Below are 143093 nucleotides of genomic sequence, written 5' to 3' on the forward strand. Positions count from 1 at the left end.
TTATCGGCTTCCTGTCCAAAATTTTAATTGCTTGATTGTATATATTATCATAAGAGGCTTTGTTATTGAAGGTGCTGCTTGTGACCAAGAGGTTACACAACTTAGAAGTGAAAAGATCATAGCCAGCATAAAACTATTTGCAGCATGAAATGGGAGGCAGTCTCAAAGTCTGAATGTGTGTTTTGTAAATTTTAAGTGGGAGTTTAATATTAGGCCAAGATATTTTACCGCCGAGACCTGTTTGATATGTTGCCCATTAATCTTTAAATTTAACTCAATAATTTCTATTGTGGACCAAGCCCTGGAAGATAAGCAAACCAACACAGTTTTCTTAACATTGACTAAAAGACTTATCAAACTATGCTGCTTTTGACTGTAAATGATCTGACAACTGGGTGGAAACAGACAGGGATGTTCTACCAGGTGCCTACTGTATATGACTGTCATCTGTGTACATCTGACAACCTGCTCCCTGACACAATTGTGGTAAGTCATTTATACAAATATATGAGCTAAAAAAAAGTGGACCAAGAACAGAACCCTATGGTACTCCTGTTTTAGTCTTAAAAAAAGAGTTCTCATTATTAATAACAACACATTGTTCACAGTTGGACAGATACGAATTGAACCACTGTAACGTTTAATCAGAAAAGTTAAGTTTAGGAAGTTTATGAATAAGAACATAATGATCTAATGTATCCAATGCCTTTTTAAGATCCAGAAAAACCCAACAACTTCACTCTTGTCAAATGATGATTTCAGCGATTTTAGCTGTTCTATAGGAAATCATTTAGCAGTCTTGCAAATAACGGTGTGGACAGTCAGGTCCTGGTGAATGGATTTGAAAAACAAATGGGGTTTGCATGCAGCCCAACAGATGTTAGAGAGGTAGCTGGTTGGTGTGAATTGCTGCTCAACATGGGCTGTTCACTTGTCAGTGTGAAAAATCCACTCAGACATGAATCATTAAATATAGAAAGCAACAGCTGATGGAATGAAACAAACAAACCTGTAGATGTGTTTCACATACAATAGGTTTTAAAAATAAATAAAATTACAGGATAAGAAGAAGATAACCCTCCTTTTACTACAGTATGAAACACAAAATAGTTTTTCAAAAATGACTAAGTCCACCTGTCCCCTGGTGCTTTCTGTGTAGTATCCAGGCAGAATAACACTGAGGCCTCTCAGAGTTTCTCCTGAAGACTGCAGGCAAAACAGCAAGTGCTCGAAAACTTTCTGCTATCAGCTGGTCAGAGGAGAATCATCGTCTTTAAATAGGCATGATGTTTACCTGTGCTCAACTGGGTTACCACACACACACACACACACACACACACACACACACACACACACACATCAGGCGCACACTGGAATGTTGTTCCCCAACAAAGCCCCCTCTCCATGGTTACCTACCCTGTCCCATCAGTGCAAACACAGTAACACACATACAACAAGTCATACAAATATTGCCTAAATAATTATTTTCAGGTGTTGGGGTTTTCAGAATTATTTTCCTTAGAGATACATTTTGGTCCATATTAGGCAGCGTGTTTTTGATTCCTTAATGTTAATTACAAAGAAGACTACATATTATCTCAAAGTACAGCAAGCAAACCTTATTTACATAGATCTTTTTTAGAAAGTACTTTAAAAAGAACAAGAGACATTCACTTCAGTACTTACTGCTATTTGCAGAATTCCAATATGAATTTCTTATGACCCCAGACATTCCTGAGTCCCACCGACTGCAGCCTAATATGGTAATCATGGATATCATGGATATCAGCAATTGCTAAGATGAACAACATTGTTGAGGTTTTATAATGAGCTTTTGCCTGAATCAAGTATTTTAGATATGTTGCTGTGAGCGAAGGGTACTTTTATCTCTTATCATGCAAATCAAATTCTTGAGACAACTAGGAATCTCACATGCACGAGATTGTCTTCAAAACACTTCTGTGTTGGTTTCGCCAATTGTGTTGAGGAAGGAAGCAAGTTTTGCACAGCTGTTTGCATGTTACCTGGACCAACCATGATTCCACCTTAACCAGCATGGTTCAGCTCATTTTCTCATTATCATTTAATAATCATAAATTAGTTAGCAACTAGCTTGGCCAGCTCATTCTAGAACAACCATTACCATACTAACCTGGGTTAGTATACCATAGCATACCTTCCCAGACACATTAATGCTTTTGCCAAACAAATGGAGCTCAGGGCAAATTCTTTCAGGAAGACTTCTAAATAACTTCAGTCACCACTATCTCTTTCTAAAACAATTCAGCTGTTAAGAGGCGTTCACTTTTCAGTAAACCAACCACAATTGGCCACGAAATTTATGATCCAATCACAGCATGACATCCTGCTTTAAATGTCTTCTCTCCTTGCTATCAGCTGTCTTTTCAGGCAAACGTGCAACCCTCCTCCTCCCCTTCCACCTCTGGTCATCGTCAACCACGGCAACCTGAGTTCCTTTCCGGCAGACAGCTCCTTCGTTCGGTCTTTCGTTCTCCACCATCACCAGTGTCTAGGCTCCATCGGGGGGGGGGGGGGGTTTTAAAATATTTTAAATGATGGAGTCTAATCCCCAAAGACTCAGTACATTTCATATTATGCTTATGTACAATAAATCTTTGCATATCGGCAGCGAAGTCTCTCCTGATTGAAATACAGACTGAAAGTCTACACAGTTAAGAATTTGTTAATAAAGACTCAAAGCCCCAGTGGTGATGAAAGCCAGACGAAAAGCAATGCAGGGAAAGACTCACTGAGAACGTCATCAGACAGCGTAATGCCCGAGGCTCTCTAGTGTGTATTCATATCACAGAGCCATGGGGGAGGGAGGATAAAGAGAATGGGAGGAAGGTAAGGAGAGAGATGGGTCATCTGGTAATAAAAGCAACTGTGCTCAGCTATCATTCAACAGAGAACAGACGTACATACACAAACACATACCTTTAGCAGCTTTCTGGTTCTGACACACTCTTTTCTTTGACCGACATGCTCACATGCACAGACACAAAAACATCCCATCCATTTCTTTTTATATTATCTGTGCTTCACTCCGCCTGTGCAGCCCTCAGGGGGTTTTCTTACTCTAAATCTATTCCAGGATCCCACTTGTCTCTTCCAGAGCAGCAGTATTCAAACGTACAGTACTAGAACTCACTCTGACAACGTGCTACCTTTTCTCAATAACGCCACATCCAAAATTAACTTTTAATCCTGCACTCAAATTTGAATGGTCTCTCTCTCTCTCTGTGTTTCCAGCCCCTGTCAGTTTGTTTGTTTGTCTGTCTGCAGCAGGATTTCAGATTTTTTTGTAGTTTAGTGGAAAGACTGACCTCTTAAACTGCCCACATGTGGGTCATTAATACACATGATTGAGGAGAGGTCATGTATTCCTAAAACCCACAAAACAAGGTTTTAAATTGTAGTCCATGATCACAAATACTTTAAACTAGGGCTGTCAAACGATTCAATTTTCTTAATCGCGATTAATCATTGAATTTCTATAGTTAATCGCAATTAATCGCATGTTTTATCACATGATTAAAATTCTATTATTTTGCATTTCAGAACAGTTTTTAAGTACATAATAACAATGGAAAGCAATTCTTACCAGTGTATCTTGATTGTGAATCCAATGAATGCAAAGAAAATGACTTTATGAACTTGATTTTAAGATTTGTATTTGTTTGTTATATATTTAATCTAGTCACACATTTGAATCTAGAGTCAATATTAGAGTTGGGTATTTTTTGGTTTGGATACCGGTGCTAAAGCGGTTCTTTTAAAACGGTACCGGTGCCTTAACGGTGCCTGAACCGATACTTTTTAAGAAAGTTAAAGAAGAAGGGTACTAAACAGTTGGCGACATTAAAGAATGGCTTGTTTATTGCTCAGGCCATATCGTCAAAATGAAATGTTTAATAATAATGTAATCACTATAACAATAACTTATTTCACTAGTAAATAGCTGTTGAATGACAAAAACAACCATCAGATGGGAAAAGGGCATTTAACAACAACTTTGAATGCACCACGAGGCTGTAAATTACCAGTTTCATTGAACGTACCGTCTGTGTTTTTCCGACAACACCATTTAGCGTTAGCTGTCAGCATTGTAACCGTGTTTAATCCAGCTACTAGCTAGCGGTAGGCTAACGTTAGCTGCTGTCGAGCATAGTGTTAACTAGCATCACGTGCAGTAATGTTTCTGTTGTCTGTAACGTCTGTTTCAGAGCATCAGAGAGAAGTGCAGGCATATCAGTGGCACCAGAATGAGGAACCGAAATCCGCGTTACTATTCCTGCAGCATCAGGATGTGTTACGAGGAAGTACGGCAAAATAGTAGCCTGTTAGGCACGACGCAAAGCAGAGTGAAGTGAAAATAAATCAATAAATGGCGGCATGTGATTAATATGATTAAAAAAAATTAACGCATTATGCTCGGCCCTTAATCGCATTGCGATTAACGCGTTAATGCTGACAGCACTACTTTAAACATAACAAATCCTGCTAAGTTACAGAGACAAGTAAACAAAAGAAAGAAATATGGATAGAACCTCATGCTCTGCAACTGACTAGCTAGCAGTACTTACTGCGCATGTGCGACTCCCAACAAAGATGGTACAGAAGTGAGATGTCTCACTCTGTAGCTAAAACAGAGAGCTCGACACACAGGGTGAAAAGAGGAGCTGCAGCAGTGTGCAGTACAACAAATAAATGGTGTTTTCTGAAAATTAAACCACATACATCTATTCTAGCACAACCTCTAAATACAATTATGAACCTGAAAATGAGCATAATATGAGCACTTTAATAAAAAAGAATGAAGTCTATGTGCAGCCCTTCTTCTTTGGTATGTTAAGCAGGGACCATAACATATCATGGTGAAGGAAGCTCTTAGGTTTGTTTTCTTTAACTTGCAGAGATCTAAAAAACAAAAAAAGTACAACTAACATACCACTTACTCAGGAAGATGGTAAAAAAGGTTTTCAAACAGCTGAATGATTAGCAGGTCTGCTGATTCACTTGAACCTTGAACCTCCTACACTCCATTAGGCTTATATTACTTACTTGCACCATCAACTTTCTAAATCATATTTTCCCACTGATAACCTCTTACATATTTCCAAAGCCAATACTTTTTTGGAGTCGAATGACTGCACGTGCCAAACTATTGAAATCACCAAGCTGTTACATAAATCATATGAGTAGTAAAATACAAATAATTGAAGAGTGGAAGCTATAATCATCTCTAAAGATGTATGCATTGTGGAATATTGTTTCTGTCAACACATTAGACCAAAGAACTATTGACAGACATTAATCCTACACTGAGTGTGGTGTGGGAAAATTTGTGTTTTCTTCTAAAAATCTACTATCAAGCTGCTCTGGGGCAAGACACTTACCTACCAGCTGCAGTGTGGTTGTGCTTAAGGTAAAAAAAAAGAAAAAGGAAAGCGCTTCCTAGACATAATATAAATGAAAATATACACTGACCATGAGTCTACACACATGCACTGCCCTCTAGTGTCTAATTTGCACTATACAATAATACCCTATACTTCTACAGTCCTGCTAGCAAACCAAAACTGTGTGTGCGTGCGTGCGTGCGTGCGTGCGTGCGTGCGTGCGTGTGCGTGTGTGTGTGTGTGTGTGCGGGGAAAAAAGTAAAAAAAAAAAACTGTGAGTTTTCAATATATGGGTAATTAGATTCTGCTGTGGACACTGCCAAGAACCTTGTTCTTTGTTGTTGCTTAAACTCTCATAGAATTAACATAAAATACACACATCACACACACACACACACACACACACACACACACACACACATACTTACTTACACACATACATAGCCTACATACATACCCCTGCACCGTGTAAGTGATAGCATAGCATAGCATAGTATATATACATATATATAACCATAACGTGAGATACAAGGTAATGGAGCCTTTTATACATTGTTGTGTTTCTTTAGAAATAAACAATGGACAAATAGAGTCTTTAAATGCTTCAGATGTAAAGTTATTCGCTGTCAAAGTGAAGCAGGTGATGGCTTGATAGCATCAAAATGGCTCCATAGGAGGTACGCTTCGTGGAGGCTGGCTTACCCCCTTGGCAAGATCACACCACATCCAGTTGCCATTAAACAGAGAGAAATTGACAAGGTCAAGCCCACTTGACATATATAGGATTACAGATCGTGTGTAAATGCCTGGGACAGACATTGGACCATGTGTGGCTGTATGTCAGCCTGTTCACACTAGTGTTATTTATTGTAGACACCTGCCTGTCATATGTACTCTGGCTTTTACTGAACCACTGCAGTATTTTGGCTCTGTTAGAGAAAAAGATATGAGTATATGAAAGGTGATGAATGTATTTCCAGAATTAGATACTAATCAATATTTAGCCATAACTTTAAAAACTAAATGAGATTAGAAGTTAAACCAATCCTGTATTAGCAAAAAAATAAAATATGCCTACCATTTTGGTTGCATTAAGGATGTCTTTGAATGCAACAGTAAGTTAAGTTAGAAAATTGTCTGTTGTAGTATGTCTCTGATTTATGAATCTCCACCAACTAGAAGGCCTCTCCTTGTTACGTTTAGCAGTTTTAAAAGTTAAAAAAAATTGTGATGCATAATGAAGACAAAAAATGCACATAGATGTTAGAATCTTGCGAATTCAGGGTTGACTAAACTTCACTGGATGGTTGAAGAAGTGCCTGGCTAACGTGTGTAGGTCGTACTTTTAGTGCAATAGTGAAATCTGCTGGACTGAAGATAAATGATAAAAATGTAAAAAGTCAGACAGGATCAGACTGTCTGTGCCTAAATGTTAATTTACAACATGTAGTTCAGTTACAGTGCAGTATTTATTGTTTGTTGAAAAACATAAACGCTATGCACATATGATAATATCATCACTATGAACTTGTATACATAGAAATATGGTACAAAATTAAATATATGACATAAAGGTAGATTTCTATATTCAGCCTCTAATTAAAAAAAAACAAAAAACTATACTACAGACATATATTTGGAGTGACACAAATGTGTTGTCATTCTATTCAGGGATCTGTTTGTAGACCAGCTACTATATACTGTTACTATAAATTGTCTACTATATAATTGTGTCTCTCTCTCTCTCTTCTAACTGTATATTATATTACATTATATTAAACACAATAGATAAACTGGTAAAAAGTGGTGAGAAAATTTTTAATGGAAATTCTGCACCCACTCATGATTCAGGAGGCATGAGCCATGACAAAGTGCTTTATAAATGGCCACATAGTGGCACCATTGGATTCACCTTCACATTTGAATTCACATTAATTTCATTAATATCTTTAACGTGATTTTACTAATGAGACATCAGACAGACATGCAAATAAACCAAAAGAAAAACCTCTTTGTTGGAGATAATATCAGGTAGGAAAATTATGTGCATATATCTCATTTTATCAATCATCATACAGAGTCAAATAAAATACAATTTTATTTCTAAGTGTTTTAGTGGCTCAGAGAATGTGCTGTATACTCACGGTGTTGTAGCTTTAAACCTGGTGCCATTTCTGCAACTTTTATCCCCTCTGTGCCATCATCAGCACAGTGTCGGGCGGTGATGGCGCAGTGGATGTGACACATGCCTTTGGTGTGGGGAATCTGGGTTCAATTCCCGCAATTCCCAACCAGTTGCTCCCTGAGCAAGACACTTAACCCCTAGTTGCTCCAGAGGTGTGCAACCTCTGACATATATAGCAACTGTAAGTCGCTTTGGATAAAAGCGTCAGCTAAATGACATGTAAGGTAAGATCATCACATTCATTACCACAATAAAATAAACAAGCTTGATAATAAAATAAAAATAATCTTTGAAACATTATAAACAACAGTGCCAGTTCACTCAAGCCCATGAGGCAGTTCAATAATCAAGTGTGTCCATAACTTCCACACAGGCAGTGTGATGGTCCTGGCTTATTGTTGTGACTGTGTGTGTGGATGAACCATGTCTGTGTGAGGTGGAGGATACACAGGAACATTATACTCTGTGTACGCAGGGGGAAGATCCTCAGGCTTCAATTCCAGCTGAAATACAAAGAAAGAAACGCAAGATTAAAATTCTAAATATCCAGAAATACACATTGAGGTTGACATTATGGTTTTAAAAATGGCGGGGAGCAGGGTGCAGCGGCTCGTAGGCCTACGGCTCCCAACACAGTGCTATGTTTTCCCTACATTTCGTTGCATATGTGCCTGCACATTGTGTCAATGACAATAAAGTTGAATTGAATTGTTATGCATTATTTTTGCATTATATTTGGGGTTTCTGACTAGTAAAGTTTTCAGTAAAGTTTTCAGTAAAGTTTTGTCTGTCATTGAGGGGTTTTGTTGTACTATCACCTCATTATAGGAAGGTGGTGGCCCACAGTAGACATCATTGCTATATTGTGGTGGTGTGGGGAGCTCCTGGCTGTATCGAGGCCTCCTGGGGTGGTCTTCGCTGTCCTGGCGTGACAAACTTCCTTGGAAGGGGATGAAAAATATGGGAGGAGGGCGCGCCTCCTGGTCAGTGCGTCGCCACACCTCCCTCTCTATCTGGTCCTCTCTAAAGCGAAAGCACGCCCTGCAGAAGGTCGTGCAGAACATGATGGAGAGGCCGAAGCCCATAATGCCCAGGAAGATCCTTAAAGAGGTTGAGATGGGTGAGAGGAGGATGAGAAAGATGGAGATGGGGGGGCAAAACAGGGGAAGATGGAGAGAGGCAAGAGAAGAGGCAACGAAAGAAGTATCAATGGGAATGTTTAGCTGTAAAATATGATGAAATATAAGATTTTTTTTAATTTTTTATATATTTGTAACACATTGCTCATGTAACATATAAAACATGACATATGTCCTTACTTGGTGTAAATAAAAGGCTTTATGGTCATTTCCATATTTTGCCACCTTTATCAATTGTGCAAGCTCAGTTTGTGGTAAAGAGAAGAGTAGCCTAAGGACTTTAAATACTTTTCTGTTTCAATGAGGTTAAACATTTTTTTTTGAAAAAATGTTTGATTTTTCAATTGTTGTCAATCTCTGGGTCTCTGGGACCACCCAATGAGGAAGTAAAGCCAATGTCAACAAAAACAGGTTGAATTAATCACCAAAGAAACTTACAGATGAAAAGAAATGTGCCTTACTCTAGAATGGGAATGTAGTCACTTGGCATCCTTAAAGCTCTGTGGATAAACTCCTGATGGACCAAAATGGAAGTGGAGTCAGAAAAACACAGTACAAACCTGAAGGGGAAACAGGCAAAACATTTTGATTTTTCCATCAATTACACATTTTCTTATCTAAAAAAACATGTTATCTCTTATAGCTGCTTAACTTTATAGACTTCATTAGTATTTATTATTTACTTTGCCTTGTAGGACTACTTTATGGTGGGTCATGCCCTGCAACATTTTCCATGTTTTTCTCTTCCTTGAACAACAGGAAAATATACTTTGAACTTAAGACCCATAAATGTAATTGTCCAAGAAACCATAGTCCAAGAATATTGTATTGCCTGTATCTACTTGTAGGCAGAGAGATAAGATAAGATAAGCCTTTATTGTCTCCTACAGGAGAAATTCGTCTTGAGCAGTCGAGAGAACAAAAGTGGCAACGCATGGCACATAAACACACAATAAACATACAGTGAACATGCATAAAACATAAGAATACATTATCTCATCCATCAATGTGTTCAATAAACATTGGATAAACCTCACACAAGGCCCCCCCTACCTTCCCCAACACTCACAGAAGAAAAAGAACCCACTGCACATCCCCCACCTCATATTGCACTTAATTCTACCCAAATTGCACATTTCCCAATGAATCATACTGTGATCAATAACTTATGTATTGCACAAAACCCAATGCACAATTGCACAATGCTGTATCAAATTAAAAAAGTTGCACCAGTGCACTTCCAGATATTGCACATCCTACAACCATAATGGTGAGTACCACAGATTATAGACGTATATAACTACATCTCTCACTGGAAGTTTGTCCTGCAGTAACCTCATAAGGTTTTCCGTCATTCAGCCTACTTACACTGGTTGGTGTTGCATATTATACAAAGATTTTATAATTACAATGTGCTTGGAAACCTGTCAGGTGATCAACAGGAATATTATAGTGTATAAGGAGATCAGAGTCATTGGTATCAAAGTATAAGATGTGGTCTAAATTTGATTTAGCATCAAACTTATTTCAAATTTTTGGGCACCTCAGTAGCTCACCTGGTAGAGCAGGTGCCCATATTTAGACGTTTACTCCTTAATCCAGCGGCCGTAGGTTTGACTCCACCCTGCAGCCCTTTGCTGCTTGTCATTCCCCCTCTCTCTCCCCTTTCATGTCTTCAGCTGTCCTATATAAATAGAGGCCTAAAATGCCCACAAAAAATGTATATATATATTTAAAAGTTTTAAACAGCAAGGCATTATCTCCACCTTGATTATTATGTTTTCAGATGAAGTGGTTAGAAAAATATTCTCCTGTCTCTACGTAAACCATTTAAAATGTATTGTCCCAAGCTGAAAAGAGGGCTGTTCTTAGTTCATGAAAAGTTGATGTCTTGGAGATCCATTGTTTTCAAAGGACAGCAACACAATTATACTGATCAGTTCGGCAATTAGTGGCATACAGTCCCCTCATGCTGTCACCAGTCAGCATGTAGCACACTGAATAACACCCCTGAAAGTATATCACTGCTCATGTCATTTATATCAAATAGAGGTTTGCAAAGCTTCAGATTAACACCCCAAAAAGTGTTCCAGAAACAGTTATTATGTGTCCCCTGCCTCAGGTACCACTAACCTACAGTGAAACCAAGTCACTGTTAACAAGTCGTAACTACATGGTTGCTTAATTTCCTGTCTTCCTGTCAGGGAAACTTTTGGCTCTGTTAACAAAGTTTATCACAGGTTTTGATCGAAGATATGTGGAAACATCAGCTAAACAAAGAAGAAGACAAATGTTGATCAAAATTGACTGAACTTTCTCCTTTTGCCACCTGAACGTTCATAGTGTGGAGCAAGTCCTCAACATGATATTGAATCTGTACTCACAGGGGAACAAACTCTACATATTTCGAGGTGGTCTAACATTGCCACGTTTTATATGCTGAACAGATTATTAAACCAAAGCAAGGTGAGGTCAAAATTCACAACACATGATCAGTGAGCACATTGGAACAGGGGCAAAGTCTGTAAATACTGACTAAACAAATAGACGACTCCTGATTCGTTTGAGATACTTCCTAATGAGGTTAAATTTGATCAGCTTTAGTAATCGAGCAGAAAAATGGAAGCAGAAACACAAAGTTCAGGCTCTTACCTTCAGTCCAGAGACGGCTCCCCTCAGGTGTACGACTGGGAGGGTAAACTCACTGGAGCAGAGTGCCGTTTCTATTGTGGGTGTGCTGATGAGGGGGCAGTGTGTGTGTGTGTGTGTGTGTGTGTGTGTGTGTGTGTGTGTGTGTGTGTGTGTGTGTGTGTGTGTGTGTGTGTGTGTGTGTGCGCGTGCGTGCGTGCGTGTGTGTGTGTGTGTGTGTGCGTATGTGTCTGTGTGTCTGTGTGTGTGGAGGGAAGGGCGAGAGTAGGGAATGGGAAAAGTACGGAAGAGGGAGAGAGACGTACGTGTGTGCATGTGTGGGTGTGGGTGTGTGAGCGTGCGTGTGTGTGGGCGACTATATTAGCCCCTGAAACACCCTCAGTAAATATCAAAAGAGTGTTTAAGCTTGTGCTTAGTATATACACAGGTGAATGAATATATGCTCACATACATAAATGTATGCATGTTTTATCAGTTGGACTGTGTGTTTTATTAGTTTGTGCTAAAAGTCCACCAGTAGAATTTATGGCAGCATTAGAAGATTTAAAGTAACAGCTACCTTTGTCCACAAGGCCTCAGCTGAGAGGTAAGTTATACCCCTTTGACACCTGGGGCTTAACCAGGATTGAACCAGGGTTGACTTTGTGTTTGAAAGGGTTAACCCGCGTTGATTGTCTAGATTAAAACTACTGAAGAGCAGAACACTTCTATAGAGATTAACCAGAAAGAATAAAACTCCTAAAAATACAATGACCTGCATGAGAGAGAAAAGAGACTTAACTTCTGTTTCCCGAAGAAAGCGCACCTATATCTTGAGGTTCCTTTGTGTTTACAAGAGCAAAGAGTCAATACTGGTCCCCTAGAGTCAAAGCAACAGGTGAACCCCTTTTCCATCTTTTATCTCAGACAGCTACCAAAGCACTTTGCCCTACTTTCTTTTTCATTTTTTTTCATTGGTATTTCATTTTTTTTGCTTGCTAATTCACTGTACTGTATTTTAACAAATGTTTGTCATGTGAAGCACTTTGCAACTTTGTCTGTAAAAGGTGTTATATCAAATAAACGTATTCCTCCTAAAATCACATGTGAAAGAATAGGAGGCAGAAGTGAAACGTGTACGTGTGAATCCACGTGATTTTCTTTGACTAAATTTGAGTGTTTTCTTTCATTCAACACAATGTTTTAGAGATCAGTTTTAAAGAGGTTCTCCAGACATTTAATATTGCACTTCCATAAAGTTGGGACACTTGAAAGACTGAGACGAAAAATTATTGTCAGAACTGACATATCCGGAGTTATTGACCCCAGTGTGCATCCTACATTTGCCATAATGCAACTCAACACCAATGTCTTACAAACTCCACCTGTTTGACATGCAGACTTTCTGTTATAAATGTGTAGTCTTTAATCCCAATGTGAGATGACCCCCCCTGATGACATCATCAGGGGTCATTTTCACAGACTCAAGCAAATGTTGTGACAGGTCGAATAGTAGCCTACTCCCCTTGACAAGTAAAGGAATGTAAAAGCATTAAAAATTGGTGGTTTCATTTTAAAGACAAAACTTATCAAGCGTGTGTTCGTGTGACTGAATAGAAACACAGGTAAACCAAATGATTGTAAAATGACCCAACAAACCTAGAAACCTAATCTTTACTGCTGGCAAAGTGTATGACATACTGATCAGAGGAGTGGAAAGGTACAAAGGTAACATCTGCATAACTCCCAACATGTAGGGATCACCAATATTACTAAGATAAAATAATAGAATGCAATACAATCATAGAAATACAAATTGAAATGAAGTCAAAGTACCTTTATTGGTCCAATATTTAATTCACCACATATTGTCCTTTCAAAATAACAGAATTGCTATGAATCCTGCCCTACAGAAGATTTTACAGTTGCATAAAAGTAAGAAGTTGTCTTGAATAAACCAAATACATTTAGCAACACATTACTAATCATAAACTTTATTTTGTCATCTGTATGAGAATTTTAATAATTCAAGTTAAAAATGCTACCAAGAAGGACCAGTGGTGTCAGAAATCATATTCATGTTCCCAGTACTGGAAACCCAAGCAAACTGTATCTGATCTGATCTTACAGCAGTGTGATCTGAAGTTAACTTAAGTCAATTAAGGTTCAACAAACCTTAAAATGGGCAAAAATATTCTAGCAAGTGCATTAGGGTAACTTGTGTTACAAACAATTGTTTCAGAATTCATTCAGGTGTAGGCGTTAAATATTCTTTAAATATCTAATGTGCAGTACATTTTTTTTGTTCAACATTTATTATTTGTACAACACTGTACAGTATGTTGTTGCCTTCTGCAGCGATAATGCAGCACGGATAAAAAAATGAACTTCACAAAAACAGAGACTTCACAAAGGACACACTGCATTCATCTTTAAACATCTTGAAAATTCTAGTAAAACCCCAAACAAACATACAAACACACACAGACAGCTTTGAGCACAAATGTTGTGTAAGTGTCATGACTCCTGCAGAGAGCTTTCATTGTGCTTCTTCCAGAGTTACCTCCTTAAATCTTACTTACTTAAATCTTAAAGACCATTTGAGGGTTCTTAAAGGAAATCTACAATTACTTCGATCTATTTGAACCTGAGGAACACCTCGATTGAACATAACTTAGTTTTTAGACTGTAGTTTACAGAGGTTGCAGAAAATTATTGTTTTGCAAGTCACAAGTAAATTCTAAGTGTTGACGCATAAGTGCCAAGTCATGTCAGTCAGGTTTGGGGTAATTAATAATATGCACTGAGATGACACAGCATCCAAAAGGTTTTTGTTTTTTTATCTTTACGTTTTGGGAGGGTAAGTTAGGACGCTGGTGTAAAAATCAAAGTTGAACTGCAAGGCTGTTTGAATTTTGTTTTTTTAAATATAAAGTCATCAAATTTGTAGTTCCCGTCTGACTCAAGGAGATGCTTCAAGCTTTTTGACTTGCATCCACACCTCTTGGGGTTTCTGCCTTTAGCAACATGATTGTCCAATCTAAACGTTTTTTTTTTGTTTCCTCTGGAGCTATAAATCTTCATGCATGGCTCTGTGGCTGCGTTTGTCCAGCCAGGCCTGCAGCAGAGGAAGGTTGGTGTCCATCCAGCGGATGTTATCCTCGATGGTCTCGTAGCTCTGCCGGATACATCTCATCTCCGAGCCCGATTCCTCAGTCAGAGAGCTGAAGAAGCCTCTCACCTAAGACAGAGTAGGAAGACTTAAAAACATATCCCACATTTTACATGACTTTGAATAATCTGCATTTATGTAATAAACAAGCCTAAAACCCAAAGCAGCCACGTTTGTGTAGTCAGACTGTAAGCAAAATTTAGTTTCTACAATTACTAAGTGACAAATCCAGATACACAAACTGTAATTATCTACGTATAATATCCCTTTGCTGTTGAAAGTAGTAAAAATGTCAAATACAAAACAGTTGTATTTTACAACCAGTGCCAACCAAGTATTTCATAAGAGTTTTTTTTTAATTTCTTCTTAAATTAGGAACAAATTGCAGCAAAAAAGAGGTTAGGTTAGGACACAAGGAAAACAAATGGGACAAAGGCCCAGGAGTGGATACATAAAAAATAAAAAGCCATGTTCTTGGGGCATCAGCACACACTTTCTATAGACAGACAGAAGTAACGGAAGCCCAAATGTCTTGACACAGCCTTCCTTACCTCATCTAACATCTCCCTGGTAGAATACTGGTTGGTCACCCCAGTCACCATGTATGATACGGTGCTAGAGCCCAAGTCAAATCTACAAAGAGAGACAAAGTTCACAATACACAATGTCACTGATTTTTTTTAAATCTTGAAGGTCTAGTAAAACGACAAACTCCCAAAACACCCAACTGTTGGTTTAAATACTGAAATTTAGATGTACTTTAAATATCTACAGGACTTGTCTGACACCAAGTTATTTTAAACTGCAGCTTTAAGTGGATCTTGATTTAAGAAGTATTTTGCTAACATGAAGCATTCTTGGATTAAACAAAATTGCAAAACTTTGGTAAAAATGAAAGAGAAATGCTTAGCATATGCATGATGGGCTGACTGACTTCTTAATCAGGGTGTGCCAGTTGGCTCGGAAGAAGTCCCAGGCCAGTTTGTAGCCACGGGGGTTCTTGCTGACAGAGACGATTACATCTGGGAGGTCCTGAGTCTTCATCACCTCACCGTGGAGGCTCTGCTCCATCATCCTGCAGACAGAAAGATAAAAAATAAGGGAAAGCAGAAAGGTATAGATGTTTTGGTAGTAGTTGGAGAGTATAAAAAGAAAGGGAAACTAAATGCTCGCACTGCTGTGCTATAATGTTCTAGACTTTATCCTTGCAATATTGGACTTATATGCACTACCACCATGACACACACTCTCATAGAGCACCTTACCATGCATACTGAATCACAGGGTCAGTCCCTGCCCTGTCACTGCAAGTGTCTCATGCTTATACATTTCTTAGTACATTCATGTGGATTTTTTATTTAGTATCTTTTCTTTTATTGTCCATATTATTCATGTGGATTTGTTATTTTATCATCCTGTTTGTGATGTATGTGTATGATGTCTTTACGTTACTAGGACCTTGAATTTCATCTCTCTCTCTCTCTCTCTCTCTCTCTCTCTCTCTATATATATATATATATATATATATATATATATATATATATATATATATATATATATATCTCTATCTATCTATCTATCTATCTACACACCACTGTAGCTTGTCCTGTAGTGGGCTGACGGCCATTGCAGTCTTCATGCGGCTCTTTACAGACATTTGCATCGAATGGCGGTACTTCTCAAACAGGAAGTCCCACCCCTCGGGTGTTCGAGCTCCAATCACAAACACAGCCATGGTGATGTCAACAGGGAGGCTAAAAACAGAGAAGGCTTTCAGTTCAGTATCAACTATCTGAAAACTTTGAATCTGATTTTAAACTTTTAAAGTGGTTATAAATACTGAAAACTCAGCTCTGAATACAGGCAGTATTTGTGAGAAAGAATCGCAAACAAATATGTAAAGGGAAATGTTGGTGTGCTATTTCATGACCACTGACCTCATAGTGCCGTCAGAGTCCCTCCAGCTGTTAAAGAGCTGGGTGGCTTTGGTCACACAGGGAGCATAGTTCCTGACACATCCAAAGAGCAGCAGGTAGCTCCTCAGCATTCGCTCAGACACTGATCCAGAGTCAGTCCACTCCTGCCGATCAATCAGCCCCCGGAACAGATCCACAATGTAGTCCTGAGAAACACATGCAGTCAGTATATAAAGCAGTTTTTACAACAAACAAATATGAAGACATGACTTTAGAATCTGTTAACTTGTGATTGGCATTTGTCATTTTTCTTTGGACATTTTACATACAAAACAATCAATGAGTTAATCAAAGAATGTTGAAATAATTGTCAGTTTCAGTCCTAAATCTATCCTTAAACATTATATTTTTAAATCTAAACTATTATCATTCACAAGAGAAAATAACTATGGTTTCAACTATATGCTTCCTGAATGTGTAGTATTCTGGTTCTATGCATGAGAGCAATGCTTTGTTTGAACAAGGAGCACTCTGCTTATACAACATGTGCACAGTCCATTGTTCTTCAGGTTTTTTTAGTACTTACTGTATGCAAGGAACTATGACTCAGTGTATATGTTTCTTGCTACACAGAAGTGTTCCTTGTGGAGTTTTTGACCTCGAATAGCACAATGTTTTGGGAGTCCCCTTTTTTTTTGGACACACATGCACATTCCTGCCAATGGTTTCACAATATTTCACTGGACCACATGTAGCGGTAATGAAAAAAAACACAGCAATGTGGTAGCAAAAGCTCTTACTACCTTGTACCAACTGGGGTGTTTAAATAGACATTTTGGAATTATCACATTCATAGACAAGTTTGAATGTCCCAAAAACCATTTGAAGCAGTTTGATGACACGTACCTGGTATTAAATTAAAGTATCAACTTTGAAGACGGACTGGTATGCAAGATTGTTTATGAATTTCCTGACATACATGGAATATGTTTTGTGACGTGCCATGAATGCTGCCTTCACTAACCTTCATCTGGTTCTCCAGAGCAGCCATGTCTCTCTTCTCCATCAGTTTGTAGAGAGGTACGAGTTCTCCAAAGCCCTGAGTCACAGCCATGATCTCAGTCTCTCTGGACAGGTACAGAGACAGCTCCAGAGCCGTGTCCAGCCTCACCTTCTCTGTACTGTAACACACATGAAAGGCTTCAAATCAACACCATGCTGCACTTTTGTCCATTTTGGCCAACATTTAATTGTAGGCTAGCCTGACGTCGTCACACTCAGATTCTAGTCAGAATATGAGTCTGATACTGCTCCATTGGGCTGTGATTATGGGGCGTGTTTCAACCGAACCAGGAAAGAAAATGCCTCTGCACTCAATTGGATAGACCTACAACCAATCAGAGCAACGGAGTATGTGACGTATGTTGAGCAACGCATAGTTGTCAACAGAACTCAATTGCACGCACGCTGGAAGAAGTAGAAGAAGAATGAGAGTAAACGATCTTTGCCGGTGTAAAAATAATTTAAGGATACACGGAGTACTTACCAACATGATCATCATTTTTGAGAGAAATAGTAAAGGTGAATGCATATACGAACAAGTTCTCCGTTTAGGATTATTATTATATTTTTTATTATTTTCCGATCTTTAAACAGACCTGACCAGCTGGAAGACGTTGTGGATGAGGCTGGCGCGGTCGTTGCTGCTCAGGGCTGTGTGATTGTGTTGCAGCAGTTTGATAATGGAGTTCCACCCGTCGCCTGCGTAGTGGACCATGTAGTAGCCGCTCATGTCCACATTGAACTTCACCCAGTCCACCTCCTCCGGCAGGTACAGGACATCTGCATGGAGGAGGAGTAAAGACAAGCTTTGCAGTGAAAAGGAATTGTAGAATTAAACTTTTATGAACAATATGTGGATAAATGATAATAAATATAGCAATATAAAAAACCACCTCATCACACTGAGCAACACACTCACCAGTCTTTGTCTTAAGCAGGAAGCGGTGGATGGTGTTGGAGGCGCTGGTCATGTAGGTCAGTGGGATCTGCCACAGGAACCTAACAACACACAACAATCATTTAAAAAATACAAATTATGGGGCGCCCAGAAAGCTCAGTTGGTAGAGCGGGCGCCCATATATAGAGGTTTTAATCCTCAATGCAGCGGGCCCGGGTTCGACTCCAACCTGTGGCCCTTTGCTGCATGTCATTCCCCCTTTCATTTCTTCAGCTGTCCTGTCAATAAAGGCCTAAAAATGCCCCAAAAATAATCTTAAAAATACAAATTATGAATACAATGTAACAATTACTGAAACTATAGCAAGTGAAGTTGAAACACTTTACTGCATGCTTTAAATGCAGCTACACTTTACATCCCAAAAAGGAACCGTTTAGAAAACTGCAGTTTTGCTTTTTTAGAAGTCAGAAGTTGCAACCAATAATGTAGCAATTTGGCAATAAATTGATATATTTTTGCACAGTGTGTGCAGTATTTAGAAATTCCTTCCTTTGTCACAATCTGGTGGTCGTATAGAGAATGACACCGTGGCTTTAAAGTATGACTGATGATGCACACTCGCGTTATCTGCCAATTAATCTCAAATAATCTGGCTTCATTTGACATGTTACCCTTCAGTGAGGGAGTAGTCGTCTGTCTTCAGGTAACGCTCCTGACTGAGCCGGACCTCCCGACCTCTGACCTCCACAGTGACCAGCGGGAAGCCCTCCTGCAGCGTCCAGGTGTCCATGATGGCCCTGACATCCAGCTCATCACCGGAGTACCATTTCTGCGTATGCACACACACACATCACACATTTAGATGCACAATAAATGATTTAAATTCATAAATAGTGACTGATTTGGGGCACAGCTACATGAGAGTACTATAGCAACATTTGAGAAATACAGAAATACTGAATTTGAGTTCTTAGCAGCAAAGTATCATGTATGTAAAATATTAAAAAGATTTCTGCTGGGAACCATAAAATTGGAATGCATGAAATTCCACTAATTTTCCACTAATTTCAAGGTCCAGTGTTAATGCGTTTAGTTGTTCATTATCAAAATCTGTGCTGCCCATTCACAAACTTGTCCTTTTTCATGAATATTTACCACCACCATCAATTCCAAGTATTCCTTTTGGCTTGAAATTTTACATTTGCATTTGCATGAACTGGGGTAGACGCTCCATATTCATGCGCCATCTTGAAATACGTTAGCCGGTAAGGGAAATACAGGACATACAGGACATACTGCTCCGCCTTTTGCGTTTTCGCTGTCACATGATAAACTCACAGGTGCTGCTAATGCTGCTAATGGGTATCGTAGCTTCCCGGCCCCGGCAAGTTTGAAGAAGGAAATGTGGAGGACCACACATATTCAAAATCCAAATTTCAGGAACAGGAGTCTTCTTCTTCGCCCAGAATAAGAAAAAGGATATTGAAAAGAGCAAGAGATCGGCTTTTTGAAGCGTGAAGGCTAGCGTAGCTGTAATACGTACTTTGAACTGCGTGGTGCGAGAGAGTTGATTGCGATATGTGATCTCAACGCTAGATGGGAGAAATTCCTACACATTGGACCTTTAATAAAAAAAAGAATATAAAACTGGCTGACCTTAATGTTATTATATTCACTTGAGTGTGTTTGCTCAGTCAAGTGCTTTGTTGAACCTGGTTGCTACAAAGCATGAACACTTACAGAGGCTCCAGACTGGAGGTCGCGCTTGGAGCAGAATTCTTTGTGTTTCATCCGGCCTTCGTCCAGATCATCTGAGTTGCAGATCTGGTGGGGTGACGCACAAAACTTTAGCAGAGAATCATAACCGTGCCAACATGGACACACTTAGCCTTAAATCCCAAACACACTTGGTCCCATATGATGCGTCATTCCCTCCACAAAAACTTGTATATGGCGAACAATAACAACACTTGTTTTAAGCTCTAATGTTAACGTTACATCAACCATTGTGATGTATCCCTCAACCACTTCACTCACATTAGTTAGGCTCTCCCACAGGTGGCTGTTGACAGTGTTTTGGTAGCTGTAGCGCTTGAGGTATCGGATGATGCCAATCTCAAAGGCTTCAGGAGTCAGGAAATCCCGCAGCATATTCAGAATACATGCTCCCTTTAAAAAAAGTAAAAAAAGGAAACAGGCATGCTGTAAATGAACAATCCAAATACTTTGTTGGGTGATTAATTGATTTTTTTTGTTTCGACTGCACAGTCTGGGTTCAGGAATAACTCATTTATGCAAATCATGATTTATGCTCAGATAATCGTTTGCACAGTTCCACTACACAGCACAAATGCATCAACACCACATGGTTGGTCCTCTGACAGAACGAGGCTGACCTTGTCATATGAAACGTCGTCGAACATCTCCTGGATCTGCGTGGGGTTTTCCACGGGTGTGGAGACGGGGTGAGAGGAGCTGAGGGAGTCTACCTCCATGGCCTCAAAACATTTCCCCAGGAAGACGTCGTCCTGGGAGAAAGAGAGAGGACGGAGAAAATGTGAGAGTGGAAGGAGGAGATAAGATGATGATCAGATGGATGTGTATGCTCTGACTGGCGACCGCTAATTCACATGTTCTCTAAAGGCCGTTTTATGGTTCTGCGGAGGCTCCACGCAGAGCTTTCGCCGTAGCCTACGTAAGTGGCCTGAAGTTTATACTTGTGCGCTGGTGTGCGCGTCGAGCCGGCATCTGTGTGTGGGGAGTGTGTTAGAGCGAGAGAGAAGTGAGAGAGTGACGGCGATTAGCTTTGGAGCGAGTACTGACTCTAGAGTCATAGTGAGAGAAACAAAGTGTCTCCCCTGTGTTTTCTGACCAAGGTGGGCAATCTTTAGCAGGAAAAGTTAACCCTCTTCTTGATTTCATGTTGTTTATGGAGAAGGAGAACCAGGAAATGAGTCAGGGGAAATGCAACGCTACCAAGCCACGGCCGAGAGACGTGCGTCGCTGCGACGTGTAGTTACATTTTTCGAGAGGTGCATGTCAGGCTACGGCGTAAGGTCCGGTATAGACGCAGAGGGGTCTGCGGGGGTACGCCGTCGATTCGATGCAGAAGCATATAACGGCCTTAAGTAAGATACAAGTCAGGCCGCTGGACTCAGCTCTCACCACTTGCAGCTCTGGGTAGGTGATGTCGAGAGAAATAAATTCCATGAACTTGGCGAAACCCTCATTGAGCCACAGGTCATTCCACCACTCCATCGTCACCAGGTTCCCAAACCACTGGACAGGAAGAAGTACAGATTTGTGTGCAAGAACAGTATTTAGCATACAAATGCATCTTCAGAAGTTCAGATCTGTAACTACTGCACATGCTGACACTTAGTCTCAGCTTGTAGCACGAGACAGTGGCTTCCAACTTCAACCCTCTCCTCATAAAAGCAATTTTTCACCAATTATTTCTATCTTTCAAAAAAAGTTGCAGGCCAGCTACCTGGTGGGCGAGCTCATGGGCGATGACTTTGGTGATACCCAGTTTGTCTGAAGCTGAGGACTTGTCAGGGTCGAAGAGGAGGCCCGTCTCTCTGTAGGTGGTCAGCCCCCAGTTCTCCATCGCCCCTGACTGGAAGTCAGGGATAGCAGCCAGGTCTGCAGGGAACAACAAGCACATAAATACAACTACATATGGTACATTCACGTCACCCGCAGTTCCAACTAGTTGTTTCTTCAATTGTGCTCTGAAACTACTACTATACACAAATACTTTTTTAGATGTTTTATACATATTGCTGTTTTAATGTCTTAAAAAACTTTTCCTACAACTTCTCTGTTCATTTAAGAGTGGACACATGTTTTATCTATTCAGGGCAAAGAGCACTTTTGCATTAACATAAATAAGCTGTTTGGTCAAAGTGACCTCACACCAAGCTGTAGGACATGAGATAAGATGGGATCCTGGATGTCTGCACAAAGGACAGACATTCGCCATGCAAACCACACAATTTCCATAGACAATTGAGAGATCCCAAACAGACACAGAATCGTGACTTTGACACACTTTTTTCAATGGTTTACAGAGGTAGACAGGTGGTTATTTATGCTGATTCTATGGCAAGTCCTTTCTTAAACTGAGTCCAGTAAAAATGTGTACATTATAACATAAAGCTCTGACTACCTCAGTCAGCTCTTTGAAAGTTTAAACAGCAAACTTAATTTTTACAAAATAAATACTGCATAACTGGAAATATTGCTACCCCAGTTGCTTAATAACATTGTAATAACAAGCACTGCCACTGACCCTGTTTGGGAAGCGGGTAAGGAATATCAAAATAGTCCTCGTAAAAGTCCAACAGCTCGACGGCAGCATCCAGCGCAAAAGCTGTCTGGTTGATCTTCTCAGCTACAGCGTAGACTGAAATCTGACGGTAATCACAGGAAAGAGCAAACTCCTCAGTATTAATGTTACAGCAATAATATGGTAAGTTTTATCAATGGATGCATGGTTGTTACATGACCATTCAAAATGTATACTGTATATACTGTTGAACATGTCTCTCTAAAATTCTGTAAATTAAAAAAGGTTACAAATATTTTTAAGTTTGCAATTTCTGAGTGAGAGAACTAAATGACTGCGTGGCCAGCGTCTGTTGTCCTCCTCACCTGGACACCATGCCGGGTGGTCTTGCTCACAGACAGGAAGTCAGACACAATGTAGGCCACCAGGTAAGTGCTCATTTTTACAGTGGTGTCAAAGTGATCCTCAAGCAAACCGCTTGGCAACTCCACTGTTTTTACCTGAGAAACAGAAGTGTGTAGGGATAAAAATGGAGAAAAGAAAGGAGAGGTCAACAGGTCAATAACAGACAGTGTACGGTGAATAAAATTAAGCTCAGCGTTAGTTCATGCAAGACACGGAAGTCATACGCCCGATAATTGAATTAACATTCCGACATTCAGACACACACCAATCACAGCCATTCTCACATCAAGGCGGTCATTTTAAATGTGTTAAACTGTATTTACATTTGTTGCAATAAATGGTTAAATCTAAACAGTGTTCCTGACTGAAGTACCTTTTTAAAAATTAGACTTGACTATCTAGTATCTAGTACTAGTACTGTCTAGTGCGTTTCATTATTGAAGGTTGAAGGCAAACTCGATTCTGTCTACCACTTCTTATAATTCCTCACTTGAACTTTACAAACTGATATTGCTATGTTCAAGTGTACCTTGGGCATATTGGATATGGTTATGTGGCGTGGCTCTCGTATAATCCGTATGGTGAACTTGGCTTTGAAGGCGGGCTCATCAAAACAGGGGAAGGCTCCACGAGCAAAGGTGGCTTCAAACTGCGTGGATGCCATAACCCTAATAATGTAAATAAATAAAAGTTAAATAAAAGTAAGATTATGTTTAACACAACATGCTGTAGCAAGATTAAAATGATGATTAAAGCTGCTATATGTAGCATTTTCAAAATCAATTCATCATTGGCAAATTTGTTGTAGCCTATAATCACCATAAACAAATGACATCTTCATTAACATTACTGATAGCATCTGTCTCTCTTACTTGTGATACTGCTGGTAGTGCTGGTTCTCAAAATCATCAAATCAGCAGTATCCCATGATATCCAATCAAAAGCAATTTGAAAACGCCGCCAATATTATGGTCTCATTTTAATGCTTGTACATATAAATCCCAAATTAAGTGCTACTAATTCAGTGGTGATACAATGCTACATACAACTCCCTTTAAAAGAAACAAATAAGTACTTGTGCTCTTACCGGACTTCCCCACTGCTGGTGCGGTAGCTGCTCTTGTAGAAACCGTGAAAGCTGTCAGATAAGTTGGCAGCGAACCTCAGCTGAACTTCATACCTCCTACCTTTGGTCAGCACCGAGTCCGAGAGCAGGGCGAGCTGATGGAAACGGGGATACTCCAACACCTGGAGAGGCCTCACACCCTCAGGAGCAAGGAGCAACACATTGGATATCTGCATCTGCTTGGCATGGAGAATAATGATGCTGGTGTCTTCATGCACGTCCAGCTGGATACGAACAACGCCAGTGAAGTGGAGGGTAGTCAGGTTGGGGTGGATGGTCAAATCATAGTGGAAGGGGGAGATGGTTTTAGGAAGTCTCATGCGGTCCCAGGGGAATGGCTGGCCGTTGGTGGCTATGGGGACATCCTTGGCCTGACCATGGCCTGGCAGCTGTGCTCCTGATGAGGGAGGAAAGGCAACCAACAGCAGCAGCAGCAGGACAGGTGCTGCTAACATGGTGACAATGAAAGCAGGAAATCCTCCCACCTGTAATCATACAAATGCATGATTATGTTCAGAAAAAAAGCTTTACTGTATATTTTTTTCAAATGTTATTTGAATAACAAAATGAACTGTTGATACAGATATCTTAACGAACAGCCTTCACTGACTTTATTGTCCATGAAAGATTTAGCATCACACTATTGGGTGTCACATTTTAATATGTATCTCACTTTTCTAAACACTCTGTGTTGCATAGTTTATCAACTATTAACTACTGCCACGCAAACGCACAGTGAATAAGATAACGACAACGGACACACGTGAGATGGAAGTGCAACACTTTCGATTTCACACAAATGTCCATTTGTATGGCCGCGATTCACATATCCCTATCGTAAAATAAAATGTAACCAAAAATGATGCGTTATATCGTCTATGAGCTTCCATTCTCAAGAGTAACCATTTGGATAATGTAGCTTGTAAAAAAAATGGTCAACTTACCGTGTCGTCGCGCACCGTATTACCACAAATAATTCAAGAGTGAAAGTGAAACAGATGAAGGAAGAGTTGCATGCTGGGAGAAACCACAGGAAATATCAGTTATGGTCATTTAGTGACCTGCAGGACTGTAGATTCGACGTAAAATGTTTTTGTTTTTGTTTTTCAGAACGTATTTTCATGTCTGCAGCTGACAGACAGTCCAGGAAGTGTTCTTGTTTATTATAAAGACATTCGGCCCGCATTAACATACGCCAACACATTTTCTAAACATTACTGTTAGCTATTAGTCCAGCATGGTTAAAAATGCGTGCCAAACAAGAGCAACAATATATTACAGTAGGAAATAGAAGGAAACTACCTTGAACAGGAAGTTCCGTGTTGTTGTGGTCTGTAATGATATATTTCACCACTAGAGTGTGCGTTGCTTTCATAAACGGTCATTTCTGTTTCTTTTTGCTTCCTGCAATTTTATATCTGATGAAGGTCGAATGTGGTATAAACACATTTTACGGTACTAGCTAAAATTATTTGAATTGAGGTGAATAAACTCAACTGCCAATTATTTGTTATTTTTCCAATAGCAGGATTTATTGCAAAATTAGTCAAAAGTTTTCTTCTAAACTCAACTGTCCCATAATCACACCTATGCACAGTGAGCATCAGCAAAACACACATACTGTCTGTGATTGATACTAAATACTCTGTATCCAAAGCATACTGACTGACTGATTAAAAAGTCTGTTGTAAAAATGTGTACAAAAGATTTCTACAAGATAAAAAAATAAATAAAACTCTTCATAAATTCCACGACTTTAAAAGGACCCTGAAGCCAAGTCATATGATGAGGAACTTAGGTAACGCGTTACTTGAAGGTTTCTACATAAGAGTGACATGACACTGTCATGAACACATGACACTGTCATGACACGACACATGAACCCTAACTATAACTTACTAAAAGAAGCGTTATGTCATAAACATTTATGACTTGTTTATAATGTTTATGACACAGTGTCATGTCACTCTTTTGGAGATACCTTCAAGTAAAGTGTAACTGGAACTTGTACTGAAGATAGAAATTTACAATAAAAAAGACACAGAGGAATGTGAGTTTAAAGGTTTACATGACAACATAGCAAACTATTAACACTGTCTTACACTTACTTACTTGACTATTTTAATTAATGCATATTACTCGAGTAAAAAACAACAACAACTGAATAACAAATGCAACTCTTGTCATGATGTTGTTCTCAAAATAAAACGGTTTAAAAAAGGTTTACAGTCCCAAAACATTTTCTAAATCAGTCCAAAACATCCTGGAATAACTACACTGAACTGATTTGATTCTTTCAAGATTATTTTTCAAAGCACCAAACTAGAAACTAGAAAGTCGGAGGCATACTGTATGCCGCCCTAACAAAGATTGTGTACATGTGGCATTGGTATACAGAATGAAAGATGTAATATGTTCTAAGATCCATGAATATTTCAGCAACTCAAATTATCTTAGTTCTTTATTTATTGGCACAGACAAGTCTTAGTTGGTTTGCATACATTGCCTGAAAGAGTACTTAAACTAAACTATGTTAGGTATTTGTACTTATGTGCTGACAAAATTGTAGTTAATGTACATACAATATTGTTGGAACATGATGTTTATATTTGATGGTATAAAGTTATTTTATATGTTTATTTTGTTATAATTAAGTCAATAAACTAACTGACTATTAATATGATGGGGAACAGTCTTCATCATGTCAAAACCCATTGCCCCATATTTAAGTGCTAAGACATGATCACGTTTTCTTCTGTTCAAAGTATTAGGAAGCCAATAAGAGGACTTCTTAATGTTGCTTTTCAGCAATTTATTCAGTTTAATCTAATCCATTTAGCTTTGTTAAAACATGTCAAGTCTTTCATCCTTAATCCTTTGTTGACTTTTGCATCCTGAAGAAGTCCAGAAATCACTTTTCAAATCATAATCTTCCTTTAGAAACTTGTGAGGATATAAGGTTGGAACAAAATGAATGAGGCATTGCTGAAAATTACCTCACATGAATTCATGAATTTCATATTATATTACACACACACACACACACACACACACACACACACACACACACACACACACACACACACACACATAGACAAAGGGATAAAGTCCATCCCATCTGCAAACATTGATAAGTAAACTTTACAATGAGCATGTATCTTTCTTATGGGAGATCACTTCAGCAGCTGCACTGGTGTTGCAGTGATCATTTGGGAGTCAGATGCGAGGATTTCCTCTTACACAAGCCTAGATTCATGAGCAATTAATACAAGTATTTTTTTAAAGACCTTATTCCAGGAAGGAGAATGATAAAGCAGGTGTTGATTGGCGTTCTGTGCGGTGCTGCCGTACTGACTGCAGGTATCCTAATCGGCCACTTTGGTATCACCATGAGCTCGGCACCGTCCTGGGTGAAGGATGTGGCAAAGGATGTGGACGAGAGTCTCATTGAGAAGTTCTTGTCTGAGGTGGACAACATCCAGATTCAGGAAAACCTCAGGTCAGTTGCTGAATGATAACATTTTGATTATGTTGGTTATAAAAAACAGAAGCAGCTAGTAACTAGGGGTGGGAATCACCAGAGGCCTCACGATACGATATCATCACGATACTTATGTCACAATACAATGTTATTGTGATTTTAAACATATTGTGATATTCTGTGAATTTATTACCTTTTGTCCAACTTCAAATATTTCCGAATTTTAAATGATGTCCCCAAAAGGAAACTTTGTCAACATCTGTTTTATATAAAAAGATACATTTCTCTGTTTGTTCATCTCATTTCAATTTTATTGCTGCAAAATGGGATTGTCAAGCAGACAAACTGACCAACACATATATAACAATAGATCCATGATTGGCGTCTGTGTATCGATACAGTATTGCCACGGAAATAATATGCTGTATCAATTTTTCTCCCACCCCTAGTAGTAACTTGTATTTGGTTTACACATCAAAATGTTCTAGTCCAAAAAAAAAACTGAAGGCTCATAGACGTTCTTATGAGATCATGGGATTTATTTAGCATCATTAAGTGTTTCCGTAGATACAGTAGTATTCCTGAAGGTTCCTTTTGGGGTTTCACTAAGAAACCATTTTAAATTCCTTATAGGCCTTTGAGGTTTTAGACAGTAAATTATCCAAAACATTACCGGATCAAACCTTTTTTTTTCCTGATCTTTCTCCACAGGGAGTTGACCAAAGTGCCCCATATGGCCACCACAGCGGGAGACGAGCAGACAGTGCAGTTAATGCTAAAGAGATGGCAGGACCCTGAAACCGGTCTGGACCAGGCTTGGAGAGAGGAGTTCATGGTCTACCTGTCCTTCCCTGACCCCAAGAAGCCCAACAAGGTCACTGTAGGTGAGTCAACAGGTTGTTAAATGTGTTGGAATGAAAGTGGGGGCAGTCACCCCATCCCTCTCCAGACAGCATGTTTTTTTAAATGTTGGAATTCACTGGTCTTCACAAATTATACTTTGACTACAGTTTAAGAAAGTTCAGGAATAAACTGTAATTAACAGGTCTAACACAGTGAATTCACAGAAACTCCAAATATCACATTACATTATAAGATGGAGTGAGTCAATAGGCTTCAGGCCTATTGGCTACTAAGTGTTGTGCTTTATGATTTACTGCAGTGAAAGCTGGCACTAGTCACCATGAGTTGTTAATTTCAGTGAGCCCGTCTGATGAGGTGCTGTACACTGCCAGAGAAAAAGAGAAGACTTATACTTCAGACCAAGATGATCCTGAGGTCGTTCAGCCATACGCAGCATACTCCCCTGCTGGACACCCGAAGGTAAAAAGCTGAAATTCTCTTTAAATATCCCTTAAAGATCCCTGATCCTTCAGAATGTCCAAGGTAGTTGCTTTATCACTATTACCTGCCCCTTGTTGGTAGCAAGCAGAGCTGCCAAGGCCTGTCATGTAGGCCTGTCATGTCAACACATTCTCACTCCCATCATGTAAAATACGGACGCTTGGTCAGGTGCCTTTGGCGTTGTTATTGACCAAAAAACTCTCCTTTAACGTCAGATCTAAAAGCGCTTTATCTAAACGCACTGGGTCAGGACTGTTGACGTCACTTTTGATGCAGTAAGGTTTAGGGAAAGATCGTGGGTGGGCTTATAAAAAGGTGCTTTTACGTGACATGAGGGACAAGAACGGGACAGTTTGGTTTGGGAAAAGAAGAACGTGACAGTTGGGTTCAGGAAAAGAAGAATGCAATAATTGGGTTTAGGAAAAGAATACCAGGACAGTTGGGTTTAGGAAAAGATTGCAGGTGGGGTTATAAAATGCACATTTCAGTGACACATAGGACACAAACTCTCGTCTCCGGGGTGAAAGTCCTGTGTTGTTTGACCTAACCACCCCAACCAGCCTCCCCATATGGAATTTTGGCCTTTAATACTACCAAGGGGGTAAGCCTCTCCTCGGACCGCGAACCTCCTATGGCGCCATTTTAATGCTATAAAGCGATCACCCCCCGTTAGCATTCCATTGACTGCCATTCATTTTGGCGCCACTTTGACAGCGAATAACTTTACATCTGAAGCGTTTAAAGACTTTATTTGTCCATTGTTTATTTCTAAAGAAACACAACAATGTATAAAAGACTCTATTACCTTGTACCTCACGTTATGGCTCCGTAGCAGACGTTTTTATAAAAATAGGCTAACGATTGTGTCATAACCACGCGACTTACTGTCGCATAGTAGAGACATTACCGTATAGTACAGGAGAAGCTCGCAGGCAGTTTCGTCTCACATTAGCTGTTTAAGTGTAATTACTAATGTTAACTAGCATTTTAGTTAGCAATAATTAGCCTGTGCCTATGTTATCTCCTTACATATACCTACTCTCTCCGTCTCTGTAAGATTGGGAATGATTGAGATTTCTTTTGGCACATACCAGAAGACTTACAACTTTCAGACAGGTTGCTCACGTCACATTTACGTCGTCTCTCTCAGTTGGAGGCTGCGCAGTAACGCTCAGCACTCACCGGAAAAGTGCTTCTAACGGCCTTCACTGGTCTCCGTCCAGAGTAGCGGGATCTGTTGGTCCATTCTTATATACAGTCTAAAGAATTTCTAATATGGGAAGAAGTTCCACTCTCTCGTTACTTCCGGCTTCTGAACTGGTTGCAGTTCCACCAGAGTTCCATATAGGGGGCGCTCACAGGCCAGTGCAGAATGAATGGGACTCTATGGAGCTATACCCCTCAAAATCCACTTTTCTCAGGATATAATTTTTTGTCTAGTAATTTGAATGTTGCATTTGAAAGGGGAGGCTAAGAAAATACACACTGCAGGGTGTTAGATTTTTTTAAAGTGGCTTTTTTGTTCTAAAAAGCCTTTTAAAATGTCAATGACGTCATACACATATACGGCCAGAGATTCTGCTTTACGGAAAGGTCTGAGTCGCTTCCTTTTTTCTCTCGAGGCATCGACAACACAGCTGATAGGTTAGGCTCTCCCTGTTAATACACATGCTAGAAAGAGGTTTGCTAATGTTTTAAAGACCACGCTGAAATATTCACTCTGACATTCTGGTTCTGCTTCGGATGCCGTCAAGCGGGATCTCCGATCGTAATCAGTCCTTCACTGACCAATCAGCATTCATTAGCAGAATGCTAGCGTGTTATGGGCAACAATGACTCAACCTGTAACAAATCGAAAGGGCATAAGTACTCATTCATTCAACTTTTGACCTATAATCCATGTTGAACTTGCAAAAACTACAATCAAATCTGAGATTTCTCAACGACAATCAGGCGAAAGAGACAAATTTAGCCGTCTAGCTCCATAGAGTCCCATTCATTTTGCACTGGACCGTGATCACCCCCAGTGGAACTCTGGTGGAACTGCAACCAAAGTAGGTACAATGGGGCTTAATCAAGCCCCCAGGAAGAGCGCCGAGTCTAAAAGCCACCATGGGCTTAGCGGATAACGGTGGTACTGCACCCCATGGCCCAGAAAGCCTTTTCACATAGACTTTGCATGGCGAAAGAAACGTCTATATTTCAGCGGATAATTTGTTTCTGAGTATATCAACTTACCAGCCCGAACACTGAAAGGGTCCTTGTTTAAACCGTTACGTTTTTAACATTTTTAACATTCACTAGAAGCGAATCCAGAATTATTAAATTTGACATGATGAACGCGCATAGTGGACGCGAGCAGAGCCGCGGGACTTCGCCCACCCACTCACATGACTGTTCTCCCGAGCTCATGTAGCTAGCTGTAATAATGGATATAGCTAATGGTTGTAATTCACCATGAGTTCTATTAATACGTCCATGGTATTATCTTATGAAGTCATGATACATTCCAGGGATGTATGTAGCTGCTGTAAAGCCTGTTAGCTACGTGGATGTAACGTCATTAGCGTTTCCCAAACTGGCGGGCTATCGGCTAGCTAGCTAGTTGCTAACATCAGGGGTAGCTAGCATTGCTGTATTAAGATACATAGCTAGCTATATGCCTACATAACGTTACTACAGACATAGTGATTACATCGCCTTGGTTCTCTTATAATACATCCGAGGGCTGTATGCTGTAAAGCTTGTAACATGGATGAGAGCTGAAGCCATGGATGAGCTCTGTTCACGAAACTGCAGGCTAACAGCTAGCTAGCACTAGTTAGTAGGTAGCTAGCTAGTAGCACAACATAATTATTAAATCTTCTTGGTTGTCTAGCTAAATACATCTATCGTTTATTTAGCTAAGCATGTAAACGATAGGGAACAACGAAAACAATGTTTAACGTTAGTGAATATTTTAGACAATGAAAACGGCGAGTTCATGAGTTCGCCAGTAAGAGACACGACAGAGAAGCTCATGAACACGCATGTTGCTACCGGTTGCTACGACAACGCAAACAAATTGTTGCTAGTGCGCATGCCCATCGTGAGCCAACCAGCGTTATGGGCCAACAATGCGGAAGAGCCAAGCTCCATGTTTGCTTTATGCGCTTTTTCATGTCGGTACACGATCCGTTCTGCCTGCACGATCCGTTCTGCACATGCGCAAGATAATACTGTTTTACCGAGGATACGACCTGCACGATCTGTTCCACGCTAGCCTATGGCTAGCCTCCACCGGGAAGCTAACGTTAGTTTAACTAACAGCTAATTCGGCTAACCGCTAGCTGACAGCTAGATTCAGTCTAATAAAATAACGTTAACTCAAACGTAATGGGAAAAGCAGGCTACAGCTAAATTAAGACTTCACAGTAATAACAATAAAGACAAGTATTGAGTGATTGTATTTTAAATGAGCACAAGTAAAGTAGAACTGACGTAACAGCTGTTATATATGTTAGGTGTTTGTTATATATGTCAACGTTTATTTTCAAGTTTTATTTTGAGGGTCTTTTAAAGTTATTACATGCTGTCTCAGCTAGCAGTTAGCCGAATTAGCTGTTAGCTAAACTAACGTTAGCTTGCCTGTGGAGGCTAACGGCAGACCGCTACAATCAGCCAGCGGTTAGCCGAATTAACTGTTAGCTAAACTAACGTTAGCTTGGCTGTCGACCGGAAGCGTGGAACAGATCGTGCAGTGTCGTAAATCCTCGTACAACCGCGCATGCGCGAACATTTTGCGCATGTGCAGAACGGATCGTGCAGGCAGAACGGATCGTGTACCGACAGAGCACTCTCATTGGAACGTACGGGGCTTCCCGCCGAACACTGTATCCAGTTCTCTTAATACATCCATGGGCTTAATAGGGAGTGGAACGGCTTTCCGTAGACGGGCTTTGATACTGTCGGTACACGATCCGTTCTGCCTGCACGATTCGTTCTGCACATGCGCAAAATGTCGCGCATGCGCGGTTGTACGAGGATTTACGACACTGCACGATCTGTTCCACGCTTCCGGTCGACAGCCAAGCTAACGTTAGTTTAGCTAACAGCTAATTCGGCTAACTGCTAGCTGAGACAGCATGTAATAACTTTAAAAGACCCTCAAAATAAAACTTACATTATAACAGCTGTTATGTCAGTTCTACTTTACTTGTGCTCATTTAAAATACAATCACTCAATACTTGTCTTTATTGTTATTACTGTGAAGTCTTAATTTAGCTGTAGCCTGCTTTTCCCATTACGTTTGAGTTAACGTTATTTTAGACTGAATCTAGCTGTCAGCTAGCGGTTAGCCAAATTAGCTGTTAGCTAAACTAACGTTAGCTTCCCGGTGGAGGCTAGCCATAGGCTAGCGTGGAACAGATCGTGCAGGTCGTATGGATACGTAAAACAGTATTATCTTGCGCATGTGCAGAACGGATCGTGCAGGCAGAACGGATCGTGTACCGACAGATACTACTCGCCACCATTGTCGCTCTTAATAGTATGTCATCCTCACGCGCCGCGGAGCTGCTGCTCTGCCCGGTGCTTTCCATACACAAGCTAAGGGTTACTTATTGCATTGTATCTGACGCTGACAGCCAATGACCAAGCGTCCGTAGTTTATGGGTTGGTAATGTGCAAATCATGAAAATACCTATGACCTATGACAGACAAGTTCTTAGGGACCGTTCGGTATTTATGGAATGGACCACCGGAGGAAAATAGGGGAGGGTCATGTCTTTTTATTTTATGCTGAGGGGAGGGTCATCCAACATTTTTTAGTCTGGGTGGGGGGGGTCACCCAACTTTTTCATTCATGAAAAGAGCAAAATTTCAAATTGGCTTGTTTGGTGCATATTTATCCATGTAGCTCTCAGTCTTGGCCCCCTAGCAGATGGGTCTGACCGCATACGTGGAGTTTGCTGGGGGGGGGGGGGGGCAGGAGGAGCACTGCCCCCCTGGTGGCTCAAACGGGTAATTGCATTGTTTAAAAAATGAGTGGAATAATTACATCTGGCATGACCAGATATTTTATAAATATCTTAAATAACACAAAACAACTAAATGGTGATAGGTAATACATCTGATTTCATATACTGCTTTAGTAAAAACAATATTACCTGGCTGACGATGGGAGCAGCAGGACACAAAAAATTAAAGTTACTGTTGCACTAGTCTGGACATCTTGCTGTGCCAACCTTGCAATAAAGGTTTCCTAAATGCCATGTATATAAATGTGATGTCAGCTTACTAATTGATTGCGGGTTTTGTGTAGATTTGGACTTTTATACGTTTATTCCACTTTGTTTAAACGGCGAAGTGGAGAGGCCTCGTTCACCTGTTTGGAGCTGGCTGGTCGTATCGGCCTTGCTGGATACACCGTGACTCTGTTTGTGGATCTACTGATCACTGTGGATTACTTTTTTTCGTGTCATTTATTACGGCAAAATACAGATCTTTTTTCTCACCGTGTCTTAACGTTTTATGGTGACTTTGGAGAGGCATCTCTACAGACTGTAGGTCGAACACTGATTGTTCACTGTTACATTTTAGTTGAATTTAAGCGTCTGTCTATTGCGTTCCAAAACAGCCGTGCCGCGATTGGATTTCATAAGGGCGAATTGTTAAATTGTTATAATGTAACTTAAAATCTGCTTTAAAAATAAACATATATGTTTTGGAATATAATGTTCAGCTTCGGCAGCTTTACCTATGTTCTAAAATATACAATGACGAAGCCTAGTGACAAGTCCATAGCAACCAGTTTTGAATTGGTTAGCTTATATCCCAGTGTCCTTTGCTGAATGGTCTCAATGTTTTATTGTTTTATTTCATATGAATACTGGTTTACTAGAGGAGTAACTTAGTATTTGAAGTAATGCAGTAATGCATGAAGTGTACATTTAGTTTCCATGCTTATTGTGTTTCCACAACAATGTTAGTGAGTAAATCTACTGAAATGGCCACCACACCATAACAGAGGAGTGGGATGTGTAAGATGAGAATGCAGAGGTTAACTCTTGTACGTCATGGTTGTAAAAATCAAATGGTATCTGTACTTCTTTGCTAAGTGCAAACTTGCACGCAAGGGGAGGGTTATTCCTCTTTTTCAAATCATTTTGGAAGGTCATAGGAAAATTATTACTCCTCACGGGGTGAGAGTCACGTCTTTTTAGGTTAGAGGCCACAAAACTCCTCCGGTTGCCCCTTAATTAAATAACGAACAGTCCCTTACATACAATGTTTTACATTTAAATACTCCAAAGGATTCCAAAGATTGTAGATTTTTTGTTTTTTTTACTTGGACACCTACCTCCTACAATGAATGCATTTAATGGGGATAATAATAGAACTGTCTTCAGTACTGTATGTTCCCAAAGCTTCCAAGTCATTTTAACCTCAAAATGCTGCATATAATTTTCAAGGTTCTTACTTGATGTTAGGAAAGTTAATATGATTTCCTCGGCATATTAACTTTAACACCAAATATTGATTTCCCCCCTTTTGGGTTATGTAATGTGTTTCCGAAAAAGAAGACTCCCTCTCAAAGAAGGCTAGTAGTCATAGTAACAGAAGAAGCATCCAGTATTTTATTGCACATCCAGTTCATGGATTAACAGATAAGTGGACAGATACAATTACAGATAGTCTGTGGGACATCCCATTTAAATGAAGCATGCATCATTTCAGGGAAATGACTCACTGACACTATACAAATCACATGTTGTCACATTCCTGTCTCAAACAACTTAACAAGCTGATAACCTTTTAGGCCCCTTTCTTAACTTCTTATGTATTCTGGGAGAGGATAGATACTGTAGGTGACATTTTACTGCTTTAAAGCTTTAGTGCGTAACTTTTTCATATTAATGAACGTCCGTTACATTCAAGCCATTGCCAAATGAGTTGCTACAAACCTAATTAAGATCCTAATTAATCAGCTCCACACAATTCTCTCTGTATTTCTCAATATGGCTACGTTCAGAAGATTGTGTCGTCCGGCGACTTTTGCACGCAGAAACTCGAGTGAAGACAATTACCTTTTCTGAAGAGTCCATGTTTTTTTAATCCTCCGTGTCCTCCTTAGCTACCAAGGCTGTGAAGGAGGGGTGGGGGCTGTGCGCAATCACGGAAGGCTTGTATCATGTGGACGCACCGACAGTTTTGTTGTCATTACTTAGAATTCATCATGGCGGGGTACAGAAACTATGCAATATAACTTGAAACAATGGTCAAGTGGAGTAGATCTGGAGCTTGGGGGAATGTTTATGTGAGAACTTAAAAAGTGAAAGATGAAGCATAAGAGAAAATTAAATTGGAATACTGTTTTTTTTTTAGCTGTTTCATTGTTTAGTCAAAGTCAGATGACCGGTGAATTACTGGTGCCACAAAACAAACGGCATATGGCATCCTCAAGGTTAAAACCATTTTGTCTTATCAGGTACTGATAACACTTTATAATGTAAACTGAGTTGAAAAAAGAGCCCATCTGTTGGACGTCAAAGACTGGTTGATCTGTAATGTTGCTATCTGTCACCATCTATATCAGAGGAGCCATAATATGGCTTGTAATGAAAGAGGAGGCAGTGATAAGGAACAAAGTAATTTGTTAGTCAGTATTATGTTTCAAATAACAGCACAAGAGTTTAGCGATATAAATCTCAGGGATATGTTTTAGATTGGATTTGTAAGAAGATTTAGAATAAATATGTATAGTATATATACAGTATTTCTTAGACAAATATTGTCCTTTCTATGTGTAGTTTAACTTCCCTTTGCCCAATCTGGGTTCAGCTGCGAGGATCTGAACTTGTGATCACGAATAGATCACCATAATCCTGGCATCACTTCATTATAACTTGTGTTGCTTCTATCGGCCAACTGTTCTGATGGTTTAGGGAAAACTGGTTTACGCCAACCAGGGAAAACCAAGTGACTACCAGCTATTGAACAACACAGTGGACCTTAGAGGAACTATCGCGATCACCAGATATGGCGGAGCAGGAAGAGGTGCTAAAGTAAGTGACTTATTATTCCTTTGTGTTTGGTTATGTTTAATACAGTTAAGCAGAGACAATCAGTCTAGGAGCGCCAAAATGCCTGTGCCAGAAGTAGCAGTTAGTGAGCTTTGAGTGTTTTGGCAAGTGCTATACAGTCAACACCTCTAATCTTTACAATTACACATTTTATTGAGATAGTAAAGGGAGATGGAGGACACAAGTTTACAGTCTAACCAATTTAAACAAAAGTAGCTTTGCTTGGCCAGATTTGTCTTTACAGCAATGAGAACTAATATCAACAAATGTAAAAACTTTGCAGTGCTGCACAATAGGCCTGGAAACCCCAGTCTTTAATCATTTCTTTATCATTTCTTTAATGCCATGTGTGTCTCATCCAGGCCATTAATGCAGCACCCTACGGAGTCATTGGTGTGCTTGTCTACACAGACCCTTTGGACATCAACGATGGTCTCATGTCAGACATCAATGAGACGTATCCTCACTCCTGGTATATGCCGCCCTCTGGTGTGGAGAGAGGTTCCTTTAACGGTCAATTTGGAGACATGCTCACACCATACCTGGCTGCCAAAGGTAATGAAATGGTACTCTAGTATTTTTCTGTTTTATTGTGTGTACTACTGCTGCACTTTGGCTCCAATACAATCTGAGGAGGGGCATTTACAACAGCTACATACAGCTTCAAACATACATAAAGATAATAAATCAGGTCAGTGTTACTTTAATGTTTAAGTTTTCTATACATTCTTCACAATTATACATTATTTTGCAGAGGAAACCTATAGAATACCAGCCGAGAACATCACAGGGATCCCTCCAATTCCAATTCAACCAATCGGATTTGAGGATGCCTACAGACTGATCTGGTATGTGATGAGACAAATCTGCTCGTGGGATTAAAACAGCCCAAAATGGTTGGATGTAAACTAATTCTAACTTGTTTTTCAATTGGTCATTTCAGTGAGCTAGGTGGAAAAGCAGCTCCAGCTCAATGGCAGGGAGCATTCAACTGTACCTACAACTTTGGCGGTCCGGGGTTCCAAAATCCATCTGCTTTCAACAACAGGTAGTCAAGTACCAGTCACATTCAGACATTATCTGCATTTAAAGCTAATCTAGTATGACTTTGTATTGAGCAATGCACCTGATTAAATTAATAAAAATAAACAGCATCAAACATCATCTTTTTTATTTTATATATTACATCTGTTAAGTCTTTTTCTCTTGTTTTCAAACCTTATTTCACCTCTGAATTGGCTGTTGGAGATGAAGTAGCAGTATCGCACTGGGAAATCTATTTGTCTCCATTCCTTGTTGCTTCATACTTCTGAATTTGAACCTCTTTTCCAGTGATGTGAAACTCGACATCTTCAACTATGAAGAGAAGAAGAACTCCTCCAATGTGATGGGAGTTATAAAAGGAAGTGTTGAGCCAGGTGAGACTAGAGACCAAGTCCTAATTAGACATTCTACATCATCTGTTTTCAGCTTTTAATTGCTCTGTGTTTGTACTCTGTGTGTGTTTATGTCCGCAGACAGGTATGTGATCTATGGGAACCACAGGGACAGTTGGGTTCATGGTGCCATCGACCCCAGCAGTGGGACGTCGGTCATGCTGGAATTGACTAGAGTGCTGGGCAAGATGGTCAAGCAGGGTGAGGACAGTTTGAGCTGAATGAGTGACTAATTGTTTTGATTTATATTGCTGGAGAAAAAGAGTTAATCTCTGTTCCTCTCTATGGCAGGCAAATGGAGGCCTCGCAGGTCCATTATCTTTGGAAGCTGGGGAGCGGAGGAGTTTGGCCTTATTGGGTCTGCAGAATACACAGAGGTGATTTGCAATTAATTCACAAGATTAGACATAACACAAAGCAATATGGTCATGCGTTCATAAGCAATAAAACACACACATCTTATGGTGGCTATTGTTAGCAAAGTTTAGATTGATATTCCTGTATATAAGTACTGCTTGTAAACTTACTTGACTTACAAATATGACGTTGATCTTGTCTTTTCTCCAGCAATACTTCACCAAGCTCAGTGAACGAACCGTCGCTTACATTAATGTGGATATAGCTGTATTTGGTAAGAAGCTCTTGCTGCACTACATGTCAGGACTCAGGAGTAAATAAAAATTGTTTTTTCAGCCTTCAAATGTCTGTAGGAATGTTCTTGAATAGTGTTACTAATCCAAAACACTCCTTCATCTTCCACTCCTCAGCCAACGCCACTCTCAGGGCTTCTGGGATGCCATCACTACAGAAAATCATCTTCAAAGCTGCAAAACAGGTGAGCTGTTGTGTCAGTTCAGGTGTTTCTCTCCAGCATTTGTTAACAAAACTATTGTCCACACACCACCAGGAACCTATCACATGATGTGTGTTTGTTCTCCAGGTCGATGCACCTGGACTGGACTCCACATCTGTGTACGACAACTGGATTCAATATTCCAACAGGACAAGCCAGGCCAATGGACTCATTCCCAAGTAAGAATTACAGTTAGACCTGACATTTTCCCACATCTTGCATTGCATCCTGGGAGAAGGATCAATGTTTTTAATGCCAAATCCCCCATCTCTATTTAAAAGTTTGCAAAACTATATATGAAAGGTATTTCAGGTATTTGTGATTGGACATTTGAAACAATAGGGTTAGCTGGTTGACTGGATCAGACGGATTGAGAAATGTAAACCCACCGCGATTGTTAAATTGCTCTTCAGCAGAGAGGTAGATGTTCATGCATATAAATGTGTGGATCTAACTGTTGCAGCTGAAAAAGAGCGTACATTTTTTCAGCCACAACAGAATGCATGGAATATAATATGAACATTTTTGTTGCGTTTCGTCTGTATTATGTGGTCATGACTCGTTGGATAACCCCATTGTTGTTTTTTTTTAATTTAAGATTCAACAAATCATGGCATTGAAACTGCAGAGTTGTACCTATACAGTATGTTGTTTATTATCTGTGCTGTAAAGGGATTAGCATTGTGAACATGTTTATATTTAAGTATACTATATGTGTCTCAATGGAAATTTCAGGTCTGTCCTACACTCAATAAAAGATGCTTCTTGTTTTCTTGTTGTCCTCTGACAGTGTGGGATACCTGTCAGGAGCAGGGAGTGATTACGCTGCCTTTGTCCATTACCTGGGAATCACGTCCATGGACATTTCATACACATACGACAGGGTATGAAAGACTTGCCTCCTTTGACTTACAGTAATAGATTTTTGTCTGATGACAATGTGGGTGCTGTATGCAGATTGTAGAAACCTTGTATGGTAACAAATGTAATTTCAAAAGTTCTTCAACTGTAATACAGTTTGATTTTTCCACATACATTTGCTGGCCAAGAAAGGCAGCAGCAACAAGCACAACAAATCTCTTCAATCTGTGGTGCAATGCTGTGGCCACAAATTAAAGCCTTGTTATTTTGTTGTCTGCTGTCATTTATTTAACTCTTTATTTGGGTCCAAGACACATTCCTTCTTCCTGCCAACTGGATCTGAATTTTCTGGCACTTTGCTATCTTGCTGCACTTTTTACTTTCAAGCTCTCTCATTTTGCTTCTTGTTTGAAACAGGCTGTCACCCAAGACAAAAAAAAAATATTTTGGTGCGGGTGTGTTTGAGGAGAAGTCAGAATTGGATTGAACTAATTTACTCAGTCATGTTATGTTACTCCTATCATATGGATATTTTTCTTCATACAGAGTAAAACAAATGCTCGGATTTACCCTGCGTACCACACAGCATACGACACCTTTGACTACGCTTCAAAGTTCATTGATCCTGGTGAGCAGTGATTTCTCTCATTATCACGTTGGATTTTCTTGTGTTGTACCTACCTCTTGTACAGCCAGTCAATACATTTATTTCTGTAATTGTACTGCGGATCATGCCTATTTTATGTTATATTGTTCAAAAATGTGGTATATTTTTAACAAAAAAAAATTGTATTTTTCAACCAAACAGTTTCTACTCAATTTGTCCATTTTCTGTTGTCAAATTTGACAAAAACAAACAGCAAAACATCACCCTACAATCCCTCTTGTGTATAACATCTCATTTTACCACTTCCTCCTCTTAGGGTTCGTCAGTCACCAGGCCATTGCCAGGACAGCAGGAAACGTCCTGATCCGATTGGCTGACAGCCTGCTAGTACCATTAAACTGCAGTGACTACGCTGAGACTCTGGAGGACTACCTCAACACAGCAGTGACTCTATATCAGCATCAACTGCAAGAAAGGAATATCTCCATGGGTAAACACAGGATTATTCAGTGATGGAGGGGAACATTGCAGTACATAACACACACTAATATAAATATTACGCAGGTAAATGAATTTCATATTTCAGGCTGCACTAAAGAACAGAACAAACAACAGAAGCTGCATCAGCAGTCACAGAGGATTAGAGAGGGTGAAATCTTTGCCGGAAGGCTGCACAGCTGATCTGTGTCTCGTTTCAGAACCACTAAAACGTGCAGTGGCCAGCTTCCGCAGTGCAGCTACTCATTTGGACCAGGTGATACGCAGTTCAGACCTGGCAAATGAAACGTAAGAGCACAAACATACAGACATATTATCTCCTTGGCCATCCACATAAAAATGAATGCCAGTTAACCCCCTCCTCTCTCTCCGTCTCTCTTCTCTGAAGGCCTCTGACAGTCAGAAGGATCAACGACCAGCTCATGCTGCTGGACCGAGCTTTCTTGGACCCTCTGGCCTTCCCAGATAAATATGCATACAGGTAAGATGAAGATGTAGTCATGGGGGGTGCATGTTGGTTTCAGAGGCGGTATGCAAAATCTAAAGAAGCTGACATTATTAGTTTGCTGTACTTGACGGCCACAAGATATACATACAAAGAATATAGGAGGAATGAGCGCCCAGTAAAGGCCAACAGTTTTTTTTTTGTATTACTTAAAACCTTCTGACTCTAAAAGGTTAATAGAAAATGCTCCTGCAGGACTGGAATTAATCAAAGTTAACTTTTTTACCACAAACAACAAATGCTCCTGACTTTTTCCTGGTGGCATTATGGTGCTGCAACATGCAGTTATTAAAACTCACATAGCGACAGACATGAATAGTGACACACAGTGATAGAAAGACAACAGGCCCTCTTGTTTGGCGCAAAGGGACATTGTAAGAAAATGCTGGGGGGCCACACTAGCAACATGGCTCACTATTGTTGAACTGATTGCCATGACATTCATGTTCCCCAAACAATGTAATCTATTGACTTTAGTGATCCTGTCTCTTTTCCTCTAGCACCACCATGAGGTTGAGATTTGAGGTTTTGAATTAAATGGATTGGATATATCTGCTAAACATTTGCATGTATATCATCATTGTCAGCATAGACAAGCCGCTGTACCTAAAGAAAGCCTGGCAGAGCTGCTAGCATAGCTGAGTCTAAGTCTTGTTACAAAGACACCTGTAAAGCATTCATTCTATACAATAAACTCCATTTTATTTATCGCGCATGCTGCATTATTGAGGGTCCCCAGAGCTCAGTTTCTTTTAAAAATCTTTTCTGTCCCTCCTCTTCTTTGTGACTCCCTCTTACACTCGTCTCTACATGCAATGTAAGGAATAATGTCAGTGATTGTTACTTAGCACATCTCTGTTAATTGTTCAGCTGCCTATCATTGTTACATCACTCTTTCTTAACCTCCCTGTATGCCACACAGGCATGTTATCTGGGCCTCAAGTAGTGCCGGCAAGCCAACCTTCCCAGGTCTGGCTGATGCCTTTGCCAATGCTGAGTCACAGTCCAGCGCCTGGGACAAAGTGCACTACCACCTGTCAGTGCTGAGCCAGGCCATCGAGGGCGCTGCCCACACACTGGGTGACGTCATATAGACGAAGAGGAAGGAGGGAAGTACTGCTCTCGCTCAGGGATTAAAAACTGCAGCCGACGAGCACTGATCAGCTCGGCCATGATGAGTTTATGGATGATATTAAGTGAGGGGATTTAGGAAGCATGGAACGAAGCTCATCACCAAACAACAACACGAATGATTTCTTTGTTGAAATGATTAAAATATTTAGGCTTTTTTTTTAATAAAGCAAATCATTAGATTTGAACTACTGTGAATAAAGTTGTAGTTTTTTAAGTGTACACCAACTGTTTGTTTTCACATTCATAGGTTAAAAGTACCTTTCTGCAGATCACTAATACCATTATTTTTCACATTGACTTTCGTCCTGACTTTTTTTTTTCTGTTCTCATAGCAAAGATCACATTTTTCCATAATTAACATTTTAGGGTCTTGACATATGATGGTATGTTTTAAGTTTCAAAGATCAAACACAGCACATTTCTGCTTGAGCAAGAATGAGTCACACACAATCAATGAGGGATGATGACGTGCTAATTATTCAGATTATGCATTATTCAGCATCTACTGTATGTGTGGCAAAACGATTCCATCTGACAGAAGCAGTAAACAGTCTTACCCCTGAGTCATCAGACTGTCTGGGCATGAGGGAAGCAAACAGATACTGCAGAGCATAGCAGAATGATGCAATATAAAATTAACTGGGTGTGTGATCCAGAAGTTAATGGATCAAGACCGTCCTCTGCATGTATTGGGTGGTGTAATGGCATACAGAAAGATAAAAGTTTTTAGTAAGAAAGATTGTCATATTGAGAGAAATGACTATTAGCAACATTTGTCAGCTGTCAATGATATGTGGAAATCAGCACTTTAATATGTAAGGGTTCACAGCAACACAGGATTACAATCAGAGCTCCAAGGAAGCTAAATCATCTATATGCAAACTGCAAAAAATGCTAATTTTGTACTGACAAACTGCACTTCATCAAAAATCTACATTTAGCCTGCTGCCCTATTGCAGGCCTGGATGTGGAGCCGCAATACTGGCTCATGCCACCAGGGGTCAGAAGTTCCTTTGAGACAATCCTATGGGCCAAATCCGCATTTGGTATTACAGGTGTTGCTGTTACAAAGTTGAGTGACTCTAGTGGGCAGCTACAAATCCAGTCAAATCAGCCGTCTGGAAAAGGTAATTCATTTTTACAAAAGCATCTCATGATAATGCTGCCAATAATGCTGTTAAGCCTAGATATTATTTATGTGTAATGAAGAAGGAAATGTAAAGAAAGGGAGAAAAAAGCTACGGAGAGAGATGGGGAAGTAAAAGAAGCATTAAAAGCTGTTCATCCATGAGCACATGGGTTCTTCTCCTTTACTTGCTTTCCGGTTCAGGCTCTTCTGTAAACACAGGTCTCTCAGGAACTGCTGGTTTTATCCAAGCGCCCTCCCTTCTGGTTAAAGTTTACAGTGTCAGTCACACCCATCTGAGCCCTTAGAGCCACTGCGGAAACACTACACTGGTGTGTAATAAATAATAATGTGCGTTTGTGTGGGTTGGTGGATGAGAGAGGTGGGTGGGTTCATTTATTTTGAATCTTTATTCTCCTAAAAAAAAAAAGAAAGAAAAAAAAGATGGGCCCCTTTGGTTTTTGGTTATTTTTAAATTATATAATACTTTACAAAGGTGGGCCAAATGAAGTTAAATGCTATTGAGCAGCATTGTAAGCTTTACAATATGTATTTAAAGCAACACAAGACACTTAACAAAGCTCTAGAAGCAAACTGCAGGTGGATCAGTCACAGAAACAGAAACATTTATTTTTACTATGTCAAACAAATTTAATCAGGACCAGGCTATAATCCCTTTTTTAAATCTTGATTTTAACAAATTTGTGAACAGTGATTGTCAGGAATTACAGGCTGTTTTGTTGGGAGGAGGATGAGGATGGATTCTATTTCCAGCAATGCTGTACTTGACATTCAGACAGTTGGACATTAATATTTTGCAGAACAACCCAGGTCTGTCTGTATAGCCACTGAGCAGTTTCAGTGGTGCAGTAGAAGCCGGGGGAGGAAGCACTTTATAGCTTAAAAGGTTCCTCTCATGCTGATTTGTAAACAATCTGCACATAATTCTGGTTTGTCTAAAGTCCGGGTGGAAATAGAATAGCCTGTTGACACAAGTATTTATTTGACTTGAATACTGTTTTAATGGTTCTTAAGAAACATCTGTTAGTTTCAAAGGGACACTTCAATTTTACATGTGAAGTTCAGTTTACTTAAAATGGTTAGTACCACAGCATGTGAAAACAGTTGTATAATGCTCCTGTGTCTCTGGACACTTTTTGGGGAATTTTAGCTTTTAATAGACAGGTCAGACTCGAACCCTGAGCTGCTGCGTTGAGGACTGAGCCTCTGCATATGGGCACCTGCTCTTCCAGGTGAGCTACCCAGGCACCCATTTATATTCAAATTTAACGGAAAGCCTGCATTGCATACTGAAGGTATGGAGTTTGATAGACATGGATGTTTATAAGGCAGGGACGGTCTCATGAAAGAAGAAATCAAATTGCATTATGGGAAGTGTAGGTAAACAGTGTTTTTTTAATCAAAAACCACAACAAAGACAGGTGCTACTCGCCAGTCGCAGAGTTTATTCTTTTAAATATACATAGACTTTTCCCCCATATTAAATACCCCACCACCCTTCCCTTCCTCATCATTCCTCCCTCCTCCCATTTCTTCCCTCACTCTGAATTCTTTGCTTTCAATCTCTGTCCCGTCCCCCCCCTCCAGAGAGAAAGCTTGTCTGGCTGAAAAACACACTCTACTTTGTGCAGCATATTGCTTATTAAGACATTTGCGAAACATAAATTAAAAATACTACAGCTTGTTGTTTATTTTTTCCATTTTCTGCTCCAACATCAGACTGCTTTGAAGATAATCTAAAAAAAGAAAAAAATTAAAAAGAAAACAGCACAGTGTCCCTCAGTCTGGCTACATAAAATTAACTGGATTCCCCTGTTTTTCATTGACATGGTATGACCCTCCTGGCTTGAAGTGTACACAGTGGTCTGTACCATGGTAGGTGACATGGTAAGAAGAGAAATGTATTCCTCAACACTTGTCCTGAGTTTGGTCAAATCATGCCGGTGTGTTTTTTTTTTTTTTTAAATCATGTGTTAAATGGTAAGACATCTGGTCAAGATAGCCAATTCCATTTCAGCCTTGGCTTTCACTAGTGTTTGTGTCTCAGCTCATATCCTCTCTGCTGGTCAGAAAGTGTATTATTGTGTGAAAAGTGGGGGAGGGGTTACAATTTTCTTAACCCTACAATCAGGGCTGTGCTTATTGTTTGTGGCCTTTTGAAAGTTTTGAAAATTATTGGTCCGATGAAGCGGTTGGAGCTGCAGGCAGAGTGAAGGACAGTGTGATACGGCACTAGAGGAAAATTCAGGTGTGTAAGTCACAAGGCATGCATGTTAACACTGAACTCAGAGTCACCACCAGAAGTGTTGCAGCTGTGATGTGTGTAGTAAGTGTTTCTGAGTGAATCTGTTTGTGTGGTGTGTGTGGTGTGTGTGTGTCTTTCTCTGTACAGATGAAGATGTTGTAAAAGTCCTGCTTTTGACTGCATACAGGCAGCGTTTCTAATATTGTTTTATATTTTCAATAAATGGAAGATACAAGGACTGCCATGTTTGCTTGATCGAAATTTTCTATCACCAATTTGTTTTGACTGTCTGAATTTTCAATGGTGAATAAATGCATAAAAGGGGGACTTTTACTATCACCAACACTGTCTCATATGTGCATGTGTGTCTTGTGTGCATGTGGTGTGTCTCATCAAGTCTTATCAAGTTTTGTGTCCATCATTCTAGCAGTCTGTCTATTTTCCTCCCTCCGTAAAGCACAGGAGGGGCTGTGTTGGCTTTGGGGAGGGTCAAAGGGTGAAGCTGGGGTCACACGCGGGGGGAGTATTTAGGGTTTCTTGGCACCTCGGTGAAAGATTTCAACTCATAAGGGATCCCTGTGTCCACTTCGATGGATTTGCGGGAGAATAGCAGCCGGATATCATTGTGCAAGTAGATCTTCCCAGATTTGGAGCTCTGGAATCTAACGAAAAAAAATGTGTTAGAAAAAACATTGAAACATTTTCAAAAGGCATTATGTACTTACGTGTACACACTTAAAGTGTGTAACATCATAATATTATCTAGAATAGTTCCCCTGTGTTTCTTATTAGGGATATTTCAATTAAGCTTTTTCAGTTATTATTGTAATCCTATGGTACTTTTCCAGATATCACGCCACAGCTAGTAAAACAGAATGTAATCATTCAAGTGTTAATAAAACAACAGGTGTAAAAATTGAATGCAGACAGCTGAAATCTCAGTCATACCTGAGATGAATCAGGTAGCAGAGAATCTTCTTCCTGTCTAGCACTCCGCCCCCTGGAGACGTCTCGCCTTTCCCCTCAACCCCCTCCTCTACAGGCACCAGGAAGATACGGTGGCGCAGGAAGGTCATGTGATTAACGGGCATGTCGCCGAAGTTGTAGGTCACCAGAAACATCTTCACCACAGTTTTGTTGGGATTAAATAAGGTCTGAGAACAGATGTCAGACCAAAGTCAGCATTCCAAACAGCAAAAATACGACCAGGAGGTAATGTTTTTTATTCAAACCACCAATAAACTACTGCTGTTAGTTTCATCCTTGCAATGACACCACCCTTATAGCATGAATATCATGACACCAACATATTCCATGTTGTTTTCCTGAGCAAAGAATGAGAGGAGGATGAAAGAAAAGACAAACTTACCACTTGAATGGTCCCTGCTTTGGGTATGCTATATCCTTTCTTTCCAAGAGGCTCAAGGGATATCACCCCCTGTGAGGGAGAGAGACACACAGCACTGATTAAATGTCCTCAATCACTGTAAAGGCAAAATAACTCATTATTTGGTACATGTGAATTGCTGTGAACTTCTATATCAGGATCAGGATGTAGAAGAAATGTGCTAAAATGGAGCAGCAGTATGACAGCAGTATTAGTAGTAATAGTAATTTCTGATTTGATCCACTTAAACACATCTATATAGGTTATGCATGTAAAACCAATTCCTCATCAGAACCGCTAAACACACATAAAGAAATCTAAAATAACTACATCATGCCGTAGTTACAAAGGCGCCTACACAGGGAGTCATATAATGTTAAATGCCAATTACCAGTTCAAAGAACTGAATCAAAAGAGGCCTCACATTCACCACTTTTATACACAGCAATTTAAAATCAACATGAGGCATAAAGCTAAGAAAGTGAAAACAGCTGGTTTCCAAATGGTCCAGTGTAATAACAGACGCAGTTTAAGACTTCTTGTGAGCAGGATTCAAGTTGTTCACATATTAATGCTGGTCCTACCTTGCTTTGTACTTGGTGATCTTATGTTATATGATTATATGTGTAATTAATATATATAGTATTCAGTGCTGATGTGGACAGACAAAAGGCTTCACGATATATGCAGGAAAGGAAAAACACGCCACGTATTCTTTTACATCTGGTTCTAAAGAAGCAAGCCAACATCAACCTTGTTGAAGCCAATTCTATATCTGTTATTGTTTTAGGTAGTTGTTCTGATCTCTACTTTTGCATAGTTTTTCTTTTAATGAGTGTATTATTGTCATATTGTCACAGCAAACACACTACCTGCCATGTGCAATAAACAGTGTTGACTTATTGTTTGTGATTGACTAAGCGTGCACACTACTACTACCACACACACACACACACACACACACACACAGACCAGGAAGGGTGAGGGTGCGCTGTGCTCTGAGATGTCGTAGTACGTAACCTGCACCGGCAGGGTTACGTGCTGTGGGCAATAGGAGCCACTGGCACCAATCTCCGCCGTGAAGCCTTCGATCCAGCCTGACGGGGAGAATCGTCCCTTCAGTATGGACTCCTGAAACACACAAGAGAAAGTAGAAGTAAATATATAGTCTTTTTTTAATTTAGGGCTTAAACATTTACTGCTGCACTCCAAGTCAAGTTAGGCCAAAGAATCAGAAAAAATCCATAGAAGTACACATTGCGTGTATTTATTTTAATTAAAACCAAAGCAGTGTTCAACACAGTGATAAAATATGCAACAATGTGAGCCAAGAGGAGGATATTTTGAAAGTATTAAATCGTGAGCTAACATTATTAGCATTACATTGTTACCTGTTTTACCTTATATTAATGCTGATATATTATGATCCTGTCTTAAAATAAGCAATGCTAAGGAGTAAAGCAAATATCATAGATATCTTAACCATGTCATTTTGGCACTAACTTATTTTCTGCATTTACTGTTAGTTCTTATAATCCCAGGCGAGGCTCTGCAACCATTCGAAAAACAGCTACTGTAGGCCTGTTTACACATAGAGGAGGACCCCCAAAATAAGATTTCAGCACTGCAAAGATCTCCAACAATTGTGTTCTTTTCACTGATATTCAGATATGCAGGGCATAGTCAAAAATAACAACTTTCCAATATTTTGCAATGTATTGTGAAAATTGTTGAAATTCCATCCATGAAGTCCTGTTTAAATACAATGTTTAATAAATAATTGAACGTGTGAATTGATTTTTTCAAAAGGTAGTGAATAAATACTGTTTTGTGCTTTTTGCCCTCTCCCTGCACATCACTTTCCATTATCATTTTAATGTAATTTGTAAATTTGCAAATAAATAAACTTAAACTCGGACATGCCCAGTGCATCAGGACAGTCACAATGTCTATGCATTTCATTAATGTCCCAATAACAAGACTAAATCAAGACTTACAAGTGCTTTTGTTGACACATCACTGTCATAGAATTCATTTATACGTTTTAGCATTGAGATCATGGTTGGTGGTGATGCTGTATGTAAGGGATAATGTAGAGCGAGGCGGTCGTTATAGCCAATACAACCCCAACAGGGTGATCAGGACCCCGATGGGAAGCCGTGTAATAATGCATTATATTGAAAGGTCTTTCTTATATTCCTTACCCACATGTACAGTATGTAAATGGGAAGGACAAGATATTAGGAACACCTCTAGACCATGGATACCAGCGCCATCTTTGACCTGCAGTTACTTGTGTCTCCTGAAGTTATTAGAATGTTTAACATTTGTACCTCAAAGTTGCCAAGCAGAGATCTGCTGATGGAAGATGAGGGCCAACTGGAACGTGTGGAGCGGCTGGTGTCTGTGTGTCTGCCGCTGCGCAGCTGCCGACTGAATATGACCACAAACACAAAGACCAGTGGTTAGTGGTTAAGATTACACTAATTTTGTCTTAACCAACATGTGACATGCCTCTGAGTGTGTGAGTATTCAAGCCTAGACAAAAAAAACTTTAACTCGCACTCAAAACTTCCACCTTCTTTATAGATGTTGACTTGATGTGTATGGATGCATCTCATCCATAAACATGTGAGCATGTTCTTAAACTCTAACCCCATGCACCTGCTGAAGTTTAAAAAGTGTTCCCTTAATCCCTTTTAGAAGCGCTAGTCTTTTTCATATTGATATTTATAATTCAATTATATAACTTTGTCGGAAATATGATGGAGCACTCACCTTTTCAGCCGCAGCCCACTTTTTAGCCGTCTCCCTGATCTTGTGCAGTCTGTGGTGGTCTGAACAAAGAGAGGGAAAAAAAAGGAAATTATGACTTGTCTTTCGCTATAAATGTCCTGATTTATGTCAGCCAATAGCTATTCACAAATGAGAAACTTGCTCGAAATGCTAAAAAAATTCTCAATACACAGAAGAAATAAAGATACTCAAATAAAGATTAAATGGGCGTGTGTTAGTGTTTCTGTGTTCATGTGAGAGTAATTTACTGTATATGTGTAATTGTGTATTTCAGGTGTCCTCTTACTTACTGAGCACTGACTTTTGGATGTTGCATCACACGCATAAACATTTCCCATTTCCAGGCTGCCGTTCATCGTAAAGGCCACCCAACTCTCAGATGACTCGTCACTAGCCAAACCTATGCTACCTGTTAGGCATTTGCTCACAGAACACCTTTTACTCATGGTTAGCCTATTGGTATTAGCTAACGCTTGGTTACACTGGCTCTCTACAGAGCTTGGAGCTCTTTGTCAGCTTGTCGTCTCATCGTCACACTCGATCAAAACCACAGACGGCATTTTGAAATATCCTCGTCTCCCCTTTCTGTGTCTGTTAAATATCTTTATCTAACCTTTATTTACTGAAATATCACCTGTTACAGTTTAGCCTGGTTCCTTTTCTTTTACTGTCCCCTAGGTCCCTAATTTGTGTCCTTGAGTCTCTGTTTCTCCCTGTGCTTCCCTCACACATACTCTAAACACCTCTAGTCACAATGAGCCCACCACTGTATGAAACCTAACCAGTGAACCCTATTGTCATCATTTGCACACACACACACACACACACACACACAGGTCTTTCTGGCCTCCCAATGTTCAAAAGTGGCCAATTCACTTCCAGAACCATTTTTTAAGCGGGATGTACGTGTGTGTGTGTGTGTGTGTGTGTGTGTGTGTGTGTGTGTGTGTGTGTGTGTTTGTGTTTGTGTTTGTGTTTATGTGTGTGCATGTGTATGAGAGACACAGCACACTCATGTCAGGGAACAATGGACCCTCCCTCAATGGGCTTTATTCTGGAGCTACTCAGCCTGTTCCAGTGTGGCGTGATAATGAGCTGGCCATCACTTAATTCTTTCACATTTACTCGTTCTTTTAGTTTCTCTATATTTATGTCTCAGCCTCTTTTCCAGGACTGTCAAGGCTCACAGATGTCTTTCCATCAACCACTGACTTTGAACGGCTATTCCTTATTCTGCATTCAAGGTTTTAGAAACCTCCGCATACGCTGGTCTCTATGTTTTTTTGGTCTAAAAGCCTGGTTTTTGCATATAAAATCACCTAGAGCTTCTTTCTCGTGGTAGTTAATTAGGTTTGGAAAACTGGGTAACACTTGAAGGTATCTACATAAGAGTGACATGACACTGTCATGACACACATACACAACTACAGCCGCGCGAGCTGTAGTTCCAATGAGACAACCTGTAGAAGGACCGAAGAGGGAAAAGTTACATAGTATGCCTTTAACCTGCCTTTAATATTTGACCTTCTTTTAAACAGCTTTTATATAACCAAACTTGGTTTTTTAAGGAGGTTTTAAAGTGTTTTAATCACACCAGTGGTCCCCTTGTGCCCGTGGCCCTCGCAGCGCCCATCCTGGGCGTTGTGTTTTAACCCTAATCTAACCCTAACCATAACTTGTCATGACAAAAAACGAATGACACTTACTAAAAGAAACGTTATGTCATAAACATTTATGACTTATTTATAATGTTTATGACACAGTGTCATGTCACTCTTATGTAGATACCTTCAAGTAAAGTGTAACCGAAAACTGTATCATCTGGTCATGAAAAAAGAAAAAGAAAAGTCTCAACTCTAAGTTGCTTTCTTCAAGTACTTTATGATATGAATACTATCAGGATTATTGATATTTTGTTACACCTATACATTTCAAACTCTTGCAGTTAAACTTCGCTACTAGGGAACACTTGTTTAGAGCAGCAAACTGCATTTCTGTCACCAAAATACTGAGCAAGGTTTAATTCTGTCTGGCTGCAACTCGTGTGCCAAGGTAACTTGTGAAGTAGCTACTCGGGTGTTACTGTCTTGTAATTACAGCCGAGTTGCATAACAGCTAACGATAGCTATTAGCTAGTACAGTTGCTGGAACTGATGCACTTGTTTTGGTAACTTAAGGTACTTAAAGAACATTTTCAAAAACAAAGTATGTGAGTGTGCTGACCTTAGGCCGATCCCGTGCAGAAGGAAGCAGGTGGTTCCAGTAAGGGGCAGCTTTAGCATCAGTGCTGCGACATGAGGCCGGGCCAAGTCCTGGAGCCAGCAATGACAGCCTGCTTCTCTTGGATGTGGAGGGTCCCTCATCTTCTGAACATGACTCGCCTGTGTCGCTCGGGGGCAGCAGCCTCTTTTTGGCCGGCCAATGGCCTCCAGAGGATAGCCGGTGGCCATTACTGCTGGGTGTTTTCTCCCAGGAAGCCAGGCCATTTGAGGATGAGGAGGCAGTCTGGGTGGCACTTCGCTCAGGTGGGGAGGATTCAAGTCCAACTTCCCATTCAGTGGCCTCCCCTGGCTCCTGCAGCTCTGTGTGGTGTGGTGGGGAGAAAGGGCCTGGAGGGCTGGTGGGACTGGCGGGATTGGGAGTCTCATAAGTGGACATTTCATATAAGTGGGGGCTGGGCTGGCCTCCAGATGAGCCATTACTACAGCTCTCATTTGCAGGGCTACCTAGTGAGTAGGTGGGTGTGTGGCCCCCGTTAGGTGACTCAGTCCTGGATGAACTATGTGGGTCACACATTGGGGGTGATTTAGGTGAGAGTGGAGAAAATACATCAGGAATGGGCCTGTCATGATTGTGCTGAGTTGGCCGTCGGGAAGGGTTGTGGCTTGGGGAGAGGGGTGGAGACCTGGGTGACAGTCCCCCCTCAGATTCTCTGTGCTCCATCTGTGTGCAAGAGTATACAGAACCAGGCCCACTAGGGCCCATCGCTAAACCCATCCCAACACCTTGAGCTGGGGCTGGCCCACACAGCACCCCCCCCTCCAATGCCTCCTCCTGGTCTGTGGAGTCGCCCAGGTGGGGGCGCTTATGAGTCAATTGGGGCTCCTCTTGCCCCCTTTTCCCACCCAACCGGACAGGCCTCTGTTGGGCATCAGTGTGGGATTCTGTGGAGGTAGAAAATCCCCCCAACTGGGAGAAAATGGAGAGCTGGTAGACCTTTTGGAGCCGCAACTGCTCCTGGCCAAAGTGCCTGGGCGTCCCCGATCTGACACCAGGGTCAAGGCCCTGTGTTGGGGCTTCAGGTGGAGGCAGGTCCCCCTCCTGGGCTGAAAGCTCTAATGGAGCCTTTTTGTGGGCTAACTCCACATGAATGTGCCGCATGGTTTCTATGCTGGAGGATAAGAGTCTTGACTAATTTGCAACAGGGTCAAGTAGGTCCTCACAAGTGCCAGGACGCAGAGTAAAATGTTCCACAGGAAAAGGAAGTCCTATACTTCCTGCTGTGATGTTGTCAAACAGTGAGAATTAGGAAGCTGAGCCGCACAGCACCTGAGAGGAACAAAATACAGCATTACTATTCAGGAGATATTACAACAATAATAGCAGACTGTATGAGTAATGGAAAACATAAAATAGCATGATAAAATTAAAAGGGGCAAGAAGGCACTGAGCCTTTCTAAGCTGTCAAGCTGTGAGAATGTTTAACGATAAGTTTAATTTAGGATCTGTCTTTTGGTTCTAAAAATATGTTTGTTGCATTACACACTGCACATTTTGCAACATATTTGAATGGAATTATTAGCACATCACATATGGTATGCAGGTTATCCTGTCTTTCACAGTTCTCCACATAAGTACTGACTGATGCCATAGACAAACAGCATAAATCGCATCAAGCAATATCCATTATAAACACCCCTCAGGTCTGGTACATGCTAAATAATGACATTCATTTCAGCCAGGTATTGCCGAACACTCAGAAAAAATGCAGGACTATATAATAAAAAAAGATACCAGCTTGAAGAAAAAAAAAAAATAGTTAAAGCTGGGAGGCTAAATCCCTTTTTGCTAATTTCTTTATTGTGTCTGCAAAGGAATGTTGTGCCTCTGATTCTTGGTTTTGACACACTGCCTTAACACTTAAAATGAAATGACTATGATGCAATGATTTCACTATGTCATGGTGTTAAATCTTTTCTGCCCTGAGAAAATATTCTTGCTACAAAAGCCAAGGGAAGTCAGGTACTTATAGTTATAGATATAGTTTGATTGAACATAAAATCTAAACACCAGTCAGGACATTTCAGCTTTAAAACCGTATGAAAATACAGCCCTTTAATTGCATTAATGGGCCGCTATATAAATGCAATTTAGGCAAGGCATAAGCCTAATTTCTCTCCTGCCAAATTGATTATTATATTGAAGACAATGCACAAAATCAGCATCTCACCTCTGTGCCTGTCCTTGTCTAATTCTGCCCGTGTGGACAACGTGCATCTGGCACAACATCTGGAGGTTGTGTTTAAAATGGTCTACTAAAGGAATCTGTTTATCTCCATGGCAGCTGCCACAAAGCGACGCCAACATCCCAAGATTGGTAATCATGAAACAGTAAGGACTCCAGAGGAAGCAGGAGTGGGCACAGAAGATACGACCTGAGGAGAAATAAAAAAAGTTTGTTGGTTAAACATTAAAATACATTAAACTAAGACCATGATAGATACTATAGTTTATGATTTGATGTTACTGCAGTGTGTTTCTGTGTAACATTGCAAGAAAGCTGAAGATATTCCTCTTTTGACTGCAAGCTTGTCCAACACTTTTTCCAAGAATAAAACAAGTTATGATTTATTTTAACCATTAGAAATTACAAGCAACTTAGTCAGGCAACCAGTTGGGTCAGTACACATCAACTGCATTGTGTCTGTTTGTAGAAAGAAAGACATTTAATATAAAATGGTCTATGATAAGTGCCTTAGTTAAAATCCTCATCCTGAAGGCTAAAACTTACCAGAGGGGCAGAGTGTCAGTGATGCAGGAGGCTCTTGAGAGGAAATGTCTCTGAACTGGAATCGGAAATAACACTATTGGGGCAGCCTCTGTGATTGGCTGATAGCCGGACACGCCCTCCTTGGTCACCTGGGCGTGGGGTGTTGCACGGCTGTGACATCATGACTGGGTCATTCCACCCAGAATCCCTGAAGAGAAAGAAATACATAGAAACTAATCAAATAAGTGGTCATCCAGTTGCTTACCACTAACAGTAGAACAGACAATTCTTCCTGAAAACACACACACACACACACACACACACACACACACACACACACACACACACACACACACACACACACACACACACACACACACACACACACACACACACACACACACACACACACACACAGATTATGACTGATATACTGATGCACATATTCAGAATTACACCAAAGAGAGCCACAGAAACACATACCTGCATATTAAACAGACATTTACTGTAGACGAATGCACACTTATTGTGCAAACACAGCAAGTTTGGAAATTAATATTACTACTACTACTACTACTACTAGTCTGTTACTGAACTTATAAAGAATAATACAACATACAAATCAATCAAATAATCAGTCTATTGTGAAGTACTTAACAAGTCAAATTAGGGAGAAATATTTCTCTCATTTTCTTTTCATTTTGAGTACAATCCACAAAATCCAGTTCTAACTTGTTGGCACTTAAGTGGACCAAGGCCAAGAGAATCGGGTGTTTCCTGACCCACTTGGACCAGAACTTGGGAATGTGAAGGTGGGGGGGGGGGCAACAGTGAGCTGTTGCCATGCCAACCAGTAGCCCAAGGATAACGGCTCCTTTGTGTTTTGCCACAAAGAAAGAGACGCAGAGCTACAGAGGGGGGTGCTGGGGGGCAGGGGGAGAACGGCAAAGATGCTCCTCCAAGAAAATGTCTCTCAAAATGGCTGTGATCCATGAGGTATGTACAGCCAGCCAGAAATTTCAACACACTGTGATAAAGGTTTATGTTCTTTTCGCCGAAAGCAGGAAAAAAGCATTTGATTGACATGCTTAGACATTTCATCCAAAGCTTGAAATGTAACAGTTTTTGGAGGAGTTTTGAAATTAGCCAAGAATGCTAATCTGACTAACACCATGCTGACACCCATTTAAATTAGTAAAAAAGAGAAATACAGTTCTGTTCAGTTACTTCACTTTATAGTATTTGCTTTTGAATCATCATGACGCGATCCATTTTGTACACAGAAGTGATGACATGGGCCTAAAGATCGGAGAGTTGTTCATAGGTATTTTTCACTAGATTGAAACACACCTGAAATGTATCCACTGGTGAAACTGTAAGGGATGTTGAATAAAATCCCCAAATTGCTATACAATTATGTAATGATCAAAATAATCATACTTATCTAGCTGCACTCCAGGTAACCTGTAGCAGATGTTTAAATTACTTGACTGAACATTTTTTATTATATGAGCATGTACTGTATTGTGCTTCATATATTTTCTCAAAACAAATTCTCCATTCATTTGGGATAATACAGTCTTCAACAAGAAGGGGGGGGGCATCTGTTCAAGATGACATAAGATGAAAAGGGATCCAGACAAACATAAAAGGGGAAGTAGAGACAGACTGACCCCCCCTGACTGAGTTGATATACAACTGCAGTATAATGGTATATTATCAGGTAAGAATGCTTTTCTACCAAAGAATCGGTGGAGATAATGTCAGGAGTGAAGCCTTCGTCACCTGTAATTACTCACATGACATATGGACCCTATGCAAGTGCCTCTCCCATAATTCTTAACAATCCAAGATGGGGCAGGTTTAGCTTTTTTTTTTTACTTTACACCACAGGAAAAAAAAAACAATCTGAAATAAATAACCTACTAGTATTCAAAACATTTATAGCACAAATGCCATTGAAATTCCACTGCTATAACTCATTGTTTTTTTGCTGGAATTAGGCTAACATGAACAGGAGGGAACATGGCAATATCTCTATAGGTTCTGAACAAATGTAAGTGTCATATATCAACTGCTGCCCAAGCCAGGATATTTGAAAGACAAATGCTGTAAACCAGATTATTTTGCTGATATCTCTAGGGGTTGGGGACAGCCTTGGGCCAAAACAGAACTGCCCCGGTTAACAGGCATCTCATTACCGAGTAATTAACAAAAGATAAATAAGAGTAGCAAAGATTCATTGATTAATAATAATCGATAGTTGACTAATTGATTAATTGAATCGTCAACTATTCTGATAATCAATTAATTGGTTTGAGTCTCTGATTCCACTCCTCTGTGACAGTAAACTGAATATCTTTGAGTTGTGAACAAAACAAGACATTTGAGGATGTCATTAGCATTGGGAAACACAGTGACATTTTTCACCATTTTTATAGACCAACGAAGAAGACAGGTGGAGTCTCCACAGTGAGCACCCAGAGGCGGACACGGAGTGGGGGATGGGAAAGAATGGGAGAGGAGTCAGCAATGAGTATTTATAGTCATTGCCTATGTCATAATTCACTGGGAGAACCCAAAGGCTCTGTGCTAGTTCCCACTTGATTTCTGGCCTTGTTTTGAACTTACTGAACAGGAGGCTGGTAGAGGCTACTCAACCCTTTTCAGGCTTGATCCAGGAGCCAACAAAGGAGGGGGGGGGGGAACTCTGGCTTCACCCTAATAAAAACGTTTCAAGTTGCTGGGCATGTGCGCCAACTCAGACTTGAGAACTTAAAAGCTCTATTACTGCATTGCAGAACATACCGCACCTGCCCCCTTAGACAATGCTCCCATATCCACCTCTAATCTATTTGTACAATCTGATTTTTGTTAAAATGCACATGACCTGTGCACATTTACTGTGTGCCACTCACAGTCAAGAATATGAAAAAAAAACACCTGGAATAGTCTATACAAAACTACTGCAAACCTACTTTTTGCCACTTAGTGAACTAATTTTGCCAATATGGGTAAATGAAACATTTTCTTTCTTATCTGTATAACATCATTACATGTTCCCTTTAAAAACAAATCATTAATAGCTATCATTACCTTCAAAAAGGTAATGACCCTTGAAATTCACCTAACATTTTCTTGATTGAACGCTGATGACCTGATATCTGGAAGTCGCCCTGCAAGCAATTATTCAGAAAGAGACAGATAAGAATAGAAATGGTGATATGACAAAGGAATGAGAAATGCCTGACAGAGGGAAACACACAGACAGAGAGATAGAGAAACAGCCAGCCAAAGACCTTGACGAAGGTATAAATCACAGACTGTATAAAACATGCAGCAGGAGCAGGTAGATCTCCTGTGTCAAGGTGCAGGTCTGAGTGTTCATGGCTATAGTGCATAAACCAGCAATCTGAGACGTGTTAGCACACAGCCTAAAAATTAAGATGTGCCAAATGGCATATCAGTGAGCATTTTCAGTTAAAAGAAACTTAAAATATAATTTCTTAAAAATGGTCCAGTGGACAAATAGCAAAATATCAGCAAAGACAGCAGGGCTATACAACGGAATGTAGCCTATGTGACTGATTAAATTAAACTGCTCAACAATGTTTTTGGTTGGGAAGAAACCCACACAAATAACTAATTAATTAACTCAAGCTAGTCCTGTTATACTCAGTCACACTTTAGGTGTGTTTTATTTGCATGCACAAAGGAGAAGGAAATAAAATGTGTGTGGGTGAAAAGACAAATAAGGAAAAGGGTGAAAAACAATAACAGAGGCTGCTTGGGCACAGAAACCCAATGATATGAAGATTCAGTAAAGTGGTGAATGGGACCAAGACTAAATACATTTAAAAGAGGTACCATTTGCTTGAGCATAGATCAGGATCAAAATGAGAATAGACTGAGTAATGTTTACAAAAACATTGAAATGGGAAATTATTTTCCAAAAGAAGTAAGCTAAGGACAACAATATGCATTTATTAACTACCTGTATCCACAGCAGAACATAAGAGAAAATACAACGCTAGCAATTATGTCCTAATGTAATTATTTAGGAGATTTTGTTTGCAGTCTAAAACCTGATCTGACTACTAGATGTTATTTAGGATTCAACAAGTTCACCCCATCCCAACCGAAGCAATGGCATCCAGGAACACTAGCGCTATAACAGCGGTTCGGCGATTTTCCGCAGGGTTGTGCGCCGGGGGGAGTGTCAATGAAACAGCCCATTTGTGTGACGTCATGTTGTGTTCCCAATGTAGCACAAGTAGACTTTATATTTCACAAATACTGTTTTCCGTCAGAATGTTTATAGAGCTCGACGTTTCCTACTGCACTTAAAGGGAGCTTCATTCATAATGAATGGAAAGACCTTCGTTTTAGCCGCACCATCTGACACCTGACGCAGGCTGTGTAAATGCCCACTTACTGGGACTGAGCTCAAAAGGGTTCAACGCCTTTGTCAAAGGCCAATATGTTAGATGACTTGTAGCGCATCAGGAGGACCAGCTATGTTTAATTTTATCATCATGAGAGAGCTGGTGGTAAAAGGTTAACACAAAGGCAAACAAGGTGCTAATCTACATATGGCAAATGATTTGCTCACACTAGGTAAGTTCCACTGAACAGCCTGTTAAGAGAATTAGAATGAGCCCCTAATCAATTATTGGAGTGGCAACTGGAACATCTGCAAAACAGAACATACCCTGACATTTGGCCTTTTTTGGCCATTTGCGCCTTCTTTACAACACCCAGATGCCACGCGCACCCACGCGTTATGTTATACAGGTATGTAGTAATGTAGATCCACAACATTCAAAAGCCAAATTCACCCATTTTCAACATATGTTTTTCATCCCCTTGAGGTAATGATAGTAAAAAAAGTTTCTAATTGGCCGGGCTGGATAATTGCTCACTAATATGCCGTGGACACTAATATTTTCATGGTTTCTTTTATTTCTTACAGAGACACTGTGCACCAACGCAATGCCACAGTGATCAAAGAGCAAGGTTTTTCGTCTGTGCTTGCGTTTATTTTATTTCATCCTAAACACATAAAAGCATACCTATTCATTAAGAAGGGCAACATTCTGTAAATGTCTTTCTTACTAGATGTGGATTGCAACTGTATTAGCTTATGACAAAATCACCCATCACCCACAAAAGTTAATTCATTTTTTGTTATAATTTTTTTGCCAACCTACCCCCTAACAAGCAATAAGGTGGCATTTGGCTTTTGGATGTGGTTAATTCTCCACCCTGTTATAGACTAGGCTATATCCACACTAATGCAGGGTTTTTTTGCGTCCACATTACTGCGAGTACCTAAAATGGAGACATTTCGAAACGCTGCTGACCCCGTTAAAGTTTGGGTTTGCGTTGTAGTCTTGACGGGCAGACGGACTAGGGTAGGCTTGCATACCTTTCAGTAACAGTTCCAACTCGTCGATCCAAGCACATAAATCCCTGGTCTTACATTACGACATACCATTGTTGTTCTTTCTCGAAAGTGTTTTCAACTCCATGATTTTCAATCGCAGAGTAACTTTAAACAATCTGCTTCCTGTTCTCACCGACACATGCATGCACAGTGTATTCGAATGGTCGTGTGATATGCGTTTTCAGACGTGTTAATATGGATGGAGATCATTTCTGATAGAAAGCCTAAACCAGGCCCCCTGGAAGTGCGCCAGGCTTTGAAGCAAATTTAACATAGTGGCCAAACAGTGGAATTGAAGCAAATTTAACATAGTGGCCAAACAGTGGAATTGCAACTCGTTGATTTAGACGTCTGTAAATCAGAGGATCTTTTTTTTTTTGAGCGTCACAACCCCTGCAAAATGACTCATTTTACTATCAGAGTTTGATCCATTTGGTCCGATAACATTTGGAAAGTCTAGAAGAGAGAACATTTTAATAATTTTTCCCCACTCAAGCTAGCGGACCGCTAAACTGGAAGTACAGGCCGCACAGTTGAAGCCGTGCTGATCATCTGGGTCATTATTGGCTCAATGATGGCTTCATGCACCACTGAGTAACTCTTAAAGAAATGAACAGGGCTTGCGTGGATGAAGACAATTTTTGTTTCAAAACACTGTTTAAAAATTAAAATGTACTAGTGTGGATATAGCAACTTACTTATTTTCAATGAATGACATGAGCTCATCATCTTGAATTTGCCTTTTGTGAAAACTCTTGTCTCTAGCTGCTAGTTGCACTCTGCCCTCCTTGTGTCCTCAGTGCACTCTTTACACCCAGCCTATAACAGAGGTGTGATAGCGTCAGCATGAAGTTAGCAGCCTCCCAAATGCACCGATTGTCTCATCAACTTTGAGCAGAACCCCGCCCGAGAGCAACTCCCAGGCCTGTGCTGTGCCTGGAAGCTGATAAACATAAAGACACACACACACACACTTATATGCACATTCTCTAACACAAAAAAAGTTGCTCAGTAATCCTGCAAACAATCACCTGTTGATTAGATTACAGGAGCCATCTAGAGAGAGAGAGAGAGAGAGAGAGAGAGAGAGAGAGAGAGAGAGAGAGAGAGTGTGTGTGTGTGTGTGTGTGTGTGTGTGTGTGTGTGTGTGTGTGTGTGTGTGTGTGTGTATCAGGCAAAACAGAAGACAGGAAGCAACAAAGAAAGAACAGAAAGTGACAGGAGACAGGTTATGTTAACTGAAACTGAGACAGTGCTACACCAAACAGACATAGAGTACTCAGGCGGGGTAGTCAGGACAGTCTAAACTAAGCTGGCTCAGTGACATAGTTGCTGAGAATGCTGTTTGACACGGGGTCCCTTTCTGTCTCTGCCTCCCTCCGTCCCTCCCTCCCTCCGTCTGTATTTCTGCCTGCTTTTCATGTGGCCATTTTAGGAGACGTTGAGTCACCCAAACCCAGCTGACAATATGACAGGAGCAACATTATTACACTTGGCTTGGCAGCAGGAGAACCTGTGACACTCACCCTCTGAATGATGGGGTTTATCTCGCTGTCTCACTCTCTGTCTCTCTCCTTCCTTCCTCTGTGAGTTTGGTGGCTGGATGGGTAACTCTGCTGCCTCTTTCTGTCCTCTGTGTTTCTATTTCCTCTTGGTCAGGCTGCTCTCCGGTTCGTTCTATCTTCTCTTTTTTCCTCCTGAATAGGTGATGTTGAGAAAGGCAGAGATAAGTCTCTCTCTGCTTGTTTTGTGAGGTATGATAGCCTGCACTAGCTCTCTCTCTCTCTCTCTCTCTCTGTCTCTGTATTTTGTTTTCTTCCTGTCTACCTCCCTCCACCCTAAGTCACACACACAAAACAAAAACCCATCGACAACTCTCACCCCTCACACTCATCTCACTCTTTTCCACTCTTCTTTTCTCTCTCAAGCTCCCCCCCTGCACTTTCTTCCTCTCTCATTTGCGCCCCTCCAAAATAACTTGAATACAAAAGCCTCTTCACATGCTAGCATTCCCCCTTTCCTCTCCTCCCATTTCTCCTCTTCCTCACCCTCTCCTCTCTTCCTCTATCTACTCACAAGCCCCTCCTTTCAACCATTCTGTTGTCTGTGTTTTCTTTCTGTCGTTTCCTCTCAGCTGATAGAGCCAGGCATGCTTTGCTCACTCAGCAGTGAAGACATACAGGAGAAAGAAAGGGGGGGAGGGTGACGCTGACAGCTTATTGGCTAGAGAAAACGGGGGGGTCAGCTGTAGTGACTGAGGTCCTGATTGGCTGGGGGGAGGGAGTGAAAGGGGGGGGGAGGAGGCGTGGGGAAGCAAAACCACGCCCACCTGCTCCTGCTTGGTCTGTTCTGCAGAAGTAGAGAACAGACCAAAGAGCACTTTCCTCAAACGGTGTGTGTGTGTGTGTGTGTGTGTGTGTGTGCGTGTGTGTGTGTGTGTGTGTGTGTGTGTGTTTGTGTGAAAATGTGTTTGCTTGACACCTTCAAGTAGGTTTTGTGTACAGTGTTTAACTTGTATTACATATTCCCATAATGTGTCTGTGTTAGTTGAAAAACAGTTAATAAAAAGGAGGTTAATGCAAACTTCTATGCAATTCATCCTCCCTTTTGTTTGCTGTCTTATTCACTCACACACACTCACATACAAAAGCACTCTGTGTGTAGCATGAAACGTAGGCTACACAGCGCCGACATAAGCACAAAAGCAGAAAGCTTATCTACTGCTAGACTACAGATAGAAAATGAAGTGCATGTGAAAAAGTTTATCAGCTGAGTACCATGAGCAGCCCTTAGCTGTGTGCGTGTGCGTGTGTGTGTGTGTGTGTGTGTGTGTGTGTGTGTGCGTGTGCTTTGCCAACTGTGAGCTAATAAAGAACAGCATGTTGACTAGGCATGAACTATTTCGAACAGTGACGTGGTTAAAGTACACACTGTGCATGCCCGCTCGGACCTCACACTCATTCATTGTGGGTGAAGATTACACAACTTAAAACACTGTGCACAAAACAATCTTCAAAAAAAACATATTTAGCATACAACTTCACCCGGCCCTTACAGACACAAACACACACCTACCAAGTTATGCTTTGCCTTTGTCCTTATTTAGGGAACCAGGATTGACTTGTTAATCAGATGTGCGCTGGTCGAGACATGAGAGACAAACCTAGCGACAGCTTTCTGTCTTTTTTGTTTCAGTCACTGTCTGTCACTGTTTTTCTCTGACTCCTCATATACATCTATCTCCTACTCAGTTTCCATCTGTGACACCCTGAGTCTGTTTCCAGAACCAGTTGCTGCTGCTTTGCTATGTTATCTCTGTCATACAGAAGGATGAAGGGGACATGTGTGTAGTTTTGTGGAGAATGTCATAACCCAAACAAGGCTCTAAGGCCTCCTGCACACTGGCTGTGTGGCATGAGCGTGTCAACTGCGTGGCGTGTCCGTTTTTATTTCGGCTCCCATGTTAAAAGGTTAGAGCTTGCACACTGCCTGCGTGACACGCACGTCTCAGGCGCGGCTCGAGTCGCGTAGAAAACGCGTGCATGCTAGAAATAGGACCCATGCCTATTTTTGACGCAAACGTGTTGGAAGCATTTCCACAAAATAGAATACAAAAAGATGTTTATATGTCATTTTGACACGAATACATTTAATAAATGACATTTTGATGTTTGAAAGTCTCTAGGTTTTGGCATAAATGCAGATATAAATGTAATTAAAAAAATAATAAATAATTAGCGATTTTCAAATACTGCACCTATCAATACAGAACGAAATATTCTGTAGCCTATTTTGCCGTCAATACTGCCGACGCTGTCTTTGCCATAATCAAATCAGTATATATTTATGTTTAACATAGTATTTCATTTTATCAATGGGAAACAAGACAAAGGCTAGCAGCAACAGCAGTGCCACGTCAGACATGTTTCTGGTGTGCAAAGACATAGAAAACGCCACGCAGCCACCACACAACTGACACGCAACAGAAACGCCACGCTCATGCCACACAGCCAGTGTGCAGGAGGCCTAAGTATATAGGGTGTCGCAGGGGCGATTCTGGGATCAGACCTTTAAGGGGCTCAGCCCCTAATGAGAATGTGACACGGATACAGTGCCTTGCAAAAGTGTTAACCCCCACTGGTAAATCAGTCATTTCATTAGCCGATAATCTCTGAGCTAGCTACTAAACAACAACATCAGCTAACGTTTTTTGACAGTATTAACACTATGATGGAACTAAAACTGATACTTTATAAGTCACAGTAAACGACCATTTTGACAAACATTCAGCAATATAAGTTGCTTACGTTTCAATTTGGGTTCTAATTTGCAATCATGAAATTACCAACTTCTTCTCTTTCTCTGGGGACTAACAACGTTAAACTTCACAACCGCACTCCTGCTCACAACCGCACTCCTGCTCTCCCTCTGACAGGTTAGATAGAGCGAGACTCAGCCAAAGGTGGGAGTCTGGCACCATAACCTCCAATTGGCCAAAACTATGTTTCTTGTCGGGGTTACAGGTGCATAGAATCGGCTACACCGACGCAAGATATTAAACCTGTTTCAAGCCCTTTGAACCTGTAATAGTTTGTCCTCTGTCACTAACAGACAAGTTCGCAAACTCTAACTTGAAGCACTTAATTCTTTTTTTTTAATTATTATTATTATTATTATAATTTTTAGGGGGGCTGAGATGAAATTTAGGTTGTACAGATTGTCAAACTCTTCAAGTTTAAGATGTGATTTGGAGTTATTTAAATTTATGTGACTTGAGTTATGTCATTGTAACACTAACATTAGGTTATCACACAATAGTAGAAAGTAGAAATACAAAATTTCTCGTAATCATGAAATAAAGAAAAACTACCTTGCTATATCCAAATATTTCACATGCAAACTTTTTTCTCACTTAAATGTGAAACTGCATTTAAAAACTCAGATACAGATGGTAAGTAACATACAGTATTTATAGAGACAGAGCGCAGATAAGTCTCTCCCCCATCGGAAGGGAAAACAACTCTCTGCTCTCCATTGACCTGTATTGCGTGAAGGTGCCTCCTCATCAATTCCGTCTGCTAGCAAACAACAGAAAAATGCCTAAAAGCTGGTGTGTGATGGGATACACTACCAATATAGTAAATAACCCATTACTTTTATAAGCTGGCGAACCGAAAAACTGAGCTTTTAGGAATACAAAAGTGTATACAAATGTGAGGAATAAGCAGGGGGAATGGGAAGACTGTGGGATCCTGACACTAAGCTAACATTATTATGCCTGTTACGTTTGCAGCAAGCATTTTGTTACCAAGTTAAATATCCAAATATCAGTTTTAGGCTAACTATATTTCTGTAAATTAAGCTAAAGCTTTTTGACAGTATGCAACTTGTGTTATAGTGGAATGTGGACAAATCAGAAAGGTATGCAGCATTATGTCTGCAAGTGCCTTAGCTTGCTAACACATAGCTAATATTAGGTTGCTAAAAATGAACTTGTCCTCTCTGGTAGAAAAGGGGTGCTAAAATAATCCTTTGACATGCTTAAATCTAATCTTTTAGCTAGCTACAGGCACTTTGTTAGCGTTTCAACCCTTAGTTGCATATTTTGACACCAACTGTTTTCCCCTCCAGTGGGCGTGGTTTTCAGAGTATGACGCAATGCGCCCTGTCTCTATTGGGAGGATGTGAAGTAATTGAGCATTTAGTCATTGCACCTTTTTTAACAAGCAAAACTAGTCTTACCACCAGTTTACCGTGCTACAATTTTTTATATTACAGTACAATATATTACCGTTTTTACCCGTTTTCTTTCACATGTACAATTGGTACTGTATAAGCGATGGACATTAAATTCTACCTTGAAACTATAGCCTTTTAACAGCCACTGCTGTTGATGGACAAGAAGGGAATTTCATGCTTTGGTTATTTTCATTATTGCTTAATCTGCCGATAATTTCGCCCAAAAAATGTTGGAAAATAGAGAAAAATATATAATTTAATTTCCCATAGCCCATTGTGACGTGTTTAAAATGCTTCTTTTATAAAAGTCAACAGTTCAAAAACCCCAACTTATTCAGTTTACTATCAAATAAGACAAATAAAAACATTTGAGGAGGGAATGTTTGAAATGTTTGCTTGAAAATGGACTGAAACGATTAATTAATGATCAAAATAGTTATAGTAGTATAGCTATAATAGTTGAATAATTGACTAATTATTAACTGTTTCAGCTTTACATGCATACTCATAGATACAGTGTGTGAAGATATGTGTGGAAGTGAGCAGAGATGAGGTTTGAAAAACCAGTCGGCTTCAACTATGTACCTCCAAATATAGAGATGTGGGGATAGGGAAGAGAGAGGGAAGGGGGAGGTAGAAGGCAAAATAGACATACAGCAAGATACACAAGAAAAATTTAAGGAAGGAAGATAAACTGACAGAGAGATAGGGGCAGATTTAATGGTTGCAAGGTTTCTGTCGTGAAACAGGTTTGACTGCTGCTTTTAACGGCAAAGCCTGTGAAACTGTAATAATGGGGACTTACTGCTCGCAAGCAGCACTGTTATCCAGGATCTTGTGTTTGAGCATACACAAACTTGCACACTTCTGTCTCTTTAAGATCCCATGTTGCTTTCCATACTTGGGAAAATGGGTGTGTCTTCTCTATGAAGACCCTCCTCAATTCAAAGGCACTCTGAGTGCAGCTGAGGAGAAAAAAGCATAACACACACACACACACACACACACACTCCATCAAACAAATTTAATTTGTCACACCAAATCGTACAAGGTAATTAAGCTAAACTCCAGTGACATGTAATCCGATCAGTTCTTTAAACTTGTGCATGATTCATCACGAAGCCGAATGTGGCCGTCAGACTGGCACAAAAGTCAGCCAGTTGAATACCACCAGCACTCCAGGATCGAGCCAAGTCTCGGCAATAAGACACCACAGCTCCTGACATCCCGCTGGAAACCGCCGGAGGCACAGAGGCACACCCAGCTCAGCGTAATTATGGATCCAACTGCAGTTCTGGGCAAGACCCACCGATTGGTCAGAGGTTCCGTTACCTCAAGCGAGCATGGACGCCTGGCCAACCGTAGCGTGCGAATGCTACTGAAGTGCAGGTCTTGCCCCAAACTGCAGTTGGATCCATAATAACGACCCAGCTCACCGTCCGACGCCTGCACACTGGCTAGCAGGATGCCCAACAGAGAAGACGCAGTCAGTAGCCCCTCTGATATAGACATGGAGATGGACGCAGAGATGGTCTTGCTTGTCCATGTAGTGGGGGTCATAGATTGTACCTGATAGCCATCTTCACTTTTTACTCTGTTTACATCTGAAAACTCTGACCGGCCAGGCTAGAGGAGTTGATTTCTCTATCCTGATGAGCAACTCGTAGTCATGAGATGGCCACGGAGATGGTCTTACTAGCTTGAGCTGATCTTCTCCACCTTCTCCTCTGTGTTTCCTCTGATGTTTACATTTGAAAACTTAAGGCAGCTGGCTAACTAGTCTAGGTTGGCAGAGTCGGCAGGAGACTGGCAAGTTGATTTCTCGATCCTGATGAGCAACTCATAGCCACGCGTCATCATTGTCCAACATCAACCACATAAAGCACAACGAATATTTGTAAATTAGAGAATTCAGCATGAATTTTGCGGAGCGACTGGAGAGGTCTGCGCCTTCTTGAAACACATGGATTACAATCCTGACTTGAGAGCACGGCAGTGTTTGTTTTAAACTATATCATGATGTTAGGGTTGGATTTGCATTGCACGTAGAATGCTGCGTTGCACACATAGACACACACATTACTTGTTTTTCTGGGCCTCTCAAAGTGACACCAGCTGTGTCCTCGGGGGGGTTACCCACCAGCACTAAACAGTCACAGCCTTCAAAGACTGAAGAGCTTCGATCAGACTCAACCAGTCCAAAACTCCCTTGAGTAAATCATTTAGTCAGTTTTAAATAACCTGTTTAAAGTATCGAAAACAAGTTCCAATTCACCCTGCTTCTTTGGGAGGGAGACACCAAAAGGAGGAGAGGAAGAGGGGAGGTGGAGGAAGGGTGGGAAAGGAAAGTGTGCATGTGTAAAGGGAGGGGGGGGGGGGGCTCTTTAGTATCACACTCAACTGAACATGTTTAAAGAGGCATGGAACCTTGTGTGTGTTGGTGTCTGTTTCTATTACGAAAGTGTGTACGTAGTACACACATGGAGACGTGTTAAAGAGGTTTGCAACTCTTAAGTAAGTGATGAGAGCCAGCAGCAGCCAAACAATGGACATCGACAAAGCTCCAGTGTGTGCAGAAGCAGGTTTTACAGCTAATATCTACAAGGATATAAAAAGCACCGATGTTTGATTTTACTGTAACATTTAAGTGAATTAGTATGCTGTAATAAGGTAGACATATTGTAGGAATGTCAATATTTACAATAACAATCATCATTGTGTGAAATTAACTTGTTGGCCCCCTTTGGCCTGTTGTCATAAATTAAAGCCATTTTTAAACATTTTTAAAATAAATACAACACCCTTCCCATTGTCATTGCTAACTAACTCACAGCACATGCTTTTTGTCTTAGTCTTCACTTTCTATTTTTAGCAGACTCAGTATGTGTCACCACATGGTAATAACATTAATGGCTTTCTATTTTCAACATTTCGGCTGCAGGCAACTGGATTTTACAGTAGAACAGGACCTCTGAATAAGATGCTTACCTGGCAGTTTGACTGCTATAACCCCACCCAAACTCCCACAACCAAAACTCTACCATCATCAGATAGCCAGTTCCTTTAGGTTGTTTCCCCATACAAAGTGGATGCTTTATTTACATTTCTAGAGATGAACTAGATGATGAACTCTTTCTGGATGGGGAATGTTTGACCAGCTGCCTGTTGATACATTTTGGGGTTAGGTTTAAATCAGGCAGATGCAGCAAATAGACATGGAACATAGGACTGTCCAAATAAAGCATTCCTGAAATAATTTCTGTTTGTTTTTCCATTACCAAATATGCCTCTCCATCCACTTCTGCAATCATTTCCACCATTCATGACAAGATTCTGCAAGTGTGGAAACTTTTCTGTTGTGTATTCTGTAATCGATTGATTTAATTGAATTTCCTCACAGAGATGATTCAAGTTTGATGAAATCAAGTTCAATCCAGTTTTCCTTTCAACACGAATCCATCAGGAATAGTCAAATATTAATTTCTAATATTTGATCGCCACCTAGCCCACATGGAATATCTAATCCTCCCACTCACAGCAGAGGTTTACTCTGTGATGCATTTCAGTGTCTGGTCAGAAAAGTTTGGACAAAAAGGATTTTATAGTTAGCTCACTTTAGCTGAAGGAAGATGGTAATGAAAGGCAAGAGAAGGACACAATCAAGTAATGGTTGACATGTACAAGGAGAAAGGAAAGAGACAGAGTGCAATGGGAATAAATGCAAAGATTGGGAGGAGTGTGGCACACTGAGTCTTGGTGACAGGCCGGGCCAGCTCAGAGGATGGAATGTTCCAGAGAAATATGTTGCCTATTCATGGAGGACAGGAAATAAAGCCCTCTCTCTTTCTCCACCTCTTCTCCCTTCCCTCTCCCTCTTTCTCCACCTTGAATTCAGCTGCCTGTCTTTTTACCTCTTTCTCTGTCTCTTCACCTCAATATGTGTGTTTCTTCCCTTCCCCCATTATCATGGCCTTTGGGTATTCTTTTCTGTTCATCTTCCTTCAGTTTAAATCAATTCATTTTTTTTTTACTTTCATGCTTGGGGAACTCGCACAGCATGGTGGTGTTGCACCACTCAGACTGGTAGTGGCTGAATGTAGTCCAGCCTGCCATCTGGGCACTGAAATGGAAATAAAGAACATCACTTGCTTTACTACGTAGCTCACGAATACCTAACCAAGGCATATTTTTACTATTTAGCCAACTGACCTGATGAATGTTTACTAGGCATAGTGCATGGTGGAGAATATTACGGTCGAACGAGCAGTTAGAGATCAGTTTATTTGTAGGTGTATGGATACAAAATCTGAACGTAATATCAGTGAGAAATGCTCTCAAATTGAAATAATGCGCTCTTGAATAAAGATAGGAATATAACTCCATATAGGTGTGTGATCATTTTACAACAGCAGAATAAGTGGAGAAAACAACCCCTAACCCTAACCCTGCACAACTTTACAATGACCTTAAGGACAAGTGTTAAAATACCAGTGAAGCTTGCACACATGCATGTTTATAGACACACACATACACAGAGAGCAGCTCATCCATTTTGGTCTGCAGGCCGTTAAGGGCAGAGAGAGGTCTGGCTAGGTTTAATCCTGAGATCAGTCCAACATAAACACACATACAGTAAATGTGTGTGCTTGTTAAGCAGCGGTTAATACTGACAAGCTTTGGTACCACAAGAGTTGCTACTCTGTGGTTGGCAGGGCTGGACACATACACACTCATATCCAAATATGATCTAAATAGGCAACTATAAATAAAACAGAAGCACCTAAAAAAACAAGCAACCTAAATAAGTTGGACATGTTCTAGACCTGCTCTTTATGAAAAGTGTCTTGACAATATTTATTTGTAGAAAGCCACAAATGTATCTAATTACATGCAAAAACCTTTCAGTTAAATATAGACATGCATCTCTGCATGAAAGAATGATACTGTCTCTTTGAATTAGTACACACCAAAGCAGCGCATGAAACTACTATTCATTGGCGATAACTGGCTCCCTTGGTATACAAGTTCATCACACTGTGAGAACAATCTTCTGAGATAGCTTGCCACTGTACACTCTACCATACAGTATATTGATCATAATTTGACACTGTGTAAAGGGTGATTTTCTTTAGCCAATCTGTTGAATGCTTCCCAACTGTGTCATAACACTGATGGTGTCCTCTGCTTGTTACATTGGATAGGATCTGATAAGACGCACAAGACCGGCCAGGCACAAACAAAAACATTTACAGCACACTAATGCACCACAACTGTGAGTATACAAATAAGGACACAGATATGCCCCAATGATAAACAAAAGGCTTCAGGGCTCCACTATTTTCTGTAGGCATACTGTGTGATTAGCCCTCACTTCTCTGAGGCTTCTCTGTGGAAAACACACACACACACACACACACACACACACGCACGCACGCACGCACGTACAGCCCTGCACGCCTTGAAGGTGGACACCCCAGCTCTCTTTGGGAGGACATGAAACGTACTAATGCTTTTAGGCCTGCAGGAAATACACAATTATGTGTGTTATGTGTGTTAGAAAAAACATGACTGGGCGACTGGCTGAACCCAACATACTTCAGTTCAGGTGTACACACTGCAAGCATCAATGCGAAAAAGCTCTCTATACAGTTTGGATCATTACCTGAAGGTCATTATGGTTGTTGTTTTTTAAATTGAAACATACATACAATTTCCGAGAGTGATAGCACAGCATTTTATGATAGCGAGAGTACACATTTTTTGTTCATTCTGTATGAAAGTCAATTTTAGTGACACATGATGCATGCAAACACCCAAGCCTGTTATACATACTCAAGTCTCTGCAAGATGGAGAGATGGGGATAACAGCAACACAGACAGACGAGAGGGCTTTGATACGAGGCGAGGGGAACAGGACAAATGGCAACGTACTGGAGAGTAATGGACAGAAAGAACAAGACAAGGACGAGAGGGAGAGGGGCAGAGAGTGAACAGGTCTTAGCTTGATAAGCTCTGTGTTGACCTATATAATGCAAAGAGAGACATCTGCCTTCCAACATCTACTCATTCATTCTAGGGCTCGTATGGAAGCCACATTAACAGAATAAATAGCTCACAGTCTACATATAATTATATTTAGCCTTTGTATGTGTATACTAAGTCATTCATTAGGATTAAGTATGAAACTCAACCCACTTACTTACGAGCACTGAACTTTAGACATCTTTCATCTTTGTTGCAACAGCTCATTTGTTGCAACAGCTCATATACCCATACAGTACAGGACTGGATTTTACAGCGCTCTGTCTCTCAGAGTGTAATGTCAAACCATGTTGATTTATTCAGCGGCTGGTACTGACGCCATGCCATCTTCCTCTCTCTCTTGTCAGCCGTTTTTGAATAAAGTTGAGCAAGGCTGCTACTATAGACGGAGCCACCAAACACCCAAAACAAATATGGAGCACTTGACAGGAGACAAAGTTCCAAAGTGGCTCTCAAAAGGTGTGATGCTGGTTTTCTACCATTAATGAAACATGATACATAAAATAGTACTGGATATTAACCAGTTTTTAGCCATTAGCTTTTAGCAAGTTCTCAATATTTGCATTCTGCAGGTATTGTACTGCTGCCCACTGATCCTCAATGGGGTGATATGTGCTGAAACATGTGTGCATGAAACATTTCTAAATAAATACTTAATCAAATAATGAGTTTGCGGCTCTCTTTTTACTTTTTCATTCATTGTTTTCTGTCCCCCTTTGCAAGGTTAATCAGACATATCATTAAAATGACATTCAATCAATGGCTGAAGTGGGCTGAAGATTGGACTTTTAGAAGTACCACACTAAATTCCTCAAATTGATCAATCCTTAAAAATACTGCTTAGGTGACTACTTCTTATTTTGAGTTTTCATTCCATTATTGCATTGCTGTGCTGGGTCTAATTGTCAATACACTTAGACACTCCACCACATTTAAAATAGTCTCCCGATGCTTACTTATTCCAAGCATCCTTGAATTTATTGACATCCCCTTCAGTGCTCTATAAATTAGTAAATATATTAACCACAGTAAGCCAGGAGCTAGGAGAACACAGTTGCAAACATATGGAACCTGCATGTTTGTAAGAGGACTAACAACTTCCTCTTATAGACAGACTGTTAAGTGGACTAACTGACCTTTAATGGTAACCCTGAAGCTAGGTTTAGTTGGTGTGAATGTGTTAAGACCCGAGGTGAGGGTTTCAAGGTTACCAGTCAAAGCTGCACAGGTGCTATTTTGGGAAAAGGATGTTATTAGGAAATATGACTATGACGTTATGTACTTACAACAGCCTTTTGCAAAAGTGACAGCTGGAAAAATGTCTTCACTCTGGAGGCTGTCTCGTATGTGTCTTTAGTGTGGGGACATTTGGACTCATTAGGGTGAAAATACAAGCAAACACAGTTGATGTTGTCTCTGACCTGTCCTCTTGTTAATTGTACCTTTAATCTTAACCTGCCTGTCCCTGGGCTGAACAAGGTATTTCATAACATTTTATTATTTATTATTTTATTTTAGGACAAGAGAGACATTGTTTTGTGTTAGTCTACGAGTCAGCACTGGTTCTTGATGATGGCTTAAGGCTATGTATTATGAAACGTGTATTCACAGTGACAAACACTTGTACAATTGTATTTGTTATATGTAATGTGTTTTCTTACCCTTAAATCTAACACTTTTATTTTAACTCTTTTTATTAAATAGCTCTTTATTTACCATGTAATTTAGCTCTTTAAAAGATGCAAATACAGTACGTACGTATGCACACACACACACACACACACACACACACACACACACACACACACACACACACATCAATATAGCCAAGGGAAGTGTTGAGAACTGGATCTAACCCACATAATCATCTGTAATCTCTGACATCAAATCCTGCAGTGACACATTGGAGGACTGACAACAAGCCTTGATGAGCTCAAAGCATTTAATAGCCACCCCCACTTTACACACACACACACACACACACACACACACACACACACACACACACACACACACACACGCTAAAAAGGTAATAAACTGTATACTGTAGTTGAACTGCAGGCAAGGTAAGAAGAGCTGCTTGCATGCCAATGTTTGACAGAGGCTGTAACATTGTTAGTATGTGCCTAATCTATTCAGACTGGCTCTTTCAGTAGTATAAGCCTTAAGTTAGCGTCATGTTGAACACAATGTACTCTTCTAAATAGCCTAACTAGGTACTGATGGCTCCATATTTTACCATGAGAAAATACATGACTACTCATGACCACACTGCTTAACTCAAGGTAGGCTACTTGGCTGGACAGTAAGCATATAAGCATACACTAGGTTTTAGTCAGTCATCCCTCGGGATTCCTGGCGTTGGTTTTTTTCCATGCTAAAAATGTCCTACACTCATTCTTGCTAAGTTTTTAATTGCTCCCTCCCTTCCTTTTCCTTTGATGTGAGATGATTTTCTAAGTTTCTTTGTCTCACCTAAATAGACTGAATTAATTTCTTCTCTTTTATTATTCCCAGTGTGTTTTAGCCTTTGGGAACTTAAGTCAAAGAGTGACTGTACACGGGACAAGCCCAGACCAAGGACCCAGGCCTGCGGAACAACATGCACCTCGCCTTCAGAGTTGGTTACAGAAAAGATCTGCACATGACGTCACACTCAGCTGAGGACAAAGCCTACTGGTTTCTCCCAGGCAGAGGTGGGGGGTGGCTGTGCAGATGGATTTGCTGCAGCAATGTGTGTGTGTGTGTGTGTGTGTGTGTGTGTGTGTGTGTGTGTGTGTGTGTGTGTGTGTGTGTGTGTGTGTATGCGCGCGTGCAAAAATCTTCTATTTACATACATGTGAGGCAGTTGATATGCATGTGTGCTGTATGGGTGATGTGGAGTCAGTGTGACCTCACACACTTGTGCCTAATGTGTACATGTCAATGTCATCCTGCCCTGCTTGTCAGGACAATGGGAGGCAATGCATTGCAGCTCAGCATAATAACCCTGTAATAACTGACTATATTCTAAAACTTTATAGATTTTATATTACTGTAACAAGGCTTTAGTTCCAACATCAATGCTCCATTCACTGCATGATGCAATGCAACTCCCAAATGCAATCCAAGGGAATAATACACCCACAGCACTCAGTGATATCCACTAATCATCATCACTCCATCCGCTGAGTTATAGTCATAATCTCACATATATACATATACACACATATATATATATATATATATATATATATATATATATATATATATATATATATATATATATATATATATATATATATATATATTAATATACACACACACACTAGTGCAGGTTGACCCCTCTTTCCTGCACAGTCCATATATGCACAATGCCAGGAGGGCATGAGTGTGCAGCTATCTAGCTAACAAAATCAAATATTTAAACATGCATTATGATTACACACACACACACACACCCATGATGGTGATTAATACATTGAGATTTCTATCACTTTGTCCCTAACCACCGCATACTGTATGCACGTTCGTACGCACACACATAAAGAAAGAAGGCAGACAAAGCAGGGGAACGCCCCCTACTCCCTGCAAGCTACTGTCAGGTCATCGGATGGTTTAGGCTGAATTCCAATCATTCTTTGCTCAGATTATTATTGAGAAAATGATGACTGTGACGACCTGCATGTTCAGAGTGTAAACCTTTAACTGCAAGCATTCAGGAATTACAAAATAGCCAGCACCTTTGTTCAATTTCCATCTATCATTAAAGTTCACACAATGCAGAAGATTAAGAGGTAGCTAGCTAGCCAAATTTCAAGATTTCGGAGCCGTTACTTACCTAACAAAAAGAGGTGGACTCAGGAGGAAAAACACAGCCTGGCAGCTTGAACTGAACGTCCCTGTCGTCTGATAGTTTGGCCTGTTTGTTATCTCTCTGCCGCGTTGTCGCATTCCAGGTAGCTAACGTTGTAGGGCGAAAATCGACTTCGAAGCTAAAAGCCCTTAGCAACCTTAGCTGGATGTCAAATGGGTAAAATGACCGGACAGATTCAGTCTCGTCCTCCCACTCTGCCTTGCCACATAGCTCGGCTGTTGGCTGACTACGTCCCTTCCTCTCCGTGCCTGTCTTTTCTGTGCTCGCAGCTGTTTTCGTTGTTTCAACCTTTTCCTGAAATTCCTCCTCTGTCCCTTTAAGCGACGTTTCCGGGGTTTGCAAGGAGGTGGGGCTTCACGGCCAGCTGAGCCCCTGTCATTTAAGCGATTGGTCGCTTCTATTCCTTTTAACAAATCAGCACTCAGGGATTACGCCTTCTTTGAAACATGCAGATTTATTCAGAAATCCTACTCCGTGATTGGACTATGGATTATTTTAAGAAACGCCCAGTACACGTGCTTTTTCTCCCCTCCCATTCTTTAGTGCAAACTATGGTTGTTGTGCTGGAGCTCTGCAAGCTCGTACAGCAAATCATGATCTGATAGCTGAAAGCAAAAACGTTATAGTTATACAACACTGATATCAACATGTAGTAAACATAATTTACGGTTTATGGCAACGTTTAAATTCGTAGTCAAATGTTCAAGGCAACCCCATTTTCTTCAGTTTGTAGTGAATCAGCCATAGCCGTGTTGTCACTCAGCTAAGAATAGATCAGCTACACGTTTTATTCCCACATTGCATTGCAGCTGCACTGAGCTCCACGCCTATCTACCCAGTACACAGTGGGGCCTGATTATACCTTGTCATGGAGAGGCGGAGGCCTGTACAGATAAACGAAAGGCCGACTGTGAACTCAGGGAGTGGAATATAGGATATTGTAAGGCTCTTGGCCCTTCATCCATCTCTATGCTAATGCTCCCCTTTGTCATAACTGCTGAATATTTCACACACTAATGGTCATTGCAAAATCACCTCTCTGTATTTGTTCTTATCCTAGATGCAGCATTTTGTATTGCAGGAAAATATAAACAAATCATTATACCTACCTACCACAAAACCAGTTATCAAGTGATATAATTTTATGCACCACAAAATTCTGCATTATCAAAATAATCACTTATCATGGATGTACTTAAGAGAGCAGCAGTAGACAAAAAGTTGGATTTTAAGGCTTTTTAGGGCCCCAGCCCTATATGTGCTAAATATGCCTTTTCAAGTTTTCATTCATCGCTACAAGTTATGCTCAAGTGCAGAACAGCTGTCACTTGTGACTGAATCTTGTGTCCTTCCACCCGGTGTCCATTTGTTTGAGACGTCCCGTTACCAGAATACTTTTAAGTTGTTACCCAACCATGTTTAATACAGCTTCTGAAAACAAAAAACACTGAAAGCTTTACTTATAGAAACTAAATTCCTTCTTTCTATAATAAAGGATAAGAAAACAGGTGGAGTGTTGTAGTTTTAGAGAGCGCTACATTTAAAATGCTAATTCGATTGAAACAAGATATATGATACACTTTTTCAATACTTATAATTGTTTTCACATATAATATCACATCTTATCTCAAAGCGAAAAACATTTGCATAGGCAGCCTTTAAGCCTTTTCCAGTAATTCATCACGTAACATGATCTGAAAAGGGAAATGAAAGCTCATTTGGTTGTACAGGTTCACTGCAAAAAAAGAGATGGTCTTAGAAACACTGAGAACTGCTGCTTTCATTTGTGTATTGCCATTAAGGGTTGCTTGCAAAATATATAAAATGGTCAGAATTTTAGACAGAGACAAATCACTTAGCTCTAATAAAAACATAAATTCTTCTCAATCACACAGCAGGGGCCTTTGTTAGTTAAATGGCTGGCGCCCCCTGCTGTTTACTTGCCAGAGCAGTTGGCATGCTGTCCTCTCAAAGAGCTGTAGTCTAACCAGTATCTTGCTCATCAGAATACTGTACTTGCTGTGAGAATCTGGGCAGAAAAAAAAAACTTAATAAAGGCTTTTCTCTCGGTTGCCGTTGATTGAAGTCACCGATTTCAGCTGATTAAATGGAGCAGGTCAGTGACCAATTGAGTGGCAGCACCAATTTGGTTTAAATCTTTGAGTGTGTGCAGCAGGGTGTTATTAAGAGAGTGTACACAATTAAATTGATTAACAAAATAGTATAGTATTGAAATAGTATTGTGATGTTGGACAATACAGTTTTATACAAAACACAATTATCAAAGGTAACTTTCTAACAGTAATTCAAGAGGCACTGCCTTATATACTAAGTCAATATCTATACTGCAAACTTTACAAACTGTAACAATTTCTCATATACACTCATATATACACACACTACTGCTGGGAAGGGTGCTACAGTAGGGTGTCTAGTCAGCCCAAGCATAACTACTCAGAAATATAGTATAAAATCATTCACATCCTGCAAACTATATACATCCCTTCACTCATAAATTCTCACACCATACTCCGTTTTAAGCGTTGTCAGAATTTGTCAGCTGTACAGTTGTTTTTGCTTTCTTTGACCCGTCTCCACCATGTTCCCTCTTCCTCTTCTGTCTGTTGCTCTGCCCTTCCTCTTGTCTGAATTGGTGCCTGTCAAAAAGAAGTCACATTCGCATTCAGAGACCAATAAAGTTAATCTACTGAGCTAATAATGAAACATGATGTGCCTAACCCTTTAACATTTGGTCAGGGAACACATATAAAACTCTAGCTCATATACTAATGAAATATGATCAAATGTATTTAATGAAAAGTGTTTTAGTATTTAAAGCTTTCATTAGCAACTGTTAAATACTCTTAAAATACAAAAAGAAAATGTATTGTGCTGCTGCCATGACGACCAGTAATAAATCACATTAGTATGGAAGTCGTCTCTAGCCATTAAAATAAAGGTAGGATTGTATTCCTAGATCGGCAGGTGACTGTCATGCACGGATCATTTTGCTTTCAAAAGGTCTCAGTTAGCTGGAATATAACTCAAGGCCATCAGCCAACAGCGCCTTGTAGCTAAAAAGTCTGTATCCAGTGTGCTTACAGTCTTACTTCTATACTATCTAGATCTAAATATTTAGTTTTTACATAAACACATTACTCAGAGAATGCAGCTTGCGGCTATATGAATGGATAATGTGGTGTTGCATATGTATTCAAATATTTTCCAGTTATGAAATAGGAAAACTGGAGTACACTTAAAAAGGCAAAATCAATCAATGTAAAAAAAAAACAACTTAAAAATAACATTGGAATGAACTATCATATCCCATGCTGCTGCAATAGGTTTCTATGCACACTTACGCTAGTTACCAGACAAAGATATTTTACATTCTGAGAATTCCAGGTTTTCTCATCTCAGCACATACACAAACACAGGATATCAAACCATATCTCATGTGTATATAATGCATAGGATGGAGTGAGAAGAGTCTTGGCTGTAGTAACTGCACATTGGTCTCAGGTGTAGTGAAGACTGTTGGGATTTTACCTGGACTGCCAGCGTCGGCCACTGTTCCACACTCTTCCAAAGGAGGGAAGCCAGTTGGCGTCTGTATGTGAGCTGTGATCAAAGTTGGCGCCCACTCTGTTCGGTGGAAGCTTCCTCAGCTTCTCTTGCTCCTCTGGCAAAAGACATACGAGGCCATTTCAATTATATTCCAATATTTGTGAGATTGTTATACAAGTGTACATGGATATAACCTTTGTATCGATATCATTAAGCCTGGCTAAAATTAAGATCAGAGACCTAATATGTTGATACTGATTAAGTGCTATGATTTTTTTTTAATATATAAAAAAGGTACAGAAGTAGTACCTAAATTTAAATGTTGCTGTGGTTTTTCATAAGACAGTGATGCAACAAATGGCAGCAAAGAAGAAAGTCCTCAAGCATATGAAGGCATAAAAACAAGACATATAAATCACAGCACCAAGTGATGTGACAGCAACTAATAAAACATAAATTGCTCATGGAAATTATCATAAATGCTGGACCATTTCTTTAAGCAAACAAACTGCTCAACTGACAACAAATGTACATAACGCACAACTTAAAAAAATGTGTGTGTGTGTGTGTGTGTGTGTGTGTGTGATTCCTACTCTGTTTGAGGAACTCTTGGAGCGATGGGCCGATCTCCAGATGAGCCGCAGCTCCAGAGGTCCCCTCCAGAGGATCGTCCTGGAGCCAAGGAGGGACGGCACCTACAACACACAGAGAGGCTAAATGCTTATTCAAATCACACGCAAGAGGTGAACTGAGCTCACAACTATTAGAGACACTGGGTTTGTGCACACGCTTTAAAAAGCACTGAAACACAAAATTAGTAAATGCTTTTATTAAGTTAAAGGAAACCAATGTGCGTCGCTTAATACACATGGAAAAATTAAAACAGAGTTGAATTTAGCAAAGTAAGGATTTCTTTAGACATGGTTACAATTCAACTCAAACATAAAATTTCACCCCACTTCACCTGAAATCATCACACACATACACACAGCTAAGGCCATGTATGAGGCGATTGTTGAAAACATTAGCAACACTGAGAACATAAATTACACCAGGATCTAAAAACATTTTTTTATTATCCAATCCTGTTGATCACTGAATAAAGACTTGAAATTAATATAAAATAAAACTAATACTTTCTTATAAATAGAGATAATGTGTGTATTAATTTATACATAATAATAATGTTTTTTTTTTTTTATTTTATTTTATTATACAATTTAACTTAAGTTCTTCGAAGCAGTGCTTACTGTAAGGCTATTTGTATTGGATTGGCATACATTGCAAGGTTTTCCTGTCATTGTTCTACCCCTCCATGTGTATTTCTTTTCTTGTCTACACTGTACAGGTTTTTATACATCAAACAGTTTTTATTTGTTGTTTTAAAAACCTGATGTTTTAATGGCTGGTTTGTTTTATTTGTTTTGTGAAGGACTTTCAAACATTGACTTTGAAAAGTGCTCTATAAATAAAGATTATTATTGTTATTATATTTCCATTGTACTCTTGGTATTTCTTTACCATTACATAACATTATTTTACTGTACCTGTATGAACATTTCCAATGTTTGATGAATCCTGTAACAGAAAAAAAAAACAAGTGATCAAATGAGGGGATTGCAAACAACATAAAAACAGTCCATTATTAAACTCAACCTCTTTTCTTAATAAGAGCTGTCCATCTACCTGATAGCCTATGAAAGTCAGGCCTTGTCCTGTTGCAGCTCGCGGTGCTTGAACCATTGACTCGACAAAGCTGCTCCCCGCCTGCTGCTCTGATCCTTGAGATGCAAATTGAGAGCTGTTCCCCAAACAAAAAGAAGAGCCCAAAACAACAAAAGTATGTTCAAGTGCTGTTGTTGACAATGCAAAAAGGATCAAATGTTGTAGGTAGACACAGTGTTACCTGACAGCATCCTCAGCAGACATGTCTGTGCCGTTGGGTCCACTGAACGACTCCAGCTCTGCTTCACGCTGACATTGATTCAGGAAAAGCCAACAGTGGTTCATAGAGGAAGTCTGAGCACTAATCATGGTTCAGCTCACGTTTTGACTATCACAATCCCCACACACTGCTACACACACTACCATTAACATCTCTCTAATCGTGGCTTTGTTTTTCTCTTATAACTTCAATCCATTTTCCCCATCTCGGTTTGGAACTAAAAGCTTTATTTAATTTTTGACTATAACCCTGATAAGGAAAATTACTCTCTCTCTCTAAACCACCCAAGCCACCAAATACAAGATTTCACCAGCCACAATATTTAGAGGTAAACGGGATCTGGGGTTACCTCCTTTGGCAGTTACAATCATTTAGTTGGAGAATGGTGGCATTTCCCATCTCACATGCAACTCAAAATCATATCACTATACAGGTAGAAACAACAGTCAAGGCCACAGTGATGGATACTGCCACTGCATCCTTGGAAAACAAACCTCTAAAAGAGACTGAAGGACCTCTTGACGCTGCTTCTCCTGCGCCCGGATGTGATCAGCTTGCTGCAGTCATATAAAGAAAAACAAGAAGAAAAAAAACAGATTACTATCAGCGATGATACCCACTGTTCTGAAATCTAACCGCCCGGCTTTGGCAGCCGCCACTACATATATCCATGTGCACCGATGATGTATCCCAGGGATGTCAAACTCAACTTCACTAAGAGCCACACTGGAAAATGAGAATTACATAAAAAGGGCCAGACATGTATAGTTTACTGACATTTTATTTAATCGAAAAAGTCAAATATCTTTGACTGTATTACTGCATGTCTCATATAGTCTTTTCACTTACAGATGGTCGACATAAAGCCCTAAAACAGTGAGCAAAACAAAGATGACATTTTTCAGCTCTGGTTCTGTGGGAATGTCCGAGTCTCAAAGTCAGAAATCTGCCAGATTCTGCTTTGAGTGTCGTGAATTACAGCAACAAAGTTTCCTGTCTTTTTGGTTTGGCACACAACTAGACGGGCCAAAAATTGATTGTGAACCTAAATTGATGTGCCGGATAAAAATTTGCAAGGGGCCGGATTCGGCCCACAGGCCTCGAGTTTAACACGTGATGTATCCTAATGACTTAATGACGTTAATCCTCTGACTTTTCCTCTAGCAAGATAGATTGCCATGAAATCTGAAACACACAATCATGTCCCTCTCAGGATGAATTGTAAAAACGTTGCAGACATCTGCTATGATCATCAGGTCAAAATATCAAATTGTCCAATACTTTGGTTTATGACCAAAATTAATGACATCAGCCCTTCAGATGATGTCTTGCTTAACATCAGCATGTGAGCATTGTCTGTGGGAGCATGTTGTGGGAGCCCCTAGCATGGCTGTAGACTCTTAGTGTTGTTAAGGTGTGATCAAAGTTAATGTGAAGTTCATTTAGAGTGATTTAGCATTACCTGCATTATGAATTCATCCTCCTTCTCCACAAATGATTCCAATGCTTTTTCCACCTCAGCTTTAAATCTAAAAAAAAAAACAAAAAAAAAAGTAATAAAAAAGGCCTTGGAGAGAATCTTTTACTCTACAAACAAACTTACATAATATATATTTTTGGCTCACCAGACCTACCTTTCAGTTTCCTCCTCTGTGATGATGACCTTGTCTCTAAACTTGGGGTCGGCCTTATTGTCCCACCAGAACTTGTGAGTATTCTTCCTGTGTTCTGAGCTGAAACCAGACCCATTTTAAAAATGTCAAAACAAAAGTAGTTAATCACAGCAATTCAAAAGGGACAACATCATAGGTATGAGAACTTTGTCAAGTCCACAGAGGTTTGACAAAAGTATGAGCACACAAAATGTGCAAGTCAAGATGACAAAAACAACCTTCTGAAGTTTTCTTTAGAACACACAACACAGATGATATCCCCAAACTATTCCTGTAGTTACATTGCTTCCTTATAACAAGGGTGCATTTAGGGTGTTTTTAATAACAATTAATGATAAGGACCAATTCATAATGTTTGCATTAATGAAAACTGTATGTCTCAAGTCATACCTGTTTTACAAACATGGCAGCCAATAAAAAATGAGTAAATGTCTTGTTGAGTTTTCACACTGACCTTGGCTTACAGCACTTTTTCATTAGCCTAATGAAGCACTGAGCAAAACATATTGCATATGCTAATATTAATCAAAAGATCTTTGATTATGTACTTTTATAGGATACAACTTACAAAACACTTGACTTGTATAAAGACCTTTAATTTTATTTTATTGTTTGTCATTGGTGCTTTTTATATATACAGTATTTATACATGTACTTACTTTTTCACATAGTTGTGTACATAATAGTCCTCTTTATCCTTGTTTTGTCCAGCTTTGTTGTCGTTTTTAGCTTATGTGTCTATTTCCGTGTAAGTTCATTGAGAGCAATGCAAAAACAGAGTCAAATTCCTTGTATGTGTACACATACTTGGTGATTTTTATACTGTCTACAGTCACTATGACAAACACAAGTTGGGGGTTCAAGTCCCCGTACGGACCAAATATGGAGTGTGGAGTGGCAGCTGGAGAGGTGCGCCTCCTGGGCACTGCAGATGTGCCCTTGAGCAAGGCAGGGAACCCCCAAACTGCTCCAGGGGTGTCAAAACATGGTTGACCCTGCATTACCCCCCTGGAGAAATGTGTGTGCTGTGAGGGATTTGCAAACGATACATTTCATCTGCCAGTTACCTTGTGGATTGTGTGATTTGACAAATAATTAAAGCAGTTTTAAAAGTTATGGGTTTTTTTCTGTTTGCTGGATACTGTTTAAACCCTAGGGTGCTCTGTGTCGAGCATCCTGTGGTTCAGTGAAAACAAAACAAGTTAAATAAAAGTTAATCAAATAAAACTTACGTGGCCATGTGTTCTAGCAAGCCTCCGTACAGCACAGTCATGTTGCCGTCTGTAACATTTCTTTCAATTTCAAGCCCACAGCAGTAGCACCAGAAGGTCTGCTTGTGCTGGGTGCAATCAAACTTTTCTACTTGGGGTTTTTTAAGTGTTCGGCGAGCTTCTTTCACCTAGAGGACAGTGGATAAAACAAACACAGGAACATAAAAGTGACACTACTTAAAACTGATGATACCTTAAAACGTATTGTTAAGTAGCACACGCTATTAATCATAACAAAGCGCTGAAATCAGTGACATTGACACAATATAAACATTCTGATTGTGACAGTTCGCGGCTAACGTTAGCATCCGGACTAACGTTATTAAGTCAAATTCAGCAAGGTGGAAGAAAATCTTAGCACAAATACTCAATATATTATAAATCAGTAACAATCAATTGACATTAACCTACTTACCTTTTCTAAAAATTTAAGGAGAACCACTCTAAGTCTGCTTTGGTGATTTTTTCCGAAGATGTGTCCCTTTCCAGTGAATGTTGTTTGCCTACATATAGCACAGTAATATGCACCCATTTAGACAGTGTGTAAAAACACTAAAATATGCTGAAGATGAACTGACGCAGGCTCTGAGCTAAAAACCAATTATTTATTTTCGTTATTTTCTTTTCTAATCCATCTACTCAGGCAAAACACAAGAAGCTAATAATCTACTACAGGAAGCAATGCCGTCTTGATATGTTTCCTCCCGGAAGCTGTTGTAAAACTGTTCCGACCATAGATCTATGGTTCCGACACTCATGCCAATAGACCAAGTGTTGCTTTAATAAAAAAATAAAAATAATAATAATAATAATAATAACAATAATAATAATATATATATATAATAATAATAATAATAATAATAATAATAATAATAATAATAATAATAATTATTATTATTATTATTATTATTATTATTATTATTATATATATATATATATATATATATATATATATATATAACACGATGGTGTTAAAAGCATGTTCTGTAAAAATCATAGACTGTATGCCAATAATTGTAAGCGGAACAAAAAACAAACGCATTCCACTGTCGGAACTTAACAGTGTAACATCAAGCAGAAGTAAACAGAAGACAGGCGCCATTCACGTTGTATCCATGGTTAGCGCATGGATTCGAGTTAGGAGGTTAGTCCGTCAGTAAAACTTCCGAGTCACCTCGATTAATTAAGCAACAATGTCATCGGTTGACTATTTGAGAGAGTTTGTCAACGAGCGACTAACTGCTGCCGCTGAAGAAATATTCGGAGTATTTAAAAAAACGATCGTCGAGTACGAGGAAGAGATCGGTCGTCAGCGCAGACTGCTGGATGTCGTTCGGAAACCTGAAATAAAGTTACAGATAATAGGTTTGTAAAACATGAATGGTCTTACAAAATACTAACAGAAGAAGATCTGTCTCATATATATATATATATATATATATATATATATATATATATATATATATATATATATATATATATAATGGTTTAAAGGCTTACGTGCAGTTTAGTGTCACAAATTATTTTCCAAAAACTGAGGGTCTTATTTGAGACAGGGTAGGGTTAGGGTAGCACAGGTGGTTTAGCAGGTTTATAATTAATTAAGGACATTGTATGAGGAATTTGGGACACTAAACTGCACGTAGGACATTGTATGGGGAATTTGTGTCACTAAACTGCATGTATACCCCGATTATTCTCTGTGCCTCCAGAGCTCCCACAGCAACATGTCTCTAAGGAGGAGGAGGAGGAGGAGGTTCCCGCTGAGCAGCAGCTCTGTATTCAGGAGATAAACTCCAGGCTGGACCGAGAGGAGCCAGAGCCTCCACAGATTAAAGAGGAACAGGAGGAACGCTGCACCAGTCAGGAGGGTGAGTAGCTTGAACTGAAGCAGGATACGGGTCACTTTTAGCAAAACACTTGAATACCATTTAGGATATAATAGTGGCTTGTTGGCCCACATGAGAAAATGTCGGGAGAAGAGCAAAAACATCTTTTCCTCTGAGAAAAGCCTCCAGTGCCGTTTTTTGCTCTTCTTTCAATGAAGGAATACTTTCCTTTCTACCTTTCTAATTCGGATAAAACTTGCGCAATAGCTACGCTCCTCTCATCCGTGGAAGCTGCCATGTTGTTTAGACTGAACAGTCGCTTCTCTTTGCATCACACCTAAACCTGCCTCAAAACCAACGCTGATTGGTCGGTCGTTTGGCGAACAGCTCTAAATTTTCTTTGTCTCAAGATGCCAGACTGATCTGTGAGTGGAAAACTGGAGCTCGCGAGATCAGGACGGTCTCACGAGGCTACTTTAAAGGTGCCAGAGTGGAGCAATGTAGGCAGTCTTGGAATTCAACACAGACTCAACCTTGATGACTCGACTTGGACTCGAATACTGGGCACTCAAGACTCTGACTCGAACTCAGGTAATGGTGACTCTGACTCATTTTTGGTGACTCGGACTCGAACACTGGGGACTCGAGACTCGACTCGGACTCAACACTGTCAGGATGTAAGGGATGGAGCTGGGGTTCGGGGTAATGTCTTGTTCCAGACTAAGCCATCCTCTCTTGGCTTAATACAAATTTGAGGTTGTCAATCCTCTTGGTTCAGGGAGGAAAAACATTTTACCAGTTTACCTAACTTTAAAAGATTTTTTTTCACATAAGAGGTCAACTATTGACCACATGCAGCTTGTCCTACTGTGTAGAGAGCAGGATTTTAAATACAGGGGCGTTTTAGAAAACTTCAGTAGAAGCTTACACTTCTATATATAATCAGAAACACATTTCAGGACACACTGCAGTTGAGTGGTACTGCAAGGACACCACAGTCCTGTTAAAATAATTTGCAGGATTGCGACACAAGTGTCACTGATGCAGTGTGTGTAGTATGTAGTTTAACATGCCTTTTAATCAACTGGCTTATTTCCATGTTTGCCGGCCTGGCCTAACAGCTTGTCTAGGGCATCAATCAATCAATCAACATTTATTTATATAGCACTTTACAGTGACCAACAGGTATCCAAAGTGCTTAACATCAGAATCAAGACTAAAACACACATCATGTAACATATCATACAATAAAAAGAATGACACATAGAAACAATGAAGTCAGAAGAGGTTGCATATAAATAGGAGAAGGAAATTGTCACACCACTACTATGAATTAAAAGTAGGGCTGTCAAAATAACGCGTTAATTTCGATTAATTAATCTGAGAAAAATAACGCGTTAAAAAAAATTAACGCAGATTAATCCATTCTATATTGACGTTTGCATACAGACGAAAATCTGGTGCCACTGATATGTCTGCGCTTCTCTCTGATGCTCTGAAACAGACATTACAGGCAACACAAACACCCTACCGCTAGCTAGTTAACACTACACTCGACAGCAGCTAACGCTAGCCTACCGCTAGCTAGTAGCTGGATTAAACACGGTTACAATGCTGACAGCTAACGCTGAGCGGTGTAAAGTTTGACTGTGTTTTACTGTAAAAACTGTGACTCAACAGCGGAATGTAACAATCTGCAGCTGCCGAGCTGCCGTCGGAAAAACAACACAGACGGTGCGTTCAATGAAACCGGTAAACTACAGCTTCGTGGTGCATTTGAAGTTGTTGTAAATGTCCTTTTCCTATCTGGTTGTTTTTGTCGTTCAACAGCAATTTACTAGTGAAATAAGTTAATGTTATTGTTATACATTATTATTAAAATCATTTAATTTTGACCATATGGCCTTAGCAATAAAAAAGCTGTTCTTTAATGTCACCGACTGTTGTTTAGTACCCTTTTTTTTCTTTTCTTTTTTTACTTTCTTAAAAAGTATCGGTTCAAGCACCGTTAATTATGTATGCGATTAATTTCGATTAATTAATCACAGAGTATGTAATTAATTAGATTACATTTTTTAATCGATTGACAGCCCTAATTAAAAGCCTTTCTAAACAGATAAGTTTTGAGTTTAGAACTAAAAAGTGCTACATCTGTAGTCGTCCGAATTTCAAGGGGTATTTGTTCCAGAGTCTCGGGGCAGCAACTGCAAAAGCCTGATCACCCCAACGTTTGTACTTTGACCTTGGGACTTCTAAAACCAGCTGATTTGAGGACCGCAAGGACCGGTTGTGCTCACGCAGGGTTAACATCTCGGACAAATACTCCGGGTCCAGGCCGTTTAAGGCCTTGAAAACAAACAATAAAATCTTAAAATCGATTCTAAAACGCACAGGGAGCCAATGAAGGGTGTAGAGAACAGGAGTGATGTGTGCGCGTCTAGATGTGTTAGTTAAAAAGCGAGCAGCAGCATTTTGTACAAGTTGAAGTCGTGAGATGGAGGTCTGATTCAGACCAACATAGAGAGCATTACAATAATCCAACCTTGAACTAATAAAAGCATGAATCGCCTTTTCTAGATCATGCCTGTTAAGGAAGGGTTTAACTTTAGCCAGGAGACGAAGCTGGAAAAAGCTCATTCTAACAACATTGCTGATTTGCTTATCAAATTTCAAGTTGCAATCAAAAGTAACCCCCAGATTTTTGACAGCTGGCTTAAGGTATGAAGCCAGGGCTCCCAAACTCACAGCTGGACAGTTTGGCATACCTGAAGTACTAAAGACGATACACTCAGTTTTAGCTTCATTCAAATGAAGAAAGTTTTGTGAAAGCCACAACTTAATATCATTAATACAGCTAAGCAGGGAGTCTAGTGCGACACTGTCATTCGGTTTCATAGGCAAATAAATTTGTAAATCATCTGCATAACAATGAAAAGACAGGTTATGTTTTCCTATAATAGCCCCTAAAGGCAACATATATAAGGAAAACAGAATGGGGCCAAGAATAGAACCCTGGGGTACCCCACAAGAGAGAGGAGCAGTTGACAAGGATAAGTCACCAATCATGACAGAGAAGCTTCTATTTGTCAAATAGGGCATGACCTGTTTGAGGGCATTGTGTTCTACGATCTTGCTTTGCTTATTGGTCATTTAGGTGAGGGTTAGGGTTAGCATTGCTAGGAGCTACTGTGTCTATTGGAGGGCGCTCTGCTGGTCAAACTATGTCACAATTTCTAAATTACCAAAGCATTTTGTTCTGCATTATATTTTGTAAGTAAAAAGTTTTCATAGTTTTCATTGGACAAAATATACGCAGATGTCGATATACTGTATATGTAATGTGCAAAAATCAGATGAATCGCTCAGGCTCTTGTAAAACAAATCAGATATCCCATACTGAATGAGAATGAAAGCAAAATTGTGATGCATCAAGATTAGTTTGATAATAATTGAAAGGTGCTATATAAATAAATAAAAATCAAAAAGTTAAATCAATAAAAAAAATTGAGCTTAATATTGAATCGTTGCTGAAATAATCGTATTTGAATCGTGAGGTCCCTAGTGATTCCCACCCCCACTATTTAGTCTGCTCTTGTCTCTGTGCTTAGGTATTTTATACATTTAACTATATATATATATATATATATATATATATGTGTGTGTGTGTGTGTGTGTTTTTGTTTTCTTCCAGAAAACAGCTTAATTGACTCAAATTCAGGAGCTGTTGCCTCCCTTGTCTTCTCGCTGAACTCCTGGAGCAGCCTGAGCATCCCATCCCCGAGTACTCAAAGCACCCCAGAAATGTCTGTAACCGCTCTCCCCAACAGACCATGGTATACCAACTTCAGAGTCGACTGGGATAGGATGCCAACAGGGATCAAAACAGCAGCACTCAGTCTCACGAGACCATCGCCGACTGACAGAAGAGAGATGGTGAAGGCTGTGGTGGATCAGATGCGTGAGCATGAGCTTAATCCATCAAGAGCTGTTTGCCACAACATCGTTCGGAATATCATTAGAGAGTATCCAAGAAGTTTTGCTGATGTTGATCGAAATGGAGAGTTTGTGGGAGATGGCTGTAGCTCACTCCTCTCGCAAATAAAAACAAGAGTGGAGTATAAGAACCGCAACAACCCACTTTCACGGCGCAGACGAAAGAGAAGGTCCAACTCTGAAGGAAGAACCCTGTCAAGAGGCCCAGTGGACCAGTACGGCTGTGTCAGGTGGGAACCTTCAGACCTCCCGTCAGGGGAAACGGAGGTGACACTTGAGGATGTAAGGAGGCAAATGGTAACCATGCATTCAGAGGAGGGAATGGCCGGGGCAGAAAGAGCAGTGAAGTTGCTTGAAAAAACGTACACAATACAACGGCGATACCTGAACAGGACACCTCCGCCTGCCATATGGGATGTAAAAAAACAATGGCCTTTTCTGTTTGCTCAGAGAGGCATGTTCTCCCACTTCCTTCACCTGACCGACATCTCCATCGTTGCCAAGCTAACAGAGGCTATGGAGCGAAAAGGCGATACAATCCTAAAGCTCTGCCATAAACTCAACAAGAACCCAGGGGTTGAAGAGGTCCTTGCCAACTATGAACCTAACACGGCCGAAGACAAGGCTGTGTGCATAATACTTCTCCTGCTGGCTTACTTTAAAGAAGCAAGGGATGCGATTATCCTTCAGGCCGACGTAAGTGCACTCACAAACGCAGTCTAATTCGATCCCTGTCGCTCAACTACGTTGTCTCTCACACACCATGTCAAATTTATGATAGCATTGTTGTATTTTGAAAGTGCTATTTGTAAGATTTCTAACAAGCACTCAGTGACAATTATTTAGACTCAAACATGATATGTTCATTAAATGGATTATTTCGCAAAAACTCTTTTTCGAGTCAGCACGTTGCTCAGTTACATACGTTAGTTTGTCTGGTTTGTTGGGTATGAATGACAGCATGGGCTGAGCTGAGAGAGGACTCTACTGATCAAACGCACCATTGGAGAATAAGAAATGGGGCTTGATTGAAAAATCGTTAACTTACACTTTAACTCTTATTTCCAGCCGTTTTCCACAGCTGCCGATATCCAGAGGACCCTCACCTTACCCAGCACCCCTCGCTTGATCGTATCAGGTACTGTAAAGACATCCCTTTCATTTAGGGCTGGGTATCTTCAAAACTATTCAATACCAATACTGGGACTTCGATACCAGACTCCTAAACGAAGAAATTGCGACATTACTCAACATAATCTAATGTATTGTATGAAATGGTAGGTTGGCCCTCACTCAACACAAGAAGGCTCAAACATTGGTTGACCTTTGTGTACAAATCAATAACGGGACACACTCCTTAATATTTAACTACACTCTTAACATCTAGTAGATCGGAACATAATCTAAGATCAAGTAGATACATACTGTATGATGTTCCACAAACTAAAACAGAGTTTGGAAAAACTGCTTTTTGTTACAGTGCTCCAACTTCATGGAATGAGTTACCAAATCAGCTAAAATTGCAGGTTTTAATTTCACATACTGAATTCAAGTCCCGCCTACATCAAATATATCAACTTGTTTGCGCTTGTTTTTCAAATGTGATTTTCTGTTTTTATTTTTTATTTATTTATTTATTTTTTTTATTTATTATTGCTGTCCATCCCTGTCTGTCTGTTATTTATTGTATGTTAAAGTGTATTTTTATGTGCTGTGTGTACTTTGCGTAATGTAGAGTTTTCCCAGCATGTCTCTATGACGTGTAACGTTAGACAGCCAATCACAAACATTATTAGATTTCAGTAGAAGCATGCTGTATGCTTATTGGCTCATTGAGGATGATGAGATACAGGCCAAAGGTAGTGAATGACAAGGCATTTTTCGGTACTCGATACTTTAGAGGCAGGGGAGGGTCGGTGCCTAAAAAGTATTGAATCCGATACCCAGCCCTACTTTCAATTTTTTCTCACAATATTTGATTTATATTTTGTTGCCCCATTCATTACAGTACTTACTTAGAAAACAGTTGAAATCCTAATAAAGTCAGCTAGCAGGCTTGGGCAGTATCACATTAATACAGTATAGCAAAGGATTTAAAAAAAAAACATTAAGTGATTTTTTTTTTTTTTGGTACCGTCAAAAAAATAAAAACGAATGCACCCTTTTCATATTAACCTAATGTAACCTAGAAGAAATGCTGTGTTGCTATATTGGGTTACCAGGAAACCGCTTGGGCCCGAGTTTATTTCCTGTCACCTATTTATTAGCAAAGACTGCAACAGGAAATCCTATCAGGTTAAATCTTCATTATGTCTATTTCAGGGGAGGTAATGAAGCCGAGAGCCTGGATGCTTTCAATTGAAGGACAAGTGGTAATGGGACCCCATGCTAAGTTTATCAATGGGATTGCTGCTGTCTTCGCAAGTTACTACAACTTCAACTTACAGTATCCTGAGGAGGCTGCATGCACCCTAGAGTTTATCCAAAGGTAATGTAAAACACAAACCAACACTAAGAGCTGCTTGCTTTGGCAGGATCTATGTTTTTAAGACTGTAATACACTCTTCAAATTTTCCCGGGTTATATGTTATTGACGGTATTCCCTAAATGTTTTAGAGCAGTGGTTTCGTGTTGTCCGGGGACCCCCAGGGGTCTTTGAGGGAGTTCCAGGGCGTCCCCAGCACAAAGGGAAATCAGTTATTTTCGCTATAATTCCATCCATAAGTAACACAATGACCGAATGTATGTATGACTGTTTTGGTCATGGGTTACAGTAATACACCATTTCATATTGACATCACTTGAATGGTAAAATCCCTATCACTCTTTGCACATGCAAACACATTAAACTGCCCAGGACCTTAACTGCTGTGTTGGTTTTGTTTTCAGATGTTTTTTGGGCATAAATCCGGAGAATGGCTCCAAGGCTGAGAAGGCGCGTGGAGGTATCAATCCACACGTGTGCACCCTCCTGAGGAAATTAATGGACCTTGAGTGGATGTCCATGTAGACTTTTTTTAAAACCTTTGACACAAGGGCCTCTTCTTAGGTGGTTGTGGGGCATGGGTTGTGACGGCATGGGACTAGCATAACTCTACCTTGTTTTTAAAGGTAAGACGCTTGTGGTTTCAATGAGCCCAACAACATTTGGATATGGTGAGATGCAAAAGTACTGGGACAGTGATGTATAATTGGTAGTGTTCTTTCTAGAGCTGAAAACATTGTAAAAAAAAATACCTAATTGCAAATATTTTGACTGATATGGTGATACTGTATGCCGATCATGGTGGCATCTGTACCGAACAAAGAGGTTTTCTTACAGTGTAAATTCGGAATTCCCTGCTCGCTGATGATGTGTTCGATCAGAAGAGACTTCTCTCAGCTCAGTCGATGCTGTTATTAATTTCCGTGTTTATATGGTAAACATGAAATCGAACTATATCCAAATCCTGTATCTTTACTTTTGCAGGCTGAGTGATGATTTTTGTATGGACAAAGTACTGGTAGAAAATAGTCACAAGCACAATGTAAAGGATTGAGCATTAAGGCCGTTTTATGGTTCTGCATAGAATCAACGGCGTACCCCTGCAGACCCCTGCGTCTACGCCGGACCCTGCGCCGTAGCCTGACGTGCACCTCTCGAAAAATGTAACTACGCGTCGCAGCCAGCACCACAATACTTAGTTTAGAATGGTATTTTGAGACATTTCACTTTTAAGAAATATTCTAGCCTCCTGCGATTTTGATTTCACACTACACCATATTTCAATTAAATTTCAATAAATTGTTAGTTCTCTCTGAGCTGGTCACATGTGTGTGTCAAATCAAACAATTACTATTTCATATGGCTTTTTATTTGATTTTCATCTGAATGGGATTGTATAGTCTACAGTGGACTCTCCATCCAAATGCTCAAACACACTATTGAATACATTGGTAACCTTTTGGTGACATTTAAGTCCAGACCTTGAGATTTCAAAGAAAATGTAAATCATCACTCTCCCATTAGGGGTGAGAGTCACCCGGGCCTTCACCATTTCATGCGATAACGATTATTAGGGCTACATGGTAATTTTAATTAAACTTTCACTGCATAATATTTCAAATTATTGTTGTGACTTTTAATTGTATAGGCTATAGTTTTTATAATTTCAAATTATATCAAACTTTTTTTTTTTCCATGTTCAGATTAAAAATGTACGTTTTAATGTAGGGTGGGCGGGGCGATATACCGGTAAAATCTTTGCACCGGTAACAATTTGTGCTATGGTGTAACGTAGCCATATTGTTTCTGGCATCGGAATATGATCCCCAGCTGTGAATATTTCAGTCAAATAGAAATACCAGGGTTGTAGAGAGTTTTGTGAAAAAGATGTGTGTTCCACGAAGAGAATATTATGCTGTATAAAAATTGCACTACTGACACCCATGTCTCACATGTGTTCCCACAGAGCTAAAACATTAAGTAACTTTTTCATTGTTACTGTCCAAAATGGTAAACATATCATGATATGAAATTTTTTTCATGTTTGTGTGTTTTTGTACGTTATAATACAGAGTTTATATTGGTGCTATGATTTCATGTATTTTTCATGGAATTCTTTTTCTATACATTTTTAAAGAAATTGTCTTTGAATGTATGTATTGTCAATTTACAATAAAGATGATCAATTACCATATTTGTATGCATTTAAATTTACGTAGAAATAAGGGTCAATGTGTTTCCCTAAGATTACACTTTAGGTAAAATGACAGTATTTTAATGTAGTATACCTGCTGTAAATTACAGGAATTTATTAGCTATGGTTGCAGTAAAAATACAGTAGAAAATTGTAAATTACAAGAAATTCCTGTGATTAGGGTACAGTACAGTACCAATAAAATATTGTACTTTTACAGTAATGGAATGGTTGGGTTACTGTGAAAACATAGTACATGGCTGTAATTTTACTGTAAATTGTTGTGAATTCAATTAATTACACAGGGTTAGAGTTAGGTTAAAGTAATTTCATATTTCCTTGATAATGTACCCAAAGTTATTTTGATTAGTCAGGCTCACAATGTGGCTAGGCTAACAATAGCAATGTTAGCTATTAAGCTTAAAATTAACTTTGGATACATCAGCAAGGATTTATAAAATTACCTTACTGTTTGTCACTGACAGTGTCCTACCACTTTCAAGCATCACCTCCCATTAGGAACACGAGCAGCATACCACTCAGGGGATCGGCATATGCCACTGTACCACTAGTGGCATGCTATAAGCAACTTTTTAAACTCGGCATCACTATGACTAACTGCTGCTGCTCAATATATTCACAGAGTTGTTTATTTAGTCAATGAATAGAAGGATGAGACTGATCATGCGCACAGATTTGTTTGATATTGTTTGGAAATATGAAATAAAGTTACACATAATAGGTGTGAAAAGCAGTTCTTTATTCAGGAGATGAACTCCAGTCTGGACCGAGTGGAGCCAGAGCCTCCACAGATTAAAGAGGAACAGGAGGAACTCTGCACCAGTCAGGAGGAAGAGCAGCTTGAACTGAAGCAGGAGACTGATGCCTTTATGTTGACTTCTACTTATGAGGAAAGTGAGCACAGTGAAGATCAGATTCTGTCAAGATTCACTGGAATACTCATACGGGTAAAACTTGACAAGTTTTGTTATTAATGAACCTGCTGTTTTTATGTTTTTTCTAAGTGCATCAACATGATGTGATTTTTATAGTTTGGGCCTTTTGAGATGACACAAACACATCTAATAAAAAAATCATCAATCAAGGTGTTCTTTGATTACTTTCCTTGTATGCTACATATAGTTCTTAACTACATTGTACGTTTAAATGTCAATTGTAAGGCCACTACATTAACTTGACATGACAGCTAACAGTTACTTTGTTGATTAAAATTTAAAAAATTAAAACAAAAATTGTAGTTAGTTTATGATGCCTTGTTACTATCCCTCAGTATGTGATTTAGGCAAGTACTTTCCATTTCATATTTTAAATTACATTTTCTGATAGTAATTTGGTATGTTTGTTCACAAAAATGTTGGATGTGGGTATTTGTATACTGTTATTGCTACTTTACTTACCTTTGTTAACTTATACCACCAAGGCTAATATGTTTTTTTTTTTTTTTTTTTTTTAAGTTATTGTTCCGAAAATACGTCAGTTAAATGTAGTAGTAAATAGGTTAATCGGTGAAATTATGAAAGAGAGATGTGCAACCCAAAGTGAACACGGAACGAAAGGCTAACGTTAGCTCACTTGCGTTGTCGGAACTTAACAGTGTGACATTCAGCGGAAGTACACAAGCGCTAGCAGGGCTTTTATATATGTCAATGGGCTAGTGATTCATCATTTATAATAAGCAAAAATGTCTTCAGTTGAGTATTTGAGAGAGTTTGTCATCGAGCGACTAACTGCTGCTGCTGAAGAAATATTCGGAGTTTTCGAAAAAACTATCGTTGAGTACGAGGAAGAGATCGACCGTCAGCGCAGACTGTTGGATGTCGTTTGGAAACCTGAAATAAAGTTACAGAGGATAGGTGTGTAAAACATTAATGATCTTACAAAAACATAAATTAAATATATAACTCATATCGTATCCTAATGGTTTATACTTATATTATTATACTATATAACGTTACTATTGTTTCCTCAGATTGTTCATCATCTCAGTGTTATCCTATTCCTATTATTCTCTGTGCCTCCAGAGCTCCCACAGCAACATGTCTCTAAGGAGGAGGAGGAGGAGGAGGAGGTTCCCGCTGAGCAGCAGCTCTGTATTCAGGAGATGAACTCCAGTCTGGACCGAGAGGAGCCAGAGCCTCCACAGATTAAAGAGGAACAGGAGGAACTCTGCACCAGTCAGGAGGAAGAGCAGCTTGAACTGAAGCAGGAGACTGATGCCTTTATGTTGACTCCTACTTATGAGGAAAGTGAGCACAGTGAACCAGAACCAAACACTGACCACCAGCTCCTCTCTCACACCTCTCATGTAGCTGAGAGCCAAGATCACAAAGGGGGTGAGCATGGAGACTCTGGATCAACTATAAGTGCAGAACACAGTAACAGTGTAAACACCTGTAACTTGTCAACGATTCACTGTAACACTCACACAAGTACAAGGGCTTTCAAATGTGACACATGTGGGAAAGCTTTTAAATATAAGTCCGATTTTCAAAGACACCGGATGATACACACAGATAAGAAGCCCTATTCATGCAACACCTGTGGGAAAACATTTATCCGGGCATCATCCTTGAATGCTCATGTGCGAATTCATACAGGTGAGAAGCCATATTCTTGCAATGTGTGTGGCAAAAGATTTAGTCAGACATCAACATTGAACACTCATAAAAGAATCCATACTGGTGAGAAGGCATATTCATGCAACACGTGTGGGAAAAGATTCGGTCACATATCAATATTGAATACTCATAAAAGAATCCATACAGGTGAGAAGCCCTATCCGTGCAACACCTGTGGGAAAAGATTCAGTCGGACATCAACATTGAACACTCACTTAATAGTCCATACAGGTGAGAAGCCATATTCATGCAACACGTGTGGGAAAAGATTCAGTCGGACGAAACTATTGAACTCTCATTTAAGAGTCCATACCGGTGAGAAACCATATTCTTGCAAAATGTGCGGGGAAAGATTCAGTTGGACATCACAGTTGAAGAGACATATAGTAACCCATACGGGTGAGAAGCCATAACCGCAACACCCGTAGGAAAATATTGTAAGCAATGTTTGAATTGGAAAGGCATGAAAGAGTGCATAGACAAATTGCCTTCTTTCTGAACCCGAATGAGGAACCACATGAATGCAGCACTTGTGCGCAAGACGTGTGGGAAAAGATTTAGTTTGAAGTCACCATTGAAGGCCCATATAACAGTCCATGTAGATGAGGAGCCATGAAGGCAACACCTGTGGGAAAATAGTATTTGGAGTGTGTGAATAAGTAGTAGTTTTCTATTTGTACCGACACAAGTGAGTGACCACGTGAATGCAGCACTTGAAAGTTTTTTTCTCAAATCTCCTACCCGACACAACAATCCATAAACAGGACAAACCATCAACCCCTCTGGACGAGCATTCATCCACTTACTGTAAATGAATACACTTTTGTAATATCAAGATTTCTGTTATTGTATATAAAGCATTTCTTATAAAGAAGAGGGCACCATATCTTATTGTAATGAGGTAGTGCATAAACAGTGTCACGTTTTGTTAAATTAGCCTGCTTTTTCCCCTTCATGTTACTGTATCACTCATATGTCTGTTAGGAACAGTATTTATTTTATATTTATTTATTATATTTGAACAATTTCCCTGAGGGGATCAATAAAGTATTCTGATTCTGATATTTGTGAAACAATTGCATAATTGCATAGATAATTGCATTGTTGCATAGTGGGTGCATAATTCCTTTACATTTTTGACCTGTTAAATGTATTTTATTTTTTACAATTTGTACACACTTTCTCAGTTACATAAGTTGACGTTGAACTCTGATGTTAAGGCTGAGAAATACTACCATCTACTAGTGTTGGGTCATTCTGCCAGTCTTTTCTTTTGTCTGCAACATCAGATTTACTTTTATATTTTTATGTATTTTGTAATTGCATCAACTTGATATGGTTTTTGTTGTTTAGGGCTTTTGAGGTGACACAAACATAAATAGTAGATTATACTAAACAGTGTTGTCGTTGAATCAGATTAAATAATGAATACAATGATCAGTGCCTCACGTATGTATTCTAAGGACAAAGCTTGGTATGGTGATGATGTAAGAATACCAGATTCATCCGGAAGTCTAAACCTATAAGCAAATCCTGTTTATAAAAGCTGCAGATGGGTGTGACTGTCATCACAAATTCAAGTAGTCATAGTAAAATAAATAGTTCTCTTCAGAGGGTTAAGTTATAACATGCAAGAGGTGTTTTAATGTTGCAGCTCACAAAATGTAGGTTAAGTTAAAGTTTGATTTGATACAGTTGGTTTGATCAGTGGAGCTTGCTCATATTGAACAAACATGTATGCAGTGGTTTAATGTAACTACATGTACTCTGTATTTATGTACAACATTAATTGTCCTCAGGTGGCCATGATTGCATGTACATTCCACACAAATATTTTACCTTTCAAATAAAATAATCAGTTTTTAGGTGTTCTTCTATTACTTTACTTTTGTAACATATAGTTCTACTTTAGTAAACTGTAGTTTCTACATTTTACCGGCAGTTATACTTTTAGGCCACTACATTTACTTGACAGCTATAGTTATTTTGCCGATTAAGATTTTACATGCAGTGCCCGTTCAAGAAAGTGCCTGTTTGCAACGGGCCAACTGCTTGGCTTATTGCTGCTTGCAGCTTTCTCCAGAACCAATGTACCCCAAAATAACTTACAGAAGGACCCCAAAATGCAACTCAACTGTAAACTACTGACTTACTATTTAGTTCTACTCAGAGAAAAACATTGTACTACTACATTTACCTGACAGAGAACGTTACAGATTCAGATTCTACTCACAAAATATCACAATTAAAATATGATGCATTAATATTCAGTTTTTGGTGGATAATCACTTTTTTGGCACAACACCGGTAGCCCACTGCGAAGACATGCTTGACGGAGAGCTTTGAAGCCCCGCCCCCGCAGCTGCACACAGGTGTCTGTTTGTCTTCTTTTTTTCTCAACCTCTATCGTGCGGTTGTTTAGTTTTATTCACAGTTTATTAATATCCAATATACAACGCTGTGCAAACTGTTCCGAATTACAAATGGCAAGTTCATTGGGTACCCAGGAAGCCAAGTGTGAAGCAGATCGGACGAATAGTTTTCAAGATATTTGAAAGACAACGGACACACAAACAGCTGTTAATAATACATACAGAGCTTCCTCGATTTAAAGTTAGATACACTTCTAGTGAGCTTATTAAATAAGATGCCGTGTTTAACTATCCATCCTGTTAAAGGTGAACCAGGTAAAAAAGTGGAATAGCTGCACCTCGACTGCAATACATGTGCTATGCAATAGCAGAACATGTATCATTTCTCCTTACTCTGAAAAGAAAGCAAAACCATTTTTACAAAAAAAAGATAGCAAGCAGATTTACACACATTTTATAGAAAGAATAGGCTACACACCTTGAATGTATGTAGGTTTCCTCCATACCTCCTCCTTCCAAACAATATCCAACAGTCTGCGCTGACGATCAATCAATCTACCTATACCACAAGTCCCCTCTGAGTCAGTACACGGGGCTAAGTGTAGTGACCTTAAATGTACAATATTTGCCTGTAAAATGTAGTAAACTATATGTAGCATAAAATGAAAGTGATGAAATACCTCAAAACATGTTTTTTTTTAATTTGAAGTGGTTTAAGCTGTCCTACCTGTGTATAATTTACATTAAATCTTGTTCATCTGAAGACAATCAATGTTACAAAGTACTTGAGTTAATATAGTTGCATTCCTCCACTGCATACTTTACATGTTTGTTCAATATAAGTAAGCTCCACTAATCAAACTACCAAACTTTATCAAACCAAAATGTAACTTGACCGACAGTCGGTAAACTGCAAGATTAAAACACATCTTGTATGTCACAACACTCTGAAAAGAACTATTTTTACTGTGATTACTTGACTTTTGATGTCAGTCACACCCATCTGGTTGGAAGTTCGATCCCTGGCCTTGCAGTCCCATGTCGAAGTGTCCTTGGGCAAGACACTGAACCCCGAGTTGCCCCTGATGCTGCGCCATCGGAGTGTAAATGTGTGTGAATGTTTATCTGATGAGCAGGTGGCACCTTGTACGGCAGCCTCGGCCACAGTGTGTGAATGGTGAATGGTTCCTGTACTATGTAAAAGTGCTTTGAGTAGTCGTTAAGACTAGAAAAGCGCTATATAAAAAAAAAAAAGTCCATCTGCAGCCTTTATAAAGAGAAAGTGCGTAGAGCTTTAGACTTGGATCAATGTGGTATTCTTAAATGATCACCTTACACAGCTGTATTGTTGAATACATACACAAGGTCAAAAAATAGCATGTTGTGCCCACATTCCTTTAGGCACTGATCATTGTATTCATTACTTAGGCTGTTTCGTTGTTAGCACCGTGTAATATATCTTCTACAATTTGTGTTTGTGTCACCTCATAAGCCCCAAACAACAACAAATCAGTTGATGCAATTCCAAAATACACAATATAATATATAAAGTCATATGACATGTTGCAGACAAAAGAGAAACAACTCCAGTTGGCAGGATGAGTGACCCAACACCATTAGGGAGAGGATTTCTCAGCCTCAACATATACTTCACAATCCACTCTTATAACGTGGTGTATAAAATTATTTTAAAAAAAAGACAAATTAATTGGTCAAACATTTAGGAACTATATGCACTCACTGTGCAACAAAGATTTGCCAAAGTTTGGGATTTTATGATTGTTTTAAAGAAATATTGTTGCTAACCGAAATAGGAGTAAAAAATTGAGGTTAGTTCAACAAAACTTGATGGCATTGTCGAAAATGTACTACTTCAACATATTGTGACCTTGTTACTACCCGATGTGAGTCGAGTGCAGATGTGAGTTGCGCATGCTCAGATTTAAACGGTTTACGGCATAACGCCAAGGGATCCAGAGCCGGCAAACGTTTAGCTATCTATGATTGTTTGATTGCTAACGTTAGCTCAAAACGCCATTCAAGTGACAGCCTTTGTTGTGTTCAATTGCTAACTTGTAGCCAGCAGTGAACGAACTTAGTTATGTAGATCCATTTTTATTGTATTGACATTACAGAAGTCTCTCGTTAGCAGGTTCTTGTAGGCTACTTCAGCCTCTAATCTAGAACTGACATCAGGGATCATGCCGTGAATGTGATGCCTAACGCTAAATAATAAATAACTGCTATGTAATGTACCCATCTCATTATTCTGTGGCTAACAGCAAAACAGATCTGCGTGAAATCGTCATTGTCGCAAAGTGACGCATGCGCAACTCACATCTGCACTCGACTCACATCAGGTAGTGACAACCTCCTCGCAATGGGGAATTGTATACATTCAGTTAGAGAGATGTAGCTATTGCAAAAGTGTATTTATTTCAGTTAGTAAACACTTCTCCAAGGGAGTTTCAGCTCGATGGTTTCTCCTTTGTATGTTTTTTCCAACGACGTACTTTGAGTAACATTTTCCCTGAAGTGCCGCAATTATGTGGCTCCTCACTTCAGGGAATTATTGTGTTTTGATTATCAGCCACAAGAACTGAATTGTCTCCCATGTATTTTGCAAACACACGGCTACTTGCCTGTATGCGATCTGCTGTGTCTTGCCAACTGACACACATCAAAGTATCTGTTTCCGCAGATCTTGCAAAGGTACGGCTTCTCACCAGTGTGGGCTCTTCGAATGTGCACTAACAAGCCACTGTTACGTCCGAAACCTTTTCCACATGTTTTGCAAGAATATCGTTTCTCACCTGTGTGGATTCTCATGTGGCTTTTCAGTCCTGACCCCGCAACAAATCTTTTCCCGCAGGTCTTGCAAAGGTATGGCTTCTCGCCTGTGTGGATTCTCATGTGAATCAACAAGTCATTACTTTGTCTGAAATTTTTCCCACACGTTTTGCAAGAATATGGCTTCTCACCTGTGTGGATTCTCATGTGGCTTTTCAGTCCTGACACCCCAACAAATCTTTTCCCACAGGTGCTGCAAGAATAAGGCTTCTCACCTGTGTGGGTTCTCATGTGCACTAACAAGTGACCACAAATTCTAAAAGCTTTTCCACATGTTGTGCATGTATACGGCTTTTCACCTGTATGGACTCTTATGTGAGTGTTCAATGTTGATGTCTGATTAAATCTTTTCCCACAGATGTTACAAGAATATGGCTTCTCACCTGTGTGGGTTCTCAGGTGTATATGCAAATTGGACTTACACTTGAAAGCTTTCTCACAAATGTCACAATGGAAAAACGTTTTTCCTGTTTGAGTATTACGTTGAATCTTTAACACGTTAGGGCTGTTTACATTGTTACTGTAACTTCTGCATTTGTGGCGTCTTTTCTTTGGTGCTGGCTCTGCATTTGTTGTCGACCCCGAGTCTCCATGCTTGCCTTCTTTCTGATCTTGGCTCTCAGCTACTTGAAAGTTGTGAGAGAGGAACTGGTGGTCAGTGTTTGGTTCTGGTTCACTGTGCTCACTTTCCTCATAAGTAGGAGTCAACATAAAGGCATCAGTCTCCTGCTTCATTTCGAGCTGCTCTTCCTCCTGACTGGTGCAGAGTTCCTCCTGTTCCTCTTTAATCTGTGGAGGCTCTGGCTCCTCTCGGTCCAGACTGGAGTTCATCTCCTGAATACAGAGCTGCTGCTCAGCGGGAACCTCCTCCTCCTCTTCCTCCTTAGAGACATGTTGCTGTGGGAGCTCTGGAGGCACAGAGAACAGAAGGAATAGGATAATGTGATTAGTACCAGTGTATATTTAAACAAATGTTATGTAAATAGTGTTATTAAAAAAGATACGTTTTACATACCTATCCTGTGTAACTTTATTTCAGGTTTCCAAACGATGTCCAGCAGTCTGCGCTGACGGTCGATCTCTTCCTCATACTCAACGATAGTTTTCTCAAATACTCCGAATATTTCTTCAGCGGCAGCAGTTAGTCGCTCGTTGACAAACTCTCTCAGATACTTAACTAAAGACATTGCTGCTTTATTATAAATTAAATCTGCTAATACAACGCGTGCACTGCATACCAATGGATGTGGCGCCTTTTGTTTACTTCCCCTGGATGTCGCACCGTTAATAAGTTCTGGCAGTGGAAGTGAGTTAGCCTTTCGTTCCGCTTTTACTGACGGTTGTACGTCTCTCTTGCTTCGTTAAATTATGTCAGGGGTATTCAAAGACTACTGAACCGAAGACATCTTTGCTTAATATACTTTACCTAACGTATTGCTGATGGACCAACCTCCTTAAATTAACTCAAAATAAATCCATGCCATCAGGTGCCACGCATGGATGTATGCAACTACTTCCATGTTACTTCTCTACGTCTTTGTATTTTTTGTCGGATTGTTCTTTTACTGTCTGTGATTGCAATACAACATTTTAGGTGCATACTGCCACCTACCGTACAGTACAGGATATATACCTGGCTTTTTTTTTTTTTACAGAACACCATGCGTCAGGGTTTTTACAAGTTGCCTCAGTATCATTTGTGGTTTATAAATAGGCAGCACTGGTGTACACTGTTTACATAGACTGCTAATACATTCAGCACATCCCCAACCGGCACCGTCAGACACCGCCTACCAAGAGCCTGGGTCTGCCGAGGTTTCTTCCTAAAAGGGAGTTTTTCCTCGCCACTGTCGCATTAGCCACTGATATGCTTGCTCTTGGGGGAATTACTGGAATTGTTGGGTCTTTGTAAATTATAGAGTGTGGTCTAGACCTACTCTATCTGTAAAGTGTCTCGAGATAACTCTTGAATTGAAAAAAAATTGAAATGAATATACTCTATTAATCACACCAGTGTCACTTTATCATGTAGGCTAACTTTGTCTCCAAATACTGCACATTTTCTTTTTTTTTTATTCTGTTCTATTTTGGTGTAGGCTCACCTCTTATTATTTATTGTATACGTATCTGTATTTATTTCTGCTGTTTCTGTTGTACTGCTGCAACAACCGAATTTCCCCGCTGGTGATCAATAGATGTATTTGGCATGTTTACATTTTAAATGCAGGTATTTTTATCATTGGGTGCTACTTTAATTGTCTGCGTTAAGTTCTTTCACTCCTGGTAATATGTGTTTATGGTATTCTGCGAAATAACTCGAAAAGACATTAGTTAAATGTAGTACAAAATAACCCAAATTTCCCGTGAAATGAGAAACAAATTTACAGTCTATGGTAAAATCCTACGTGAAAGGGGAACGAAAAACAACTCACTTCCACTACCGGTAACAGTGTAACACATCTAGCGGAAGTAAACAACACGAGCGCTGGTAGCGTTAGTTAGTCGTTGCGCAAATCATTTTTTAATTTGTAAATTAGCAACAATGTCTTCAGTTCAGTATTTGAGAGAGTTTGTCAACGAGCGACTAACTGCTGCTGCTGAAGAAATATTCGGAGTTTTTGAGAAAACTATCGTCGAGTACGAGGAAGAGATCGACCGTCAGCGCAGACTGTTGGATGTCGTTTGGAAACCTGAAATAAAGTTACTCCGGATAGGTGTGTAAAACTTCATTTTAAATAACACTTAACAGAGAAACATTGGCACAAACTTGTCTGTATTTTTTTTTCGTGATCGTCTCAGTAGTATAATCTAGGGATGTCACGATACCAAAACTCTAGTATTCCCGATACCAACAAAAATACACGATATTTGATACTAAAGTCGATACCACGGTGTGTGTTAAAAAAAGAAGGAAGAAAATAATAATAATAATAATAATACTTCTCATTAAAATAAACATTAATTCCTTTATTTAAATATGGGGGGGGGGGGGCAGCGTCATGTCACTCTTCTTTCAGTGTTTTCTTTAGTTTCAACTTTCTGTTATGGTGTGGAGTGGAGGGGACAAGGAGAGCGTGATTTACAAAAACGAAAACGTCAGTCTTCTGGACCCCACAGCCTGTTGCTTTGGAGCCTGGCGTCACCACACAGCCAGCGTACGGTACTGTCTTTCATGAGTTCACCTGGAACTCCCAGGCAGTCTGTTTCTCTCTGCCGTTGTTGTTTTTCACAAAGAACCGGGCTGGTTAAAAATAACTGATGTTATAGAGGTCTGTTAAAACAAGCGCTATCAGAGCACACGTTAGATTGTGATAGACAATGGCAGAGAGAAATAGACTCACTTGCGGTTTGGGAGTTCCAGGTGAAGTCGTGAAAGCCGCCGCCGTAGATGTACGGTAAAGCCAGAAGCTAAATGCGGTCAAGCCGTACAGGGAGATGAGCGGCTATTCACTGTTTTTCCGTGCTGGTCGGTGTTCTTCTTCAGCATTTAGCGGCAGTCAATCAGTCGTATATACTGCCCCCGTCAGGTCCGGAAGGATGGCATCCCCCGGTACCTGGAAAAATGAGTACCGGCACGTTTTCAGAATTTTGGTACCGAGTTGGTACCAAAGTATCGGTTCTCATGACATCCCTAGTATAATCCTATTCCTTCTGTTCTCCGTGCCTCCAGAGCTCCCACAGCAACATGTCTCTAAGGAGGAGGAGGAGGAGGAGGTTCCCGCTGAGCAGCAGCTCTCTATTCAGGAGATGAACTCCAGTCTGGACCGAGAGGAGCCAGAGCCTCCACAGATTAAAGAGGAACAGGAGGAACTCTGCACCAGTCAGGAGGAAGAGCAGCTTGAACTGAAGCAGGAGACTGATGCCTTTATGTTGACTCCTACTTATGAGGAAAGTGAGCACAGTGAACCAGAACCAAACACTGACCACCAGATCCTCTCTCACACCTCTCATGAAGCTGAGAGCCAAGATCAGAAAGTAGGCAACCATGGAGACTCTAGAAATCCAGAGCCAGAACAACAGAAAAGCAACTTGTTAGAAATTTACTGTAATACTCACACAGGCAAAAAGTATTTCAAATGTGAAACATGTGGAAAAGATTTTAAATATAGGTCACTATTGCAGAGACACCTGAGAGTCCACACAGGTGAGAAGCCATATTCTTGCAAAACGTGTGGGAAAGATTTCAAACTTAGCAGTGCCTTGACAGTCCACATGAGAATGCACACAGGTGAAAAGCCATACTTTTGCAAGACCTGCGGGATACGATTCTCTGCCATGCCCGCATTGAGAAGGCACATGACAATCCACACAGGTGAGAAGCGATATACGTGTGAAACATGTGGAAAAGATTTTCGACTTAGCAGTGTCTTGAAAGTCCACATGAGAACCCACACAGGTGAGAAGCCGCACCTTTGCAAGACCTGCGAGAAAGGATTCTGTGACCTTTCAACATTGATAAAGCATAGGAGAATCCACACAGGTGAGAAGCCGTATACCTGTAATACATGTGGGAAAGATTTCAGACGTAACAATGAATTGGTGGTCCACATCAGAACCCACACAGGGGAGAAGCCGTACCTTTGCAAGACCTGCGGGAAAAGATTCTGTGACATTAAAGCATTGAAAAGGCATATGGGAATCCACACAGGTGAGAAGCCTTATACCTGCAAAACATGTGGCAAAGATTTCAGACGTAACGATGAATTGATAGTCCACGTGAGAATCCACACAGGTGAGAAGCCGTATGTTTGTAAAACATGTGGTAGAGCTTTTAGACAGAGAGGTGATTTGACAGTCCACATGAGAACCCACACAGGTGAGACGCCTTATACTTGTAAAACATGTGGAAAAGGTTACAGATGCAAAAGTGGCTTGTTGGTCCACATGAGAAGAGCCCACACTGGTGAGAAGCCGTATCTTTGCTAAAGCTTTGAGGAAAAATCTATGGAATGTTATTTGGAAAGGCATGTAGGAGAGCATACAGACAAGTAGTGTTCTGTTTGAACCCACACAAGTGAGGAGCCCCATGAATGCAGCACTAGTGTAAAATGTTTTTTGTCAAATCATGCTCTTGAAATTCAAGCTAATACTTCTGTGGAGATGTGTTCAAGAAATGAATGTAATACACTTTTGCAGTAGCTACATTTTTATAATTTAATGTGAAGCACATTATTAAAGATATGTCAATATCTTAGTGTAAAGTTTCCCTTTATATGATTATATTACTTATATTTCTGTTAGCAACAGTATTTCTTTGAAACAATCATAATCTTCCAAATCATGGAAAAATGTTTCACAGTGAGTGCACAGTAGTGACTGATAGAGTAATGGTGTGATTATGTTGGTTGTTGCTTTTGCCAAATATCTATTAACCAAGTACTGTATGTCACAATCACTTTTAGTAAGGACTTAAAATCCATACTTCAAGTAGTATTGATAGTTCTTTATGAAGCCTCCTACACATCTTTGAAAGAAGTCCATTTTTACATTTCAGAGTGACTAACATTGTTTTAAATTATATAAGAAATGCTATTACATTTGAACGTGCCTTTTTGCTATTTGTATACACTACCTCAGTTATGTGTCAAACAAATTGTGAATTGTTGCTCCATATGTATATTCAGTGATACACATATACATACTCTAAATATTGTATACTAGTATTTCAGTACTGCAAAAATATAGCTATATATCAGTGGTACTCAAACATTAGAAAAAAGAAACTACAGAAAAAAGAAGGCATGCAAATTTGTCGAAATGTGATAAATTTATAGAAAAAAATACTTAAATGTATGGAGGGCCGACCGTGACCTCTTATGTGTATACTGCAGTCTGAATGCATGTGTATTCTGCATGACCTGAACTCACTCAGGTGAGTGACCACATATTTGTAAAACATGTCGGAGAGATTTTAGATTTAGCAGGGACTTTAAAAGCCACAATAGAACTAATTTGGGTTAAGAGCTGCATCATAGCAGTACAGAGGTTTCAGGTGGAGTTAAATTCATACATGCGAGAAGCTGCATACTTGCAAAACGTGGAATAGGTTTCAATTCAATAAAAAGATGTATAACCTCACAGTTTTGCAATATGTTCAACTTTGTATTTACATAAATTACAGTTAATAAAGTCGGTTTTTCTTCATACAAAAAAATGACACGTGACAATATTGTAGACAGCATACTGTTTTATACTTTGAAGACTGCACATTACAGGGGGGTTCGACCAAAATGGCGGCCGAGTAAGTGCGTTAATGCTGAGCTCCTGCACAAAAGTTTTATTTTGGTGGAAACTTAAAAAAATACTATATCCTCACCTTGTCGGACTGATGTCTATACTTGTGGGAAACAACTATATGTCATCCCGTGATAGAAAAAGAATGAACAAGAGTAAGAAGAACGTCGTTCCTGAAGTACAGGCAGGTAACGCTCTGATAGCCTCGTGCCACGACTATGCTAGCACAACCTTGGCTAGCACTATGTCTACGGTAGAAGTCTCCATGTCAGAAGATTTCCCCCCTCTTCCTGTGACTCCGTGTGATTCCCCAACTGCAAAAAAGGCTCTCTATGTAACAAAACACGACTCAACACCCCAGGATAACGTCGTTATCTCTACCCTCTCTCAGCTTATAAAGGAGCAGGCTGATTCCATAAAAATGCTGGTGAGTGAAAACTCCAAGAAGATTGATGGAAACGCACTGAAAATTGAAGGGCTGAAGAAAACTCTAGATTTAGCTTGTAGTGAATTAAAAGAAACACAACAGAAAGTAAAGAGTGTTGATGGTCGTCTTAAAGAGGAGGAAAAAAAAGTGGCGGCACTTCTAACTCGTGTGTGCGAACTGGAGACCTATTCAAGAAGATGGAACCTGAAACTCTACGGAGTGGCCGAAAACTCTGCAGAAATTGTGAAGGGGAAAGTTGTAGAGCTTTGTCGGAGTATTCTCCCAGATGTAAACAACAAGCTCCCAGCCGCGATCGACGTCGTTCATCGTATCGGAAAACCAACACCTGCCAGCTCTCGGCCGAGAGCAATCATCATCAGATTCTCCCAGAGATCCTACAGAGATGCGCTATGGAAGGCAGCCAAAAATCACCCCATCATGCGAACAAGCTCCGCTTTGTCGAAGATCTCCCTCAACCGGTCAAGGAGGCCAGATTGAAGATGTGGCCTTTGGTGAGTAAGGCACGTAGTGAGGGAAAGCCTGCTTGCTTTGTTGGAGCACGAGCCTTTGTCGATGGGAAGGAAATCACCTGAAGTACTGGTGACCTTAAATCACCTGAATGATGAGCATAAGACATATCTCATAACTATATATTTTTTCGGCACACAGCCAAAATGAGTATCCAGGTTCTTGGTTTATTTTTACTGCCTTATTACTGAGCCTGGTCCTAAGTTTTGTTTGGAAAACGTTTCTGTTGGATATAATATATCTCTTAAAGAATACACTTATTGACCAACTTTCTGAAAGACTGTTATTTGAAATATGTTGGTCTCTTTTCCTTTTTTGAACTCAACACCTAAAAACTTAATTTTCCACCAATAAGTTAAACCTGTTATTACTCTAAGGTGCAGCTTGATGCTCGGTATGGCTTTATTAGGTTATTTGCTCCGTAGTATCTCATAAGCCTTTTCTATTTCAAATATTTCATTGTCTATTGTTTCTTTAAATGCCAGGGGGTTAAGAAATATTGCTAAACGTAAAGCTTTGTTTTTATTTGTTAAACAACTGAACACAGATTTATCATTTTGTCAGGAATCTCATTCAACTTCAAGTGATGTAAATTTTTGGAGAACTCAGTGGGGTAATGAGTTATGGTTTTCTCACTGCTCAGAAAGATCAGCTGGTGTCTTAACGATGAAGCAAAGATATAATGGTGACATTCTACACACAGATACAGATCCAAAAGGGCACTTTATTTGCCAAGTGATTAGTTACAACAAGATTGTTTTAATTATTTTTAATGTATATGGGTACAATTCTAATCTAGAAAACATTCAGTTACTTGCTGACATAGAGAATAGACTCACGCATTGGTTAACAAAGTTTCCAAACTCTCATATTTTGCTTGGAGGAGACCTTAATGTTACTTTAAATTCCCAGATTGATAGATGGCCACCTGTGCGTGATAGTGGTAGAAATACATACTTTAAGCTTTTTATGGAAAGATATGATTTAACTGACATATGGAGAATTAAATTCCCAGATGTTTTATCCTTCACTTGGAGTAACAAAAACAAAACTAGGCTTTCCCGTATAGACTTTTGGCTAGTGTCAAATAGTATTAAAGAACAAGATGTGACCGTGAACATTCTTCCCTGTCCCTTAAGCGATCATAAAGCAATTTACATTTCTATAAAATTATTTCCCTCAGATGGTTGCCAATGGTTGGAAATTAAATAATTCTCTCCTCAAAGTTGAGGAGGTTAAACAGAAAATCCCACAGTTGATAAAACACTTTTTTAACAAAGCTGAGATGGAAAAATCCTTTAGTGTTAATTGGGAGTTATTTAAATATGAATCAGCCAAATATTTTAGGAAGCTTGGTAGCAATCTTGCTAAAATTAGGAAATTAGAGGAACAAAAGGTTATCACAGGTATATCGGTCTTGTCTCAAATATCACCAGATGCTTTAACAGAGGAGGAAAAAATAGAAATGTTTAATTTACAAAAGAACCTGGATGAAATATATAAGAGGAAGGTGGAAGGAGCTTTTATAAGGTCTCGGAAGCATTGGTTAGAAGAAGGAGAACAGAATTCTTCATATTTCTTCAAACTGGAAAAGTACCATGCAAAAGTTAATACCATTAATGAGCTAAACATTGACAACTCTATAACTGATGATCAACAGTTAATATCTAATTTTTGCTCCTCATTTTACAAAAAGCTATATACTGCAGAATATTCAGAAAATGATGCTTTTTTATTCCTCAACTCTCTACATAACACCCCTCAACTCGACAACTCAGAAAGGGATCTTTGCGATCTCCCTTTAACCCTGACAGAGGTCAGTGAGTGTTTAGAACTTTTAAAAGACAACAAGTCCCCGGGGACAGACGGTTTATCCTCAGAATTTTATGAACTGTTTTCCCAGCAGATGGCGCCCTTCTTATTGCAGGTATTTAATGAAAGCATATCAACCAATACCTTACCTTGGAGTATGACTCAAGGTCTGATTACTTTAATCCCTAAACCACGCAAGGATTTACTTTATATTGATAACTGGCGTCCTATTTGTCTTTTAAATAATGATTATAAAATATTAGCCTTGATCTTTGCTAGAAGAATAAAAAAAGTATTAAACTCTATAATTGATGAAACACAATCAGGATTTATGCCCAATAGGCATATCTCCAACAACATTAGACTAGTCTTAGATTTAGTTGACTATTCATATTTAATTTCAGACGACAGCTTTGTGTTTTTCTTAGACTTTTTCAAGGCTTTTGATACTGTCGAGCATCATTTTCTCTATCATTCACTTAAGAAGTTTGGCTTTGGGGATTTCTTTTGTAATGCGATCAAAACTCTCTACAATAATGCAAATTGCTCCCTTAAACTTAAAAATGGATCCTCGCCCAGATTTGAAATCAAACGTGGAATTCGGCAGGGTTGCCCTATATCTCCCTACCTTTTTCTGCTTGCAGCCCAACTTTTATGTGAACATATTAAATATAGTCATTTGCAGGGTATTTCCATCGCTGATAAGACAATTGTTTTAAGTCAACTGGCAGATGACACAACACTGCTTTTAAAAGACAGCTCCCAGGTTCCTCTAGCAATTTCTATAATAGAAGTCTTCAGTAAAGCTTCTGGTCTCCGTTTAAATCTCAAAAAATGTGAATTACTAGCACTTAAAGATTGTGATGTTGATATGATCGCTAATATTCCTGTGAAAAATAGTATAAATTATTTAGGGCTTGTTATTGATAAAAATGAACTCCAAAGATGCAAGAATAATTTCACTCCCATTGTTGAAAAAACAAGAAAGAAATTCAACCTTTGGCTTTTATGTGACTTATCATTAAAAGGCAGGATTCTACTCTCGAAGGCTGAAGGAATATCAAGATTAACATACGCTGCACTGTCTTTATATGTAGATCAACAAATGTGTAAAACTATAGACAAAGTTCTATATGATTTTGTGTGGAAAAACCGCACTCACTATCTGAGAAAGTCTGTTTTAATGAATGAGTACAGTAAAGGTGGCCTCAGTTTCCTGGACTTTAATACCTTAAATAACACTTTCAAAATTAATTGGATTAAACGTTACTTAAAGTGTCCAACTTCCTTGTGGAATTTTATTCCTCATTATGTTTTTTCCTCAGTTGGTGGTCTCCAGTTTTTATTGGTCTGTACCTATAATATTGATAAAATTCCTCTTAAACTTTCTTCATTCCATAAACAAATGCTGCTGGCTTGGGCTTTGATTTACAAGCATCATTTCTCTCCTCATAGATTTTATATTTGGAACAACAGATATATTTTGTATAAAAACAAATCCATTTTCTTTCAGCAGTGGGTTGACAACAACATATTGCTTCTAAGTCAATTACTCAACCAGCATGGTCAGCTTTATAATTATGTTGAGTTCATTCATCACTACGGCATCCCTGTCTCTCAGAAGGAATTCTCTATTGTTTTTGATGCAATACCTTCAGCTGTCATTGCACTCTTTAAAGGTTTTAGTGGAGTTGGTGATCACCCTATACTGTTAAATGTGAAAGAAACAACTGTTGGGAATATTTGTTTTTCACTACAAGCTAAAAGTAAGAATAAGGCGACTCGTCAACTCTTTCAGCAAGACGTTAAGAGTACACCTGCTGCTTTATCGTACTGGTCTTCATATGTTGAAGAGATTTGTTGGAAAAAGGTTTGGCTATTGCCACACAAGTTCTTCTTAACCAACAAAGTTAAAGAGATCTCTTTCAAAATGCTCCACAGATTTTACTCAACTAACCATTATCTGCAGAAAATGAAAAAAGACATTGATATCAGCTGTACTTTTTGTGGAGATCTAAATGAAACACTGGTACATTTATTTTGGTCTTGCCTTTATACCAAGAGACTTTGGAGCAGATTATCACATTTCATTTCTGTTCACATTTACCCTCAATTCACATTACTTTGGGAGAATGTATTGTTTGGATTCACTCAATATGATAGAAAGCTTTATTCTGAGTATTATGTGATAAATTTGATAATTATTTTAACCAAATTTTATTTACATAAGTCAAAGTTTTTGAAAAAGAAGCCAAGCTTTTCAGAGCTGGCTGCCAACATTAAACAATACATCTTTTCCATTTCTACCTGTACAAACAAAAAAGCTGTTAGATCATATGTTACCTTTGTAAGCTTTACAAAATATTTGTATGAAGTTGTTTGCTTTGTTTTGGTTTTATTTTCCTTTAGTTACCCCCTGGCTCGTTTAGAACGTAGACTGTTAAGATGTACAGAAGATGTTCCTTCCTACTGTATGTCCACATTCTTCAATAAAGTTTGATATTGGAAAAAAAAAAAAAAAAAAAAAAAAGACTGCACATTACATCTTTTTTTCCTAGGATGGCGAAAGCTTGTCGAAGGCATGACCCGCCCTACTCTTCTTCTGAATAGCTAGTACACTGTTGCCTTCTTGGGTTGGTTAGGTTTAGGCAAAAAGAGTAGGATTTGTTAGGGTTAGGGTAAAGGCAGAGCCATAGATAGTAAGAGTTGCGACACTCGTTGATCTCGCTAGCGGGGTGGTCACGTGGTTCATGTAAGCCTGTATAGTTCCAAACACATGCAGCGCTGTCATGTTCTACTATGGGACTGACAGCAGCGATTGCTATATTGAATGGTAAATATAAATAAAAACACATACCCATGTACTTGTTTGATTGTTATTGCATATTTGTAAATGCCAGTTTTATATTTGGAGTGGTAGGGTGACAACTGAAAGCTATGTATAGATACGTTTTTAAGTTTTGGAGGGAAAGCTTCACGTCCGTGTTAGCATGAGTAGCACTAGGCTACTGTCTTGTATTGTCCTTCGTGTCACGGGGCTTGTTTAGTTTATTTACATTTTGTATTAGCCTGTCCAAACGCGTTCGTTCTGATATGTCTGGGACACCCCCCCCGTGCCAGTTCACGTTAAATGACATCACATAGTATGCGAGGGTCACCGGGGGACCCGAAGCTCAACGCCAGGCCAATGCAAAAACGTGAAAAATAAACTAAGTCCCGGGGACCCGAAGGACACCACAAGGGTTAACCTTAACCTTACTACATCGTTTTTTTAAATCAAAGATGATTCAAGATGTTCTTTTTTGCACATCTGGACTATTGTATTTTCCTTGATTTTGCTTATAATTCCGATTCACTTACCCGTGGTCAGAGCGATTGAGAAAGCAGAGTAGCAACAGTCCATTCAGCATTTAGTGTCCAGCCCACTTCTTCTGATGAGGCAGGAGTTGACCACACAACCATGATCATTTTAAGACTAAGCCATACACAAAGTATCACATATATTAAAAAATAACAACTTATTACACTTGGATGAATAAATGAAATGTATTTTTTTTATTAAACAATGAGTGACACAACAAGAACAAGTACAGAAAAAAGGAATACAGTGGGGAAAGGAGACAATTAAAAAAAAAACAATACAAATAAGATTTACCGCTGGCACCACTGGTTATAAAACCCTTCAGCAAATGCAGATTCTACTGCCTAACATCCGCACGCTGCAAAGGAGGATGCAGCATGTAAAGCTGGAGCCAGGAGTTTTGGGGGTTAGTGTTTGTGATGCTGAGTGTTTAATAAAACAAATCCTCTCCACATATATCAGGCTGAGGTTTGTGGAATAAAAAACAAGTGGGAAATAGCATAAATAAGAGCAACAAAGTAGAGCCAGGGGGTATCAATAAATAAAACAGTTAGTCATGAGTGGAAAAAGAACAACAAATGTGTGAACAGGTGTGCTGTGTATCTTACTTGAAAAACAAGAACAAAGTGAAGGAACAGGGGGGAATAGTATAGGTGATTAACAAAAAAAATCCTCCACATATATCAGGCTGAGGTTAAGGATCCAAGCAAAGTGCACAGATTAAAACAGAAATACTGACACTGTCAAATATAAACGTGATGACAATCAAAGTGCATCAGGGCTGAGAGGAAGGTAAACAACCGTGATAAGGGGTACCTTGGCAGCAAGAGTCAGACTAAGTAGGCAATTTCAACCCAGCAGACTTCCTCAACTAAGGTCATAACATCTAGTCCACTGCCAAACACCTTACTGGTTGCCATGGATGTCTTTGGCCTCTCCATCCCCGGCACACCGTCTGCAGCCTCCAGTCGCCTCATATTTCAGCAGCCGTGGCCAGCACCAGCTAGGGCTGCTCGAATATGGAAAGAAATATAATCATAATTATTTCAGTCAATATTGAATATTACGATAATTTAACACGATTACTCGCTGACTTCTGGAAAGATGTTGCAATTATTGAACTTAAACAGTGGAACACGTTAACTAAATCAACAGTAAAAAAAACAAACAAAAAACAAACACAACTGTGAAATTTGCCTTAATACTTTTTCATATTTAAACTTATGTCATTGTCATGTCACTTACTGATATTTTTTGTGTGGAATAATTTGTATTCATACATGTAATCCAACAGCCCTTTCAAGGGTATAATTAAACAAACGCAACCTTATTTCTAGACATACAGTACTCAGCTGACTAGTTAACACCATCAGGTTCAGCAGATAAAACCTAAATAAAATCCGTCCTTAATCAACCTTAATGATCCTAGTAATCCAACATCAATAACTAACTAAATAAAAGTTGTCAGAGATTCACTACTGAACTTCGTAATTGTTGGTGTAGCGATACCTTCACAGCTGGCGAAGTCAAGCTAACAAACGAGCTAATAAACTAGCAGGCAATCGGTCGGCTACCAAGATAAAAATATATATAATTACGCTGTGCACACATACAAATAAATATCAGTATATGGATCATAAAGGGCCTCTGATAAAACATAGACAGTTGACAATTCAAAAGAGGTAGCTATTTAATCAACTTACCTCAGAAGTTACTCCACGGCCAGCAATGAAAATGAATGATGTCCAACACCGTGAATGGATTGTTTGGAACTATGCGAGACTGCATACCCCGGAAGTAGGCGGCAAAAAGCGTACAACGGAGTCCAATGGGAGTGTCGCCACTCTGTCTTTCTCTATCACTCTGGGTAAAGGCAACGAGTAATAGCCAATCAGAGGCAGAGTAGGGCGGGACATTTCTTTGCCCTCCTAGGAACTGTCATAGACAGTAAAAGAAACAGTAGTATGAGCTATAGTGCTTGTTGTTTGCGGAAGTAAATAGAAAAATGAGAACGCACGTTCAGTTCAGCTCAGAAAGTTTTACGAAGTTTTAGTGAGGAAAAAGTATCTCAATTTTAATCCAACAATGTATTCAGTCCAAAGTATGAGACGGTTTGTCTGTGATCGACTCACTGCGGCTGCTCAAGAAATATTGGGAGCCTTTGAAAATAAAATAGAAGGTTACGAGGCAGAAATCGCTCGTCAACGCAGACTGTTGGATGCCGTTTTGACACCCGAGATAAAGTTACACCGGACAGGTTTGGAAAAATATGTTCAAATGCAGCAGTTTTGTGTTAAACAGCCGAATGTATCGGTCTATTCACATTGTATGTTTAGCTAGCTAGTTATGTCACGCCCCACTGGACAGACCAGTTTGACATGCGGATAGTTTCGAAAGAATAACTAAACGTTACAGTAGCACGTCGCTGTTACACACACAGTGTGTACATTACACTGTAATAATGTGTCTATCTTTAACCAAATACGATCACAATACACGCAACCCTAACCCATGATACCATATTAACAGTTAAATGCGGAAGTCGCCTCGCGCACTTTGATATCCTCCAAGCTTTGAGGTATACGTACTCTTTAACGTTACTTAAGCATGTATTATTGCTATGCCTAGCCTACTTATGCTTATAGCTACTTAACCACAGTTCACCCCAAAGTTTGGATTTAATAACTACCAAACTGTATTTAACTCCACTTCAACCAGCTCCAAAGTAAAGTAAAATGGTAATTATGTATTGATTCATCAGTATTACAATCTAATAATGTCATATTTATATATTGCTCACAGGGGCCATTTTTCTACTACAGAACAAACAGGGTACATTTTGCGTAGCCTGCCTAAAGTAAAGTATTTTCTTCTCTATGTTTAGATGGATTTTGAATGCAGGACCCTTACTTGTATTGGAGTATTACTTGTCGATCTGAGTACTTATTCCACTACTGATGGCAAGTTAAGAGTTGTTGAATTTAGGCGTTACGTATTTTTAACATACTGATAAAGACTTTAGTCTAAGTAAGTAGAAGGAAAGAGGAGCTATACTAGAGACTGTGTACCTTTTGCTAACACTAATCAGTTATTTGTATGAATGAGAACAATAGGTCTGCAATAATAATTTTTATTATTGACTATTCTGCCCACGATTTTCTTCATTAATCAGTTAATTAGTCTATTTATAATCAGATAATAGGAATAGTGACATCTTCTGGTGGACTACAGGAAGAATATCTGTGGCCCCAGCTAATGGAAATCCCAATAAATCAAATTCTAAGTGCTTGTTTTGACAAGTTTAGAGAAAAAAGGGAAAAAAAGACTGGAGACTATCAGACATTATTACACAATATTTTTTTATTTTTCTGTACTTACTTTTGTGGGGTCTTAGAGTTATTTCACATTGAATGGGCACCGGGGAGAGCATGCAACAAACATATTTACCTTATTACAGGACAAACCAGAGAAAATTAATGAGTCAACCCAACACAGTTATTACAAGATTTGACCCCCAAAAAACTGTGTGAAATGAGTACTTTAATATCTCGTAGTTACAGGTTATGTAGACACAGACACAGAGCGTTGGAGCTAGGGCTTTTGGAACTAATTCCGAAAGTCAAATATAATTTGAATAGTAAATACTATTCGAATGCTGAAATTACTATTCAAATGTGATTTTTTTTATAAATAGGTTGGCTAACGTTAGCTAATCTCCTTCTTCTCATGTCACGTCTGATGAACAATAAGTTACGTGAGTGAGAAACACAAGGCATTGTGAGCTAACGTTACGTACCTAACATCAGTACAGGGGGGAGTGACAGGCTGCGGCTGGAAATCGGCAGAAGGATGGGAAATAGTTTTAACATGACTTTAAAATCGACATCCACCGAGCCAAAATGCTTATGTTATCATTAGTTAGCTCGTTCTGGTTTCCTAACTGCGCCGCGAGTTATAAGAGCTTCATGGAGACAGTTAAAGTTAATGTTAGCTTCCCTACAGCTGTCAGAGTTAGCTGTGACTTCATATATTACCTTCTAGCAGCTGTATTCTCAGTAACGTGACAATCTGCAAGAAACAGGTTTCTTATAAATCACTAAAATAGTGGTAGCAGCAACGTTTGGCTTAGTTATCAATGCTGTTAGCATCGTGGCTAACACTTTTGTTACTTAGTTTATGACAAATGATTTCGGCTGTGCTTTCTAACATGATGTCATTGTGCTAACCGAGTACCGTTAGCCTTTACAACAGAGCCGCTTCAAGATGGTTAGATAATGTTTCATTACAGAGTTCTCTGTTGATTTGTGTTTGTCGCTGTGGGCATGTGGTGGAAAATGATAGTAAACAGAGAGCGGCGTGCCAGAAATGCAATGCGCCGTGACGTAGATCCCCTTCAAGGCCAGGCTGATGTTGGAAGTCCCTCAAGTGGACAGAACGTGTAACAACAACCACATGCTTATAGTGGCATTGACAATGCATAAGCCTGAGAAGTGTACTAACAGGCTGCATATTCAAATATTATTAGAATAAAAAAAAAAAAAAAAAATTTGAATGGTATTATAGAGGAAGGCTGACAGTTCTAATTGGAGCATGACTAATATAAAAAAGGAAGTGAAAAACCCTGCTATTTATAAGTTGGAGGTTACTGTAGCTCTGTAACATACCAGATGTTTTAGTTTTTTTTATTTAAGCTAAAGATTTATAACCTTAAAGTGCTCATATTATGCTTTTTGGCTTTTTCCATTTCCTTTATTGTGTTATATATCTTTTTTGTGCATGTTATAGGTTTATAAAGTGAAAAAGACCAAAGTCCACCCTAAAGGGACTTACCATCTTCCAGAAAAAAACACTGTTCACAAACTGCTCCAAACTGCTCTATTGTAGTCCAGCCTTCACTTCTGTGACAAACGTTTGTCACTTTGTAACACATGTTATAATGCTCGCCTAGTTGCTAGCGTGGCATGCCCTCATACTCTGAAACTGTCTAGCTAGCAGACCTTACCTAACTACTGCGCATGTGCGACTCCCAACAAAGATGGAACAGAAGTGTGATGTCTCACTCTATAACTAAAACAGAGAGCTCAACACACAGGGTGAAAAGAAGAGCTGCAGCAATGTGCAGTACAACAAAAATATGGTGTTTTTTGAAAATTAAACCATGTAAACCTATTCTGATATAACCTCTAAATACAATTATGAACCTGAAAATGAGCATAATATGAGCACTTTAAGAAACAATAGGTATAAAAACATGTTGTTAGGGGAACTGCTGTTTTTCCAATTTGAACTGTTAATTATAGACTTTCTTAATCACAACTGTTATATTTGACATACATGTACAACATTTCATCATTGTCCATTCCTTTGTCCTTCAGAGCTTTCACTGACACCTGTCCATAAGGTGGAGCAGGAGGAGGTTCTCCTGATTCAGCATCAGCAAAGACCACTGATTAAAGAAGAACATGAGGAAATGTGCATCAGTCGGGAACGACCACAGCTTGCACAACAACAGGAGACTGAAGCCTCTAAGTTAACTCCAACTTGTGAGGGAAGTGTCCACAGTGGCCAGTCTCAGCCTTTTGTCCCTGACCAAACGGAGGGTGCATTGAATAAAGATTCTCAATCCAGCACCTCAAGCAACAATGTATTATCTGGATCTGACAGGGAGAGTTCTCCAGCACCAGGCACTGACCACCAACTCCTCTCTCACAACTCTTGTGTGAGAGCTGAGAGCCAAGATCACATAACTTGTAACCATGGAAGCGCAACACCGACTAAACTTATTGAGTCGACACCAAATAACAAAAGCAATGACGAGAACACAACATCAGCTACAAGTACTGAGGAAGCATCAAATAAGAAACATACCAATGAGATGCCAACATCAAGTGGAAAAAGGGAGCCAATGCTAAATAAGAAACATAATCATGAGAACACAACGTTAATCACAAGTACTGAGACAACACCAGAAAAGATTGGTGATGGGAACGCAAAATCCAATGGAGGTTCTGAGCCAACACCAAATAAGAAACCAGATAGTGGAAAAACAACATCAGCTAAAAGTACTGAGCCAACACCCCATAGTAAAGGTAACAATGAGAGCACAACATCAAACGAGAAACCAACATCAAAAGGAAATAGTGAGCCGACACCAAATAAGAAAAGCCAAGGTGGGAGACCACCCTCAACTGGAAGTGTTGAGCCAACACCCAATAAGAAGACAACATCACCTACAAATGTTGCACCAAGAAAAAAATGTAATGATGACGACCCAACATCAAAGGGAAACAGTGAGCCAACACCAACTACGAAAAGCAAAGATGGGAGACCAACCTCACCTGGAAGTGTTGAGCCAACATCAAGTAAGAAAAGTAACAATGAGAAGACAATATTAGGTAACAATACTGAACCAACACCAAATAGGAAATGTAATGATAAAACTACAACATTAACTAGAGGCCCAGAGCTCACAAAGCTAACACCAAATGAACAATGTAATGATGAGGACATGACCTTAAATGAAGATACTGAGCTAATACCAAATGAGGAATGTGATGATGATGATGATGATGACCCAACATCAAAGGAAAACTTTGAACCAGCACCAAATAAGAGAAGCAAAGATGGAAGACCAACCTCACCTGGAAGTGTTGAGCCATCACCAAGTAAGAAATCTAACAATGAGAAGACAACATCAGCTAAAAGAACTGATCCAACAGCAAATAGGAAACCCGATGATGGGAAAGCAACATCGACTTCAAGTATTAAACCAGCACCAAATAAGAGAAGCAAAGATGGGAAACCAACCTCACCTGGAAGTGTTGAGGCAACACCCAGTAAGAAAAGTAACAATGAGAAGACATTAGCTAAAAATATTGAACCAAAACCAAAAAAGAAATGTAACGATAAGACCACAACATCAACTAGAGGCACAGAGCTAACACCAAATGAACAATGTAATGATGAGGACCCAACACCAAAGGGAAATAATGAGCCAAGACCAAATAAGGAAAGCAAAGATGGGAGACCAACCTCACCTGGTATTGAGCCATCACCAAGTAAGAAATCTAACAAGACAACATCAGCTAAAAGTACTGATCCAACACCAAATAAGAAATGTAATGACAAGACCACAGCGTCAGCCAGAGGCACAGAGTTAACACCAAATAAGAAACCTAACAATGGAAAAACAATGTCTACAAGAAGCATGGAGTCCTCACCACGTAAGAGACAGAACGGTGAGAGCACAACATCGGCTACAAGTGCTGAAACTACACCAAATAAGAAACCTAACGAGGGTAGCACAACATCAAATGGAAGTACTGACCAAACATCCAAAAAAAGACACAAGAATGAGAAGACAACATCAACCAGAAGCACAGAGCGAACACAAAGTGAGAAAAGTAACAATGAGAGCACAGCATCAAGTGGAGGTACTGACCCACCACCAATTAAGAAACATAGGAAGACATCAGGCGGTACCGAGAATGACGATAACCCTTTCAAGTGTGACAGGTGCGGTAAAGTGACGACCAATTTCAAAAACTACAAATTTCATATGAAATCCCACACTGTTGAAAAGAAATACAAATGTGACACTTGCGGGTTAATGTTCAGGGAGAGTTGGGATTTGAATAAACATATGATAGTTCACTCTGCTGAGAAGCCTTTCAAATGCAAGGTTTGCGGAAATGGATTTAACCGGCGTTATAATCTCGACCTGCATCTTCGGGTTCACTCTGGGGAAAAGCCGTACAAATGCAACACCTGTGACAAAAGCTTCAGCGCGTTAGTGAATATGAAGAAGCACATGAGAATTCACACAGGTGAGAAGCCTTACAGCTGTAGCGACTGCGGAAAAGAGTTTGCAGATTCGTCGTCTTTCAAAAATCATCAGCGGGTGCACACGGGGGAAAAGCCCTTCAAGTGTTCCTTTTGCAAGAGAAGATTTGCTACCAGGACGACTTTGAGAAGGCACACCAGAACACACACAGGCGAAAAGCCATACACGTGCGATGTGTGTCACAAGGCGTTTAGTTATAGAACAGACCTGAAAGGACACATGAGGACACATACTGGGGAGAAGCCTTACAAATGCAGTACTTGTGAAGAAAAGTTCTCCACTTGGACAAAACTCAACAAACACAAGAATGTACACACAAGTGATGCACAAAGCTCCACTGCTTAAAAACCTGTCTGCGTTCGATCTACCGTGCTTATGATAAAAGTAAATGAATTGCACTACAAGTAGTAGTGCACTAAGTAGAATTGCTACTGCTATTTTGACATGTTATGTTAAAGAGTACTCCACCAAGATATATATATTGTTTCAATTTATACATGTTTCAAAATCTGGTGCCTACATTACCCACAATGCAGCACATTTGCAGTTGGGTCAACAGTTGCCTTGAGCCTTGAGCTGCTAGCCTAAGTCAGAGATGAGGAATGGGCTACAGATGTCTGGCAAGCTCACTTCTTGCTAACTCCTCACCCCCAGATTTTTTTGTAGAATTTTCTTTGTAGTCTTCAAAGCTTACCGATGCTGAGACAATTTATCAGCTCCTTCTGGAGCCACAGAAGGCTTTGCCACGCCTCCCGCGTTCAGTAGGTGTTGCAGGTTCATCCTGTCATTCTTATGTCTAAATAGAGTATTACAGCTTTTTCCACATGTGCATTTGTATTCCCCAAGACCTGTATACAGACTTTGTAAAGTCAGTGGAGTTCCCCTTTCATTTTTTCATTCATTGTGTTTTTTTCATTTTTATAACTCATGGCCTTTATTGTAAATAAAACCATAATGCCTTATTTTTGCTGCAGGAACTGAGTTTAGTGTTTTAGCTCGGGTCTGACTGATGAAATACAATCCAGAAAGGTTGTTGAATAATTGATTTATGAGTTTGAAGTCTTATCAGGCGCCAAAACACTGTACAATCATTTTATTGACAATTGTGACTGTTTTTTTAAACCGTTTTTCTTGATCTTGCATGTATTTTACTGGCCAACATGGTTCTTTGCGGGATAAAGTTGCAGTGTGTTACAGCAAAGTTTGATTCAGCTTTTATCTTTTTTTGAGTGGTCTCATTGAAATGAATGAGTGGGCTGCACTTTTGCTGGAAGTGCTAATGTCCATCTGAACACAGCCTTATATCTGGCGGTCTCATGATAATGAAAATGAATTCTGTATGTCACCGCGGTAACTTCGGAAGGCTTCAATGTAAAGGCATACTATGTAACTTTTCCCTCTTCGGTCCCCCTTCAGGTTGCCTCATTGGAACTACAGCTCGCGCGGTTGTAGTTCCAATGAGGCAACCTGAAGGGGGACCGAAGAGGGAAAAGTTACATATTATGCCTTTAAGCAAATGTAATGTTGTTGATTATGTTTTTCAGTGTCCGGTATTTAACAAAAGTCTGAATGGTGGGAATCTTGTTCAGTTTTAATCCAATGTATTATCGTTTTAAGCAGAATTCATATAATTGATTGTACTGGGAAAATGAGGAAAAGAAACATTGTGTCTTTGTTGTCTAAATGCCTTGACTTTTATGTACTTTTGCCTTTAATGTTTAAACTGCGGCCTACTTGTCTAATCTACAGTACAGCACACTTGTTCTATAAAACTTACTAAGTGAATGTATTTTAAACATTTTGCTTTATCAATTTTTTAATACATTTAATAAATTGTAATTATTTTTCCTTAAATGGTGTGTTTGTAAATTTGATGCTTGCAATTTACATTTGAGGCAGCTGATACAGACATGATCTGTAAGTCACACATGCTGTTTTTTCCTGAAGTTTCCTCTATCGTGCAGCACTACCGGCTTTAAGACCTGCTCTCTTTCAATTATGGTTCAGTTATCTCTGATGTAGCCTAAAGATAAATGAGAAGCAACAGTGGCAGGAAATAAGCATTTCTGTTCAGATAGCCTAAGTCACTAACTGAAAACAGTTTGTCTGAGTTGCAGCCAAATAAGTCAAATTGTAATTTATTGAAAATGTCTGCAGTTGAGAGTTTGAGAACGTCAATAAATGATCGACTAAATGCTGCTGTGGAGGAAATATTAGGAGTTTGTGAGCAGACTATAGTTGTGTACGAGGAGAAGCTTGACCGTCAACGCAGACTGCTGGATATCCTTCTGAAGCCTCGGATGAAGCTACAGAGGACAGGTCTGTAAAATCATTTTGCTACGGAACATTTATTTATGTATTAAGGTGTAACAAAAGAGGAAGAAAAAAGAACAAGTAACACGTCAGATTACTTTGTGACTTTGTGGAGATGAGTCACGCCTCCCGGAGACTGCTGTTCTTGCAGGCTCCTGGTTTTATTGTTATAGCACTAACTGTCTAAATAAAATTCTTGCAGGCTCCTGGTTTTATTGTTATAGCACTACTGTCTAAATAAAATATTACTTTTTTCTTTAACTTTTAAGGCTTCTTGCATGCTGACTTGCCATACAATTTTAAATTGTAAATGAATGTTTTGTAAGGCAAAATGTTGCACAGTTATTTTTATTGTCAAAGAAACAATTATTCAAATAGGCAGTGGTAGAAGAAGCCTATTCATCTTTAACTTTGGCCTCAGTAAAAGTAGCAATACCGTTCTGTAAACATTAGGCTATAGATAAGATTTTACAGCAAAGCCTAGTTGAAGTAGGCTAATTTTGGCCAGAATGTCCTTTCAGAGAGTTAGATTACCATATAGGCTAAATTATATTATTGGAATATTATTTAATATTACTGCTGGGTGGATGTCAGCATATTTTAACTAGCCTACTTTATATATAGGTTACTACTGCAGGGCATCTTAAAGTCCTGACCAAGGTCCCCATCTGGACCGAACAGCAAGTCAATCCGGACCCAAACCATAGGCTTACCTCCTGTTATGAATACCTTATATCAGGGATCTTCAACGGGGGTCTTCAGAGTCTATGCGGGAGGGGGGTTCCAAATTATTGGTAATTTTTTAAAGCGTTTTTCAAAAAAATTAAAAGATTATTCCAACATATTAATAGCAAATGTAAATCCCCACTGATGACAGGCTTACTGGTCTGTAGGTAAAGTAGTCACTAAGATAGCCATCCACATATACAGTTCATCCTAAGGATTCAATGTGACACATGTATGTTTAACATTAAAACATGATTTATAAAAGCATGCCAACAATTATTAGGCTATTTTAATAGCTTAGTATTCCATGCAAAAAAGGTGAAGGCTTTAGGCCGCCTTACACATTATTGCAGGACCAGTTTAATATGCAACTTCATTGTCTACAATATATGTAGTAGGCCTAGGGGGTCCCTGCTACATCTCTCTTTCAGTTAAGGGGTCCTTGGCTTACAAAAAGTTGAAGACCCCTGTCTTATATAATGTAACGTTTTCTATTTTTTCTACATTTTCTACTCAATCAATAAAATTGTTAGTGACGTTTCATAGACAGTAGTGGTGTAACGTAGTTGATTGAGACTCCTCGCCTCTGCAGCTTGTTAGTCACTACAGAGTTAGGGCAATATGCCATTTAAGCGTTCGGAAGTCTGGTTACGCTTTTCATAACTCCAAGCAGACAGCGTTTGCGCGTTCATGTGGATGTGGTTACACCTACTCTGAGACACGCATAACTGTGTCCTCTTTTGCCCTGGTGACAGACTGCCAGACTGGGGTTGTAGGAACGGATTTGGGGAGGGCTTTTATTTTGTGTGGTGTGTAAAATGTTCTAAATAAATAACAAAATGTAAATAGGATAAACAGGTTCAGAGTGGACCTTTTATTTATTTTAATTTTTTTTACAACTGAAATAATATTTTGTTATTACAGAGAGAAAGTATAGGCTAATGAAAAAAGGTAGGTTACCTGTTTTTTTCTACCATTAGGTAGCCTACAGGTGTAAAGACGGTATTTGATACAGAGGAATGACTTGCCCTCTGCGGCTTTATATTCTATTTTGATTTGTTCAGTAGACAAGAGAGTAGACTACTAGTGCTACCATACTGTTACAGTAGTTAAATACTGAGTCATATTTCATACATAATAGCTACTTTATAGTATATTTCTTATTAAAGCTAAACAGGATAGAAAACAATCTTTAATGATCCTTGTTTTGTCCCTTCAGAGCTCCCACAGCAACATGCCTCTAAGGAGAAGGAGGAGGATGAAGTCCTCGCTGACCAGCAGATCTGTAATCAGGAGAGGAACTCCAGTCTGCGCCAAGAGTCTCCACAGATCAAAGAGGAACAGGAGGAAGTCTGCACCAGTCAGGAAGGAAAGCAGCTGGTAGTGAAGCAGGAGGGAGATCAGATTCTGAAGCAGGAGAGCACAGCAGAGGAATATCCTGTTGACAAAATCCGTATTGAATGGGTAAGATCAGATTCTGACAGGCCAAAGTCTGGAATATCAGAACCAAAGAGTAACCGTCAGCTCCTCCCTGACACCTTCCATGTAGCTGGTAACCAAAATCCCAGGAGAGAAAACCATGTAAATGAAACACCAATGACAAATACTGCGCCAAAACCAAAAAAGAAATGTAATGCAGAGAACACATTAATTTCAAATATTGAGCTAAAACCAAAGAAATCTGGCAACACATCTCCAAATACTAAGCCTGAACCGAAGAAGAAGTCTGGGAAGATTCTGTAAAACCAAAAGAGAACACTGGAAAAAAATCAACGACAAATACTAAACCAAAAACATCAGCTGATACTACTGAGCCCGAGCCAAACCAAAAACCAAACCTTACAAGTGCGATGACTGCAGTAAACCCTTTTCTTACTTGAAAAACCTGAAAGTTCACATGAGAATCCACACTGGTGAAAGGCCTTTTGAATGCAGCTACTGTGAAAAGACCTTCATTCAGAATTCTATCTTGAAACGACACACGAAAACTCACACTGGAGAAAAGCCCTTCAAATGCAACTCATGTGGGAAAAAGTTCGCCCAGGTGACTGCTGTAACTAGACACATGAGAACTCACACAGGTGAGAAGCCATTTGTTTGCAAAATCTGTGGAAAGAAATTCAGCTGTGGGGCTAATAGTATGAAGCACATGAGGATTCACACAGGTGAGAAGCCTTACAACTGCAGCGAATGCGGGAAGGAGTTTGCAGATTCCTCGGCGTTCAAAAATCACCTTCGAGTGCATATAGGAGAGAAGCCTTACAAATGCTCTTGGTGTAAGAACGCATTCACACACAGAGCGACTTTAAAAAAGCACATTAGGATCCATACAGGCGAAAGACCATTCAAATGCAGCATCTGTGGAGAAGGATTCATAAACAGCTCAAAACGGGCAAATCACATGAGTGTTCATACAGTAGTCTCACTGAGCAGCAGTTCTTAAAAGACGTAACTGTACTTGACATGAGAAAATTAATCAAATTGTAGGCCTACTCAACTTTTTTTTTTTTTAATATTTTGATCTTGTAAACGGTTTTTCCCCTCATGGCCTTGTTTCTAAGCATAACCACAATGAACTTTGGCCTTAAATATAGTCTTGGAGTTTTTTCCCTTGGCTTTCTAGGACACATTGCTTTTGAAATGGCTGTCTGACCCCTTGCACTCGCTTTAAAGGCCGTTGAACGACACATACTGATACTGACACCTAAGAGTCGACTGGAAAGTGATGACGTCACAACTCTTGTGGAAATGGATATAGACATTGTGAGACCCAGAGTCAGCTGTTGTCTTGGTTGTAACTGGATTTTAAAACCCTCTCTATGATCAACAGGTTACAACAAATGCCTCAGTTTCTGTTACAGAAAAAAACACTCTTGGTCCCATTCTGCCATCATGTGGTCTTTTATATATTTGCCCCATTAAATTGATACATTTTAAAGTAGGTGATATTGTGTGCCGTGATTGTATGTTAATGTGCAAATTGTGAGTTCATGTTAAGGCTGTCTATTTCCACTTTTAATTCTGCAATCAGCCACCCCTGTGCAGTATTTTCATTGGTATCTATTTTTAATTAGTGTGTTGTAGTGACTGAACCTTTTTTATGTTTGTTTGGCGTTTGTATTACAATGCTTTCGTGCAGCTGATGTATTTGTCTCTACCTCACTGAAGATGTAATGTGAGACTCTTAAGGGTTTCCCTGATAAAATCTCATGTTGTTACAGAGAAACCTTCTAGCAGCACTGAATCAATTATAACCCAATTCTGTCATCTAGTCGGCATTTATATACTTGCACCGTCAAAGTCATCATCAAATTTTATAGGCTACATATGGATATTTTAAAACATGTTCTTTACTTTTGGTTTCTGCAGCCCTTAAAGCTGCTGAGATACAGACACAAAGTGTGCTTTGCCTTGTTATGTGAGGTGGCTCAAGCACTTAACCAAATAAGGTATGTTTTCATTATGTTTCATGGATTTGCAGCCCCTCTGTTTACTATTCCCTTTGCACACGCACGCACGCACGCACGCAAGCACACACACATATTCTACAATCTATTTCTTAATCTTTCCTTCTTTTCTCTGTAATATATATACACACAATTAAAGGCAAATATTATTTTAGTGCAGGTTGCTGTCAGAAATATTTTCAAAAAGTATATGCATGTAGTTTCATGGGGTATACAAAGTGATACAAATTGATAATAGATGATTACAGTAAATGGTAGAAAATTGCAGAAACTGTCTCTGTCTGTCTGTCAGACCACCCACCTTCGTCTTTGTACTGTAGCCTATATTTATTGGTCCGTGCTGCAGTGGTTAATCAGTGGGTCGTGGTTCCAGAGCTGCAGTGGCTCCAGTGTCATTTGGTACCATTAGTAGCTCACAGGTGGGTTCATAAATCATCTAGATTGTGTTTGGACAGCTGGTCGCAACCCTCCACTCTCCTAGCCCTAACCTCCGCCACTGTATCAATTTCAAACAGGCAAATATTTGTAATCATCTTGGATGACTTGTGTTACTTCGTTTCATTATGTGATTGATTGAGTACGTGTGAGTAGGCCTTTGGGGAGCTACTGAAAAACAGAAAAAACAGTCCCAAACTACACTATATTTAAATGCATGTTTTCTTTTTTATGTAAAATAATTGTGGACCGTTTTCATTGGTAGATGAATGGTGTCTAGTTATGAAAACGGTCCATAATTATTTTATAGTGATGTTCAAGTTCAAGACTGTTTGACCCCTTCCTTCTGTAACACACTATAAAGTCCAACACCAGAAAGACCAACATCTTTTTCCCCAAAGCTGTCAGACTGCTGAACATATTACAGACACATAAAGTTTACATAATGTACAAGTCACTTTACATAATTGTATCGCTATGTACATGGGTGTCAGTGTCATGTTGCCTAGTTTAAGCTACAGCACAGTATCATAGTTTATAAATTGATCATACATTTTGTTTGTAAAATCTTAATCTGAAAATTAACTAGTAACTCCAGCTGTCAGATAAATGTAGTGCAGTAATAAGTACAATAGTTCCCTCTGATATGTAGCGAATAGTAGCCTCAAATTCAAATACACTAGTAAAAGTAGGCCTACCTCAAAATTGTACCTAAGTACAGTAGCATACTTGAGCAGCCTAAATGTAATTAGTTACTTTCCACCAGGGCTGTAGTCAAGTCCACCTTTGTCGAGTCCAAGACCAGGACTAACACCGGGTCAACACCGAGTACAAAAAAGTTCGAGTCGAAGTCAAGACCGAGTCCAAATGAGAAACAGTCAATACCGAGACAGAAAAAAAAGAATCCTCTTCAAGACCACTTACTTACCTGTTTATAATGTATGTGATGTGAGAGACAGTATATCTTCTATTTTAAGATGATAATTTTGCTTTAATATTAGTAATAATCAAAAAGCAAGTGCAAAGTAACACAATTAGGCATATTATTTACTTAAAATATAAAATGTTCCCATTCTTTAACTTATTACTTGTCCTGAAGAATTCATAGTACAAAGTGCTCGCTGACAGCATTGTCTGTGGCCAAAATGAAAGTGATTGATTGGCTACCTGATGATTAATAGCCTACTGTATGATGCAGCCAGGTGCACCAAGTGACCAATCTCGATGCCTGTTCTAGATGGATTTTGAATTAAATTAATACCTGTTTTCTGAACGAGCGCGCTTCATCAAGTTTTGTTTTAAGGGGGAAGTTACTTTAGAACAAAACCAGACAGTGCTGGACTCGATCGAGACCAACTAGAATATTTGGTGAGTCCAATGGCCGAGTCCGAGACAAGTCCGAGACAACAGAAAAGCGACTACTACAGCCCTGCCTTCCACCAATGGTATGTAGACTTAGCCATGTATATTTTATTTATCTTTTTACTCTGCCTTATACACTTTATAAAAACTAACGCTGAAGTACGCTATATACTGTATATTGCACCCATATGAGCCAGACAATCATTTTCTTGATGATTTTAGGTTGTATTGGTTTTTGTGTCCCGGTTTTGAGAGAAAATTACAAAATAAACATTAAATGTTGATAGTTAACATTTAGCTTTTATTCAAATGTACACAGGACACCATTATCAGTTAGAACACGTGCTAGCAGCACAGCTAACTCCCATGCCTTAAATTACTTCCTATGGTTAGACAAACTCGATTCACTGCAACATATTAACGCACCCTTTCACCTTTGAATGGCGGCCCTTTACATTGCTGCATTACACGTTTGCAAACTTTGTTGTGCTAGAAACAAGTGGCAGTAAGCAGCATTTTATTAGCAGGTTATCCTGTTAACAGTCCACTCCTGTTGATTATGGAATGATTTGTGGAGAAATAACGTATAGGCACAATGTTTCCTGCTCTGTTTGTTAGCTTTGCATCGTGTCAGCCGCACAGCACAGGTGCACTTCAGTCAGAAACTCCTGCAACAGCTTCTGGACCACACTCTTCCCTTCCTGTTGAGATGCGAAAGATCTGCTTTAACGTTACTTCTCCAAGGTAAGAATTTGCTGATTGTGTATAATGACTTTGCTCAGTCAGTTTTTGTGGCATGACAATAACTGTAAGCCGTGTGGCTGCTGATGCTATTAGCTGTTTAATGCTCTCTGCAGATTTGCTTGTCTTCAGTTTTTTTGGCATCTCCTCACTGCTATTTTCTGCTTTTATGCTGCCGACCATACTGCATTTTCATTGGCCATGTCTTTATTTATGCTAAATTATTCTTGGGGCTAAAATAGTTTTTACTTTGGCAACTGTTTGATGCTTTCCTGCTATTGATATGCATAGTGGTGAATCCACGTCAGAGTTTGTAGGGCTATAAGCTCTAATTAGGATAAGTTGTGTGTTGTTTGATGGATGTTTGAGTTTGGCTTGGTGTTGTGGCGTGTTTCCTCCCAAGTTGTTTTTACCCACTGTCTGTTGCAGCAAACCTTTGTCTCTATAGTCTTTTGGGTCTCAAATTTTGGTTTTATGAATGAGAATATAATTGTTGTTGCCAACAATGCATTCAGATAATTATTTACCAGTAATATTGTCTTCAAATGAAACTGAACATGGCATTTATCACACACTGGATGGGTAGATAGACACATTGTGTCAAGTCAACACACTTCATATATTCAGCTAAGCATTAGAAAAATATTTTAACTCATGACAGTGGTTTATGTGTCAGCTTGCTTTACTTTTGTTGATAACATCTAAACTGCTGATCTTCTGCTGAATGGTTTACACATTCAACCACACTCATCTCCATATTCATGCACTGATGGTCATTTGCTGCTTACCATGCTACAAGTCTCTAAAGTAGAGAATATAGCCTGCTACATGCCATGATTACATGCAAGTTTAAATGTGCATGTTTATAGGTAGGCACGACCTAGGTAAGGACAACTAGCCATTAATAAGAAGAAGATTATGAGGGCGTGCCACGCTAGCAAGTAGACGAGCATTATAATGTGTGTTACAAAGTGACGCATGTTAGTCACTGAAGTAAAGGCTGGACTACAATTAGAGGTGTTGAAATTAATCAAATAATCAATGCATCGAATCGTGGACATGGACGATGCTGCATCGATAATCAGCCGGGCCATAATCGATTATTTCTGTTTACAATTTAATGTATGCCTAACAACCTTTCTGTTTACATATTCTGTTATGTTTTGCACATTCAGGAAGTGCCATGTGCTCAGTGCTGTAGTTTTATGTATCCAATTTATTTAGTATTAGAGCACTGCAGAATGTTTTGTTTTTGAAGCTTGAAAAGCTATGAATTAAATATCCTATATGGCTTTAATAGAAAAATGTATTTGACGCATCGTGATGCATTGAGATATCGAATCGCTGACATGATAATCGTAATCGAATCGGGAGATCAGTGAAGATTCACACCTCTAATAACAATAGAGCTGTTTGGAGCAGTTGGTGAACAGTGTTTTCTCTGGAAGATGGTAAGTCCCTTTGGGGGGGACTTTGGGCTTTTTCACTTTGTAAACCTATAACGTGCACAAAAAAGAAGAAAAAAAAACACAATAAAGGAAAGGGAAAAAGCCAAAAAGCATAATATGAGCACTTTAATGTCCTGCTTTGCTGCTGCTGCTGCTGCTGCTGCACTGCTCGTCTGCACACTGCTGCTCAGATAACATATCATCAGCAAATCCTTACAGTCTCTGTGTCTTAGTTTTCATATGGAGGAAATTAATATCTTGTATTATCTGATGTGCTGAGATAGGTGTTTGCTTGTGGTGAGTGATGAGGTCAGAGCCTATAGGTGACAAATAACATCTGTGCACATATTCGGCATAAATGTAATAAATTCATGAGGCTTGGCCTACTGAACTTAAAAAATGCGATGGAATAATATGCAGGATATTTATGCAATTTTATGCGATGAAATTGCGGGAACTTGCTAAAATTGCAGGAACTTGCAAAAATTGCGGGAACTTGCAGCTTTTCGATGATGTTCACGTCGCGTAATTACATCACTTCGTAACGTCACTTCATAACGTTCCCGTGGCAACAGGGGAAAATGGCTGCTCTTGTGTGACGTAAACGCAACATTTTTCAACTTTCTGCTAAGATATATGTGACTTTTTTGCAACGAAAATGCGGGGATTATGAAATCATGCAAGCCCCACATATTTTGCATGAAAATCTGCAATTTATGCAGCGAAAGTGCGGCGTATTTGAAAAAATGCGGCCCCCGCATAAATATGCAGACTTTGGCTGATTATGCATTGAATTATGCGATCGCATAATCACGTTTTCTTTTTTTTCTTTTTTTTCTTTTTTTTCCAATTTATTTATTGAAAATGTTCAAAACAATAACAAGAACAACAACAAACCCCAACAGCAATGTAAAGGAGTCATCATAATTTAACATCAAACCCCTCCCACTCCCCCACTCCAAATGACTGTGGCGTACACAGTTAAAATGAGGAAAAAAAAAAAAAAAAAAAAGGTGAGACAAATAAGTTAAATCAGGATCGCAGTTATTACAAAAATGCTACATTCACAGTTGTGACACGAGTACCACGTGTAAAAAAATAAATAAATAAATAAAAATAAATAAATAAATAAAAAGAAAAGATAAAAAGCACTGAAGAGATAGACGTACTAACAGGAGCAGGCTTGGATGAAACTCTATCATTGTCTTATATAGCATTGTGTTACACTCAACCTTCCAGCAGTTTGCTCGCACTTTAGGTGGAATATAGAGCCACACGAAAGCCCCAAACACCCACTAGTGCCAGCAACTCCCTAAAAGGACACTACAGCACAGTTTTCAAGTTTAACCCTGGGCATCACAATTAGGAGATATTCCATTACGTAGAAAGGTTACAAATCCTCCCCAACATTTATCGAAGAGTGACGGCTTTTTCTTAAGATTAAACATGATCTTCTCTGACGTTAAGTATGATGAGAGCTCTTTAAGCCACAAAGAAACCACAGGGGGTTCCTCATTTTTCCAGTGGATGGCTATACATTTATTAGCTGCGATCAGGGCTAGTCTGATGAAGCGAGTATTGCCTCTCGCATTGATTGGTAAAACTGACAGATCCCCCAGTAGTGTCAGTCGTGGGTTGGTTGGGATTTCCACCCCCACAATTGTTTTAACTATGTCCAAGATGGATCTCCAGTACTGCTCCAGATTTCTACATGTCCAGAACATATGTAGAAGAGTACCTGCTTCAGTCTTACATCTGGGACAGTATTCCGAGCAACTACTATTCATCCTATGAAGGCGCTGAGGTGTCAGATAAACCCTGTGAATAAGATTAAACTGCAAGAGTTTGTGTCTACTGTTGTAGGAGAATGATTGAGAGCTCTTACAAATCTCCTCCCATTCAAAGTCCTCGAAAGCACAGTCAATGTCCATTTCCCACTTAACTTTCACATTAAGGGTTTTGTTTTCTGCCAGGCTCATGAGTTTGTTATAGGCATAGGATAAAAAGCCTTTAGGATTATGCTTGTCTTGTATCATACTCTCTATTTGAAAATCCTCTAAAGAGGTAAGTTTCCCACCCTGCTGCACTCTAATATAGTCTCTAACTTGTAGATATTTAAAAAAGTGTGCAGAGGGGAGCCCAAAAGAGGTTCTCAGTTGTTCAAAGGATTTCAGATTATCGAGCTCATATAGATGTCCAAATGTACATATGCCTCTGTTACACCAGTCTCTGGTAATGCCATCTCTCAGTGCCCCAGGTAGAACAGGATTAAAATGGAATGGAGTAGACCTATATATTGCGCGGACACTTTGGAACTTTACTCTGATTTCATGCCATATTTTAGATGTGTGTTTTATCATTGGGTTTTGAGTTATCTTTTTTTGACTGTGATAAGAGTGAATAAATGGAATGCTTGACAATATTTCTGCTGTATGAGATTGTTCGATCTGTTTCCAGGCTGGAGGATGCTCTAAATTTTTAATCCAAGTCCAAACAGCTCTGGATTGAGCAGCCAAATAATATAATTTAAAGTCAGGCAGGTTTAGACCTCCTTGTTCGGTGGGGCGGCAGAGGGTTTTGAGTTTTACTCTGGGAACTTTACCGTTCCTCAAGAATCTAGAAATCAGTCTGTCCAGATTTTTAAAAAAGGTTTTGGGGATTGGAGTTGGAAGCGCTTGGAATAGGTAAAGGAATTTAGGTAAAACATTCATTTTCATACAGTTTATTCGTCCAATTAGGGATATAGGTAGGGACTTCCACCTTTCCAAATCTGCTTCCGTTTTTTTAAGCAGGGGTTCATAGTTGAGAAAGTAAATCTGATGTAATTGATTGGGTATCTGTACACCAAGGTAACAGAGCTTATAGGGTTCCCAATGAAAAGAAATGTTTCCCCTTGATAATCCTTGGGCAGCTGGGTTTAGAGGCATTACCACACTTTTATGTTTGTTTATTTTGTACCCAGAAATGCAACTATATTCGTCTAACAGGGTACAGAGGGCAGGGAGAGATGACGTCACATTAGTCAAGTACAGTATAATATCATCAGCATATAGCGAAATGATAGGTTTTTCATTTTCAACCATAATGCCCTCTATGGCAGGGTGTGCTCTAATAGCAATTGCGAGCGGTTCGACCGCCAGCGCGAAGAGGAGCGGGGACAGGGGACAGCCCTGGCGCGTGCCACGTGAGAGAGGGAAGAGAGATGAGGTGTCAGTATTTGTTCTTATCATCGCCAATGGATTGAGATATAACATCTGTATCATTCGTATCAAATTTGGGCCAAAGTTCATCTTTTGTAAAACTGCGAAAAGAAAGGGCCATTCTAAACGATCAAATGCCTTTTCGGCGTCTAAAGAAAGGGCAATGACAGGCATGTTAATTTGTCCGGCACAGTGAATAATATCAAGAAACCTACGAATGTTATCAGAGGAAAAGCGGTTTTGAATGAAGCCAGTCTGGTCTTTATTTATAAGACTAGGGATCACTTTCTCCAGTCTGGTAGCTATAACCTTGGTAAATATCTTGTATTCTGACGACAAGAGGGCTATGGGCCTATAGGAGCCACAGAGTTTTGGGTCTTTGCCTGGTTTTAGCAGAACAGTAATCAAAGCCTGTTCTAAAGTTTTAGGTAATTGGTGAATTTCAATTGCATGCTTAAACATTTCCATCAACGGTGAGATTAGGCTAGATGTAAAGGTTTTATAAAAGTCCATAGGAAATCCATCTGGCCCTGGTGATTTTCCTGCTGAAAGCTTCCCAATTGCATCTAAAACTTCCTGCTTAGTAATATCTGCCTCCAGACTGTCCCGTGTCTCCGCCGCCATCCCCGGAACGGCCAGACCCCCCAAGAAGTTATTCATTTTGTAAGTATCTACACCCTGAGAGGAGTATAAATCTAGATAGAAATCCTTAAAGGTTTCATTAATAAGTCTGGGATTATGGATTATCGTGGGATCCTCTTTAGTTTTAACTGAGGGAATGCATCTTGAGCTTTCCTCTTTTCGGATCTGCCAGGCTAATAATTTACCACTTTTATCCCCATGTTCATAATACTGTTGTTTAGTCCTGGCCATGGCATTTTCAACCACCCGAGTGGTTAGCGTGTTGTAGTCGGTCCTTTTGTTATTTAGCAGGTAAGAAGTCATTTCATTTTGAGTCTGAAAATGTTCCTTTTCAAGTTTCCTAATTTCTGATTCAAGTGTATTGGTTTTCAGCATATATTGTTTTTTTTCCCATGATGCATAACTTATGGTTTCACCTCTCAAATAGGCTTTTAAGGATTCCCATACAATGGTGGGTGAGGCGGTTCCTTTATTAATGCTAAGAAAACTGTCTATCTTATTTCTAATAAGTGTAATATAATCTGCGTCAATAAGTATAAGTGAGTCATGGCCAAATATTCACATGAGGATATAAGATAGATTCTGTCAGCATGAGTAAGAAAGATATCAATTCTAGAATAGCTTTTATGAGCATGCGAGTAGAAAGAATACTCGCGCAGTAATTTATGTCTTTCTCTCCATACATCTACAAGTTTGAAATCTACCATTTCTTTTTTGAGTGTCTTAGCTGCCTGAGAACGAGTTTTGGAGTTTGAGGATGACCTATCTTTGGATGGATCCAAAACTAAATTCATATCCCCACCTATAATAAGTTCACTAGCAGGGCAAATAAATGCGAAAAACAAACTCTGGAAGAATTGAGGGCAGTCATAATTTGGGCCATAAACGTTAACTAGTATGATAGATTCACCTGCTATGGAGCCTTTAAGTATCAGGTATCTTCCCTGTTTGTCTCTCTCAACACTATCCACCTGTAGAGGAACATTTTTACCAATTAATGTGGCCACACCTCGAGATTGGGAGCCCCCTGCCATTGACGTATCAGTTTGGCATGCTCTGCATCCGTTAGGTGGGTCTCCTGTAGTAGAGCTATGTCTATTCTGTGGTTTCTCAGAAAATTAAGTACCTTCTTGCATTTTGTCAAATCATTAATGCCATTGATATTCCAAGTCAAGTATCTAAGAACTGCAGCTGTCATTACCTTTATCTATTTCCCCTATGAAGCAACATAAGGTCGGATGTAATCAGTTAGAGCAACTGGCCGCTGTCTCATCTAGGATATACACTCCCATCTCTTGAAAAGAAAGAAATAAATGTGAATAAAGTCAAACTAAACCCTATAGTCCCCCCTCTTGTCCCTCTTCCTCCCCAACTGAGGAAGTACCAAACCCCTATTCTTCCTGACGCTTTCTTAATGCAGCTATAACCTATCTTGCTGCATTATAAAACGGAGCCAATCCTCCTTTAAAGTTAAATAATCTGCTAGCCATTTAACCCTATTCATAACAGAAATTCGCAAAGTGAGAACACAATTTAACTGTAGTATGTGAAACGAAACCTCACGATAACACCAACTAGTATTAGCAATTTAACCAACTATTCTCTGTTCTGCACAAATATGTATAGTAAGATTAAAGAAAGTAATACTTATATGTATATTTGTGCAGACAGGCATATATAAACACAACAGTTTAGTAAAAAAAAATAAACAATGCGATTCTTGTAACGAGTTAACAGTAGAAGGGAAGAGGGGAAAAAAAAAGAAAAAAAAAAAGATCAACATTAATTCACAGTATACAATAACAGTTTCGAGGTTGTCCATGGTGATTATAACATTATCGAATATTTTATTAACAAGGTTACTAACAACCTTTTGGGCACGTATACTCCCCATTAGTAAACTACTTACATACTGGATCCGTAATGTGAATTAACCACTCACATAATAACCTGAGACCTCGACCACTGTGATGTGGGAGAGAAACGTCCGTCTGTCCCCCAAGGGAGCAACAGACCCGCGTAGAAGAAAATCTCCAGGCGGGTCCCTACAAACCAGGGGCCGGGTGTGAAGAGGAGCTTCCCGGGCGACCAAAGGCAGTCTTATTCGTCCCTCACTGTCTGTATTCCCTCTCCTCCGGGAGAGTAGTCCCGCCGGTATAACATGAAACAGGATCAAGGTGTTTAGTCCAGATTGTCCGTGAAGATGATTATTCCTGGGGCAGCACGTCCGGGTGATATTTCCTCAAATAATTTTCAGCAGCTTGCGGCGTTGTGAAGGTGCGTTGCCCTCCCTCTAGATCCATTGAGAAGGTGGTTGGGTGTAGTAGCCTGAAAGTGATGTTCTTTTCTTTGAGTCTCCGTTTTAATGGAGCAAAGGCTTTCCTCTTTTTGTACAGGACTGTAGACATATCTCTGAAAATCATGATGGTCGAATTGCCGTATTGCAGTGAGCTTTTGTCCCGGGCTGCGTTGATGATCTTGACCGTGTCAGAGAAGCGGAGGAGCCGGATCACAATGGCGCGGGGTCTAGCGCCGTCTGCTGGGCGTTGTAACAGAGATCTGTGAGCACGCTCCACTTCGAAAGTTTCCCCATCCATATCGAGTATCTTGGGTAGCCATTCTTGTATGAATGTCACTGTGTCCTTCCCCTCCACTCCTTCTGGGAAGCCGACCAGCCTGTTTTTCCTGCGGGCTCTGTTTTCTTGGTCGTCCAGTTGTTCCCTCAGCTCTCTTAGTTCACCCTCCGTGTTTTTCCTGTAGTCGTCCAGCTCACGCTGCAAGGCAGTTTGCGAGTCATCAAACTCACACTGTTTTCCCTCGACGCACTTGACTCAGTTCCCAATGGCTTCGTTATCACTGACAATTTTCTCCATCGTTTCAGAAAGTCTAGTCAAACGTCCCTCAATCATGGACTCAATCCTTTGTATCCCCTTTTCCATCTCGGATATGAACCATTGTGGGGGATTATCAGCTAGCTCACCGCCGTTGCCGCTAGCAATCGGTGCGGGAGCTAGCCGGCTTTTATCTTCTCTTGTTGTTGTTCCTTCGGTCTTTTTCGGTGGCATGGTCTCACTTTCAGTGTAATCACTTGTAGAAGCAAGGATAGTGTGAAATTATTTCACTAAAGAATCGGTAGAGGACTAATTTCGGCAAGCTAGTGAGCGGTCGGCACCATGCGTCTGCTTCCTACGCCTCCATAACCGGAAGTCCATAATCACGTTTTCTTGGCAAAAACAGTGTTAGGGTGGGAATATTTTAGCATTAAAGGAGAATTCCGGCCAATTTTGACGTTAATCTTGATTGCTATAAATATACATGTACTTTCGATTGAAAAAACCCCAACCTGAATCAGTGCAGACAACACGGAGAAGCTGCAGCTACGTGTATGTGCTTCTAAAACGGCAGTTGTCGGGGCAAGTTTTAAACGTGTTTTTAGTCTCTTAACATGTTCAAAATGTCATTACAAGTGCCTACCCATGTGCAGTGATTCCTTCCAAAGGAACACAGCGAATAAGAATTCTCCTTTTAAGACCATTTTGGATGAAGTGAAATTAGGTATTAAAAACATAACATGTTGTAACAAAGAATCATCAAATTCATATTTTACAGTTTGAACTCTGGAGTGAGAGGAGTTATAGAGCCAGCATCTAGTCATCGTTTTGCATCTTTGTTTTTTGTCCCTGGTGGTAGTGTCCACCACATTACTTGCCAAATTAGTAAATTTGAGTTTTTTTTCTTTTTTTTGTGGCAGGAAAAGATGAAATTTGTGTATTGTTTGGGAATAATATAACATTGTTTCCCCAAACATGATAGAGTGCAAAACCGATTTCACCTTGTCATAGTTGAATAACGACAGTTCGGTGGGTAAATAGGACATACATAGAAGCTCAAAATCCCATTGATACCCCTTTACTATGCAAATCTCACATTTTGAAACTGCCGCTGAAAACGGGTGAATCTGAACAAAGCTAAAAGTTGACGTAAGCATCTCAACTCCTAGTCTTTGTCACACCCCAACATTTGCATAGGCTACACCACTGACCTGAGGTCAGCTTAGTCTTCTGAATCTAGCTAGGTCATGCAGATCTCCAGAGGTCCGCTATTTAATTACTAAATTCACTTCTGAGACATTTTTTATGCAAGAAATCAACTATGTAAAGGTCAAATATGGGCTGTTTTACGAAAATTGATGGCTAATTGCAAATTTTGTCCGACTGTGTGTCGCAGTTCAGCAAGAGCTCAGCAGGCTACGTGACAGCGGCCGGTGCTGCCTCGCCGCCCGGCGTGTCCTACTTCATAGACTCCAGCTCGCTTTGAGCTAGCTAGATCGCCCTGATGGAGCTCCAGGGCCTGCAGCTAGCCGCTATCTTTACCTATAGGATTGAAGGGACAGTAGCAGCTAACGAAATCCCTAATGTTCACAAAAATGCATTAAATTGAAATCGGACATTGGGGTATATGTTATATAAGTGACGTGATGAAATTCAAACTGTAAATATACTAGAAACGGTGACTTTCACTGGGTATGGAGGTTGCCGTTTTCTCGTCAGACTGTGTGGAGCTCCTAAAGTCCGACACGTCTTACCAAATTTGCAATTAGCCATCAATTTTCGTAAAACGGCCCATATTTGAGCTTTATATAGTTGATTTCTCGCATAAAAAAGTATCAGAAGTGAATTTAATAACGAAATAGCAAACAAACAATGTATAACTTTGCAGTGTCTGAAATATGAGACCTGCTAGTCTCCAATGGATGTGTATGTGGTTCGCTCAAACCAATCAGCGCGCAGCTCATCTAAATATTCATGAGCATACCATATTTGGAAGAAAAGCTCTCCAAAAGGCCATATTCACAGGGTAGTTAAGGACCCATAAAATAGCATTCGAGCAATTTTCAGCCCAACCAATGTTACATACCCTATTAGGAGACCTTAAGGAACAGTGTGAAATACCCTATATAATCATTCTATCACCCCTTTAATATATTCTGCTGACTATTATTAATTTGCAAAGCAAGGCAATGCTAGAAAGCTGCAAACGTTTTACAGTGAAGTACATAA

The 143093-nt window shown here is 39.7% G+C and overlaps 12 protein-coding genes across 17 annotated transcripts; 7 read left to right on the top strand and 5 right to left on the bottom strand.

The window, feature by feature from the left end:
- Positions 1–7222: 7222 nt before the first annotated feature.
- si:dkey-283b1.6 (extensin) lies at positions 7223–11551 on the bottom strand. Of its 2 annotated transcripts, none has more exons than XM_031305396.2 (4): positions 11400–11551; positions 9209–9307; positions 8427–8709; positions 7223–8111 (listed from the first exon to the last, which is right to left on the bottom strand). In XM_031305396.2, exons 2-4 carry the CDS (start codon positions 9235–9237, stop codon positions 8001–8003), a joined length of 423 nt encoding a protein of 140 aa, XP_031161256.1. In that variant the 5' UTR covers positions 9238–9307; positions 11400–11551; the 3' UTR covers positions 7223–8000. The 2 variants fall into 2 exon arrangements, with proteins under 2 accessions (XP_031161256.1, XP_031161255.1); XM_031305395.2 differs by lacking the exon at positions 11400–11551 and adding an exon at positions 10304–10438.
- Positions 11552–13191: 1640 nt separating this feature from the next.
- Positions 13192–25583, bottom strand: erap1b (endoplasmic reticulum aminopeptidase 1b). Of its 3 annotated transcripts, XR_004105992.2 has the most exons (20): positions 25190–25280; positions 24207–24730; positions 23649–23787; positions 23080–23214; positions 22718–22838; positions 21914–22068; positions 21589–21702; positions 20820–20951; positions 20461–20592; positions 20164–20247; positions 19095–19252; positions 18445–18524; positions 18122–18305; positions 17488–17644; positions 16485–16669; positions 16140–16301; positions 15482–15622; positions 15099–15180; positions 14315–14616; positions 13192–14253 (listed from the first exon to the last, which is right to left on the bottom strand). XR_004105992.2 is itself a non-coding variant. In XM_031305394.2 (19 exons), exons 2-19 carry the CDS (start codon positions 24698–24700, stop codon positions 14446–14448), a joined length of 2826 nt encoding a protein of 941 aa, XP_031161254.1. In that variant the 5' UTR covers positions 24701–24730; positions 25548–25583; the 3' UTR covers positions 13192–14445. The 3 variants fall into 3 exon arrangements, 2 of the variants coding, with proteins under 2 accessions (XP_031161254.1, XP_031161253.1); XM_031305394.2 differs by lacking the exon at positions 25190–25280 and adding an exon at positions 25548–25583 and having other exon boundaries at positions 13192–14616; XM_031305393.2 differs by having other exon boundaries at positions 13192–14616.
- A 1822-nt stretch (positions 25584–27405) lies between these two features.
- naaladl1 (N-acetylated alpha-linked acidic dipeptidase like 1) lies at positions 27406–43034 on the top strand. The gene is made up of 19 exons (XM_031305179.2): positions 27406–27744; positions 28438–28610; positions 28928–29049; positions 36997–37116; positions 37497–37689; positions 37889–37982; positions 38078–38182; positions 38467–38552; positions 38652–38771; positions 38862–38947; positions 39138–39201; positions 39338–39405; positions 39511–39602; positions 40214–40307; positions 40831–40912; positions 41208–41381; positions 41590–41677; positions 41778–41870; positions 42817–43034. The coding sequence occupies exons 1-19, from the start codon at positions 27551–27553 to the stop codon at positions 42986–42988; spliced, it is 2220 nt and encodes a 739-aa protein (XP_031161039.1). The 5' UTR covers positions 27406–27550; the 3' UTR covers positions 42989–43034.
- A 2839-nt stretch (positions 43035–45873) lies between these two features.
- On the bottom strand, positions 45874–76987 carry LOC116053954 (protein FAM214B). 2 transcript variants are annotated; one of them, XM_031305181.2, is made up of 11 exons: positions 76641–76987; positions 62566–62736; positions 55615–55801; positions 55054–55258; positions 52827–54152; positions 50586–50644; positions 50141–50240; positions 48780–48938; positions 47790–47858; positions 47369–47574; positions 45874–47082 (listed from the first exon to the last, which is right to left on the bottom strand). In XM_031305181.2, exons 5-11 carry the CDS (start codon positions 53982–53984, stop codon positions 46929–46931), a joined length of 1905 nt encoding a protein of 634 aa, XP_031161041.1. In that variant the 5' UTR covers positions 53985–54152; positions 55054–55258; positions 55615–55801; positions 62566–62736; positions 76641–76987; the 3' UTR covers positions 45874–46928. The 2 variants fall into 2 exon arrangements, with proteins under 2 accessions (XP_031161041.1, XP_031161042.1); XM_031305182.2 differs by lacking the exon at positions 62566–62736.
- An 813-nt stretch (positions 76988–77800) lies between these two features.
- cenatac (centrosomal AT-AC splicing factor) lies at positions 77801–85851 on the bottom strand. Its single transcript, XM_031305183.2, has 11 exons — positions 85548–85851; positions 85094–85260; positions 83823–83921; positions 83651–83717; positions 82683–82745; positions 82150–82217; positions 81930–82044; positions 81791–81821; positions 80837–80938; positions 80226–80358; positions 77801–79333 (listed from the first exon to the last, which is right to left on the bottom strand). The coding sequence occupies exons 1-11, from the start codon at positions 85662–85664 to the stop codon at positions 79213–79215; spliced, it is 1083 nt and encodes a 360-aa protein (XP_031161043.1). The 5' UTR covers positions 85665–85851; the 3' UTR covers positions 77801–79212.
- Positions 85852–86127: 276 nt separating this feature from the next.
- Positions 86128–96738, top strand: LOC116053852. The gene is made up of 6 exons (XM_031305013.2): positions 86128–86497; positions 86845–87003; positions 90653–91650; positions 92023–92092; positions 93277–93442; positions 93844–96738. The coding sequence occupies exons 1-6, from the start codon at positions 86326–86328 to the stop codon at positions 93962–93964; spliced, it is 1686 nt and encodes a 561-aa protein (XP_031160873.1). The 5' UTR covers positions 86128–86325; the 3' UTR covers positions 93965–96738.
- Positions 96739–97232: 494 nt separating this feature from the next.
- LOC116053854 (zinc finger protein OZF-like) lies at positions 97233–99247 on the top strand. Its single transcript, XM_031305015.2, has 2 exons — positions 97233–97507; positions 97676–99247. Exons 1-2 carry the CDS (start codon positions 97336–97338, stop codon positions 98683–98685), a joined length of 1182 nt encoding a protein of 393 aa, XP_031160875.1. The 5' UTR covers positions 97233–97335; the 3' UTR covers positions 98686–99247.
- A 3766-nt stretch (positions 99248–103013) lies between these two features.
- LOC116053853 (zinc finger protein 664-like) lies at positions 103014–104763 on the bottom strand. Its single transcript, XM_031305014.2, has 2 exons — positions 104510–104763; positions 103014–104402 (listed from the first exon to the last, which is right to left on the bottom strand). The coding sequence occupies exons 1-2, from the start codon at positions 104679–104681 to the stop codon at positions 103279–103281; spliced, it is 1296 nt and encodes a 431-aa protein (XP_031160874.1). The 5' UTR covers positions 104682–104763; the 3' UTR covers positions 103014–103278.
- A 1161-nt stretch (positions 104764–105924) lies between these two features.
- On the top strand, positions 105925–109049 carry LOC116053855 (zinc finger and SCAN domain-containing protein 2-like). Of its 2 annotated transcripts, XM_035991016.1 has the most exons (3): positions 105925–106208; positions 107165–107722; positions 107975–109049. In XM_035991016.1, the coding sequence occupies exons 1-3, from the start codon at positions 106037–106039 to the stop codon at positions 108418–108420; spliced, it is 1176 nt and encodes a 391-aa protein (XP_035846909.1). In that variant the 5' UTR covers positions 105925–106036; the 3' UTR covers positions 108421–109049. The 2 variants fall into 2 exon arrangements, with proteins under 2 accessions (XP_035846909.1, XP_035846905.1); XM_035991012.1 differs by having other exon boundaries at positions 105926–106208; positions 107165–109049.
- Positions 109050–122111: 13062 nt separating this feature from the next.
- Positions 122112–124309, top strand: LOC116053851 (zinc finger protein 391-like). Its single transcript, XM_031305010.2, has one exon. The coding sequence runs from the start codon at positions 122365–122367 to the stop codon at positions 124042–124044; it is 1680 nt and encodes a 559-aa protein (XP_031160870.2). The 5' UTR covers positions 122112–122364; the 3' UTR covers positions 124045–124309.
- Positions 124310–125207: 898 nt separating this feature from the next.
- On the top strand, positions 125208–128629 carry LOC116053856 (neurofilament medium polypeptide-like). The gene is made up of 2 exons (XM_031305017.2): positions 125208–126018; positions 127958–128629. Exons 1-2 carry the CDS (start codon positions 125847–125849, stop codon positions 128479–128481), a joined length of 696 nt encoding a protein of 231 aa, XP_031160877.1. The 5' UTR covers positions 125208–125846; the 3' UTR covers positions 128482–128629.
- On the top strand, positions 128552–129994 carry LOC118492917 (putative zinc finger protein 286B; the record flags this gene model as incomplete). Its single annotated transcript, XM_035999092.1, has 1 exon — positions 128552–129994. A coding segment is annotated over one exon (630 nt), but the record flags the coding sequence as incomplete, so codon positions are not given.
- Positions 129995–143093: the final 13099 nt, after the last annotated feature.

The sequence above is a fragment of the Sander lucioperca genome, chromosome 2, assembly GCF_008315115.2.
Source record: "Sander lucioperca isolate FBNREF2018 chromosome 2, SLUC_FBN_1.2, whole genome shotgun sequence".
Taxonomy (NCBI): Eukaryota; Metazoa; Chordata; class Actinopteri; order Perciformes; family Percidae; genus Sander; species Sander lucioperca.

Bases quoted from the DNA above. Each gene is read 5' to 3' on its own strand.
- si:dkey-283b1.6 (XM_031305395.2), bottom strand. From the start codon at position 10,395: ATGACAAGCAGCAAAGGGCTGCAGGGTGGAGTCAAACCTACGGCCGCT. The intron at 9,308-10,303 runs GTGAGCTACTGA...TTTCCCCTTCAG, and splicing joins ATGGGCACCTGCTCTACCAG to GTTTGTACTGTGTTTTTCTG. The intron at 8,710-9,208 runs GTAAGGCACATT...AACCTCTTTAAG, and splicing joins GACTACATTCCCATTCTAGA to GATCTTCCTGGGCATTATGG.
- erap1b (XM_031305394.2), bottom strand. From the start codon at position 24,700: ATGTTAGCAGCACCTGTCCTGCTGCTGCTGCTGTTGGTTGCCTTTCCT. The intron at 20,248-20,460 runs GTGAGTGAAGTG...TCACCCCACCAG, and splicing joins TGTGGGAGAGCCTAACTAAT to ATCTGCAACTCAGATGATCT. The intron at 15,181-15,481 runs GTCAGTCAGCCC...CTCTCTTTGTAG, and splicing joins TGGCACACCCTGATTAAGAA to ATTTGACTTGGGCTCTAGCA.
- naaladl1 (XM_031305179.2), top strand. From the start codon at position 27,551: ATGATAAAGCAGGTGTTGATTGGCGTTCTGTGCGGTGCTGCCGTACTG. The intron at 38,772-38,861 runs GTGAGGACAGTT...TCTCTATGGCAG, and splicing joins GGGCAAGATGGTCAAGCAGG to GCAAATGGAGGCCTCGCAGG. The intron at 38,948-39,137 runs GTGATTTGCAAT...TCTTTTCTCCAG, and splicing joins GGTCTGCAGAATACACAGAG to CAATACTTCACCAAGCTCAG.
- LOC116053954 (XM_031305182.2), bottom strand. From the start codon at position 53,984: ATGCGGCACATTCATGTGGAGTTAGCCCACAAAAAGGCTCCATTAGAG. The intron at 50,241-50,585 runs GTGAGTGCTCCA...GGTCATATTCAG, and splicing joins AGTGGGCTGCGGCTGAAAAG to TCGGCAGCTGCGCAGCGGCA. The intron at 47,083-47,368 runs GTATGACTGAGA...TTTTTTCGTTAG, and splicing joins TGCTACCTGATTCATCTCAG to ATTCCAGAGCTCCAAATCTG.
- cenatac (XM_031305183.2), bottom strand. From the start codon at position 85,664: ATGGGTGCATATTACTGTGCTATATGTAGGCAAACAACATTCACTGGA. The intron at 80,939-81,790 runs GTACAGTAAAAT...TGTGTGTTGTAG, and splicing joins CATTGGAAATGTTCATACAG to GTGCCGTCCCTCCTTGGCTC. The intron at 80,359-80,836 runs GTAGGAATCACA...GTCTTTTGCCAG, and splicing joins CCAAGAGTTCCTCAAACAGA to AGGAGCAAGAGAAGCTGAGG.
- LOC116053852 (XM_031305013.2), top strand. From the start codon at position 86,326: ATGTCATCGGTTGACTATTTGAGAGAGTTTGTCAACGAGCGACTAACT. The intron at 91,651-92,022 runs GTAAGTGCACTC...TCTTATTTCCAG, and splicing joins CGATTATCCTTCAGGCCGAC to CCGTTTTCCACAGCTGCCGA. The intron at 93,443-93,843 runs GTAATGTAAAAC...TTTTGTTTTCAG, and splicing joins ACCCTAGAGTTTATCCAAAG to ATGTTTTTTGGGCATAAATC.
- LOC116053854 (XM_031305015.2), top strand. From the start codon at position 97,336: ATGTCTTCAGTTGAGTATTTGAGAGAGTTTGTCATCGAGCGACTAACT. The intron at 97,508-97,675 runs GTGTGTAAAACA...CTGTGCCTCCAG, and splicing joins AATAAAGTTACAGAGGATAG to AGCTCCCACAGCAACATGTC.
- LOC116053853 (XM_031305014.2), bottom strand. From the start codon at position 104,681: ATGTCTTTAGTTAAGTATCTGAGAGAGTTTGTCAACGAGCGACTAACT. The intron at 104,403-104,509 runs GTATGTAAAACG...CTGTGCCTCCAG, and splicing joins AATAAAGTTACACAGGATAG to AGCTCCCACAGCAACATGTC.
- LOC116053855 (XM_035991012.1), top strand. From the start codon at position 106,037: ATGTCTTCAGTTCAGTATTTGAGAGAGTTTGTCAACGAGCGACTAACT. The intron at 106,209-107,164 runs GTGTGTAAAACT...CCGTGCCTCCAG, and splicing joins AATAAAGTTACTCCGGATAG to AGCTCCCACAGCAACATGTC.
- LOC116053851 (XM_031305010.2), top strand. From the start codon at position 122,365: ATGACCTTAAATGAAGATACTGAGCTAATACCAAATGAGGAATGTGAT.
- LOC116053856 (XM_031305017.2), top strand. From the start codon at position 125,847: ATGTCTGCAGTTGAGAGTTTGAGAACGTCAATAAATGATCGACTAAAT. The intron at 126,019-127,957 runs GTCTGTAAAATC...TTGTCCCTTCAG, and splicing joins GATGAAGCTACAGAGGACAG to AGCTCCCACAGCAACATGCC.